This window comes from Falco peregrinus, chromosome 2 (genome assembly GCF_023634155.1).
Source record: "Falco peregrinus isolate bFalPer1 chromosome 2, bFalPer1.pri, whole genome shotgun sequence".
NCBI classification, from domain to species: Eukaryota; Metazoa; Chordata; class Aves; order Falconiformes; family Falconidae; genus Falco; species Falco peregrinus.
Genome location: NC_073722.1, coordinates 89,207,197 through 89,350,718, shown reverse-complemented (window position 1 = coordinate 89,350,718; position 143,522 = coordinate 89,207,197). Strand labels below are relative to the sequence as shown.

At 41.2% G+C, this 143,522-nt stretch overlaps 4 protein-coding genes across 6 annotated transcripts in view; 3 read left to right on the top strand and 1 right to left on the bottom strand.

Annotated features, from left to right (window-relative positions):
* GNAZ (G protein subunit alpha z) overlaps positions 1-7,972 on the top strand; it is a 71,935-nt gene extending 63,963 nt beyond the window's left edge. For both annotated transcript variants that reach the window (XM_055797463.1, XM_005233248.4), the window contains one exon: positions 5,870-7,972. In XM_055797463.1, coding sequence (XP_055653438.1) covers positions 5,870-6,214 — 345 coding nt within the window. In that variant the 3' untranslated portion in view covers positions 6,215-7,972. The remainder of the gene's footprint in view (positions 1-5,869) is intronic.
* RSPH14 (radial spoke head 14 homolog) overlaps positions 1-18,252 on the bottom strand; it is a 94,087-nt gene extending 75,835 nt beyond the window's left edge. The window contains exons 1-3 of the mRNA XM_005233249.2: positions 18,054-18,252; positions 16,264-16,366; positions 15,949-16,067 (exon numbers count right to left, since the gene is read on the bottom strand). Of these exons, the coding sequence (XP_005233306.1) occupies positions 15,949-16,067; positions 16,264-16,366; positions 18,054-18,252 (421 nt within the window). The remainder of the gene's footprint in view (positions 1-15,948; positions 16,068-16,263; positions 16,367-18,053) is intronic.
* Positions 18,253-22,715: 4,463 nt separating this feature from the next.
* Positions 22,716-35,638, top strand: RAB36 (RAB36, member RAS oncogene family). The gene is made up of 10 exons (XM_005233250.3): positions 22,716-22,805; positions 24,072-24,160; positions 26,735-26,800; positions 27,813-27,914; positions 29,625-29,689; positions 30,274-30,325; positions 31,728-31,809; positions 32,893-32,983; positions 33,536-33,655; positions 33,888-35,638. The coding sequence occupies exons 1-10, from the start codon at positions 22,737-22,739 to the stop codon at positions 33,950-33,952; spliced, it is 801 nt and encodes a 266-aa protein (XP_005233307.1). The 5' UTR covers positions 22,716-22,736; the 3' UTR covers positions 33,953-35,638.
* Positions 35,639-40,318: 4,680 nt separating this feature from the next.
* On the top strand, positions 40,319-142,624 carry BCR (BCR activator of RhoGEF and GTPase). Of its 2 annotated transcripts, XM_005233251.3 has the most exons (23): positions 40,319-42,593; positions 90,343-90,527; positions 100,595-100,699; positions 101,200-101,385; positions 105,069-105,176; positions 106,888-106,948; positions 107,891-107,943; positions 108,285-108,425; positions 117,779-117,900; positions 119,110-119,278; positions 120,654-120,773; positions 121,717-121,792; positions 122,353-122,457; positions 123,277-123,351; positions 124,235-124,332; positions 124,994-125,125; positions 132,803-132,862; positions 132,986-133,095; positions 133,897-134,036; positions 135,520-135,654; positions 136,269-136,374; positions 137,430-137,592; positions 138,332-142,624. In XM_005233251.3, exons 1-23 carry the CDS (start codon positions 41,078-41,080, stop codon positions 138,419-138,421), a joined length of 4,056 nt encoding a protein of 1,351 aa, XP_005233308.1. In that variant the 5' UTR covers positions 40,319-41,077; the 3' UTR covers positions 138,422-142,624. The 2 variants fall into 2 exon arrangements, with proteins under 2 accessions (XP_005233308.1, XP_055652155.1); XM_055796180.1 differs by lacking the exons at positions 40,319-42,593; positions 90,343-90,527; positions 100,595-100,699; positions 101,200-101,385 and adding an exon at positions 104,857-104,922.
* Positions 142,625-143,522: the final 898 nt, after the last annotated feature.

Here is a 143,522-nt window from a genome sequence, read left to right as displayed (position 1 = left end):
AGAGAAGAAGAATGCCTTTCCTTACCATTACTTTTCCTCCATGTTAACAGAAAATTTTTATAACTCCTTTGCATTTTAACTATAAGAAATTCTATTTCGTTTACTTAAGGTATTTATGACTTTCAGATATTCAACCAATAGTATTATAATGATATTATAATGAAGAAGAAATTTCTTAGGTAAAATAGTTCACTAATTCTTACTTTACATCATGTAAGAGAGAACCAAGTTTACAGTAATTTAAAACTGTCAGTCCTCTTCTACGCATTCATTACATTTCACAATTTATGGAAAGGTTTTATCTGTCTGCTTTTGTTCTTGGACTACAGACTCCAACTGAGGATTTGGTCATAGAGAGACAGTATTATGATTCACTACAAAATACAGTAATAAACACAAACTTTTAAAAATGCAATATCCTCTTGGCATGAATGTTCTGAGAGTTGGCCAAAAACCTGTATTAGCTCTAAAACATTTTTTTCCAGACAATTAGTACCAAAAGCATTTCAACTGACCTAAAAATTTCTTGCATGGTTTTATTACCAGCTAAAAATTCAGGGAAGGAAAGAAAAGCATGACTATTTGAAAACAGACCTATGATGTTTTTAGAAGATTATGTGTTGTTTCAGGATCTGCATTGTGAAAATAAACATAAACCCTCAAACAGATTTTTAAAGCCACATTTTTATACCTATAAATCTGTTTATAAAGTAGGCTCAAATGTCAGAATACCCCACCTTTACAAAGGAATAAGTAAAAAAAACCCCACCAACAAACAAAATAGGAACTACATTAAATTTGCTTGTATTTCAGTATGACTTAAGAGGCTTGTGAGATTTCAGCCTGGCTACATACTGCTGCTGTGGCAGTGCCAACCATCATGGTGCACCCCTGTGCTGCTGGGGCTTTTGAAATGACCAGAAACTGCCAGTAGTCTGTGGTTTTAATCTTTAAACATTGTAAACACAGAATTACTCACTAAAATAACTAAATCAATGCCTTCATATAACTCTGAGAACAGAGGGTGCAATTCTGACCGAGTCAGCCCATAGCAAATGACAAGGAATAGTGCTACAAATAAAATAAGAGTAATTTGAAAAGCTTAGGTAAAACAGTCTGCTCATATTTCCGCAACTATGCATTTTAAAGGGGTAATTTTCTCAGGATACTGTTTTAGTGTAACAATAATGATCAACACTGTTGCAGATTTCCTTTGTAGTAATAACAGTACAATACATTCTCTAATAAAACCAAATAAAAAGTAAATTTTAAATAAATTATATTTTCATATTACTTTTCATGTAATAAACAGTGAATAATTCTTCTCTTTTCATCTCACCAGTTGAAATATTGGAGTAACTCTAGTGCAGTCAAGGGAGATGCACTAGACACAACTGACAGAAATTTTAGGAGAATTAGGCACAAAATACTGTTGCTTCTATTAAAAGCCAAAATCATCCTCTCGCCAAACAGAAAAACAGGCCAGAATATTTCACAGTCAAACAAGAACGAAAATACCTGGGCTCTAGATTATTTTCAACCCCTCTGAACACAAGCCAGATAAATAGAACACATACATATTTGTAAATAATCTTGTAAAAAGAATACTCCCCTTTTTTTTTAATACCCCAAATCCCTCCTGTTCACTTACTCTGGACCACTGTGGTAACTCATGATGTACACATGAGGGTTTTGGAAAACTAAGATATTGCATATGCAAAAAAGCACAATACCTGCAGATTAATCTATACAGGAGATGCAGCAAATACTGTGAAACTATGTTCATTACAGGTTAATATTGGAAGAAAACAAAGGAGTCAGTTATTGCAGAAGAATAGGTGGGAATGTTAGAAATTAGCAAAGTGTCACAGTGGTTTTAGAATCACCATCCAAAGTAAGCAAAATCCAAAGTACAGTACCTGTTGGTACTGTGAGAACACTGCCACTGCGTGCTATGGCACACGTCTTTGGCAGAAGGAATATATTATTTGGCACACATTCTGATGTCACAAAGAATTCTGACTCACTTCTGATTCCTTATTTTCACTGCTTTCTGTTATTAAATTATTAAAAAGAAAACGTGGATTCTTGAAATGTACTTGACCAATGTATCTGCCATAGTATGTTTATACACAATGATAAAATACATAGCTATTTTCCTGTCTGCCCTATTCAGTTTCGTTATTGGCAAGAAAAAAACCAGATACAAAGATAGATGAATGCACTCTGAAAATAGCATTATGAACTTCTGCAAATTTTATGTTCTTTGTATACGTATGATAAGAGACTACTGATATTTTTTTCTTTCAGTTGGGAATAATGCTGGTATTTTATATCAGGTATAAATGCAAGAAGTCAAATGAACTTTTCTTTTGTTTTTTGTTACAAGAGGTATACCTGAAAACAAGTTGCAGCACTGTGGAATCAGGCAGGTCTAACAGCAGCTTCCAGAACTAACGCCAGGATCTGGGCATATATAACAGGACATATGCAGATGCATGAGAAAGACTTTGTAACTGGCTACGCCAAAACATCCTATGGGCTGAAATATGTCTGTCAGTCACCAATTGAACAGCCTTATGTGAAAAGAAGTGAAGACTGCTTCTCTGCTTTAAGGAATCAGCTTAAACATCTTCTTGAAGAAAATAATCTGATCGATGTCTACTAATTAGTAGCTATTGATTAATGTATTTTTATTTGTTGAAAGATTAGTCAAGAGGTGGGATTGGAGAGGTTCCGTGAAAAGGACTTAAAGAACAAGTTAAAAATATGTTCGGAATGACAAATGTTATATACAGTCCCTTGAAAAACCTTACAGTCTTATGTTTCTGCCAATCCAAAATACTTTTGACTGTACCAAAATTGTTAAGCTTGAGGTGATTCCAGGCTTTCTTCAAGAAATCACGCTGCTTTGAAAAAAATGTAAGTTCTCTATAAACTGATTCATTATACCTTTTGGAAGCACTAGGAAATCAGGTATCAGTAATCTCCAGGAGTTTTACCACACATTTTCAATATTATTTTTCTTTTATTTAAATTAAAATTACCAAATCAGCTGCTTTCTCCTCTGAAGTCACTAAATTAATGATCTGTACATATTACAAAACTACTCACTATGTGACTGTGGTATAAAGTGAGACCAAAGACAACAGACTGGGAGGATTTGCAGCTGTATCCTGACATATCATTAATGACACTCATCATTCACAATACCCCTCCCTTCCATCTTGCCCTACACTGATCAATAATGCCTCATTTAATTATATTTGCTATATGGACTACGCTGAAGAAATTATACTAAATCCTATGCAATCTCACGATCTGAGAATAGTGAAAGTAAGAGATACTCTAACAGAACAGCATTTATTTTCTTAATTTAGCAGGTCAGTATTGCAAGTTCACTGAAGGGGAAAAAAAATGGTGAAAGATACGTTGAGTTAAAAACCCCCAGACTTCACAAACACATGAAACACCAATCTGAACAAGTTTTGTACAGCATTTGTAGAGATCAGTTTAGAGAATAATCATCTGAATATATGCATCTCTTTATGGAAACTTAACATGGAAAGAAATTCCAGATATTTAGCTTGCTTATTGCTTTTAAGGTAGATTATTATCTATATTGCTGTATATGAAAAGCTTTCTATATATTTTATCCATTGTTTATCAGCAAGCAGACTTTACAGAGCTGACTGTACAAGGATTCTTTGCATCTTGTGACCAGAGTACAATAAATGTTGGTGTTATCTCAAAACGGAGGGAAGGACTGTTGAAGATAAACCAGGAATAAACCATGATTCCTCACAACAGTGTTTTCAGCAGTATAAAGCCTAAATAAAGCAAAAGAAAAAAGCGAGAAGGAACAATATCTAGTATTTTAGCTGTAGGCAAAATATTAACTGTAGGCTTGTCATTTGGGTTAAGAGCTAAAAGCTTTACAGAAATCTTTCCCATACAAAATCAATTCATCTGGACGTGTGAGTAGGAATACTGAATTTCATGCTGTGATTAACATCACATTGGTTTACCTATTTGAATTTATTTTGAGAGCTATGCATTGGATCATGTCTACATGAAGGAGATATGCCTTACAGCATTCTGAGATTTTAAAGGTGCTCAAAAATTGCAAAAATTATTTCAGGGTGTCTGAACAGGATTAGAGGAAAATGATGAAAAAGCCTAACTCATGCTTTGGGATCTGATATTAAACTGGCCCATGGAGGTCAAAATAGCAAACAGCATTATCGCCAAGTTGAAAAATTAGTTGATCTTAATTTTCAAGAAAAGAATAACTAGCACCCAGCTAAAAGACTCTTTTAGCTAAAAAAATATTCAAGAAATTAAACAGACATCACTGCAAGAATTCCAATTTTCAGCCTACATTACCTTTGTCTCAGAGTCTATGAAATCTTCAGAATTTCCTGTTTTTCAAAAATGTACCTTGTTTTGTGAATATTTGTTTCTACACTTTTTTCCTAATACATTTGCTGTACAGAAAAAACTGATTCCAAATTTTCCATCTTATAAGCTTTTTCCACTTTCAGTAGTACATGAATACAGCTGAAAAAGGACAGAATAAAAGTCTGTTTCTTCAAGAATTATCATTTTATTAATAAAAATTACTGCTGGATATTGGAAAAGACTGGAATGAAACCTTGATGCTGAATTTAAAATGCTATGCTTTTCAACATTCTTTAAATATGAATAGGACAACTTAGTTAAAAGAGGTGTTTTCCTTTCAATAGAAAATACGAGTGCATACATTAAAAAATTTTCATGACATACAAATATCTGACTAAATTTAGATAATGGCAATCTGATGTGCCAATGAAACCTAACAGAAATAAAGATCTAAGTAGTAAATGCTGGGAAACACTGACATTAGCAAAAATGCCTGATTAAGATATTTGCTGTATCATCTTTTGACAATACTTGAGTGATATTTATTTTAATAATCTAGAATATTTTCTATTCAAGACATTGCATCTCTTTACACCTATGATAGGTGTAAACCCAGCAATAAATTCAGCCTTCCGAGAGCACTTGGTACCATGGACAGCTCCAGCTGCACCATAAGTGTGTGTGCTGCAGCAGCAACACATAAGGAAAATTCAGGACAGCCACTGATTTCTACTTTCAGTCTATAGTAGCACTGGATTTTTATTTTCAAATATGTAATTGTGGCGGTCATCCTAAATTGTTCATAATTTATTCATACTCAGGCCAGCAGACAGAAAGATTTTAAACATGACTGGCTAAACTCAGCTTTCACTATATATATATATATATCTTTCACCTATAAATATGCAAGTTGTGCCATCATAGTAGCATGTGGGTCTTGTGTATCCAAGCTTGCCATTATACAATGGGGAGAAGTGAGGAAAGGAAAAAATTCTGAGCATGTGTGGTGTGCTAAAGTACACATCTGATGATGCAATGTTACAATTGTGCTGCAGCAGTTCCATCTTTTTAAAAAATCCTTTAAGAGTAGAATGTTTCTGTAGTGTGAAATCCTTAGAAATTACACATCTCTTTTATTTAAAGAATTTGTTTATAGTGCTAATGTAAGTTTGATTTCCCAAGTTACACCTACTCTTTCTAAATCTTCAGTTTTAGACTTCCCTCCATAGTTGTAAAATATTTAAAAAAATAAAGAAAGAGGTAGTCTATGGTGAAATGTATCAAAATAAGTGAATTAAGCCCTCTGAAATTTCATGGTCAGGTAAGATGGACAGTCACTGAATAGAAGTTTTTTCTCTAAAAGCAGATTTTACTCATTGATAGATGTAATAATATGTTTTGTGTGCTTTTCACGCAAAAAAATAGTGCTGAAACACTGTTGTTGACACTGTTGTTTCCTCTCCTACAGAGTCGAATGGCAGAAAGTTTGCGTCTCTTTGATTCCATCTGCAACAACAATTGGTTTATCAACACTTCCCTCATCCTTTTTTTGAATAAGAAAGATCTGCTGGCAGAAAAAATCCGACGCATCCCCTTAACAGTCTGCTTTCCTGAATACAAAGGCCAAAACACTTATGAGGAAGCAGCAGTCTACATCCAACGTCAGTTTGAGGACTTGAATCGCAACAAGGAGACCAAGGAGATCTACTCACACTTCACCTGCGCCACTGATACCAGTAACATACAGTTTGTCTTTGATGCAGTGACAGATGTCATCATTCAGAACAATCTCAAATACATTGGTCTCTGCTAAGAATCCTTGGGCTTAATCTGTTTTCCTTAAGTGATAAACAAGGGGCTAACCACTTCCACTTCTAGTGGAAAAAAATGGGGCAATGTGTAGTAGCCCAAGGAGAGAAAAGGGGAAATCTGATGTATGTACACAGTTCCTCTTATGCCCCCTTAACCTGCTACATCATTTTTCACAAATATATGTTCTGGAGAGTGAAAGCCTACCCTCCAAAAAAACCCACACAACCCCACCTCCCCCCACCCCAGTGGAAAAAAACAACCTTACAACTCAAAACTCCCAAACAAAAACAAAAAAGGAAATTGAGGCCTAACTCTGTGGAGATGTTTTCGCCACAGTCACTGCACTTTTATTCCATTTGTTTCATTCCATTTCCTACAGTGGGAGTGTTACCATGTTCTATGTAAGAAATAATTCTTCATCCAGTTGTCCTAAAATTTTACTGACGTGACGATATAAAGCTGGTGAGTGACAGATGAACTTGTTTGCAGGGTGTGGAGCAGAATGGTTGTGTTGGGGAGAAGAGCTAGTTCAAACTAGAAGCTACAGAACAGGAGAATTCAAAGCAAACTACTAATTAAATCTGTAGAGAATGGGCATGCACCCACAATATTGATACACAGAGCCAAACAGTATATACACATACATCACGTATGCACATGCACATGACTCACAGCGTATACTATGTACACACTTCTGCTTTACTTTACTGTTTATCATGTTTAACTGTTTAACATCTTGCCTGTTAAAGGAATTATTGGTGCGCAACTGTTCTGTGATATCCAAACTGACTAGCAGCTCTTTCTGCTCTTTAAGGCTTCAAATATGCAGCAAAACTACATGAAATCTATGAATAGGCCAAATTAAGGTCAGTGTTTCTTCTACTGGTAAGGAGTTTTATACATCAAAACAGTCTTCTTTTACATCTTTTTTTGCCAAATCTTGTGGTGTTTCACAAAAAACAAACTATATTTAAGAAGTAGGTTAGTGTTCCTTTTTTAACACAGAAAAAAAAAATCACAAGGCAATTTTTTAAATTATTGTTGTAGTGTCTGGATTGCTGAATGTGAAAGTTGCCAACGGACAGTTCTGTTCCACTGCTCCAATTACATTCTGGGAATTGTAATATTGTAACAGATTTCCCAAGAAGCAGGAGCCATGGAGATTGTGTAGTATATAGCCTCCAAAGTCTTTTTTTTGTTGGTTTTTAAATTATTTTAAAAATGTGATGTATTATTAGAAGGTTACAGATGAGCGATATGAACAATAACTACATGTCTTGATATTTCAATTTAATAATTTAAATTATTTAAAGTTTAGTGAAGTTAAGGAAACTGAAGAGATGCATTCCTCAGCTCCAGGTTTCATCTCATAAAGAAACACTACTGGATGGAGTAACATTCCGGCAAAAGTTTGAAAGCATAAGAAGCTCTGTGGGACTATACTGGAAAATCTCAAATGGATCATATAGACCTAAGTCTTTGGTCAGTTGATTCTTTCCCCTGCCATAGAAAAGACTTCTTAAAGACTTCAGTGTAAAGTTGGTGTGTAAATATATGTTTGATAATTGTAAAGCACATACGTACACAGACACACAGACACACATGCACACTGGAAAAGAACATTCTACTTTTGTTCCCCCTATGTACTATGATTAGTGCAAGAGATCTCAGCCAAGGGCTCTAAGAAATTTAAAACAAAATGGTTAATAACATCAACATTTAAATTGTCCACTTAAAAAAATAAATAATTCAAACGATACTGGATGTGCCTATAGTGTGTTCATTAATTAGTGTTATGACAGTTACTTAATTGGATATTTGTGAAGCTCTCTTTCCTTTATGACAGACTGCTGAGTTTTGTTTATTTGCTCCAGATCTTCTTCCTCAGTTTATTCACCAACATTCAGCAATTTCAGCAATTACATTTGAGCGACTTGGTAAGATTTAAGGGATGTGTTCCCATTTAATGTCCCTACAAATTCTGAATGCATGTTATTGATACTGTTTTGGGGGAGATGGTTAGTAACATTTTTAGGAAAGAAGCTATAGATCAAGGTCTATAGGAAACATCAGGAAAGAAACTCCCACGGTATCGGCAAGATATATAAGAAGCCCACCTACATATTATCTTACACAAGCAGGTACTTCACACAGATGTCTATGCTTAGAAATACATATCTAGGTATAAGCACATATATAATTTTTTTAATAGTGCCTGAAGCTGGTCTCCTAACCTGTTTAAAGTTTGAAAAAAACTTGAAAAATATCTTCACATTTTTGTACTACTGAGCTCTCGGCAAGTCTCCAAAATTAATACAGAATTCTGTCTGGCTCATGCTTGTGAAAAATTAGGCTTTAAGAAAAATCTATTTTTTTTTTAAGTCACCATATAAGGTAATCTGTCAGCATAAGTCTTGTTGATGGTCCTTCATTGAAGTTTTCTTGAAAATTCCCTCCATTCAGACTATAACAAGGTTCTTCCAGAACATTCTCTAACTGAAATCTTTCTAAGTCTGGATGTATGTTAAGAAAGTGTGTAACTCTTGTACAGACAGCATAAACTCAGAAAAATCACTTGTTAGGGGATGCTAGATAAATAATATCCCTGGACTTTAAACAGAATTTGACTTAGAACCCATCACTCCATTAATAATTATTGAGACCAGCTGAAAATATTTGGTAGTGCTTAGAAAGTTTCATTCCTTTGTTTGCTTCTCAGCCTTTCTACAAAATGCATCAAAAAGTCCTCACCTTTCTTACCTTATGTTTAAGAATTATTCTTCTGACCTGTTTGAGGATATCTAAATTCAGGCTAAGGTTTTTCTAGGTGGCTTGGAGACTTAAGCTAATGATGAGCTGGGACTGCCAAGAGAACTACAATACTTGAGGGCCGTGGTTCAAGCAATAATAGTTGTCAGCCTTGCCAGAGAATGCACCCATAACCAAAAATATTCTCTGAGGCTCAAGTCATGGATTAAGCCTTTGAAAACTCTTCAGTCCAAACATAATTGATACTGGGGAAAATTCTTTCTCATTTTGAATGAGGTATTTTATCCCTGTACTAAAGACACAGGGCCCCTTTAAACATTCCCTGTCAACTGTTACACCGGAAGAATAGAGGCAAAAGAGCCAATGAGGCTGTCCCTTGAAGGTACAAAAGGTTTGTCATGGCAGAGTATTTAGGTCTTACTTGTAGTGAGAAGATGATACTGCCTGCTTCTGATATTTGCAGTCAGTCTGCTTGATGTGGTGAGTTTACTAAAAGCTTTATGTGATAATTGTTAATACAGGATTCTCTATGCTTTGCTTACCATTAGAAGTGCTATCATTCACTTCAGAAATTGCACAGTATTTCTAGTCTAAATTGCTTTCTATAGTGTAATATCCTGTAATTAGGTAGTGAAACTGTGAAAAAGGTACAAAATGTGTCAGGGCTTTGTTTTCCTATTAATAGCCTATTGGATGTTATGCCTCCTTCACCTCTAGCTTTCATGGTACTGTGGCCATTTCAGACTGGTGAAAGTAGTGACAAGAAAAACTGGCATTCATTACAGCATAGCTTCAAGGTAAGAAAGCTGAATAGGAAAAATAAACCCAAAAGTGTAGTCAGTTATGAGGAGGGTAAGAGACGTTTTATATTAAAAAATAAAACTTGATTCAATTAAGAAGGTCCTTCCAACATAAGTATTACAGGCAACCCACAACACAAGTGGAGAACCTAGGATATTTTAACAAAGGCCTAAAGGTATTTCTAAAGAAAAGGAGTCGGTTAATTTTCTCATTGAATGAAAGCTGTCTTGGGAAGGAGAAAGGACACTGAAGCACCGTTGTATGTTCCTACTTGACTTAAGGAAAGCATAGGCATGGGGAGGAATGCAGCAGTAAATAATTAAGTTTAAATAATCAATTCACATAATCATGTTCTCTGAATAGCAATTCCTTGCTACCAACTGTCTAATAATTCCTATGATGTTTTTGATCTTAGTATTCTGAGTTACTCATGGTTGCTCTGTTTTCTCTCTGAAGAATTCAAGATGTTAAATTCTGGTTTACACAGAAGTAATTTTTTTTTGATTGTATAAGAACTGAGGCACTGGAAAGTTAAAACTAAAAATTCTAAGCCAAAGACAGGTGCTGAAATGAAATCTCTTGACTCTTAATTGTCCACCTGAATAAATCATGCAATTAAATTTGCATCTATTTTCTCAGTTTTATTGGTGATGCAATGTACTGCCACCTGAAAGAATTGCATTAATACAGCTGGGATTTCACTTCACCTGGGCAACAATGACATTCACAGAAGAGATATTCCATCTGCTGCAATAAGAATGCCATCTGTCCTTTTACCATTTGCACTCCATACAGCAAAACAAGTTTCAAAGGGAAAAAGGTATCCTTAAAGAGTCCTTAGACGCCGATCTGATTGGTTATGATTTCCCAAGCGTGGAATAGTGGAGGCACAGAGGGTCAGTAAAGTAGCAGAAGAAACATTATCTCTTGGAATCTTCCCAAATAGAGGTTCTGGCATGCTTAAAAATCCATTGCCCTATCCAATCCACCTCAGTCTTTGTCTAAAAGGATTAAGTACCCATAAAAGCCAGGACAGATAATGGGTAAGCATTATTAAACTTCTCCAGTATTAGCCATATCCTAGTGAAAGATTTTCTTCCTAGAACTATTTTTGCAGTTGTTATTGCCCAGGTCATTTATCATTGCTTATCATCCTTCCACTAACATTGTTAAGTATTGTGTCAACTAACTGTTTTCACAAAGAGTGAAAGTTTTGCTATTAATTTTTCCAATGTTCTTAATTTTCTTCTGCTGCTGGTTCTTCTCCCTCTTCTATCCTCTATTGAATACATAGATATATCTTATTTTTGTCTTTCTTCTACCCATTAATTCTTGCCACTGAAGTTGTTGTTTCTTCTGGAAATTATATTTGTCAGTGTTCTCCCAGTCTTTGTGGATTTTCCCCTCTTCTGGTTTTTAATGGTCCCACTGTTCCTGGAGGATACTGATATACATCCTTAAGTTTAGGAATCAAAAATACTCTGCAAGTGGATTTGCTTAAAATAACCACATTTTCCTAAATTACTCCTGTTTGGAGAAAGACCAGGTGGCCTGGCATAGAACTAATGCGAGTCACTGACCACTTCCCAGTTAACAAAAACAACCATGCTTCATGTCAAATGCATGGTTCCTTTCTGTGTAGTGTGGAACATTTGCTTTATTGGCCCTCGGCTAAATTACCTCAGCTCCAGAACACATTAGAAATCTAGCTGTGGAATGGTATATTAGTTGCTGACTTCCTCCAGCTGTACATACCATCTCATTATCTGAATGGGAGGCGTAGAAGTAAATGCAGAGAGGAAGACAGACAGTTTCTTGGTTAGCTGAAGAAGGCTTAATTACCAGGCAGAGACTATTTCTGTATCTGTAATATGTCAGATTAATTATGTCAGGCCTTGTGACTCTTACTACCTATTAGAAAATATTTGCTGTTCTCCCTAAATTCTCCGAATTCTCATAGCAATGAAAACAGTTTTAGCACCTTCCTGTTTTTCTTCGAAGTAGTTATCTGTATGTGAGTCCATTCTACAGTAACACAATTCTTTTCATGGAGATACCTTCCAGCCCTTAAACAGACATGTATAATTTTATATATATATGTTATATTTTAATTTAAATGAAAAGGATATATGGCTCAGAAAAACACCTTTTTCCAAGCGTAATTACTCAGAGATGCTTTCACACACAATATGCTAGCTCAGCTTCTACACCACTGATCTTATAGACTGTACATAGCTGACAGGCTGAGGATTGAAGGTTTTTTCTATCGTTTCCTCCTCCCAGCCCCCCAAACCTGTCAAAGGGCACTGTATGAAAATCTGGTCTGTATAAAGCTATGCAAGACTAGTCTACTCGAGGACTTCTATCCTGAGCAAGTCTTGGAGGCTTTTAATAGCACAAACATTGACAAAGGAAATGGTCAAACTTTGGCATCATTACTTAGCTGAAGAAACTAAGCTTTGGAAGAGAATTTCACCTAGAGAGGTATGACTCAAGCAAGCTATAAAGAGACTGCTAGACACATCATGCTCTCTGAGAGATTTGAATACAGGATCAGAAGATAAAGATTAAATTCTGCTTGCTTCACAGATGTAAACAGTTCTACATTCATTTTTAATTCCTTATAAATAGAAGAGGGGGGGGGGGGGGGGGGGAACAGTGAAAAAGTTGGCCTACATGCATACAGAGCATGATCACTGCAAATGTATTAGGATTACACTAAATGTTAAGAATAAATGAATGGAAAAAAAATTATTCAAAACAGACAAATACCAGGTTTCTAATAAAGTAACTCCTTATTTACATTAAAAGGAATTTGCAGTGGAGACACTGATGCACAGAATTTACCAAGTAACTAATTCTATAGTTATTTAAATATTGTTTTCATACCATTAATTACCCTTTTCTGCTTTTCTTGGAGACTAAACTCCAGAACCATTCCCCAAAACAAGTCTTGATAATAATTCGATTTGGAAAACCTGATTCTGATCTGCCACCAGTATCTGAAGTGGAAGAGGTAAAATGAAGATACTGGTATCAGTCTTAGTTAAAGAGAAGCCTCACTGAAAAGCAACTACCACTCAGAGAATTGTAGCCTTTCTTGCAAATATAGGCAACTTTCACTAAGTTGGGATTGTAACATGATTTGGAAGGTGGTGTCTGTCTGGCAGAGGCTCCTGCTTACTTCAGAGCTGCCGTGAATCCTTTGCCTTCAATCAAAGGCAAGGTTTTGAGGAGAGACACTGCTGCAGCTGGCTTTCAGCTTTTGCTGAGTTTCTAGCTTAGCAGGGGTTGGATAATCCTTCCACTCCAGGAGGCAACTTGATTTCTCTTTGTATAGTATCATCTCACATTTCCTGATTATCACCAAATTGGTTTTACAGTTGTGATAGTTCCCATCAGTAGCTCCTGACCTAAGATGATCTATTCGGATGCCTGCAGTGACAAGGATGGAACAATGGGAGCAGACCAGAGCAGCGATATGGTGTACTATTACATACCCTCTGGTTTGGGCAACGTATTTTGATTTATGTGGAATTCTTAATAAGCAGTATTTTATGTTTTGGCACCACCAAGAGCTAGCATTGCTTACTGCCACAGTAAGTCCCTAAATAGAACTGACTGTTCTAGTAAAACACTTTGTATGTAACCCTTGGTTTTAGTCCCTGCTTGTTAGAAAGTGTCTAACTGCAAACTCTGGGGTTAAAAAAAAAAAAAAGCTCTCGCTTCCTCTCAGGGCCATATGGGTAGGGGTTTTTTTTTAATTGTTTTTTCCCGCCTAGAACTTTTATTCATCCTCCAGTGAATGTTTTCTGCTTATGTAGATAAACTTCCAATCTACTCTGAGGTTTGGGAGATAAAACCTAAAAGCAGGCAGGTGTATAGTTTACATCCGTAAGTCACACATTCATATCTAAAAGGGTACGTACAACAGCCACCAAACCCTGAGGCAACTTCCCTGTTTAAATTGAAACCTTTCCAGTCAACTTAAGTTGTGCATCATGTACATACCTGGAAACTCAATCAGCAAAAGGAGACAAATGTTAAGTTCATGCATTAGCCTGCCAGAGATCTAGCCACATCTGAAGGTTACAGCTAATAATAAAGTTCAGTACAGCAGGGGCTGAACAGCAAGGCTTATTACTGAATTATGCCATTCCAAAAGGGGCTAAGAAGGTGACCTTAGCCAGTATGGATGAGTGGTTAATGACCAATAGTAATCTGCAAAAATTTGGCAACATTTATTTACTTCTGTTAAGTTTCCGTTCCTTCTCCCATAAGCTTCTGTTATGATCCACGTATTCACAGGATGGTATCTGTCTATACTGGTAAGAGACAGAATTGTTTACAGGCAGTCAAACAGGTCAAAATTTACTTAAGCCAAGTCCCTGTCTCATCTGATTTGAAAATCTGTAAAATAGCTAGTGAAATTAAATTTTCTGATTTTCTATAGTGATGGTCCTAAAGTTGTTAAGCCCACCATATTAATATCTCTCATATGGATTCAGTTATTCAGGACTTAAAAAATAGTTGCATGCATTTAAAAATACTTCTTTATGTTTTTTAGAATTCGTGTATACTAACTCAGCAAGACTTTAAGCACTCATTTAATTTTTTTAAGCACCAGTAATGTAACAGAATTCCTCAGACAAGGCACTTTGCCATGAATTTAAATACTATGGCTTTTTAATTGATCATTTTTATCTACTGAAATTTTAATTTTAAAATTAAAATTTTCATCAACTGGAAATGTTTAAGACTAATGTTCAGCTTGGAAAACTATTGAAATTATAACCATAGAGTCTAGAAATAAAAGTAACAAATCAATATAAATTCCTTCCATGTATAAAAGATTTAGACCACTATAAATATATGTAATATAAAGAAAGCACATAAAAGGTACAATGACCTATTCTTCTGGCAAGTCAAAGACAAATTCTCAGCTTGGATTCCTCTGTTTAGGCTGAAGCATTTAAAAGCTAGACACGTGACTGATGTAATCAACTCAGCTTCTGTTTATCCTACTGGAGATAAATCAACATCACTAGAGCAGAATGCATCTCAGCCTAAACGATGCATATATCCGACTTTTTGCCACTTTAGATACTGATTTCTCTCCTGATATACTGGGAGGGTAGGACTATTAGCTCAATTTGACATCAGAAGTTAGGTGTAATTTATTACATTTTTACCTTCATATCTTACCAAGTCCATTTAACAATATTACCTAAGGGCAAACAATATTTGAATAAAATACGAGAAAAAGCAAACTTCTTCATTGTTCCTTGCACCACCCCCATGCTGGCTGGTTGTTTTGTTTTAAATTCTCTCCCTCCTGAAAGCAATGTCAAAGTGTACATTTAAGAAACTGAACCTATGAGCATAAGGTCAAAGATACATTAATACATAATCTGTGCATAGTCCACAGCTCAATGGATGGTGACCTTACTTACTCATTTACCTCCTCCTACCCCAGTGCTTGCAAGGAGCAAGGAAGGCATAAAAAAAATTTTGCAAAATTTGTACCTCCTAATGCCAGAAGAACTTTCTACAAATCCTGTGTACTGTACAGTTAGTGGACCATGATGAACAGCTGATCATCATTTTGACAAAAGAAAAGGACAAAGTGAATTTTTGATGCAAGATTCTAAAATACAAATTCAAGTGTGCAGTCCACACAACCTGTATCTTAAGCAGGTAGCCTTTACTTGTATAAGACCTAAGAAAATTACAGATCTAGCAGGATCAGTTACCCCAGTACACAGACAGGACTATTCACAGATGTATTATGTTAACATAGGGCATTTCACTTGTTAACTATGTAAAGCATGTTCTATATTTTGGCTAAGTATTCTCACTATTATTATACAATTTGCAAATTTTTGGAAGTGCAGAAACAGCTCTAGAAAACAGTTGTCTCCACCAACAAAAAAGATGACGGTCATACATTTTAAATTGTTCAGATAGAATCCAAAGAATAAATTTTCATAGAAACACTAACTAACGAAAATTAAGATGAGCAAAAATAGAAAAGATAATGGTTTTAGATATGATTTTCAAGGACAATGGAGTAAAATAAATTTGGAAGACATTACATGTGGAATCAGATAAAGTCACCTACCTGCTTTGCCTATTTGAATACTTAACTACTGAAAAAATCCCTACCTTCAGGCAATTTTGCCATAATTTCAAAAATCTGGTGAATGTTCTTCCGACAGATATCTACTGGATCATCCAAGAGGTCAGTGATGGCAGAAATCACTCCATTTTGTATCAGCCCTTGCCTAAAAACAACATTGGAGGTCAGATTTAACTAAGCATAATAAAATATACATTATTTGCGAGATGCTTAATCTTAACTAAATAGTCTCATTTACATTGCACCTGTCTTGCCAAGACTTAGAAATTATGTTCTTGTTTCTCACTGAAACATCTTTTTCGCTTCCCATACCATTCAGTAAACTCTGGAATTATACCTACCTGCCAACATTATGCATAGCCATGATATAGAGGATTTGTGTTGTTTTTTGTCGGACAGTGCTGTCATGATGTAACAACAAAGTCTTCAGGTTATCCAAGAATCCTATGAGACACAACAGTTCATTTTAACATTTCATACCTTCAGCATATATAGCAACACTCTTATCTCACAATTTGAAGTGCAAATAATCAGATTTTTTATCTTGTACTGATTGTCCTATTGTCATATCTCAAGTAGAGAAGAAACTTTGAAGTTTCAAAGCCTACTGCCAAAAATGCCATGCTACAAACAAGCTGCTGCCTTGTATCAAGTTAAATCCTAATCTTGCAAATATTTATGAAGTGTTGTAACTCTAGAAGTAACTTAAGTCAGTAGAGCTATTGATGTTTTTAGAAAAGTGTGTTTTTGCAGGATTGACATATACAATTTTAAAGAATTTCTTTAGGTGTAGCATGGGCTATGTAAAAACATGCAGCGTTGCTTTTCACATGTAGAAATAAATTTGGTAAACCATTCATGATTATGTGTATACACATATATCACTGACGAAAAAAACCCAACAATCCCAAACAACCAACCATATTGCATTGCTTCAGCAGTTACTGTTAATCAAACAATAACTTCATAAATTTTGAACATGATTATTGGTATCTTTATGAGGAAAAAAACATGAAGGAAGAAAATGGAGAAGAAAGCAGTGGCAAACCAGAGGACTTCACTGTGACATAATGAGCTATGTAGATACACAACAGACTGCTAAAAATTGCAAAGGTAAGCTTGTGTGGGTTTTTTTCCAAAATCCAAATGTAGGACTCTTCCCAAATGCTGGGATAAAAGCTTTTGAAAATAGTGGTGGCCAGACATAATCCTGATGAGTATGATAAATTTGGTTATATTGTCTTGTATCTTAAATCCTTATGAAGTTCCAGGGGTTTTATAGACTCATTCTACAATCACTGACACTTCTGAGGAGTTCTGCATAAAAAGCTCTGGTTTTGTGTCTCCAGTAAAGTGGATGTGCCATGCTATTCACTGCTGAAGGAATGAATGGCAAAAGATGAGCTCACAGATTTTTGCAAATGAACTTGTAAGCCCTATTTAAATATTGTTTTATTAATTATCACTTAAAAAGTTGATCAGTTTTCTTCCTGTTATTATTATGGGATCTGAGATATGAGTATGTTGAGCACATCAAGCATGAAAAATACAGGAAGTTACTATCCTGTCATACCTGGTAGAAAATGCCTAACAAAGAAAAATATCAAGGGGGGCCTTTGCCATTTTTTCCTGCTTTAGGATAACTAAAAGCTTTTTCTTTTCTCCTTTCTAAATAAAATGTATTTAGTAGTTTTATGATATTAGAAATTCATAAATTCACTGCTTTTTTTTTCCTGAAAGTTCATGGATAACAGGATTAGAAAAGATTCCAAGCAAATTAAATTTAACTGAGTAGCAAGGGGGTGGAGGTGGTTTTTCTAACTTTTTTAAAATTTGCCTAAGTTAGGATTAGCTAAAATTCAGAATAAAATAAGTAAGATTCTACACTGCTTTTGTATTTACATGTTGATAAAGCTTATAGTGAGCCATTGATAAATCTTAAAGTAAGGATACTCTTAAAATAACTGTCATGTATATGGCATCATATTCTTTACCTTTTTAAGGTAAAATAAGTAGAGATTAAAATAGAAAAAAATTCATGGCCATATTGTGTCATCAAAGATATTGCAAGGAAAAAAAGTAGCAGAGAAATATTTCTACGCACACACACTGTGTCAAAACTTAGGCTTACCTACTTCTGTCACCTGGTAGACATTTTCTGGGTCATGGACCAGATCACAGAGCGTCATCAGTGCCTGCTGCTGAGTTAGCAGCTCAGGAGAACATAACTCTTCATTCAGCTTGGGAAGGGCCCTCCTTCCAAAAGCAAGAGGAGCTTTTGTGGGATCTATATCGGGGGGGAAGTTGCCTGAGATACGAGCATGTGCCATCCCAAATTTTCCTGGGAAGGATTTCCCCTCTCCCTAAAAATATTCCAAAATGTCTGCACCTGGTGATTGGACAGACAATGTACCAAAAAGGGAACTACTGACTTTAAACAGTCTTCCGTGTCCCAGAAGTGCTATTTTAGCACACAATCATTGTTGGGAAGCTATGAAAGCACAGACTGGAATGGTTTATGGTCATCAAGAATAACATCTGTTCTTCTGCTGAGTTGTCTTATCTGGTTTAATCCTGTACTGAATGCTGTAAAAGAGAGAGGGGGTGGGGGTATTATTGCAAGGTGAGGGAGGGAATGTTTTTCAAAGGGTTAAAGCAAAGTTGTCCCAAACCAGAGAATGGCCTCAAAATAGTATTCAAGCAAAAGCAAACAAACAAAAGAAAGCCATTCTTCAAAAACGCATTCTTTTAAAAGGGGTCTAGTTTAAACCCTCCCTCAGAATTCCTTAAAGTTTGAGAGTCTGTGGTGGCTGACCTCCTCCTTCCCTCTGTAAGGAAACCGGCTCAGCTGACATAGTATACAACTTCCAATATTGAAAACTGCGCAACATCAAAAAATCCCACCCAAAACAGCTGCAAAGTTTCAACAGCTGCCCTTCTTTCTTCACAACAAAAGAAACAGACTAAATAACCAAAGGCGCCCGGTCCCACCAACATGTCGCCGCCTCAGCCCGGCCGCGGCTCCCGCTCCTCAGCCCCTGTCAGCTGCGGCGCCGCCTTTCGCGCCCGCGTGCTCTCGTTGCCACAGCAACCGACTCTCTGCGTATGCCCCGATCCGTGAATAACAACTACGCAGCCAAGCGCAGAGCCCGGCCTTCCGTCAGCAGCGTAAATGCCGCGTTTGACGGTGGCTGCTGCCACAGAGCAACGTCAATGGCGTAGTTGGTGAATTAGCCGCCGGGGCCGCTAGTGGCGCGCTGAGGCGGGCGCGCAGAGGGCGGGAAGAGTGTGAGGAACTGGGGTGACGCCGCCGTCGGGTTGTAGCGTGGAGGTCTTTTTACCTCGCTTCTTTGCTGAAGCGTGGAAGGAGGCTCACTTTTCATACCGTTTTTAAAGTAATTTCAGTTGAACAAAATTGGAAAAAAATTTAAAAATCATACTGAACAAAATGGTGGTAAAGTTAATGGCAGAGCAGGCAAGTGCTGTGAGGTACCAGGGCTGAAGCGAGCTAGTAGCTTTGGACTAGGTTCTCTTTCCTAGTCTTCTCCAGAATATCATTATAAACAGCTAGAATGTGTAGCTGTTTCCATCATTATGTAGTTTGACAGAACTGTATTCAACACTGGGCCATCTTTTTTAGTATGACTGCTAAAAAGTAGTGTTGTTCAGAGGATGATATACAGGGAGAATGTATGATTGCAATGTTGTAGGACAACTTAAGGGTACTCTGGATTGTCAGATGTGATCAAGCATCAGGGAAAAAAAAAATCCTGAACAGCTTGTGCTATAAAAGGTTAGTTCTCAGTGCAAACAGAGAAGTCATTGAGATGTTTTTCATTATCTTTGAGTAACAATTATAATAATCAAAGTTCTTAAACTGGATTTTACAAAGCCAAAGTAATTCACATCAGCCAGATTAAAATACAGCACAGTCTGGTTTGTTGATCTTCAAAATCCATAAAAGAAAAATTACTACTTTTAAAAGTATTTTCTAGAAAGGATTGTCTTTTCTGCAACATTTTAGAGCCGATTATTTAAAGTAGAGGTCATTTTCCTGATTTAGATTAGACTTCCACTAACTATACATTTGTAAAGTTTCATCCTTTTTCAACAGGGAGAATGTGAATTTTTCTGAGTCTAGAAGGGGTAGAAGAAAATCGGAGACTTCTCTTGTCCTTCAGTGTTAACTGTTCTCATCCTTTTGGCGTGAATTATTCTATCTTCACCATAGCTTGGAATACTGATTTTGGTTAGTGGTCATGACATTAACTAATTTTTTGCAAAGCTTCTGAATGTCTTCCTCAAATCCTTTGTCTATCCACAGAATCTGCTGGTTCTGCTGTTCCTGTAATATTGATGTAAGGAAGGTTGTGATGCCATGGAGACACTATATTCCCAATCCTCCCTGGTGACTGAATCCCCTTCAGCTTTGTAAGAAAAGAAAAATCTGGATCTCAGTACCAATAATTCTCAGTATTTTTAGCAGCTTTGTATTTCTTAAATCATTGATCTTTTTCCTCTAATGGTGTGGCTAACTTGTTGATTTGGTAAATTAGGGTATGTCTGTGTGTGTGAGATTTAGATTAAATACACTAAATGTAAATGAAGATGGTGCCTAAATTTTAAAATGTTTCTGTATAGTTGTCTTGGTCCCTCCTGTACTTTGGACTCACTGAGATACTGAAATTGTTGAATTGATTTTGGATGGTGTTTTGTTGGTTTGGGTTGGTTTGGTTGGTTTGTTTTTTTTTTGTTGTTGCTTAGTTTGTTAAAGAGCTCTAGGAGACGAGCAGTGAGTCAGCCTATGTATATATGACAGATCTTCACATCCTTAGGATGTGTTTAACTTGCGTTTTCCATATTCTCCTAGTTCGTGTTTGAAACTCTTACCGACAGAGTTCTTTTTGTTTTCAGAACTATTAAGACATAAACATTGCCATAAAATAATTAAAACTTGCCAAGAGGGCAGGAACACACCATTAAAAGGGTCTAGGTGTCTCTAGTTTTATACGGTTGCAAGTAGCATAGCAAGTAGATCTATGCATATAGTAATAAATAAATACTGTAATGTAACCTTTTGTGGTGAATAACCCATCAGCTGAAAATCTGGATTCTTTGGGGAGGAGTAGGTGTTTCAGTATGTTTGAGATCACATGAGTGTCTGAAGTGATTTAAAAACATTTCCTCATGAAAGAGAATAAAACGTTAATTAAAATAGCAGACTAGCAATTTTGTTGAGCATTATTCTTAGCATGGGGTTGTAAAACACAGCTATAGTTTTTTTGTTATATACTTACTCATTATTTAAAATTACTTGTCCACATTCAGTTGCCAAGCCTGTCCCAGCATTATCAAAATATGACTATTAGAATGTGAGAGCTTTCTTTTGTCCTGAGATTTGGAAATTTAAATCCTAATTAAATAAACAGCAGAATCTTTTTGCATCCTAAATTATGGTCTAGCATACTAAATGCTGTCTAAACTAATGAGTTCATTAACAATACTTAGGCAATACGAAAGAGCTGTGTGATTTCTTACTCCTTGTCTTTAGTTTGTTATGTTAGAAAGCAAGTTTACTAATGACTGGAAAGACATTTATAGAATCCAGAATGTCTCATTAGTAGCATGCATATCCTGACTCTAAAGCTGACATGGAATCAAGTTGAAATTCTGAAAAAAATCCCTCAGGAGTTTCTTTATAATTGCTACTATACTTAATATTAGCACTGTAACAGTTCCCAACTCTATTAGTTCCTTGTCTGCTGGGTTAATCCTGCTCTTTGTATCCATACATACAACTACCTGTGAGAAAAATGGAACTGTTTTCTTATATAGGATTAGGGAACCATTGGGTTTATTAAGGAGCGCTTTCTGATCAAAGGAATCTGTATGACCACTAAATCCAGTTTGTTCTTTTAAACTAGGGCCCTATGTATAGGTAAATAACTCCAACTCCGCCTTCTCAATCTGTAAGGGAAGGGGAGGAAGGGAAGTGTTGTAAGCCTGTTGCTATGGCCACGCAGCAGCAGGCTGAGCTGTTTGTGTGGCTGGAATCCTGCTGCATCAGCTGCTGCACGGTGAGTTCTTCCTTACACCTTGCTACATGATGAATGTTCTTATTAGAAACACTCTTTTGACTGCCAGTAAGATATCAGTGCTCTATTAAGGGTCCCCTCCCCCAACAGCCCACGAGGTTTCATTGCATAACCAAATTGATATGTCTCAAGTGGGATATCTAAATGCATTTGCAGTTTTCATGTGAACATTATTCTTTTTCCAAGTCAGACTATATACTGATTTCATTTTTTCTGAACTGATCTTGGATGAAAGTGTGATGTTGTGCCAAGAAATGTAGCAGCTTCATCTTTCCTTCCTTTTTCTGACCAAATGAAATCTGGTATCCCTTAACATTTCTTAACGTGTACAGGGCAGAGGCATTTCAAACAGTGATGAGCAAGGTTTTTAAATTAAACACTGCAAAATCCTTTGAGGGCTAAACTGCAAACACTTATGTTGAATTAAGTGAACAATTCCCTGCCCTTCCACAGTATTAGAGTTGCTGTCTTGTAGTTTCAGAAAGACACTGTTTGCTACTACAGCTATGTGCACTGAAGTGGTCCCATTCATGTAAGAAACAGGTTTTCTTTAACACAAAGTCAAAAAACCTGCCAGTTGTACTGAAAGGGGGAAAAAAATGATTCTGTAAGAACTGTTAATTTTTTTTATGATGTTTTCCCTGTACTGAGGCAATTCCTACATACTATGTTTCTCTTTATATATTTCCTGTCTGGTAGAATTTAATTGAATTTAGAGGATGAAGTCCAACTTAATGCATTTGGTTCCGCCAGTGAGTAGGGACAGAATAATCTCTCAGTTTCCAAAGGTAAGCATTCTTTAATCCCTCTGGTCACAGTATGTAGCACCTGCCACATTGAACTATATTTCCCTTGTGCTAATGGTATTTTAATTTAATGTACAGTTGTTGTCCTCTGCTAAAACTACAGATTGTTTAAGGATTTCTTTCAAAGATGAATGTGACTTCATGTTCCCATTCATGCTGATATCTTTAATAATAATCCTAATTTCTTCCTTTTTAATTTCTTCCTTTCCAACCTTTATGGAAAGTGACTTTTGCCACAGAATTGTTACCTTATAATATCCATCTTGTTATTTCAGCCAAACATTAATAATTACATGCTTAAAGAGTTCCTGCACCAAGGGGAAATAAGAATCATAGCTGATATTAAATATGCAAAAAGTCTAATTAGATCTATTTGGAGGTTTTGGTTGAAGAATTTAAGGCAATTTTAATTTTCTGTTTGTATAGTAACATTAGTCATACAGTAGATCAAATGTAGTAGGCACTGTAGACACACAGACAGAAAATATCGTTGGTGTCCCTGAAGAGTTTTGTATTTGAAGTATAATAGAGGAGTTAAGGACAGGGGAAGAACAAGGAATTAGCATTCTGTTTTTTCAATTGTTCAAAGGATCCTTTTAAAAAGTTGGCATTTTTTTCATGCTTGATCTCAGGCACGTATTTTGCTTTTAATTTTATGAAAACTACTACAGTATTTTAAGCAAATACAGAGTAAAATGAGTTTTTCTCATTTTTAACTAATGCCTAATTAAAAACTACTAATAAAAACAGTGCTTCACGCATAAAATAAAAGACTTCATAGTAATAATGACTTGCTGGTGGTATGCTCCCGTCTGTGTTTGTCTTGTGTTTTTATTTATCATTTTATATATATAAAAAAATAAATAAATTACATTTTTATATAATATATTATTATATATAAAACAAAAAAAATGTGTTTTACGTTACTGGGATAATTTAAGGTACTTGCTGTTGTACAGAATGATGAGCAGATGTATTTGACTTTGGAAGTTTAGCTGGTGTTTGAGTGCTGACACTCGGAAAGGTAGTCAAGTGATGGCACTGTCCAAAGGAGTTTTTACAAACCTTACTGTGGGGAAGGCTTACTGCCTTCTAACCCAGGCTGTCCCTTTTCTTATGCCATGGTATCTCTGTGCTTGACAAACTCTTTGAATTAACCTTCTTATCTATTTTTTCCTTGCTGATTTGACTTCTTGCAAAGTAGACATTGCTTAGTATATCACAGTAGCTGTTCTCTCCTGTTTTCAGTGGTACACACCTGAGGCCTGTCTGCAGTTCAAAGAGCACTTTCATGCACAGGTCAGGACTGCTTGTCAGCAGAGCACTGGAACAGTTGGGTAAGGTTATAATTAACCAAGTATGCAACAAAGAAAGTATTTTGAGCTCTTTATAGCCTCCTTCCTTCATAGGCTTTTCCTCATCTTCCTCACTCCACCATGTTTCAAGGCAGCTAAGCCCGTGCACATGGCAGTTCTCTGACCTGTTTGACACTAAATGAATGAAGTGCCTCTTCTTCCTATAAGTTTCAAAGATACGTTTTCTGCTGGCATAAGTAGCATTGAAAAAATAGCAGAGCTGTTTAGCAACAAATAGTTGTTTAGCAACTTGGAACTAAACTCTTAGTTCAAAGATTAATTGACTGTTTAAAATTAGAGTTTAATTTTGCTCATGCAAGTCAGTATGGCAACCGAATTCTAGAGCAGCTATAAGGAATAGGGCAGATCTAGCCCTGCTCTATTCTCTTTTTGTGTTCCAAATGAGCAGTTAATAAAGGCTTTGTGGGGATATAAACATAGAGCAGTTCTAATTTGCTTGAAACACATAAGAATCTAGCTTTAGTCTTTTAGAGGTATACATGCTGAGAAGTTCTCTTAAATATTTCCATAAAACTGGAAGAAATTTCTGGTAAATATATGACACCGAAAAATCCAAATTAACTGGTTTATGCCCTAATAATAATATTTACGTTGGCTGGGTTTTTTTCTACATCATCTCTCTCTCAGAACTGTTACAAGTAATGATTTAATTCCTGAAGCATGGAAGAAGGCTAAACTGTGTTAGAAATCATCACTATTCAGTTAAAATAAATAGCTGTATGTTTTAGTAATAAATGCTTCTGTGTTCCACTGTGAAGGATCTTTCATAAAGTGAAGCTTCTATGAATACTGACGATTAGCTCACTATTCTTTCAAATCTAGAGTTGATGATTACCATGAGACTTGTCATGATATCCATCATGATATCCATCTTTAAACACAACTTTTTATTCATTTCACTAGGGAGTCTTGCTAAAAAAAAACCAAAACAAAACAACAACAAAAAAAGCCAAAATATGTCTCGATTAGAGACACAAGTGAGTTTATTGGTTTTTAGAAGCACAGTCACTGTCTTAGTTTCACATAAATTTATTACAAGTTTCTGGACAATTTTGCTAGCAACATGTGCTTTAATGAATTGAGGCATTTTATCCCTCCATAACCAATATTTATTTCCAGAGTAAAGCAACTTTCCAGTTCATTTATTCTGGTGACAGAGTATAGTTAAAAATCTGTACATTTTGGCTTTGTGAATAAAATTAAACCACTTTCACTGCTCTCTAGATATGGTTATTACTTGGTCATTTTTTGGAATGGGGGTGGGAGGCATAGACAACTGAGTCATTTGTGCAATAATTTTAAAGCTTGATGGGAATAACCATTACCTTCCTTTTCCATTATCCCAAGTAATGGAATCTTTCTTTGTCATTTGGAAAGATACTCTGGAAAATTCAGTAGCTAATGGCTGTATTTAAGACACTCTTGATATTCCATCAATGTGTTAAACTGTCTGATCTAGGGAGGTTTTTTTCCACAATGTGAATTAATGGAACACATACCTCTAAACCATCACTTTTTTGCTTTTTCCTTAAGGTCCTTGATTTTATTCAGTATTTTATCAGTAACAATTAACCAGGCAGACATATGTCAGCAGCTTAGGGGCCTGTGGCCACCCAGTTAGCATTGACTGGCACACAAAATGCCTTCTTTTTTTGGAAATATTAGTTATGCAGCTTACCAGTCAAGATTTGGACTATTTAGAATAGATAACTTGGAAGCCTGATACAAACAGAAATAGTATCCAATAGAAGATTAATTCCTTTGTTTAAAAAGCCAGTCCTTGATACAAAAGAACATTAAATCTCTTAAGCCATTTTTGTAGCATGTGCATGGGAGAAGTCAATCCAAGTTTAGCTCAACAAATACATTTACACTCACTTAGCCACCTGTATCTCCTAAAAGATACACCACATTTCAATTTTAAGAATGCAGGCTGAGTCACCTAAAGCCCATCTGCTGTATTCTGTGGGGGAACCCAGAGCAAAGTGGATTATTTGCATGAAGCCAGCTTCAGATTAATATTATTCTAGATAGCCAGAAAATTTATTGGCTCTAACCATGTGGGACTTTTTCCAGAGACAGATTCTGCAGTGGGTTCTTTTATTATCAGTGATTCCTTGTTTCTACACTTAGGACTTGATTTGTACTATTAATGAGAAACTTGTGATTAATTTAAATTAAAAGGATGCAGATAGTCTGTGGTCTTGTGTGCAAGCTGCCAAATGTATGTACTTGTAGTGAAAGCAATTTTAATAGAAAAGAATTTATGTCCCACTGGATTATATTTAAGAAAAAAGATGCAGAGTAAGAAATGGACTATTTCTGCTCCAGGGGGGTTTGGGATTTTTGGTGACCTTCTTTTTCTTTCTTACAATTTAAGACTCTGGTCCTGCAGCCCAGTGGCGTTTAGGTAAACCGGAGTCACAGGTACATGTGCTCATCACTTACAATTTAAGGATCTAAATCAGAATGTTTAGAGAGAGAATGTTGAAATTGCTACTAAAAACATGTAATGTTTTCAAATATTTATAACAGGCTGAAAATATCCAAAGTGGTTATGGTAGGAGACCTGTATGTTGGGAAAACCAGCCTTATCAACAGGTACAGTATAGCTCAGCAAACTGTTTGATTCTGCTGTTTCTCAAGTGAATGTTATAATGTTTCCATTCCTGTCCATTCAGTATGGTACTTCATGGTTCTGTTTTGAACCATGATTTTGTTATTAAATGAAAGACAAAAGAGAGTCTACAGTATGAGACAAGCTTAATATACCAACACAGAAAGTCATGCTCTGGCACTTCAATAAGTATTTGTTATATTCTGAACTGTTTTAATCCAATCAAATATGATACAGTGTTTCCTTAAGAAATCTAGTCTAAAGGCTGGTACAATCAGCAGATCAAAAAAAATATAAATCTTTCCAGTGTCTGAGTCTTGGTTTCATGTTTTCTCATTACTTGTAGTGTTGTTCATGGAAACATTTGTAAGTCATCCTTGTGTGGGTACCTGTACTCATTTCTACAGCTGCAAGTCTGTAGAGGAAGCTCAGGTTTTCCCATAGGTTATAAAGTATAGACAGATAAAATGCAGAATGCCTTAAAGAATAGCTATTTGATTCTTTACTGGATATGGAAAAACAGCTCTTGTGCTTTTTGTATCTGAGTCCAGTGGACAGATCATTGAATTTCTGTAGCTTATGATCACTGTGACAACTTCCTATGTTTGTGTTTTATTATTATTATTTCTTCCACATTCTAAAGTAGATACAGAAAGTTTTTGATTTCAATGATTAATCATTTGGATCATTATTTATGACCCCAAATATATTCCCTTGTAAATAAAACTGTAAGATACTGTATCTTCCTTGACAGTACAGAGATATTTTATTCTGATTCTCATCTGATCCTGAGAGCTTACTGGGTGTATATGCTTTCTAGTTTATCCAGTACCTCCTTCTTTAAATTAGTTTCTTGGTGGTTTTATATATACTTCTGCAATATATGGCCACTCCACAGTTAGTTAATTCTTTTCTTCCTAGATAGTGTTAGTTTTGCAGTTGTTTTTAACTGGGTGTCAGTAGCATTTCATCCTCTTTTTCTTTTTTTAATTACAGATTTTGTAAAGATAATTTTGACCGAGACTACAAAGCAACCATTGGAGTGGATTTTGAAATTGAACGTTTTGAAATAATCGGAATACCATATAATCTCCAGATGTAAGTTGAAACAGCATGGTTAAGCATTGCACATAGTACAGTCTCAGCAGAGCTTGAATTGCTGCAGGCTTTAGTGGAATAATATTTTTTTTTTAAATAATAAAATTGCACAAAGAATAATGTGATCTGAAAAACAGGTTCTCTATGTGGACTTGCAGTTTTAGTAAAATTTTTACTCTTGGATTTCTCATGCCTAAAAAATGTTCTAAGTTTGTCAATGAAAATTCATCTTGGATGTCTTGTGCCATTTCAGTGGAGTTCTGCCTTTTTTACGCAAGTTTCTTGAAAGAGAAGTGGAAGCTTTTGGCACAGACTTTGTCCAGTTCTCCTGTTACACCGTTGTGTCATTTGAGTTTAGCAGGCACAATGAGCACTGAACTTGACCTTACTGTGAGTTTTATCCCTGCAGCCGTTGAAATTAATGGTAAGGTGTCCAGTGATTTCAGCATCTCTTAATTAGGGACTAATTGATTTTCCCCAAATTGTAGAAAGACTGGGGTGTTTTTTATTAAAATGTGAACCTAAAAATCTTTGATTTTCAGCTCTGTTTATTAGACCAGTGGGAATACTGACCTTCTCTTGCAAGCTTTGGTTCTTTGTTACTTTGTAACAAATAACTTCGTTATTTTCAGTGGCTAGCTATATTGTTCTGTAGAGGGCGTTACTGATTCATCTGTGCTGTAGTGTGACCTACAGCAGAAATAAGATGCTTTGCTTGAAGTATTTCAGTGCCTGAATCTTAAAAGCCTTTTCACTTGGGAACACATTTTTTTCTGAGGGATCATTGATATAAATAGATGGCTAGTGGGATTTACTGAAGAATACTTGGAAATCCATTTCCCACTGATTTCAGTACCATTGTGTGTTTGAAAATTCTGCCAGGTGCTATCCTTTTGGGATTTGGATCCTTCTAAAAATCTAGACTGATGCATCAGTATTTTGCAAGCTGAAGAAATAAGGTTCATGAGCTACTAGATGTCAGGTTGCATTATCTGCAGGATCTTCAGTGGCAGAGTAGAACATTTCCATATGATAAGCAATAGTGCCCCCTCTTGCTGAGAGACTTCCATAGAAGATAAATTTGCAAGTATCCGTGACTGGCAGTACTAAGCTATAACAAAAGCCCAAACCTCTGTAGTTCTGTCAGTAGCTGAGAGGACTGCATATCATGTTCGTTAATAAGAAGCACATTCTTGATTTTTCTTTAATGGTGTCATTAGTACATGGTACACTGAGCTGTAGGTCTCTAGTTTGTAGTGTATAGACAGATATCATATCTAGCAGTTGCCAGACTCTAATATGGGCAAATATATGATTTAGCTAGTACTAGCACAGAATTTTTTCAAAATTAGATTGCCCTAGAAACACATCAAAATGACATAGATGAGGAAAACATGTTTTAAGAAAAGGGTATTACCACACAGAATACAAATATTTGAATTGAGTTTCCAAATGACCAGCATTTAAAAAAAAAAAAAATAAAAAGATAAAACCAGAGTTCAAATGTCTTCATTAAATATTAGAACTTTACTCTGTTTCTATCAGTAGTTAATGAATAACATGTTCCAGATGGTAACAACTTCTCTGGTATCACATTCTTCTCCAACCTGTACCAGTCTGCTGCTTCATTAGTGTGTTTACTCAGGTTACACTGGCTTTCATTAACCTGAAATTTCTTTTTTTTTTTTTTCTTCCCCCCCCATTGCACAGATGGGACACAGCAGGTCAGGAAAAGTTCAAGTGCATTGCATCTGCTTACTACCGAGGAGCAGAAGGTGAGAACAATATTAATTTGATCCTGGCTGTGACAGGAGCTTGTACTTTATATGGAAACATGTATGCATATGTGCTCCATGGAAAGGTACCTGTAGACACAGTGTGGTAGAATGGATTGTCATTTCTGGAGAGAATAAGGGACTAAAATGATCATGAATTGGTATGTTATCACACCTGCAAATTCTGAATGTTCTGATAATACGGTGGTAAAAATTGGCACTTCTGTCTAGGGGGAAAAGAGTTTGGGTAAGATTATTGCTGAAATTAGAAGTGTATACGTCTGGTGTTCCACATGGTAAGAGACAATTTCTGCAGTAATTGGTCACAAAATAAAAGGAGTAATAGAGCTATAGACTGCAGACTACAGGTAAAGACTAAATTAGGTTGAAGACTGAGAACTCCAGTCTTACTGGGTGCTGGAAGACTACGCATTTGCTTATTCTTTTCCCTTCTCCATCTCATCCGTCTTAAATCTGCTCTTGCTCTTTATATGTAAGCATTCTCTCTGTTCAACAAGGTAAATTGGAGAGACTTCTGATACACTTTTTAATTACTTTTTTTCTGTTCTTGTCTTTTGTTGCAGTTATAATAACAGTGTTTGATCTGGCTGATATCCAGACTTTGGATCACACCAAGTAAGTTTCTGTATTTTGGCTTAGCCTTTACAGCTTTTACAGCAGGTATAATTCCCATGGATAGCCTGTAGCTGCTGAGAACTTGATGGATCGTGAGTGTATCTTCTGTTGAGCTAAGAAATGAAGAATGACTGTCACTTCTTTGGATTACATAGGGTGGGATTTTTCTGAAGAAAATGCAGAGTGTAAATTTGAAATACTTACCCTTGACTTCCTTTATAATCAGTGGAGAGAAAAAGGTGCTTCAGTAAGAACTTGATCCTTCCACAACTAGACATGCAGGAAGAGATGAAGTGCACCCCAAAAGCATCCTTTTTTTTCCCCCTCTCCATTTCCTCTAAACAGAATAACAGGCTGGAACCTGATGTGGATGGTGAGATTGAGATGCATCTTGTGCATAATGTCTCAAAAGCCTCTCATTTTCTAGATGTGCTGCTAGCCTGGAATTGTTTTCTTTCTCTAATTTCTGTGATGATTCTGTTGGGAGATAAGCTGTCAAAGAGAGGAGAGAAAATTAAAACCTCAGAGTATGCATAGTATAGCTGAACTTACTGGTTCAGATACATGTGATGTTTTGGTTACAACAGCACGCTAATTGCTATGAGTAAACTTGATCTGCTTTTAGCACAGCCTGAAAAAACCCTACATGAATCTATGATCCACATTGTTGTTGCCAGCTCAGAGTATATGTATTCCTAACATACTGTTGTGACTGTAATGCAGGTACATGTTTTTTTACAATGTATACTGTCTTATTGCAATGTGTATTAGACTGCTGCTGTGGTACTTAGCTCATTTACATAGGACTTTGTAAAATAATATATATATTAGTGTCTTTGCTTGGCTGGAAATAATTGAAGCCTATGAACCTGATCTCCCACACACATACACACTCCCTTCCCTCCTTGACGTGTTGGATGACTCAAAAGGAACTTGATTGCCAGAGTAACAAAAATACAAAAGCTTATAAGACAAGAATCATGCAGCCTTCACAGGGAGCTGTTTTATAATGCTGACTATATTATTTCACTCTTCTTTGTTCCTGTTTGTGTCTAATCTTCTATGTTGTTCATGTCTTTTCCTCTGCTTCTTGTTTTCTTATTCCTTATCTCAATCAAAACTTTGCCCCCTCCCTTACAAGGAAAAATACCCTCTCTGGGTGGTAAAGTCATTGTTGAATTTGCACTCTACAGTGGGTATGTTTGAACTTTTCATTAGTGGAAGGCATGTATTCAGAGGAGTTGGAATAACTCCTGGGGTTTTTCTGCCTAGAAGAAAAGGCTTTTGATATCTTCACATAAGTTTATCCTCTCACTTTTCATGTGACCCTGTTATCTGTCACTTTCTCCTATATCCCTCACTCCCTCTGACTGATTGTATGATTTCTTTTTATTTATTTCAGACAGTGGCTAGAAGATGCACTGAAGGAGAATGAGCCAGATTCCAGCTTCATCTTTCTAGTTGGAACAAAAAAAGATTTGGTGGTAAGCAAACTGTATGCAGATAAGGAAATCAGATTTCCCCTAGTTCCTCCAGTGATCTCCCTTAAAAGTTGTACACAATGTTGAGATGAAGACCTTGAGGGAAAAACCTAAACAGAGAGATCATTAGAGGTCTATAGAACAGCACACTTGGAACCAATTTAAGAAGTTGCTTTCTGGAAAAAATGGGTAGTTAGTGAAATCTCTGTGTCTCCATTCCTTGCATGACATTTTTCAATCGCATACAAACAACTGAGAAGTGAGAGAGGGTGCACAAAAGAATAGAGTACTTAATGATCTTGAAGTTTTTCTTGGGTTTTGGTTTTTTTTTAGGGACAGTGTGTTCATTATTCAGGAACAGGGAACAATTCTTACTTAACTGAATATGACACAATTTTTGGAAGAACGGGATATAATGCACTCAACCTATACCACTCTGAGTCTTGTGTTTGTCTTCCTGTAGCTGTCAATACTTAATTCTTGAAAATTTCAAAACAAACTTGCTTCTTGTGATGCTTAGTTGATTCTCTTTTTTTATTTTCCACCCCTCCTGGCTGCCACAGTATCAGTTAAGCAGCTTGTTTCTTACCCTTCACTGAAAAAAAGTCCCAGAAAACTGCATGTCTGTCAGGTTTTTTCTAGTACTTTGTGTTGCATATGCTGCTTTTTCTGAGTTGCAGTAAAAGCTAAATGGGCCAGACATTTGAGGATGCAGATCTGAAGTGTTGCAGCTTTTCTGCTGAGAATGATGGAGTGACAAGAATTTAAAGACCAGTAACTGGACTGTTGTCTTTATAGCTCCCTACAACATTATATAGTTACATGCAACGGTCACACTTGTTAACACTTTTTTTTTTTTATTTGTTTCAATGCTGTGGGAGGTGAATGGAGACTTCCATTTTAAAAGCAGTACAAAGTACTTGAATATTCTTGCAATTGTATCTGATTGCAAAAGTTCTAAGGCAAGGTCAGAAAGGCCACTGTGATAACTGGAAGCATCACAGTATAGGTGCTAGCAGTACCTTTATGTTATTACCAGCCCAGATACATGTCTTATGTTAAAGTTATGCCACATTTTTTATTCAGTCAGATGCTGTGTGTGAAAGGACAGAGCTAGATGCCATCCGCTTTGCAAATGAGATGCAGGCAGAATACTGGTCGGTTTCAGCCAAAACAGGTAAGTTACTGCAAAGGATGTAAAAATAGCATAACTACAAAGGCTTATGTTAAGGTGGAAGGAAGTTAAGGTTCCTGGTCCCACCATTCCCATACAGATTTTTCTGTTGTTCTTGCATTTTGTTGCTATTGGAAACTTCAGGTTTATTAATGATTGATTTTATTTGAGCATTTGTATGTGTGCTTGCACTGTCATGTTTACTGAAAGGAGTACTTGAGCTGCTGTGCAATGTCTAAGCATGTTTAATTCATAGGTAGTTACATAACTACACGTGTGCACTGCTACTCAACATTAGCAATGAAGAAAAGATTATAGCACCAACTGAATTCTCTGTGTTGCTGACTAAAACTAGGAGTATGGTACAGGATACAGTATTCCAGACTAAGAAAATGAGAAATTCTCTCTGCAATGATCAGAATGGAGGACAGATTGCTGGAGAGGCCTGTTCTGTCCCAGTATTGAGGAGTGATCTATTCATAGATGTGCTTGTTATGCTTGATCATGTGTCGATGTGCAGTTGTAAAACCACATAATTTCTGTCCTGTTTCCTAGGGGAAAATGTCAAAGAGTTCTTCTCCCGAGTTGCTGCCTTGGCCTTTGAACAGTCCATGATAAAGGAGCTGGAGAAAACTGCTGGGCACATGACCCAGATTGGGGCAGGGGACCTCATCGGTATGTTAAGTTTTGCGGTTTTTGTGTATTTTCCTTGTTTACAGTCTGAAGAACTGGGGAGGCTTTTCAAGCATTAAAAGCCCATTTCGAACAGCTGCAAGCATATTCATGTCATCATCTACCCGAGTTCTAGCGTATAGGGCTGACTAGGGCTGCATTTTGCTTTTGTTACCCTTGTATTGGATGGTATAATTTCTTGTGAATTGATTTTAGAACTTCTTTGTTTCTACAGAACTGGAAAAGAAAACGATGGAAATCTCAGAAGGCAATGCTCAAGTCAGCCTGAACTGCTGCTAACTGTCGACTGTTTCTGCAAGCACCATGCTTCTCTGTAGTCCAGCACAGAGTGCCTGCAACAACAGTGGCTCTCAAACCAGAAATAGAAAGTTTTCTTTTTGGAAACGAGGGAGGAAAAACTTATCCAAACTTTCTTTCTGAGAGTTCTCTTGCTACTGCAGGCTCTCTCATGCAGGATGGTACAATTGTTACGTAAGTCTTTCACTGTGTGGTGGAAACATAACATCCTTGTCTTCATGCAAGAAGACATTGCCAGTGCCATGTGCTCAGCTGTCTGCCAGAAACACTTGTAGTCAAAAGTATAAAATTTGTAATTTTAGTAGGTTGTTCTTTGATAATTCTCTAGAAATCTTAAATAACAAAGTTGCGTTTTCATGGGGCCAGAAAAAAAATGGCAGTTCAGAATGAAGGGTGCTATCCATATGTTTTTGCTTTTTAAGATCATAGTAATAAAATAACTCTGACTTATGCATTCCAAATACTTTAAAACTGTTCCAAAATAAATCTTTTTAAATAACAGGTATGGAAGTACACAAATGCAGACTGCATAGTTTCCACTGTGGTTTCTCCATCCAGGAAAAAAATCTGTGTTATTTCTATTTTTCCACTTGAGAATCAGAGCCCAGTGTTTAAATATTTCCAAGCCTAGGAGAAGTCTAGGTAGGAACTTTGTTGGTTTATCCCAGCTGTCTAATATTTTGAAAATGTTACCAGATAAGAATGCTATTCTTTTCTACTCTATTGAGTAAGAAAGAGTGGCTACATAGGTGTGTGGCATGGAATACATTAAATATAGTATTTTTACCTTCCAGAGAGGATGGGGAATCCTTCTCTGGTTTGATCTTCATGAATATTGTCTACATTGCAGTTCTACTTTGTTGCTAAGAGTAATGACTTCTTAATTTTTTTCTAACTTCTTTTGTTTGTTTGTTTGTAGTAATGTAACGTGATTCTGGAACCATACACATTCTCAGTCATGAACTTGCTCATCCCTATCTGTGGTAGGAACTCTGAGCTGGTAAGATTAGATTTGATGCTGCTGCTAAATTCAGTCACTCTATCTGCTTTTACTGGATAAGTAAAAAATTTGATCACTAGGTGCTGGGAGCAATTTGCTCTGCTACTTAATAAAAGCTGTAATGGTAGAGAAATGGTTTTGCCATTTGGTGAAAAGACTTGCAAGTGTGTGTGGATTTAGAGGGATGGGAATAGATGGAGTTCTCCAAAGCAGACACATCCATGCTAAGCCCTAAGGTACTTGTATGAAGATGTCATTACTGAATGCTTACAGTAGAACCTGCTCTTTGGACATGCTGCTGTGACTTGGTGTGCTGGCTGGATCAAAAAACTATTGCCCTAGTTTTGCCTTTTCAAATACCCTTTGACATAACCTTGTGCATTTAGTTCTTTAGAAATTACAATCATTGTTTAGTGGGGAGAGATTAGCTCTGGGTACCACTGAATTTCATCAAAGTAAAGCAGCTTTACAGTGCTCCTCTGCCCTTTGGGCAACAATGGCTGATGCCAGAAGATATTCCTGTTATAAGTCATTCCTGCTGACAAATGACATTGCAAGAAATTGCTGTAAAAAGTATTTGGTCAGTATTAGTGAAATTGTATTACTGTGATTGAATATGATAATTAGTTTTAAACTGAAAAAGTACAAAAGAAGTGAAATACACTCATTTTATTTCCCTCTAATTTTTCCAGTATTTCACTGAATTTTAATGTTCAGTTCTGAGTATCTAGTTAGTGATATTTCTCTAAAGATAAATCAGTGCTGTACATCTTTTGCTTGCATGAAACCGTACAAATTTATGGTCCTTCAAAATTACTGTAAGCACTGAAATGAAAGAATTAACAAAGGAATCAGTGGGACAACAGAAAGACTGCTTCTCTAGAAATCTGTCAGCAGCTTATAACTCCATACTTCTAAGATTCAAATCCAGCATTAGATGCTATGGTGGCATAAAAAAAAAAAAAGTGGTACATCTTCCATAATGCTTTAAATTTCACACTGCAGCTATTTTAAATGGAGAAAGAAAACCTATGGACAGGTATAAGTTACAGTTTCTTAAGATGTTAATTCAGTCATTACAGAAACAACAGCATCTGGAAAACTGGTTATATCAGGACCTTTCAGATTTGAGCTGCTGAGAAAATAAAGATATTTAATAAATCTGTGCATCAAACTGAAAATACTCGACTCTCTGCCATTTTTCCCCCAGATTGGACAAAAGATGATTTAAACATCCTTCTTATTACTTGTATTTTCTTATGACGTAAATTAGAGCAGCTTCATGAAATATGATGAATAGAGTTCTAGGAACTCAGTGTCTTTTTTTTTTATTATTGGACAATCTTCACTTTGGCAATTGTGCTAATTCTGTTGGCAAAGACGCAAATGTAGCATTTGGTGGAGAGTATGAGTATGTGTGGGTATGCAAGGAGTTATTTGTCCAAATATGTAATATTTGGACCTTATGATGTTCTACATATTTGTTCATCTCCCAAATCTGTGTCACAAGAATGACGAATATATGCTCCACTTGTACCACGTGCTGCACTGAGTGGGCAGCATAGCCACGGTCTTTGTGTTTACTGGGTCTGAATGAGTGGAAAAGATGTTTCACTCTGCTGCAGCAAATTATGTTGTCTAGGCTAGGTGCTGGGGTTCAGTGCAGATGTGTTAGTGTTTACAGCTGCAAAATGACTCAGCAACATGTTCTGCAGGGAAAACCAAACCAAACTGGGAATCCTGATCTCTTCTTATATTTGTTATCTCCTAAGTGTTTCTTTCATTGCTGAGCTCAATTACCGTACAAAATCACAGAGATGCAATCTCTTCAACAATGCAATCATGTCTGGAAAATCAGCTGGGATGGTTTGTTTTTTCTAGTGGTTCAGTGCATTGCTTGATGTCATTACTGGTTTGTATCTTCTGGAGCTCCAAAATCTTCACTTAATGCAATACTGTGTCAGTCATTAACTATCCCTTGACAGTGATCTGACTCCATCTAGTCAATGATGGATGCTTTGAGACTGTTTTTTTGGGGGGGGTTGGGGTTTGGTTTTGCTTTTTTTTAATATTTATTATTTGGTTGGTTGGTTTTGGGGTGTGTTTTTTGGCCTCACTGAGGCTTTCCCTGCAAAGAACTCAGTATTAATAATTGGTCGTCTAAAATGAATCTTGGTTCATGTTGCGAATGATGAATTGCTTAGGAAAGCACAAAGGAAACTAGCTTTGGAAAAACAAATATAAATTTGCGAATTCTTAAATGTTTTTATCTGTTCTATGTTTTATCTATGCATGTTAATCCATTCTATCAGCGACTTGATTGGCTTTAAAGAAGTGTTAATGTTGTGGAAAACAGCGTTGGAACAACTGTAGTGATTCTAACCATAGGTAGGCTAAACCACAATTTTTATACCAGTTGAAGTCCTCACAGTGATCATGGCAACATTTGCAGTGCCAGCTTCCTTCTGGAATTTGCAGCTGAGAAACTGGAGAAGTAAAATTTGGAGACAGTCTGAAGCAAAGTTAAAAAGCAATTGTAAAAATTTCCCAGAAGTACTAATGTTATGCTGTTTCTTGTCTTAATAAGTAGAAGCTAATGTGCTAATGAGTTCCTGTTTAAATAAGTATGCATATCTGTTTGAGCAAAACAACAGGTAATGGATCAAAAGCAATTTTAAAAAAGTCACCTGACAGGCAGTTCATTTCTTACTACAAAAGCCTTTCCTTTTAACTTGTAATGATGTTGTTTCTGCCTTTAGAGTGATTATTTGAGACTTGGGTTATTATTATTTATTTTCTTACAGGTCACGTGATTCAGATCTTTCTGAATGCTGTTGGCTCCCAGCTCAGGCTTGTCTTGTTGTGGTACAACTGGAGTCCATTCTTCATGGTTCACTCTGTCCCCCTGTGTCTTTTCAGGTTTTCATCAATAGTTAGAGGTTATTGTAGGGTGTACAATGTAACGCACTGCAAGTGAATGCTATACACTCTAACACATCTGAGCATGCCAGTTAAAATGAAGTGTTTGGCAAGTTCTTTGGTAGTGGAGATGCTTGACCAGTTCCTTGTATCTTTGGCCAGAAGGTTGTTCTCACAGCGAGAAATTGCCATTCTCTGAATTCTAAGGAGAGTTCCCATTTTGGGGGGTTCATAGCATGGTTTAGACTGGATGGGACCACTTGAGATTTACCAGGCTTCTCAAACTCTACCAGAGTTTTGTGCTACAAAAATAGTGTCTTAGTTTCAGCCACAGATTAATCAGAAATCACGGTTTATTTTTCTTTAAAAAGGCTCAGCATATGTCCTACCGCTTTTTTTTTTTCTTTTTTGTTTTCCCCTCCCCCCCTTACAAAGCCTCCGAACCTACCCGCTCCCGCCGAAGCCGCGGTTCCCGAGTGGGCGCTGAGAGGCGCTTTTCAAGCTGAGCCGAGAGTGGGTGCTGGCCCCGCCAGGGGGCGCTGCGCGGTCACGCCACGGCGGCGCGCTGGGCGGGCTCGCAGGGTTTAGCCCTCCCATCACAGGATTCTCGTTCTCAAATCACAGATAGGTGTCTGCCACTATAGCCTTCATGAAATTTTGTATCCTATTAAAACCATACTCCGCTGAACGCATAAAGCATCAGCAGAAATTCAGAGATCCCTTAAGTTCCCACTGGAATTTCTGATGTAGTTCCTCACTAGATGAAGAGGGTGCAGTTGTTGAATAGTATTATTCACGGGAAGCGTGCATACAGAGATCCCTCATCTGACCTATCAGAATTCTTCCTCCCTCCAGAAAGGGCACAAATGTCAGAAAAGTGAACCCTTTGTCAAACTCTAGACACAAAAAATCAGAACTGTGAAACTTGAGTTAAAAGTAACAGATGAATTCAGAACATATCCCTGTGATGTAATATACCTGTCATTATTATAACCATGCCAGTACAGTCTTAAACTTCCTATTAACTAGAAATACGTCGCATGTCAGAATTTTATTGTTCAAACTGGTACTAAGGCAAACAAATAGCAACTGTATCAGTGGCAAAAAGCCAATTTATTTTATCTCTGTGAAAGACTGAGATTACTTGAAAGATTTATAGAGGTATTTATTAAACATATAGATTTTATTATGATTTCGATCATAATCTGTTTTCCATACAGGTCAGCCAATGCCTGTTACGTGTTAAAAGATGAGGAAACAAGTGCAGGAAAAGAGGTTAAACCCAGGAAACAAAACCCAAGAGGAATGAACTATGTAAAACTGAATACATGATTAGTCGTTTATTATATGTCTCGAAATACCCAAAAATATTTCATTTGGCATATAAAAAAGCAAGAAGTGAAAGAAATGTTTAATGGATTATGAAACACTACATATCTCAAAGGTAAGAGAGCTACTCCCCTGAACTTGTGCGTTTTGTTTTTATGGGATTTTATTAGTTCTTGTTGGGGCTATATCCCACCCTCTTTTCTAGTAACGTGCCAGAAAAGATATACTCACCGCAGACATGAAAGGAACAGGTTTATAGGGAATATGAGGTGTATGTATCTCACTTTTTTCCTATCATCCAAGCAGGCACGATGGAAGTTCAGATGTATTTGTTACCACTTTTTCAGAGGTTGAATTAGCACATGGAAAGGATACAGGGCTTAAACAAGGTCACATACTGTGATTTCAGAAAGAGCAATACTCAGCAGCCAGACTTTAACATTTAAATCGTTTGCCACCCTTCACTCAGAGCTGGGGCGTGGGACTGTCAGTTATTGTGGCTAGGATAATATACAGGACAAAAGTGAGACTTATGCCTGAACAAAGCAGCTTTTAGTGTTGGTATTACGGTGATTTCAGAGAAGCAGTTGCCCATCTCAGAAATCCAGCTTGTCACTTACGGCAAGGAAGGGAGGACTGAGTGAATGACAAGCCTGCTGCTAAACAGCACTTATTAGTGGGGGAGAAACATGACCTTTGAAGGTGAGCTGCATCGGTGCCTGGGGGGAGAGCGTTGCTGTGAGAGAGTACAGAGACGTGCTGGCGTTTATACATAACGTATGAGGGCGTGGATGCCCGGACGAGCATGGATACCTCCCTGTGCACACAGGGACGTGTGTACGACGCGTTCTTGCCCAGGCTTAGGTGTAGTCACGTCTGTCTGTGGTGCCGTCCAGGCCTGTGGCTGCAGGCGTGAGCAGACGCGAACGTACCGGGGTTGGCTTGCGGGGCTCGGCCCTTTGTCCGTCCGACAGCCGGCCCCCAGCGCGCCGCGGGGCAGAGGCCTCCGCGGGCTCCGGCGGGCACGGCCGCCCGCCGCCGGCCCGGGCTGCCCCTTTAAGAGGCCCCAGCGCCGTGTCAATCGCTGCGCCGGGCTCCTTCCCTCTCCTCCCCTTCCGCAGCGCTGCGATTCGGGGCGCCGCCGCCAGAGCCGGGCCGCGCGATGGGCAGCCGCGGGCAGCCGCTGCCGCGCCGTCAGCCGCCGCGCCGAGGGGGCTCCCGCGGGGCCGCGGGGGGCTCAGGCACCGAGGGGTAGCGGCGGAGCTCGCCACGGGACGCGCCGCCGCCTCGCTGCTCTGCGCGGAGGCTCCGGAGAGCGTGTGCGCCCGGAGGACAGCACAATAGCCGGGAGGAGGAGACAGGGAAAGGGGCAGGGGGAAAGGAGGAGAGAGAAAGAGAAAGCATAACACGGGGGCTGGCGGGGGGAGGACGGAGCGGAGGACTCCTGAGCGTGGCTGCGCTGAGGACCGTGCCCAGGACGGCGGCGGCTGGAGGTGGGTGGGTGGGGGGCGATATTTACCTTCCTTCCCCCGCCCCGAGCCTGCTCCTTTGTCCACCCACTTTGAAGTGCTCTGGGATCGCCGGGGTTGGGAGCATTGTTGTTCGCTAGCAAAGGATCAGTCATGCCGGGGAGAGAGTAGCGAGCGTACGGGGGGCTGGGGCCAGCAAAAGCTGGAGGAGAGGCAGCTGCCGAGGATTGCCGTTTGCCTCCCAGTTTCCCTGCATGGACCGTGAAAGAGACGCATTGAGTTGACCCTGCCGGAGCTGTTTCTGCTTCTACATGTGAGATCCGGTTGGTTTATTCTCTCCACCTATCTCCAGCCTCCTTCCCCTATTCTCCACTTACTTCTGTATGCAAAATGGTGGACCCTGTGGGGTTTGTGGAGGCTTGGAAAGCACAATTTGCAGACTCTGAGCCTCCTAAAATGGAGCTGAAATCTGTGGGAGACATTGAACAGGAGCTGGAGATGTGCAAAGCATCTATCCGGAGACTGGAGATGGAGGTCAACAAGGAGAGGTTCCGCATGATTTACCTGCAGACTCTTCTGGCAAAGGAGAAAAAAAGCTATGATAGACAGAGATGGGGTTTTAAACGTGTTTCTCAGTTGCCTGAAGGGGGTGCAGAGCAGCAGATCCAGGACCCGCATCATCAGCAGTCTGCTGACCAAGACGAATATGAAAAAAGCAAGTCACACCATGGGGAGGAAAAGTTCAAACCCAGAATACCCTCTCTGCGGAAACTGTCTACCCAGAGCGATGGGTCAGACCTGTCACCTTTGGACAGCCCCCATCATGGAGAGGGAGAGCAGGACAGGTGTAAGTACTATGGTGAAGAGAAACTGAAGAGAGTTGTAGAAGATATGGAGAATCGCTGTGATACAGATGGCTCTCCTTCAAAACACAGATCGGCTTCCACGCGCAGGCTAGTGGGATCTGCTGAGAAGGAGGGATCGTTTGAACCTGTTTCTAAGGAGAGAGGGAACAGCACCAGTGTGGCAGCCCTAAGGTCCAATTTTGAGAGGATTAAAAAGGTTAATTCACATTCTTCTGGAGATAACAAGGATGTTGTTGAAAAGCCCTTTTACGTAAACATGGAGTATCATCATGAGAAGGGTCTGGTAAAGGTCAACGATAAAGATGTTTCTGATAAAATAAGCTCCCTTGGTAGCCAAGCCATGCAAATGGAACGTAAAAAGTCTTTGCACTCCCTGCCTTCTAACATGGTACCCAGCTTCAGTGAGTTCCAGAGGCCTGCTTACAGGGGAAGGTCCTCAGAGAGCAGCTTTGGCTATGATGGAGAATATGAGGATGCTGAACTGAACCCTAGGTTTCTCAAAGATAATCTAATAAATGCAAATGGCAGCAACCGCTCACCTTGGCAGCCCATGGACTTTCAACCCTATCAGAGTATCTATGTTGGTGGAATGATGGGGGAAGGAGAAGGGAAAGGACCTATTCTGCGAAATCAGGGCACAACTGACCAGGAAAAACATCTCACGTGGCCCAGGAGATCTTACTCCCCCAGGAGTTTTGAAGATATTGGAGGAGGATATACTCCCGATTGTAGCTCTAATGAGAACCTTACCTCCAGTGAGGAAGACTTCTCCTCAGGGCAGTCCAGCCATGTCTCCCCCAGCCCCACCACTTACCGCATGTATCGGGATAAGAGCCGTTCTCCCTCCCAGAACTCTCAGCAGTCCTTTGACAGTAGCAGTCCACCAACCCCCCAGTCTCAAAAACGGCACAGGCAGCAGCAGGTCATTGTGTCTGAGGCTACTATTGTGGGTGTACGAAAAACAGGACAGATCTGGCCAAGTGATGGAGATTTGCCTTCTGGGAGATGTCATCAGGACAGCTGCTTCCATGGGGATACAGGTGTGTACCAGCTTTTTGTGTAGTCTTTTAAATGTACGGAGCAGGAAATGGCATTGTGGACATGAATGGGAGAGGTTTTCCAAGTGACCCTGGGTAAATCGCTCAAAAGGGGCAACTGTTTCGTGTGGGAAGTCTGCGTTTATTTTGTAGTTGTCCTATTTTAGGAAGGTCCTGCTGAAGTATACATAAGACTGCATGTTAGGAATACAGATTGGTTTCCCAGAAGGGTTGATTCAGGCTTCTCTCGAGAGGCTCAGTGGAGTCCCATATTAATCAGTTCTTAAAGTTTCAATGTGAACACCTAGGTAAAAAAGGGCCAGAACTGTTCAGTATTCACCACCAGTTCATTCCCTCGCTTGTATTCTTGCATTGAGTAGTTATACTCTACCTCAGAGGTAGTAGGTGCCAACATGCCACAACCTGAGGGTTTTGCTGGAGCTTTACCAATAATGATGCTGCTCCCACAATCTTGTTTTTTCCTATCTGTATTAATTGGAGTACTAGTTTCTCGTTCTGTCTCGTGTCATCCTTCAGTTAGAGCTGATTGGAGGTGATGATTGTGTAACCCTGTTCTTGAAGTTTTCTGCTATCACTGAGTGAAGGAAGAACTTGGAATATCAGGCAGCCCTGAGGGAAAGCTGTTAATTTAATTTCAGAGTCAGAATTTTTCTTTGGGGAAAATGGGCAATGTTTGAACCTGTTCTTATGTAAGCCATTCAGGCATGTAGGTGTGACTGTGGAATCACAGTGGATTTATAGTTGGTGGAAGGAGCAAACAGTGAACTATGTTGTTTTAGATAGATTTATTGAATGTATGTGGACATCTGAATCTTATTTATCAAGGCATAGCACATAATGTAAATACTATTTTGTGCTAACAACATCAGTAGTTTCCTATGCAGTGAAGGGGAAAAAAATCCAGGAATGAAAAAAACCCCAGTGTGATTGATAGACTTCTGTTGTTCTAAATGTGTGCATTACCTTGTGGGTTTTCTTTGTCTCTCTGAATCTGTCACTTCAGTAAGGAGTTAACATGTTATTTGTCAATGTGACTGAATTCCTCAAGTAGTAGATAAATTGAGAGGCCTATCGGAGATGATGTCATTTTCTCAGGTTGTGTGAGTTCTTTGCTCAGAGGAACTTTGCTGATGCCTGATTTTACTTTCCCTGCTGATTATTTTTTGCCAGCAATACTTCTGGGAGCAACAATGAAGGGAGAGCTCTCCACTGCGCCCCCCCCCCCCCCCCCCCCCCCCCCCCCAATCCTTACATCCCTATGTAGGAAGGCTGTACCGTTGTAATGGATGTGCTTTGTACATGAAACCTCAGTGCCCTGTCCTGACAGTGACTTCTTCCATACCAGATTGTATATACATACTTGTTTTCTATCTGAGACTACTGCATTCTTGTTTGGTTTTATGCATATGTTTGTATCTTATGGGTAGTACTTGCAACGCAGGGGAGAGGCTGGATCTTGTGCTGGTTTAAACTGAGCTGCAACCATCTGTCTCTGCTCTTGTTTACTGACACTCTTTAGATGACTGGGAAGCCTCCTGGCAGTTGCAATTTTTGCAGAAGGAAACAAAGGGGCAAAAATAACAAAGGCTGATAAAGCTTGAGGATAAATTCAGATTTCAGAAAGGCAATCAATTTTTTTAAAAAATAATGTAAAATTAAAAAAAAAATACTTTTTTTTTTAAAAAAAAAAGGCCTGCTGAAAATTCAGAACAGTTACAATTCGTGGTTGCACTGGAAAGCTTTGTGTCTTGTTCCTAAAGATGACCACACAATCGCAAGCAAGGACAGAATGTAACTGATCCACCTTCTGCTTTCCTCGGCATAGGGGGTAACATGGCAAGCTTAGCGGGAACCTTCACCAGATGGCTAATCATTACTGTCTTGCACATTAGCTGGTGGCAACTTTTTACTTAACCAAAAAGGCTTATGCCTTCAGGAGGACTGTGTTTCTGATTAATTCCTGCTGAGCATCATTTCATATGAATTTTCTTTCTTTCCTGATAAGGAAGAATTTTGATCTGAAACCAATTGGCAGAATCTCTGTTTCATAAAACAAACAAAAGGCATGAGAGATCACAGTGTGATTAGCCGGCTGGCTACTGTTCCCAACTAGCATACTCTGATGCGGACTGCTCTCCCTCACCACGTGATGCAAATGCAGTTCACAGATCCAGACAGCTTTTCCTGCACCTGTGGTTCAGTCACTAGTTCTGCCAGGCTTCCCTTAAGTTTTGTTTGAACAGAGTGCAAGTTTGAATCACAGCAGGCTCTGGCCAGCCATAATGTTAATTAGCATCGAGTGGGATTTGTTGAATAGTATTTGGTTTCTTTGTGCATTCAGATTTTTGTATGCTTGCTGGCTTTGCTTTTCATGCCTCTGGCCATAGTAATGCTGAATGTGGTGTGGGCAGGTGCGGTGTGAACTTTCTGTCTGTATCTGCTGTCCCAGTGCATCTTGAGTTTGGCCAGTGGACATCTGCTGTTTTGCCCAAGTTCTTTCCTGAGCTCACAGTTGAATGACACTTTCCTACTTTTGTATTACAAAAAAGGACAAGAAGGAGGTCATCTAATTCCCAAGTGAATGGAATCCAAGCCAAAATTTTAATCTGGGCTCTTGGAGATGGGTTATCAAAAACCTTTAATCAGGCCAAGGTAGTAGGCTTTCAGTTTTTTTCAAGGAGCAGAATGAGAGCTTCAGGGTTGAGATTTGGTAATAACTGTACTTTTTATTAAATGTACTTAATGGAGCCCAGGCAAAGATACTCATGTTAGAATTAATTATGTATCACTAATTTCCTGTAGTGGGAATAGAAAAAAATCACATCTTAACTCTGTTAAGCTTGAATGTTTTTACTATGATTGTGGAGGAAGAACAAGATTTTTTTAAAATTCTGTCTACTGTTAAACATTGGTTGCAGAGACAGACACAAGAGAAGCCACCCGTTGTGCATTTCTGCTTATAATCAAGGGGAGAGTTGCATAGTGCCATTATGCAGTGATGAGGCCTTGCAATGGCCTCAGTTGGGTCAGTTTTTAAACTAGTAACAGTTTGTTAATTGAGGAGCACACTGGAGTTGTTGCTTGGCTTTATAGCTTGCTTCATAAAAGCAGTGCATGCTGTGTGATAGCTCTGTATGTGAAATGATTTTATCTATCTGCATAACAACATGGAAACTTTATCTGGAATCTATGTATAAATATTTACCTGCAAAGCTGCTTCCTTTAAAGGTGCCCCAGTAGTGACTTCTGTTCAATTGAGAGGACTTGATAGCACTTTTCAGAGTTCTGCCAGGTTTGCGCTCTCAAAAGCTACCAACAACCATAGTGCTCAATATAAGGTCAGTTTGAGGGTATGTGTAATCTAATTCCATTGGAGTAAAGTTTCACTTATTTTATCCTGTACTAAGTGTGGGAGTGCTGAACATCCCTTCCTGAAATGCATGGAGCATTCTCTGTATTTCTAGTGAGTTTGATGTAGACAGAAGAAAGAGTGCTGGAATTTATCTATGCATGTGAACTGCAAGACTCAAAACTCCTGTTACCTCAGCTGGGCAGAATGCCATTTTAAAGTGCATACTTGCTTGGAGCTGTAGATTCTTCAGTTTTTGTGTTCCTTAAATGCCTGACCAGGTAGGCAAGTATCTGAATGTCAGGCTTATAAGGTAATCCTTGACACTACTTAATTCTAAAGCTCCAAGAAAGCATGCGGTACGTCAGCACGGAAGGACGTTGTTCTGTACCAGTTTCTGCAAGGGTCTGTTCCCGAGTTACTTGCATGTTCTGAGAACTTGGACAAGTTTCCTAATTCTGCAGTTCTTCCACCCACTATTGTATTGTGTGGATTTCACAAGATGTAGTTTGAAAAGTGCTTTGCAATGTTCTAGCAATACAAAGACAACTCATGAGGGAACACGCCAGTGCTGTTGCTGCTGTTCAGAAACACAACTTTCCTTTGAGCAATGGAGGCAGACCAGTTCACTGTGATTTTTCCTGCTGAGGATCTGAAATGTAGGAACTGAGTGCAGCTCACTTGTTAATTTTAAGGACTGCTGGCCACAGGTCCTTCTGTCAGTCTGTAACTTACGTTGGGTCAAGAATGAGTTTTAAATTCACTCTGACACTTGTTTGGTTCATTTTGTTATTACTTTTTACACATGTTTTAATCCTTTGCTGTGATGATCAGTGGATTTCCTGGGAGCGCTGATGAAAAGATGCTGTTCAAAAGCTGCCCTCTGCCATTTGCTTTCCAGTGATTTAGTGGCTTTTGAGATTATCAAGCTGCTTGTGCTACCACTCCCTTCTTAGTTTTGGGGAGTGAAGAGCTCCTTCTTTTCCCCTGACAGATTTCTCTTTCCCTTTTGCTGAATTTAGTGGAATCTATGGAACTTCTGCTTTATGTCCCCAGGTAACTACAGTGGACTCTGCAGTCCAGTTTGGTTTTGTTCCTCCTTCTACAAACACTTGCTAACCTTTACCTCAGGCTTCCCATTAGTAATGGCATGCAGATAGATTTTATTTTTTGCTTTTCTTAGGTTCACCTTAGATCATGGAGTTTCTCCCACCCCAATGTTCAGATGGTTCTGCAGTTGCAAAGCACCTGCCTTTGACATGAAAGAGTAAACCAACCTGGGCAGTAGTTGTCTGAAACCAGAGTTTTGCAGAGGTGTGAGCAAAGGTAGTAAAATGAGTTCAGTGGAATGGTGAGTAGACATCCTGACTTGGGAGCGGGGAAAAATAAGGTTTAATTAGAAAATTTGCTAAACCTTTAAGTACAGGTTAGGAAATGCTGATTTGAATACGGGGCAGTACACTATAGCTAATGATATTGACTTGAAGTGTTAGGGGAGGGTAGGGTGATTTGTAATCCAAGGTTGCCTTCGCAGGCTATCTGGAAGATGGGCCAGCAAAGCAGACAAAAGCCTGCGAAGGTTTGGGCCCCAGTAATATCCTGGAGGCAGGTCTCTATCTTCCAGTTCTAGCATGTTCAGCAGCTCAGTCTCTAATGCCCTCCCTGTCTCCCCAACCTCTTAGGGATAAACAGTTATCATGTAGAGGCAAGTGGGACCTCTATTTCAGCTTCAAGGAATTTTGGAGGTCAGTCCATAAAGGTTAATGAGGTGAGACTTGGCAAGCTGTTTGAGGGGAATTGCTCCATTTCAATTACCATAGGGAAGCACATTGCTGTTCATGGAAATCAGACTGTTGATTGGAGGCACAGCTTATCTGGAGCTTGCTTTCCCCCAGAGAAACCAAGACTAGCAATTTTTTTTTTCCCGGACTGTCTCCTCTTTGATTTGTTCTGCCCAGTCAGATAAGCATGGAAAGAATAATAAGGACCTGATTCTGTTCTTTCGCTGGTGAAATATCATTGACTTTAGTAATCTCTTGCTGGCACACATAGGAAAATAAATGCTGTTCTGGTACAGGTTGAATGGCAGCTTTGCTTTGCAGTCTACCCCTCTGTCTGCACGTGACAACAGAAAAGGTGGCATGGATTAGTCTGGGTGAACTGCATGTGACTGAAGTACTTCCAAAACAACAATTTGAGCAAAGCAGGCTTTGGCCAGCTCACTGATAACAAAGTGGATTGCTTTCCTGATCATATCTTTAAATTATGTGGGATGTGAAAGTGACCATAAACTGTAAGTAAATCCTTGAATGTTGGTGTGTCTTACTGCTGAGGCAGTTTTACAAATCCATAACTTCTCTAAACTTGTTCTGTCCTATGTAGGACCAGTGTGGCGTATTTGTGTCACAAAATCTGGTTGCGGTTTGCAAATCTTCCTATTACTAAAATAACAAAAGGATGTCTTGCTTTTGTCTTCTTCCAGCTGCCAAAACGCTGTCTCTCAGACCCTTTCTTAACCAGGTTATGGCTGATGTAGTAATCAGATTATTCCAAATGTAATTGGAATCTCTGTTTCAGAGAAAGCTCTGCCCAAATGCGGCAGCTGGAGCTGAGTTAGTTGCTCATGGCTACATGAATACATGAGAAGTATGTGTGTGAGAGTCCACAATGATTGCCCTGTAGGAAGAGTGAATTAAAGTTCAGTCTGTTGGTTTATACTACTGGATTGCACCTGTTAGTATTGCAGGCCCTTTGCCTAGTTATTTTGTTGTTTGCACTAATTTGTTATTTCACCAATCTTTGTTGCTTCTGGGTTGCTTTTTGTATTTTGTGGAGGGAGGAATTATTTTCTAGGGGAGAATAAATCCACCACAACCTTCCTTCTTTTAAAAATAACATATAAAAAAACCCCTATCCTCTTTTGGAGCTTCTGCCCAGGTTAAATCTCACTCTGAAGTATCCAGAAGCCCCAATTACTTGTAGATTGATTTGTCACAACAGCCTAGTAACAAATGTAGTGGGCTACTCTGAAACCTAAGAAGCCAGCTTTTGCAGTAGTTACTTAATAGTGAGAAATTTGTGTATTTGGACTGGGCACCTCTGTTTGTGACCTGTCCTTGATATGTGGAGAAGTGCACTGTACAGCCTTGGCTCACTATGTCTGTTTCCTACTTCTTAAGAACTTATGCTCAACACTGAAATGCAGCTACTTCTCTAATGGGATATGTGTCAGCTATTATGTTATCAGAAATTATATACTCCCATGGCTACAAAGCTAGGTAAGGAGTGCCCATTTTGAACCCATGGTACGGGTGAGGCTGGAGCAGGCTCTAGTTGGTAGGATAGTTGTAAAAGAAAAACACAAACCGACAAAAAAAAAAATCAAACCCCACACACACAAAAAGCCACAAAACCCCAACAAAACCCTCAGTTACCTATAGTCACATCTGTATGTTCTTTTAAAATGGGCCAGCAGCTTCCTGGCATGATCTGTTCTGAAGAAAAATACCTCATTCCCTGGAGCACTGGGCTTGAAATGTGTCTGAGCTGCTAAAAAGTAAATGTGATTGGTCTGTTGTCACCAGGGAGGTGTAACATACAAATACAGAGAGCTGTATCTGCTGCAGTCTACAATTACATAGCACGATATGATCTTGCCCAGGAAGACAGTAATGGCCTGTCAGCCTGGCTGGGCTCAGGGCTTCCCAAAAGAGATTAGATTATGGTGCTTAGTATGAGCCAAGGCAGAAAAGCCTGTTTCTGTGGCTGTTAGAATCCAACTGCTTCAGTTCGTAGCAATCTTCAGTTTTCCTTTCTGCTAGCCTGTTATCTGTTTTTTTGTTGTGGTTTTTTTTTTTTTCTTTTTATAATGGTCAGCACTGACATTACAACATGAAGTTTCAGAAAATAATATGCTGAGAAAGGGAGTTGATCACTGTTGGAAGACATCTGTATGTTCCCCCCGTCCTTGCCCTTCATGTCTTCCACAGACTGTCCCCTTTGTGTTCTAGGTTGAATGTTTGAGCGTGGGAGTTCCCTTACCTTCCCTGGGTATCTTGTATACTTTTGCTTTACATTCTCCTGTGGTGGTCATTGGACTCTGTTGGGTCTGATAGGGATGAAATCACTATCATTGTTCAAAGAAAACACATTAATGCCTCACTCTGGCAATATTCTATCGTCTTTGCGAAAATCATGGTATTTGGATGAATGTATCTGTCTTGCTAATTGTACTAATTACTTGAATTTGTGGATTAGCAAGGAGAGAACATCCTGTTGTAAACTTACATTGCAGTTCTCCTGTCTAAGCCTGATTGTGGTTGATAACAAGCCCCGTGCTTAGCTGTGATTAAAGTTGCCTTGTATAGCTGGTGTGCAGCCTGCACCCCTTCAGTGACTGCAGTGAAGAGCAGCACATCTTACTGTCCGTTCCTTGTTTTACTTTTCTTGTTTTTCTTTAAGAAAAACCTTATGAGTGAAATTTGAATTGCAAAGAGGAAAAAAAATCTGACAAGCTGTAGTCTTGATTACATTCTTCAGCCTTTGGATATAAACCACTTCTCTAGTCTTAATATTGATCATCCATAGCTCCTGATATGGGGTAGGTGGATATCAGGAAGAGAGTGCTTTAGCTGAGTCTAGAGTATTTCCTCAAAGGTGCTCTTGCCTTCCTAACTGGCTGGAACAAGTATCTCTCAGCTTGCATAAGCATGCTCCTCAAAGGCCTTGAAGAGCTGCTCCTAACTAGGACAGAGGACTAGTACACTAAACACAAGCAGTGCATTGGGGCTAGCAGTTACCTGAACAATAGTTTGAGTGAATCTTTTATTCAGCCTTTTCTCCACTAGCTTCTTCCCTAAGGAATTTACCCATCGGAATGAAGTATGCTGCGAATCATGTAACTAGTTTGTGTGCTCCATGGTCTGCTGTTGACCTCTTTCGTAGGAGACCTGTGATTGTAATGAGACCAAAAGGCAGATGATGCTAACAGAACTACATGATGAGCGGGTACTTGATCAGATGGAGGGGTCTGGTGTGTGAGAAAGGGGACAATGTGTTTAGTCCTTAAGTATTTCCAGAAGGACCAGTGTCTGCTCACCTCAACAGGGAGCCTGGGAGCAACTGGCTGTCTTACAGCACAAGGCAGACCTGACTGGTCCCCATGCTCTCTTCTGATGATAGGGATCTAGAGAATTCCCTGGTTTTCCTTTGGTATTTCAGGTGGAGTATTGAGCTACAGGCCTGGCTGTCTTCTTGAATTGATCTGTACTGAGTGACAGTAATGAGAGGCTGATTGCAATTTTGAGATTGTTTACATGGTCTGATGCTCTTGTCATTCAGATGTGGGCTAGATTCTGCTTCAGTGAGTGCAGGAGCTCTCATATCTTATGAATTTATATGAGGGCATATTGAAGAAAATTGTTTTCCACTTTCCTGTATTCATAAGTTATGTTTGAACACATAGCCCCTAGAATGCAGCAGACCTGTCATTGCAGGCATTTAGTCTTTGGAGAGGCACTTCCTCAATTTGATTTGCTAAATTTCTTGAAGGTCCTCCTAAGCACAGCTGAGTAGTTACACAAACCCGTAAGCCTTTTGCTTTGCAGTTGTTGAGAAACCACACTGCTTTGTATAGAAATATTTGCATAGGATTTATGCATCCTTCTGGCCCCTTCTAATCCAAATTGATTTTGCAATTTCTGTATGCCCTGAGTGAAATAAGTTTATATTGGTAAACTGATGGTCAAAGTAAGCTAAGGATTTGGAGCTACTGGAGTACTGGTTACCATGAAACCATACCAGAAACTTCAGGTTGATGCTAATCCCTCTCTACTTCAGTATCGGGGAAGAGAAGATAATCTAGCTTCTCCAGTGGTAGCACTTATCTGTCTTGCAGGAGGTCGGAGTGGGCAGCACCCTGGAATAGAGCTGTAGCATCTCTAAGTCTTGGGAGGAGACAATATAAAGGTGGGGGGACATGTATCCCAGAAAGATGTAGGAGACAGAAGGTCCTGTTGCAGCCTCCACCTCAGTGAGGGGTGCATCTCAGCTGATCTCATCTCATCAACAGTTTTAGTAGATGATAGTATCATGATATACTTTTTGGTACCCCCCACCATCAGCTTGAGAGCTCCATGACAATGTCTGCAATTTGACATTGAACACAAACAGGAGTATAAAGATATAATCAATGTTTCTTGCCACTGAAAAATTCTGCATTGTACTGAAAAGTTCCTCCAGGGAGGTAAATAGGTGAGATAATGCTGACCCCAGCAGAAGGGCAAATCTAGCACTGCCTAAGGTAAATAGAGGACTGGCTGTGCTTAGAAGCAGCGGGTGTCTATACCAGTGCTATGGATGGCAGGCAGGTATTGGTGCACCAGACTCAGCTTCAAAGGGAGCCTCTTGAGTACAGCGCACCCAGGGGTGTGGGGCACTGAAGGCCATCTCCAGTAAAATACACCAGGTAAGGTGGTAGGGCTTAGCATGCAGTTACAGAGCTGAAGTCAACTTGCCATTACCAACTCCTGTATTGCTAAAGGGATCAGGGTTCTCATCAGGAAAAAATATTAGCCAAATAGAAAACAGGTAGAGCTTGGAATAAGTAGCAAGGAAGGTATGAGAGAGCTTAATGATTTTTGATATTTTTTTTTCTTGGATTATTGGGGTTTTTTTATTTAACAGATGGATGCACCAATGGTTACTCTTGAAAACTGTAACAATATCTCAGGAAAGGCTTGACCCAGGGCTTGCTGATATTAGGGGATTTCTAGTGACTGTTTTGCTGTGACTGGAGCTCCACAGCACTAGCTCTTTGTTTCTATACAACTACCTGAACCAGAATTTCCCAAGGTATCTTGATTTTGAAGTGTGGGCTGATCTCTGACTTCGAAAGAGCTGATAGGGTTTTCACAGGCCTAGGTTATAAATGTTTGAAAACTAACATGCATGCAGCTTATGCTGTCCAGTTTCAGTAGCGATACTGCGGATGTGGTTGAGAGCTGTCTGTGAGCTGTACTGGACAGGCAGTTCAAAAACTTTATTCAGTTTTAAAGTTTCTCTTAGTTTATGGAGGACTCTTAGCTGTCCATATGCATCTGCCATGCCTCCTGGATGGGTGCTATGGAGACACTAATACAATCTGGGAAACATTTTTACTTTATTTAATAATTCTTTTAGCGCCACTCTGCCTCTGCCATCATAAGAGGGCAAAAAGGCAAGAGAAAGTGATAAAATAGTGTTTACATAAAAACGTCAGATATACTTTTTTCAGTTTGTTCAGTCCTCTGAAGGCTCTTAACAAAATGAATTTTGGTTAGGTAGGGTTTTTTAGCATGCATGGAGAGAAAAAAAATATGTTATTGTGTTTGTAGAATATCTGAGACAACAGAAGATGCCTTCCTTTCACCTGAGCAATTGTCCACAGCAAACTTGAGATCTGTTACACCATGGTGTGATCTTAGATGTTTGAATGTGACTGACCTGTCATGTTTGTGTTCAGCAAACATGCCCTAGCCCTGACCTTGACTACCCCAAATTTATTCAGGCTTGAGCACTGACCTATACATAATTTGTTGTGATCTTATCGTCTGGTCAAACTAAAATACATACTAATGTGATCTAAGCTCTGCTTTGTTTTGTGCTCAATATGTAAATACAATACAATTTATACAGCAGATAAAGGGTTATGCATCTTTTCACAGTTAGTGTCTGTCCTTCGCTTCAGTACTTCTATGAAATCTCAGTATCTCCACTTAAAGCAAGTTATGTAAATGCATTCCGAATATGTGTCTGTCCAAGAAAAATCTGAAGAGGAAGAATTCTTGAACTTAAAACTTGTATTCTGTAAGTAGGTGTTTCAGACTGGTTTCAATGTGTACAAATATGTACTGATGCCAAGATGCAAGCACCCTTACAAAAGTTCCACCTAAGCTTTGTAACAAGCTTTTTGTTGTAATTAAATCAACAGCGGGTTAAGGAAACATTCCTATACTAAAACTGTTTTTCCCATTAATGGGCACTTGCCATGTCGGGCTGATATTTTTGCAAATAGGCTTGATAATTGCTTGTTTTGTGGTTGTGGGTTTTTTCCTTTCTAGGGAAACCAGTCGTTTGCAAGGTGGTGATTTTTTTTTTTTTTTTTTTTTTTGGAAACACATTTAAAGAATGAGAAGTGTACTTTAAAAGAAAAACAGCCTTGGGTTTATAACAAGCTTTTATCTTACACAGTGATTTCCATAAATAAATTTCCAAGTGTTTTAACGAGGAAGTATGCAGCTCAGTCGTTTGACATGCTGAAGCTTAGGCTTCTAGCTGAATTTTGGTGAGCGCTAGTGTCCTGGAATCCAGTTTGGTGCGTTTCTCCTGGATGACACTTCTTTTCGCTGGAAAATGGATTAACTTCCTCTATATGTACATGTTTAGAAATGACTTTATATCCATATATAACTTTTGAAGGAAAATACTGTAGAAGAAAAAAACCCCAACACCTCACGATAAAAAAAAAACTCAATTCTGGCGTTGGAGGCTTGCCCTTTTACTGATTTCTACAATTCCTATACTTTCTTCCACTGCTATTTTCTTGCATCTTAATTTTATGTTCCTGTTAACTCATTCAGTTTCCCCTCTAAAGAATTAAGATCAAAATCAAAATTTGCCTCCCTGGGCTATGATTGGTTCTACTTATGTCTTGATTTCTGGTTTTTCTGCTTTTTCCTTTTTTCTTTTTTTTAAATTTTTATTTGCTTAAAATTTGAAGCAAGGGCTGTCTGGTCTTACAACATATATTTGTATATATGTCTTGCAGTATTTTCATATTATGCCCCTTGAAGCTAAATCTTGATTTAAGTTGTCTTTGGTGATTATGCTTCATGCTGTGGCATGCTGCCCTGTCAGTTGTGCCAACAACTGTTCGTTTGTAGGTTCATGCTGAGAACTGGATCGGGGAATTTATCTGTGGATTTTTTTTTGTGTGTGTTTTTTTGTTTTGTTTTGGTTTTTTTCCAAGCCAAACTCCAACAAAAATCACAAAGCTCCCCAAACCAAAACACAACCCCCCTCTAACCATGGATCTCATCCATCTTCCCCACAAATGTTTGTGTTGGAGCAGCAGCTGATTGGTTGGTGCTGGAGAGGAGAGAGTATAATGCCACGAAAGACAATGTATGCTTAAACCCCCAGTCTGTTGGGACTCTGAGGTTGTTAATTCAAATAACAATGGGAACGTTAATGCTGAGAAGTCATGTTTAACTTCAGCAATTTCAGTTCTGATTAGCCAGCTGCTTTGGGATTTCAGGAAGAGGTTTGGGGTATCTTTTGAGCAGAGCACCTCTTCCTTAGTCAGATGCTTTGTTTCTGCTGGGGCGGAGGGGGCAGAGAAAAGGCAGCCTAAGGCTTGCTGATGTTTGAAACACTGTTTTGTAGAATAAATCTAAGCAGAATGCTAGGACTGGAAATGGGGGAAAAGATACATTTACAGTCGCTATTGTTTGCAAGACAGACCAGATGATATCCTAGTCCATGTGACTGACGTCCTTTCCAGTTGACTATGTAAGTACTTCACATTTTTAATTATTACATCAGCAAGTACAGACTGTTTATGGCCAGGAGAAAATGGAAGAAGAAGATACAATTATTCCTTTTTACTAAGATTAATAAAATTCTCTAGCATCTGCTGAAACATTGTTTAGGTCATAAATTATCTGGAAGGAGGGCTATATGAATGTCGGGTCAATATAGCTTTTAGAGGAGACTGGATCACCTGAAGTAACTTGCATTTGGTTTCTAAAGAGTGTGTGTGTGAGTGTTCATGGGCTAAGATTTCATATTATTTTTTAATGATGTAATTACTGTAATGAGACATCCGGAATATTACATTTTACAACTACATAGTGTGTGAATGCTTTCCCTTGAAGAGTGCTTTTGCAGAAGAGGAGTCTTAGAGGTTATTGTTAGGCCTTCTCGTGCTTGTTTGCTTTGAACTATAACTATCATTGTCCTGGCCTAACAGTGCAATTAAGACTTGTGTCAAATAGCATGATTTGCTTAAAAAGCTTAGTCTAGAACAAGGAGGGGGCAAGGATCATCAGGAGAAAATATAGGTAGCTTACAGCATTGAAACATCTTTACAGTTTCTCTTTTGAATTTTGTTTAGGATGTTTACTTGACTCCCAGATAAGACTTCTATTTCTACTTATGAGTGCTGGCTCTGCACAGATTTGTAAACTTTTCTAACTTAACCCTGCTGAATTCCTGCCTGTATAGCAGCCAGGTGCTAGATTTCTGGCTTGCAGCTTCTTTTGCTCTTTCTGTTCCTGTTCAGTCTGCAAACATGGAAAAAAAAATGCCCCACCCTGCTGACTCACTGTGCCCAGAGCACTCCCTGTATTCCTGAAACAGGATTAATATCTGAGGCAGTTTGAACAGCTCAACAGAGCTGGGTCTGGTTCTCTCCTGCCGAACCTTTTAAAATAGCTGGTTTCTTCTCTTAGGCCCATGAATCTTGTCTGCGCGCTCTACCAGGCCTCAGCCCCAAGGTGGTTTCCTTATCTCGTATTCATTTAAAGGGCTTTTGCAACAAATACAACTGTTGTAGAAATCAACTAGTATGTAGAATAATCCTTTTAACAGGTTTATTCTGATACTCTGTTGGGTGTTTAAGTGGATTTAACTGCATCGTTTAATATGTCCTTGAAGATGGTTCCAAATGAAACCTGCTGCTGTCAGATTCTGTTGTATCTCTCTGTATGCATACCAAGTGTGTCTGGGAGATGTCAGGCAGTGCCGTAGGCAGTGGGGAGGGGTTGCTATTTGTAGGGGAAACTAGGAGTAGCAAACCACTTATGCTGTTCACCGTCGTGCTGTCTACAACTTGGTCTCTTAGATAATACTCAGGAAGTCTAGTTGGTCTGCAAGTATTCAGAAGTGATTTCCCTGTTACAAGGGCGAATTTCATGTTCTTTTGCTTGTTCTTCTCCACCTTGCGCAGTATGCAGTTGTCTAGTGGCTCGCGCTGGGGCAGCTGTACTACTGTATGTATCCCTTTAGCTTGTTTCACTTTGGGATCAAAGGAGTGTGTGAAGGCAAATGTCATTATGAATTCTTGGTTTTAAAAATAAACAAAGTGACACAATTTTTCTCTTTGATTGAAGTAAATAAACAGCAGTCTACTTCTTCCTGTCAGCATACTGTGCTGTCCTGTTGTAGTGTCTCCAGGTTTTGAGTTCTTGCAAATGAGTGCATCCTGCAAAGGGCCATATTTGGCAGTGAAATAGTCAGCAAAATGCCTGGAAAGAACGTTACAACCTTGAGCACAGCCCTTTGGAATGTAGCAGGTTCCTGATAAGGCGAAAATTGGGTGGGTGAATGTTTTTCAGAGAAGCAGGCCTGTAGAATGGAATAGCATGTAAGATGTTGGGAGTCCTGTCTTTAAAAAATCTTGAGGTTTGTTTTAAGTATGTTGAAATATAGTTAATTATATTAAAGTCTGTGTGAAACTTGAGTAGGGTCAGTTACTTACTTTTGAAAGGATAACTTGTCATTCTAACATTTCAAAGTCCTGTTTTAGAGGTTGGCTTTACAAATGCATATAAGGATCCTGTGTCTGTTTAGGGAGTGTGGAGGAGAAAACTCAGTCTAAGATTTTCTGCACAAAAGGGGACAGATATGCACTGTTAAAACTATTCTTCTCTTGCATTATTGTAATGATATGGGTTTATTCCCCCATGGGAGGGATCTGCAGGTGTTCCAGAAACATGAATGACTTCAACTATCAAGAGCCTGTTTATCCAGGGAAACTGAGGCTCTGATAATTCCAAATAAAGTGTCCCAGATCATCTACAGATAAGGTCTAGGGTCTCGACCCTGAACTTTTGTTCTTAGTTCTAGAATTTAACCTCCAAGTCTCTACTACATACATCTTATCTGTGAAGTGAGGCAGTAACATCGATGCTAAATAAGCTTTATCCTTGCTCACCTGTGTGGTGGTTAGATAAGTGTGGTTTAACCTTTTTTTGTTTTCACCAGTTCTGCTAGAGCCCTGCAGCAGTTAGGGCCTAAAGAGAAAAGCTAGTTAAATCCACGTAACTTTCTTGTCTTTCCATTACTACTGCCTTTCTGTTGGCTTATTCTGCAGTAGTTACTTGAATGATGAAGAACCATACTGGTGACCACAACTTCTTGTATGTTATCAACCAAACAGCTATTTTTTAATTACTATTGCATGTGAATGCACTGAAGCAATAAAGTAGTTGGTGTCTCATTACCAGATGCCTTACTAGGGAGCTCTTCTGTCTTTGCCTTTCGAAATGTTTCTACAGCACCTAGCACACTAGAATCCAGGGTTTGGGCTTTTCTTCACTTACTGCAGTGCAAGCAACACTACTTTTGTCCATAACTGTTGTTAATTGAATGATACTTTGCAATACAGAAATTATGTGGCAGGAGAATATTTCAGGGAAGTCCATTCTGTTCTCCCCTGAGTTTGCTTAAGAAATCAGCCTAGCCCCTAGCTGGCAACAATAAAGGAGACGGGAATTAAAAAAAATTTCCAGTTTTCTTGTGCTACAGGATTGCCTTCTAGACTAACCGGCTTTTCTCATTTACTTTTCTCCAAAGGCAGATCTGTATGTTGGTTTTTTTGAGGGGGTGGGTTGATGTTTGGCGAGTGTTAGGGTTTTTTTGTGTGTGGTGTTTGTTTTTTAAAGTGCTTGGGAAGGTTCGTTTACAGTAAAGGTCATTTGTGTTTCAGATTGATTTACTAACCAGTAAGTTCCTGCCAGAACAGTTCTCCCCCTAAATTTTAAAGCCCTCCAGGTAGGTGTCATTAACATTCTCTTGCAAGATCAGTGAGACTAGCTGGTGTACTTACTCTGCAAAGGAATGCAACTATATTGTGACTGTGGTACACTAGCAAAGCCTAGAAACTTTCAGTTCTTGCTTGCAGCAGCTTTGCTTAGATTTTCAGCATCTGGTGGTCTATTTATACTCTTTGTACCTGGTTGTGGGGTTTTTTTTTTTCTATTATTATTATTTCCAGAGCTCCTTTACTGGGCGCTCTGCTTGTTCTGTCTCTTAGAGAACTTTAAAATCTTAAATTGCTAATCCTTTGAATCAGCAGCTCCCTAAACCAGTCTTTTGTGGTGAATCCATTTACACTAGTATCAAGAAATAAGGTGATACTGTTCAAAAGAAAAAGAAATACCCAGCCCTCAGGGAATGTATCATCTGAGAGGAACAGTACCTACGCAGCTTTCTTGACTTTCTTGTGAATAACCCTGCAGTGTTACACCCTTCTCTGTATGCACCACTTGTTGCTCATTATAGGCTTTTAATCATCAGAATTAAAAATGATGCACAGGCGTCAGTGTGGTAGACTTTCACAGTGGCACAGTTTGTTAGGGAGGACTAGACTTCTATTGTGAGCTAGTGTTAGTAGGACTCCAGCTCTTCCTAATGCAGTGGAACGGAGAACTTGATTTCCACCTTGCAAAATTGCTTTTATCTTCAGGGTTATTCTCTTTTGCCCAGCTGTGCAATCTGAGCTGTTAGATACTGAGCCTAGGATCTCCTGATCCTTTGCTATGACTTTTTTCTCAACTGCTGAGAGATGTTTGTTTCTGCAGTCCCACAAAGTTAACATTACTTCTGCTCAGTGCCTGGGAGCAGAAGTGTATCCTCCTCTGAAGCGGCAGTGGTCATCTCAGATGCTGACCTTCCCTCTTTGTTGACAAGAGTTTTTGATTGTGGCACTTTTCTCCCTTCTCGGTGCCCTTTACCATTCCAGTCTCTCCTGGTCTCCTGATTGTACATGCCACCCATGGTTCAGTTTCACATCTGATTAGTTTCCTCTTTGGTGTTGATCCTAATCCAACACCCTATCCTGAGCCTAATTAAACCCTGATTGTTTTCTGATACCTGGGTAAGAATCCTTTCTGTGTATGACTTGCTGGTGTACAAACACACGCTTGTTCATTAGACTAGCTTAGCCATATAATTGAGCCATACTTGCAGCTGTCTTCAAAAACCAAATGCATTTTATTTCTGAGTCTTTGTGTCCCTATCTCAACATTCTGCTTTTTAGTCTCTCCTTTCCCTCCATCCCTTAGCCATCATCTGCTGCTAGTATAATGCATTGTCAATCTTTGGGGCAGCCCTGCAATGTGACTGGGAGGGAGGAGAGTGGGAAGGTTGCAGCTGTAGTAGCACTCTTGGGGAAGCTGTGCCATCATCTGAATAGGAGCCTGTGAACTGTTGAAGGGGTCTAACAGACTTGGTGGGGATGCTTCTAGCTCCTCTTCTGATAAAATGGTTGTTGTTTATCCTTCATAGATAGCACATGTGTTTGAGAATCTCAGGTGACTGACAGGAGTCGGGCTATAGTAAAGAAGAATGTATGAAAGGAGAGCAAATAGCCTGAGATACTTGAAAAGGTGTTAAAATAGTAAAACTGCCCTTTATAGACTCAAAGCCAGTTGTTCTGTTACTGTTAACCTTTGATACCCCATGTGTTTATTGTCCCTGGAGGTCACTGTACATATATAAATTGCAGAAGAGCTGCAGCAGTACCGAGTGGCAGTATAGTTGTAGCAACTATACTGCATCTGAATTTTAAGTACAACCTTCATCAGGAAGGCTTGTGAGACTGCTGCCAGGGAACGTATAAGCAAAAACTTCAGGAAAGTGCAGTAGTTCTGTTGATTTCAGCCTTTTAAACTGTTGCCGGGACTCCCCCTTCCATCTCCCTTTTTTTCTGACTATGTTTTCAGGAAAATTGGGTAGCCAGTATTGAGGTGGTGGGGAGACAATGTCTGCAAATCAACAGCACAATAAGAAAGAGTGTCTGGGCTATATTGCTCTGCTTTCATCTCTAGAAACTGCTGTGGCACCATTTGTAGGTACAAGATACAGGTGGGAGTTTTCCAGAATGAGTTGTTTGTTGGTGATCCAAAATGGATTAGGTGGAGGGAAGGTAAATTGCTGTCACAGACCAGGATGACTATGTTGCTTGTCTGATCCATCCTGAAATGTCTGACCTGTCAAAGCTCAGAACCTGGGCCTGTGCTGGAGGATAAGCCATATTTACATAACATCTTGGAGGATGCGTGAGACAGAGATGAGGCTGAAGGCGGCGGGGGGGGGGGGGGCGGGGGGGCGGGCTGGCGAGGTGACATTTAATCCCTTGCTTGCTGAACCATAAAGGTTTGCTTTGTGTTGGTCTGCTCCTCTGGCTTCCCTCCTACTTTAATGGCAGTAATGAGTGACAAATGGAGGCAGAGCAGTGAAAACAGGAAATATGATCCCTCAAAAATAACTGGTGGGAAAGGGAGGGAAGAAACTGTAAGTAAAGGAACCCTGCTTTCATGGAGCAGCTCCGCAGAGCAGTTAGTGGCTTGTCAAGAAGGAGCTCCTATTCCCTGAGCTTACCGGGGGTTTGTCTAGAACTCCTGTTTAGGGAGAGGAAGGCCTGAAAGTAGGGGAGCTGTGGTCTGCCCTGTGTTGTTTTTGTTGTTTGGGTTGGTTTTGTTTCTTTTTTGAAAAGAAGATTTAGAACCACTTGTCTTTCCTTGACTGCAGTGTGAGATTTGGATGGCATGTCAGTTATGTTCACATATTATGAGCCCTTCAGTTTTCTCTGGCTGTGAGAAGTGAGCATTGCTTATGTATTGTCATTCAGTCATTTGAGAGCAGAAGGGCTGGAGGAAAGATGACTGCATGAGCTATATCTGTGTAGGGAGAGAGCCATTTGGAGCAGTTAGGGGCTGCTCAGCAGGAGCTGTTTTGCCTCCGACTACTTCTCTCACTCTGCTGCCTCTGGACCCTGCTCATTGATTGATACTACATAAAAGGGGATGGGAGATTCACAGTTTTGTTGCACACCAGCAGAGTCACTGTTTGTGGGGGAGTGGATAGAAAGAGTTACGATGGACACAACAAAACCTCTACCTGTGGAGCATTTTTGGAGAGATCGCATTGCTGGTTAGCAAGGTTGAAGGCTCAAGGTTACCAAAACACTCAAAGGATGCCAGATAGAGGCACGCATCCTTCCAGTTCAGGTGGTTTATCTTGTAATTCCTTTCATGCCATAGCTTTCGGTGAATGTTGGATGGAGTGTCTTCAGTGGGAAATTGTTGAGGTTGAATGAAAATGAGGAGCCAGAAAAGGGAATCTCTAGACCCCTCATATGCCATCCGTGAATAGTAGGTGCTTAGATGAGTAGGTGTTGGAGCAGTGCAGCCTACTTACATAGAGCTGGTAGACAAGGTTCTTCTGAAGCATGCTCCAGCGCAGCCTTCCTGAGCTCCTGTCTGCTGATCATCTTACTGGGTCGGTGAAAGGCAGTTCATCTTCTGACTGTACAAAGTCCTGTTGCACTGCAATACAAGAAAGCCTGAAGTGAATGGGATCTCTTTAATATGGTGTGGTACAGTGGGAGAAGGTGAGACTGTTGAGGGGGATGTGTTTTGCCTCTTTGCACTTCTGTTGTCTTCTCATGGAAGATGATGACTTCCTTGTAAATTGGTTTGAACTTTACATAATGCAAAGCGAGACCAAATCCATGCCAGAACTGCCTGTGAGTCTGAACGCTGCTGTGTGGCAGCTTTCTTCGTTAGGAATGGCCAACAGCACTACAGAGCTCTGCCTGGGTTTGCCTGTTCTGGTTAACTTTGAATGCCTTTCCTGAAGCATGCTGGGCATGGGGGGTTTGTTAGTTTGTTTTTGGGGGGTGGGTGGGTGTGCTTCTTTTTTTTTTCTTCTTTTTTTTTTTTTTTTAATCTGTATGGATAAGGGAGCTTCAGCAGCTGTATAATACCCCCTCTAAAATAGCTAGAGGGGGAAAAGAAGATATATGGAGCCTTTTGTTCCAAAGTGGAGCCTGTGTTAATAAAAGAAGTGGTCTCTTAGCTGTGTGTATGAATTGCTAGGTGAGGTTTGGTGGCTGGTAGTTGCGTGCAATGTTGGATGACTTAGATGCTGCAGAATCTGGGCTTGATAAAGTGATACAAGAAGGGTAGGTGGAAAATTGGAAGACTTGCCTGTTTATTCCTGTTTTCTTATGACTTCTGTTGGTGGAGTATGGATCTATAGCAGGGTTTATCTGTAATTTAGAGAAGCTTACTTGTGTGTATTTTTAGGGAGTTTCAGCCTATTTCAGCCACTACTTGTACATTTGTAAACTTTGTAAGATTTTGAGGAATACCGTTTGAGTGGCTCTTGCATGCTGGCCTGTATACAGCTCTGCTTCCATTCTTGACTTCCTCAGAGTTGCTGCTTATGTATTTGCCCCATCTAACACCTGTTCATCCAAGAGTTTAGTGCTCAAACTTCTGCTGCTTGGCCTGCCTCTTAAGTTTGCAAGGGTACATGCGGAAAACAGCTGGTATACCAGCTGACAGCATTAAAAAACAGACGGCGCTATCAAAGCTGGGCTGGTGTTAATTACCTGAGTTGTGCTGTACAGTGTAAGTACGCAGCTTGAAAATTGCAGGATGGGCCTGAGAGGAGTGTGGTATGTCTACATTTGAGTTTCACTGCTTACTTGAGTTGTAGAGGGATAGTGATTGTTTAGTTAGAGGAACACAGAGAATCAGAGGAAGGTGCAGAAAAAGTTCACAAAGGGAACATATGTTTAGTATGTTACCACTAAACATGGTAAATGTTGTTATCTAAGCATGTTAAATTGATTCTCCTGGTGTCCCTGCCACAGTTACTCTGCTAGTTTTGCTTACCATTTTCTCCCATGTTCTGAGGACTTGGCTCCAGGGAAAACTGTAGCTTTTCCTGGTGCTTAGATTCACTTGCTGTGCCATCATACTCCTAACTTGTTGTATTTGGTTCCAGCTGGGGTCTGCTGAGAGCTTTCACCTGTTCAGTTGGTACTCCCCTTCTGTGACTTTTTGACTTACCACTTGTTCTGATCCACCTGTTGCCTGTGGAATAGGAGCCTGTTGCATACCCCATTATGGTATCTGCTTGTTGGCCGCCTGGCTGCGGGGCAGGACTGAGATCCTCCAGCAGCATGCCAGTGCTTGATGGCACTTTGCGTTTGTTGCAGGCGTTAGTCACCTGGATCTTGCCAAAGGCTGGCTGATGGAAGTGGTGCGTTATTGTGGCTAAGATGCTTTGTCAGACAGGCTTTTCTTCTCTCCTTATCCCAGAAAGGCTTCAGGCAGGCAAGTTTTTACCGTGCTTTGTTTTTTCTTTTTAAAATTCTCCAGCCTTAGGTGGACTTGGAGTTTCCCCAACATTAAAAATTAGCCCTCAGAATAAATAACTGCAAGCTGAAAGGAAGGAGAAAACATCAATATCTGGGCATCTGTGTGCTTGTTCTGTTGTCTCCCCCATTTTCTTGAGTCCTTTTTTCTGTGCTTGCTGATGCTTTCCCCTGGGTGTGTTAGGGGAGAACACCCTCCTCCTAGCATCCCCCCCCCCACCCCCCCTGCTCCCCACAGCTGCTGAATGAGAGAAGCACAAAAAATGTTTGTCTGCTTGCTTCGTGGGCACAGCTGATGGCTCAGCAGTGATTTAGAAACTTATGCTCTGCTACAGGTGCTGGGAAGGGGAGGGAATTGGGGAGTGGCAGGAGGAACACTCGTGCAATTTTTATTTTGGACTGGGAGGGACTCCTGAATAATTTTTTTTTTTTTTTTTTTTTTGCTGCAGTGAGGAGCAACAGGAAGGGTTCCTCCTGCCACATTTGGCTCTTCAGTCCTTTTTTGCCCAGTGTAGCAAGATGGGATTTCCTCTGCCAGCTATACAGACCTGTTTGTGAAAGAACTGTAGATTGATTTTTAAGTGCAAGTGCCTTTGTCAAGGTTGTCGTGCATGTCTAGAACAAGTGTTATCTCTTTAAGGGGAGGATTTGGGGGTCTGGTTTGTTTTCAAAAGTTCTGTCCTTTGTCTCGGTGGTACTCTGTCACTTATAAATATTCATCACCTTCAAAGGGATTAGTGAAGGTAGTTCTGAGCCTTTCATAAGAAACCTACCCTAGAAATACATGTATTTTTAATTACACGTTCTGAATAAGACTGTGAATTCTTCTACACAAGAAAGTCTACTGCTTCCTAGAAAGAAAATGTCTTGGAGGCTGCAAGTTCAGCTCTGATTAACAACCACTTGTATCACTTTGGAATCTGTTGTAAATTAAAGTGTACAGGCAGACTTTGTTCTTCCGTATCTGTTTAGTTAGGGAAGGCTATTGGGTGGTGAGAAGTAGAGAAGAGTATGGAAGACTGAATACTACTTTTGTTTCTGATAGGGATGCGGGATGCAAAGAAGTCCTTTGTGTAAAGGCTGGGATAAAGGAGCAATCATCTTTGATAATAGGAAGACTTGTCTGGTCCTTGTGTTTAGGTACTGCAGAGAGTGTGCTATCTTCAATTACAAAGGAGTGAGCTACGGATAGTGTAAAGTGTGAGAATTTTCTTCTTGTGTTTTAAGAAGAAAACTATCACCTTATTGCATTAATATAGTTTGGATTTGTAAAGCTTGAGAAAACTACTGCTTGGACAGACATTCATTGAAAGAACTTAAGATGAAATTTTATTTTATTGTGTTTGTTTTCAGTGATAAGTTTCATGTATCACCTGCCAAGACATTACTGATCAACAGGAACAGAATGTTGGCTGGCTGTCCTCAGGTGCACAGTCAATTCCTCAATTCCGTAGCTATTGCACATCTGAAGTCAGTGCCACTCAAGATGACACTTAGTATCCATTACCACAGTTTCTGGTTTTAATTTACTTTTGTTTCTATCTCCTTGGCAAAACATGAGGTGGTTCTTGCATTGGCTTGTTTCTTTCCTTAAGTTTACTGGTAACCACACCCAGAGTTCGCGTCCCAGCACACTTTACATTCCAAATTCTTTAATTGCTGAAATACTGGCCAGAAAGTGCCAATAAATTTGTTTTGGGGAGTATGGTTTTTCTGTGTGAGTTTGAAGTATCTGGGTGCGTAGTATAACCTCAAAAATCTGAATGTGTTGTATACACCTATGAAATCCCGAAAAAGAAGTTCTTCAAATCTCTGCCTGGCATTGAAGCATTGTCTGGGTGAAGCTGTGATTTAGAAAAAGCCTTGTAGTACCAGCTCTGAAATATTGTTTATACCTCATGTTGATCTGTGCATGCAAACATAACAGAAATGAGCTCCTCAAAAGAAATTGGTCTGCAGAGTATGACAGCATTTATTTAAATCTAATTCCAGAATGTTTTAAAGATAAATTGTTGCAGCTGTATCGGTATGTTCCCTTCTGATGATGAGGGATACCCCTTTCATGGGAGACTTGTGTCCTCTTTTAGCTTCAAAGCTGGATTTACAAATGAAAATTAATGGAATAGCTGATGGGAAATCTGCATCTTTTGTTTTACTTTTCTGCAGTATTTCTTTGCCAGTCTGATTTTACAGTTTAATCAAGGTCAGGCTTCATACTGAAGCTGAAAACTGGTATGAGACAAGGGTGATTTATTAAATGAATTGACTTTGGGAGAGCTGCAGTAACATGATTTGTCTCTGAGCAAGTGGCCAGACTCCTTGTGCTGGTACAGCAGAGTGATGTTCCCACAGTGCTGTCCAACTGGACTGGCAAGCGATGACCTCTTCTGCCAGGAGCTCCTCCTTGCAGCCTTTTGGTGTCCACTCCTCTCTGGGAACGCAGTTCTGCTGTGGTCAGACCTAAGGCTGTAGAAATACCTACGTAACTTCTTAATTCCACATGTCAGAGAAGCAGCATATAAAGCATGTAATGTTGCCACTGTTTTTCCTGTAGCGATTTGTAATCTGTGAATATGTGTGGACCTATCACCAGGCAGATTCTTCATTTGAACTGGCATCCATCCTTTTTGGTCTGTGTTGCCTCTAGGGTAATCATTTTCAGAACCATCTCTTTGCCACCCTTGTACTCCATAGATGTCTGCTTAAACAGACTCATGGCTTGTCCATTGTCCCTTCAGCTCGATGCCCTTGCTGTCACTGTAAGGTGATGTAGAGGGAAAGAGATTTTTTTTTTTTTTCACTGCATTTTATCACTGCAGTAATCCTCAGGCAGCTGGTTCTTCTGGTGGTGAAAAAGTACTTCATACTCTCCAGGAGGCTAATGTCTTCAGAATTTGTTGAATAACTGTTATGACTGCAGCCGTAATAAGCTATAATTACAGACAAATGCATGTACAAGTTGGCGGCTGACACCATTTTTGTGCATGCATAATGTCCTTATCTGTGTTCTTTTGGGTAGCTATTGCAGTCTGGTCTTACTTGCTCTACTTCAGCAATGTTGAAAGTCTCCTTCTCTAGGAAATCTGGGTTTACAATGTTCTAAAAGCAAGGCAAATACACTTCTTTACGTATGCTATAAAAGATGTAGTTCAGATGTTACAGTTTGCTGTGTACAGGTTATCAAACATTTTAAATATCTTAGTGTGGTGTGGGGTTTTTTTTGTTACCACAATGTGCAGAATATTTTGTGGTTTTGCAGTAAGGCCTTTTGTGCAGTGCATAAAGCGTAAGTTCCTTCGAAACTCTTGTTTCAGGAAGAGATAGACGATCTGATTCATTGACACAGATGTTTTGGCCTCCAGTGTTCTCCATATGCATGTAATGTAAATTTGTTTGTGTAGTCAGCTTAAGAGCTCCGAGCCTTAAGTCTTTGGGACTGTGTAAGTTTTTCCTTCTTGCTCACTGTGCAAGATTTGTGTGGAATGGTTTTGTCACCTGGGGCATCACATCTTCCTCTGCCACAGCTACCTAATGAAAATGTTGTCATGAAGGCAAAAGTTATCCTTACTCAGGGCAGAGTCTGTGCAAAGGCTAATGTATACCTTCTCTTTCAGAGTCAATGTAAGGAGGGAAGGGCTCCTGCAGAGCTTCATGCAGGCCCTAATTTCTCTAAATATTTAATTGCATGGTGTAGGTTACCCATTGATGTGCACATAGTGTGGTCTTCCTTATCTGTGTGTGCTGCACAGAGTGTACTGCTTGTATAGCCCCTGAGCATACTGTGTAACTTGTCAAATCTAAACCAGTTTTCAATTATTTGCTCCAGGGTTATTCCTTTTCCTCACTGAAGGGTACTTTCCTGCTTATTTTAATCAAGAGTCTTCATTCTATTTTAAATAAAATACTGTGTCTTTTATTTTTTTCTAAATTGACAGGCAGTCTTGTAGCACACTGTTGGGCATTGATTAAACAAAATATTTGGATTTGCTTATCTAAATGCTTTATTTTACAGAAACATTACAAAGAACCAAAACAGGCAAATGATCTGCAGATCCTAGCTGTGCCTGCCTGTGCATACTGAGAGCATCTTGCTTTGTGTTTGTGTCTCTGGAGGAGTGGTTTTGTTGGTTTTAAAATGAGATTATTTTGCAAATTACTTTCTTGTCTCTTAAGGAGCATGTGCTCCAAAGCACTGGAATATTTGACTTATTAGTGTTTCTTCTAGTGTTTTTGGTGTTTCTTTTAAACGTATGTTCTGACATATAGTCCCACTGGTTTCAGTAAAAAGAACTTTCAATGAATTACAAGAATCTTTTTTTTAGTAACAGTCTCTTTCATATGTCTTTTCCCAGGCCCACAAATATCTCAAACTTTTCACTGGGAGAAAACCCAGTTTCTGAGGGAGAGACCAGACCTGTAAATTTTTAAGCCTACAGTAACTATTTCAGTGCTTTATGTATAGGGATCACATTGGGAGTGCAGATTAGCAATGTCTCTGAAATGTAGACTATCTGCTGAAGATCAGTGCTGACAAGCATCCACATAGGATTTGATTTAGCAGGAGAAACCAGCTTGGAAATGGTAGCATAGAGAAAATCTGCGTGAAGTACTAGGCAGCATTTTGATGAACAGAGCACATTCTTCCAGTGCAGAAACATTGTCTCAGCTGTTCAAGTAAGAATTTCCAAATGTTTGATAGTACAGACTTGTTTTCTTGCATCTCATTTCTGAGACCTTTTCATCTGAAGTCTAAAGATGGAACTCCAGTTTTATAATGGCAATTGCCATGCTGATAGATGTCTTTAGGAATGTGGCAGCAACTTAAAAGCATTGGAGAATGCAGCGCACGAGCATAAATGAGAAGCAATATTGCTGAAATGGGTTTAGGAATTCAGTTAATCTGCTTGCGTATTTCCCAAAATGCTGTATTTTTTTATTTCAGAGGACAAGCTTTTCTCTAGCAAGATCTGCAAGGTGACATGGGTACAAGATATAAAACAAAACCAAATTTAAAAAATGCATCTCTTCCATTATAGCTTGGGGTGATAAGAAACCAAGACTTTACAGTGCTGTGCTGTTTGGAGTACGGTTTCTCTGCCTGTGGGCAGCAACATACACAGTTAAGGTGCACCAAATAACTTTTCGTATCCTTCTTAAATCATACTGTTGTATTTTGGGACAAAATAGGAGGCAGGACTTTGGAATTTCCTGGCATTTATTAAAGCACTAGAACTACAGCGTATTTTTAAATCCTCCCTCTCTTCTTTTTTGCTCAGTCCCTCTTTGACACTTTTAAGTGTTGCTGCCTGTGCCTCCCTGAAAAGGAGATGGCCAAGCTTCCTCATCTGTTAGACAGCAGTCTTCAAATTCCTTTGTGTTAAAGGGAATTAATGCACCTAAAGGCTGGCTTAAAAAGCTTTGCCAGTACGTGTTGCTCTCCAAAGAATGGTTATGCACATCAGCTCTTTGCCCTTAGTTTTGCTAGGGAGGAGAACTAATTTTCTTTCCTGCGGAATTGTAAGATTTGGTTACTTCCTGAGCCTAAAATAACGTGCCCTGTTGCTTAAACCTTGTTAGCAAGCTGAGACTTGCTGAAGAAGCATTTGCTTCTTCCACTCCTCAACCTGTCAGGTTTTCATATTATCCTTGCTTCTGTTCTGCTGGTAGAGACCAGGTGGAAAATAATAAAGCCCCTGCTCTTATCTGTGGTCAGCAGTGACTGAAAGGGAGGGCTTATCTCTTCTCCCCATGTGTCCTAGAGGAAACCAGGCTGAAGCAGTGAATCTCAGTTCTTAACAACAGGAAAACCCAGAATTTGACTTAAAGAGAATGATTGATTGTAGAAAACAAAAAAAGACACCAAATAATTGAGATTGGTGTAAAGTTTGCTGAAGCTGTATTTATGGTCTGCTGAGGTACTGCAGTGACCCAGCTGCCTTCCTACTGCACATACAGAGCTCCTGGAGCAGTGGAAACTACTGAGGCTGAACCAACATTCTGGTCATATGTGCTGGGGGTCAAAGAGCATTATTCTACAGATTGATTTATTTATTGAAATTTCATTTGTATAAGCATGCATTGCAGGTTTCAGCCTACTGCAGACAGTGAGACTCCAGATTGTCTTTATACAGCCTGTGTCCTTGAGTGGAGGGGTGGTGGTGGGATATATACAGGAGCTGGCTTAATCTTTGTTAAGCTTCCTCATGTGGCAATACCTTGACAGCAGATGTGATGATGTATTCCAGAGCATGATTTTAAGAGAAGTGGAGGATGTGTGGGAGAGGGATGCCCTCATACAATGACCTTCCGACTTGTAAGCTTTCGAAATAATAATGCATAAGTATTCAAGAAGATGCTGAGTCAATTACTGTATGAGCTTGTCTGAAGACTAGCTGCTGGGACTGGCATTCGCAAAATCACAGCTGAAGGGAATGCACAGGTAAAAACTATAAACATTATGAATTTGTGAGTGATGTAGGCATTTTCTATGCCCTTGCAGAAGCTTTCATTAAAGGATTGATAGTTGGAAAGGTAAAAGAGGAGTAAAGCATGGCATCCAGAAGAGCTTGATTGCAAAATAGTGGATTGCAACTTGGTGATGATGGGGATAGATGTAAGATATTTGAGGTCTTCGATTTATGTAATTCTGAAATTCTGCTGTTGCATGTGGCAGTGTGTTTTGCTTGTTTCTATAGTAACTTAAAGGTGTCTAATTTTCCTTGTCTCAGAAAGCTATTCCTGAATGATGCTTTGGAATTTCCCCTCTTTGCAATTGAATAATTTGGTCCTTAGAAATGCAGGCTATCCTAATTCACTTACCAAACCCTCCATGCTATGAAAATTGATTTCTTGTGTGTATGTACTTTTTGGCAAGTGGTTAGCCTAAGAAAAGTTGAATTAATGTTACCTGTAATAACTGACTTCTGCCCAAAGATCTTAAATATTTTTTTTTAACTTTTACTTTAAAGTTTCAAGTATAGGTAAATAATACCTCAGGTTAAAAATGGAGGAAGTCAAGGCATTGCTGGATACTAATCTGGTTCTTCCTAGAGTCTTAACTGTTCACTTGCAGAACAAAACAACTGTGATCTTCTTAGCTGTTGTCTTTGTCACATGTCCTGTTAGTAATGAATAAATAAATTTAGCACATCTGTACATTTTAGAAAGATAAGAAGTAATGGAAAAACCTTGGATGTTGGACAAACCATCACGTTTCTAAAATACTGGGGCTCATCCCTATTACATGAAAGAATTGCCGCCCCAGATGGTTACACACAAAGGGATTAGATAGCAGGATTTTGTGCCTTGCATTGTCTTAGTAACCATGGTGCCACACTGCTAAACGTTGCAAAGGTTTCCTAGATGCTTTTCCAGTGATCACTGTGAATGACTGACTGTCATATTTTACTTTTTACGTATGCAAGGTACAGAGAAGGAAGAGTTTATTGTGTCACTTCTCATGAATAACAAACTGCCCAAGTGATACTGAAGTAGTGATAGGTTTTGCCAGTTTCCAGAGTGGTCTGATTGCATTCAGAGAGCTGTAATGTTATAAGTAATTAAGTTTAAATTACTGGAATACTCCTAATTTCCAGCATCCTGGAGGCGTGGAAAGTGCTTTCTGCCTTGGATTTCCTGCATGCTGGGACTTCCTTTCTCCAGCTGTCATTCTCAGAAAAGCCACCTTCTCTTTGCTATCTTCTCCTTGGATTGAATTCTCTGTTTGTCACCAGGTCTTCTGCTCTTCTTTTCCTCCTCAGTTTAATTTTTTGTTCCTACCCTCGCAGACAGAAGCATACCTAAATTGAGCCTTAGTCTGAATTTGCAGCTCTAGCTCACTTTGTGCAAAGCTGTTTCCTTGTAAGTTAGTTTTATCCTTTGTGGTGGAATTCTGATATAATTCTTATGTTACCAGGATCATCCATTAACTACTGCCAGGAGAGACATTAACTCACATGCATACATAATCTGTTACACAGCTGACATTAAATGTGTTCCCCATGTCAGGAGGAAAAAGGTTTCAGTTCCTCTAATGGAGTAAAAAAATCTCTGTAGCTAGGAATGCCTGACTCTTTGGATGGAATATTGAAGAAGCCAGTCAGAAATTATTGGGATTGTTTGCTCATGCAGAAAAAAGTTGTTTGATGGGTTTCCGTTTAAAGCAACTGCTTTTTTGTAACTTCTATTTCAAGCCATTTCTACAGTCTTTTCTTCCATTTCTTCTTGATGGTACTGCAGGATGTCTGTGCTCCGTTTCTTGCAAGTAATGGCATCCCAAGTAATACCACTTCTTTTTCTATGTGCAAGCTATTTTCGTCACTGATTGAGAGCCTTGCTCTGCAAGATTAATGTCATGGGCTTTGCTAATTAAAGAATGGAAGAGGTTTTGGCATTGGATGCCATTTTGTGTAATACTTCTCCTACCCAGCATGAGAACAGAGGGAAAGACTAGTACTGGGGACAGGGAAATAAGTTTGACTGGACCTGTTGTTGTGTTTTAAGTAATTAAAATAAGTAGTTGTAATAGTGGATTATGCTAGTGTTCAGTTACACATTGTGAAACTAAATGGGAACCTGTTACCTTTTAAGGAAACGAAGCAGAAGAGGCTTGTCCAAGGTGGTTCCCTCCTCCTCTTATATTGAACTTAATAACCATGGGTGGTTGAGAAGGAAAGACTTAAAATACCCAACAACTAGATGGGGAGTAACTCCTGACACAAAGGCTTCTACTCATGGCCTCGCCCCCAATCTTGCTTTCCTTAAATATATATTTTACACACAGCATTTGGACCTATTAGTTGAGCTGGTTTTGGTAGGATCAAAATGGGAACATGGTATTTTGAGGCTAGCCTCTAAACCACAGAACTAGCTGAGCTGATTGCATGGTGCCTAAAGCTTCCTGGCATATGATGCATCCTTGGCCTCCCATTGTTTGCAGGCCTCCAGACATGCAGGCTGTGTCCACGACCCATGCTGTTGCATTCTTAGGAGCTCTGTAATGTACAGACAGCATTCAGTAGGAAAAGTGGATTATTAACAGAACTCAAAGGAGGTGAGAATCTTTACTGGATGTGCTGCATAGGGCAACCTGCTGTGTCCTGCCAGGTGTCCTGGCATCTGCAAGGCTATAGGGTGTGTAGCATTCTTCTTGTTTTACAGAAATGCTTGGGACAGTGAAATAGGAATATTCACATAACAAAACTTTTCCAGCCTCAACTTCTTGGCAGACCTTGTGGGTTAAGCAAGAGAAGCCTGAGGTTCTTGGAGTATACCAGGCAAGAAGAAGCTTTACATTCTGGCCAGAGAGAAGCACTGGGGAGAGGCAAGCCAATCCTATCCAGAGGGCAGATTAGAGAGAAAATACTGTCACTGGGAGAAAGGGACATTTTAATTCTGGCCTGAAAGGTGAGTTTGGATTTGAATAAGAAACATATCCAGAGGGAAGCTCATATTGCAATACCGTCTTTCCAAGTTTTTGCTGAGGGGTGGGTTTTAAACATTTGTCTTTGGAATGCACAAGCTTTCTTAATGCCTGCTAATGCACATCCCCACTATAAGTCACAGCATGATTGCCTGTGCTTCTATGTGTCAGTAGTATCTGCTGGTTGGTTACATCCATCTGGTGAAAAATCACATTGATCAGTAACATCCTTATGAGACTAGTTCATGGGTTGCCAAGACATGTGATGGTCTTTGGTAAACACTGGTTTCACTTGTGCCATTTGCCTGTCCTGGAGTGAAGGAGGGGGGCCTAATCTCCTTTGTTTAAGGGGTATTCTGGGGTTAAGCACAGTTTGGTGCACTACTAGTAGCTGTCAGAGTTTATACTGTCATCTGACAAGACTCGCTGTTGCAGTAACTGCTTTTCCTTGATTCCTGAAGGGGGTTTGTCCATAGTGAGTGCATACTGCCTTGTTATGCCTCTGTTACCTAGTGTCTGTGTCATCCCCTAACACCTTCTACTGGGAAAAGTGCCAGCCTCATGTAAAAGAGCCCCCTCTGAGAATGTCTGATAGCCAGTAATCCCTTTAGAAAAGTCTGGGCACTGAGACTACTGTGCTGCAGATCCTGCTGTTGCTAAATTTTGCATTTCACCCTTGGCTTTTTGCCAGGTCCCATGGGGAACTTTGTTTCCAATAAGCTTTATAGAAAAGGAATAGTGGCTCCTCTTTGCTAGGCACCTATCAGTCAGTGCTTATCCTTTCCTGTGGGAGGGAGGCAGCCATGGAAGGAGGCTCAAATCCTCATAACCAAGACACAACAGCACCAGGAATAGTTGGTGGTACTCTACTAAAATAGTCACTTGCGTGAGAACTTCAGGTTCTGAGACTCTTGTTGCCTTTGCTCCTGTAACCCTTTGTGCCTCTTTGAAGCAGAACAGCTGGTATGCGTGACTTCAAGTTAACTTCAGGTTCAGTTTAAGATTAAAACTCCAGGCTTTGGAAGAGGGACCTGGCAGTTCTATGGTCCTGTAGTGACTAGTAGAGAATAAGGGTGGTGAACAACCAAGTCCTTTGGTTAACATCCAGTTTATGTGAAGTCCAGGCCACTATACTGCTGCCCTTTGACAAGGGTCAGCTGTGCTTTTTTTTGCCCCTTTCTTACTTCACTCCCATTTGTCAACATCAGGTGCTAATCATAGCCAGAGGAAAACCTGCACCTAATCTTGTAATAGAGCTGGACAGCATGGATCCTCATGCTTCTGTTGAAGAGGGGCACACTAATCGATGGCCAGAGACCCCAGCCCCATCTGCTTGACATTTAAACTGAGGATTGAGTACTTTAGTCTTTGAGAGGTAGTGGGCACAAGGATACACTGGCGTCACCTAGGAAATTCTCACCTTGCTCACTGAATTCAGCCTTAGGAAAGCTTTGTGTTAAGATCCATTAATACGTATGGATCATCAGTGCAGGTGCCTATGAAACTGTTTTTTCTTGGCTGTTATGTTCAGGAGTAATATGCAAAAGGAATGAGTAATGCTTGTTTTGTTTCTCATCTCTCATTCCCATCTGTTAAAAACAAACCCATAAACAAAAATGAGGCTATCCCATCATTTTTCATCTCTACCAAGCTGCTGTTAAAAGACAGCTTGCCCTCTATAAAATGTTCAGTTGGTACTGAGGTCCAGCCCATTTTTATTTTAGGATGGAAGAGGCATGTTTCACTTCCTGTAGCTCCTTCTGTGTCTAGCTACTTGTGGTCCACAAGCCCTGTGTTGCTGATATGAAACTAGCAACTGAAATGGTTGTGATTATTAAGAGGAAGAAAGTGCCTGAGGATATTTGTCATCTCTTTTGTGTGAACTGTTTCTTCCATTACTACTTGATGTCATTCTCTGTGGCATTAACACCTGCTGTTTTTATAGTCTAGAGTTTTTTTGATTGAAAGTTTCTTGGCCAAGGATCTAGGGTAGAATTTGGTCAAGTAGCTTGGGTCTAAGTCTTATTTTACTTAGTTGCTTGGGCTTAGGAGGTACCAGTGTGGTCCCAAAAATTCAGCCCCGTGTCCTGTACCAGTACTCCCCCTTTAATTCACCTTCCCAAGATACCTTCCTTCTTTTCTATTCTTAACATTTTTGGTTTTAGGAGGAGAAAGGAGTATTTGGGACAGAAAAGGAGCCTCTTGAAGATGGTTGTTTTGTGGTAGTGATGTTCTGAACGGGGTTTCTATTGCCACATGCAGCTTTTGTAATAAACTATGTGCCCACAGTGTTGGCACATTTACATAGTTCATAAAATGTGCCCAACACATGTGGGCACATTTTATGAACTATGTAAAATCTATACTGTGACATGCACCACTGTGAAGAAGTAAAACAAATCCCAGGTTAAGGGTTTTTTTGATGTTGTTGGGAGGTGGGGATGGGGGTTGGGTGTGTGTTTTGTTTGTCTGTTGGTTTTATCTTTTTTGGTTGGGTTTTTTTTTTTGTCTCTTCCATTCTGGCCAAACCTTACTCTGCAACTTATTTCTGCAAGTGCCCAGCCAGTCGCCCATGAGCCAGCAGTGTGCCCCTAGCACCAAGAAGGCCAGTGAGATCCTGGGGTGCCTTAGGGGGAGCATGGCTGGCAGGTCGAGGGAGGGGATCCTGCCCCTCTGCTCTGCCCTGATGAGGCCACATCTGCCATGCTGCATCCAGTGCTGGGCTCCCCAGTTCAAGGGAGGCAGGGAGCTACTGGAGAGGGGCCAGCAGAGGGCTACGAAGGCGATGAGGGGGCTGGAGCATCTCCTTGATGAGGAAAGGCTGAGAGAGCTGGGTCTGTTCGGCCTGGAGAAGACAAGGCTGAGAGCGGATCTTATCATTGTGTACAAATACCTTAAGGGTGAGTGTCCAGAGGATGGGACCAGGCTTTTTTCAATGGTGCCCAGGGACAGGACAAGGGGCAATGGGCGCAAACTGTAACACAAGAAGTTCTGTCTGAACACGAAGAAGAACTTCTTTACCTTGAGGGTGACAGAGCCCTGGAACAGGCTTCCCAGAGAGCTTGTGGAGTTTCCTTCTCTGGAGGCATTCAAAACCTGCCTGGATGCGACTTTGTACTCTTGGGGCGGGAACCACCTTTCTGCTTGATGTGAGTGGATGCCCTGCTTGGCACATTGGATAGCTAGTCCCATATAGCAACTTCCAGGTAGTATTTCTGTCTGTCTGCTGTAGTAATACTGACAGGAATCTTGTCTTGTCCTATAATTCTTCAGTTATCTCAAACCTTTCAAAGTGTGTGTCTGTCAGACCGTGTAGTTGTTTGAAAATGCTGCAGAAAATGAAAGTGAAGCATTACTCCAGGAAAAGTAGTGGTGTGCAGAGGTTTTATAGAAAACAGCTACTGTGCTGTTGAACAGTATCTGTTCTGTGCAGCTTGCAGTCAAAAACGTCAGAACTTCTATTTCAGGGTTGTTTCAAACTGCTTGAAGCTTTTTAGGGCTGGACTAAGCATCAACACAACAAGTCTTCCAAGTTTCTCTAGAAGTCCTAGTAAAGCAGTATCTAAATATAGTGCTGATGTACAAGTGTTCCTTTATTTTTTTGCCTGTTGTGTTTTACTTGCTTCGGGTTGTATGTTTATTCTGTTTAAAGAGGGTTAGGTTTTTCTCTGAAGTTTTCACTCAAAATATTTGACTGCCTACAAACATGATATGAAAGACAAGAGATTAAAATAAATAAATACGTTTCCTGTAAAAGGAATGAAGATATGAGGCAGCTAAGCTTTAGAGCAGCCAGCAGGCCACAGCTGTGCTGCATGGAGGAGCACAGCCATCCTTTTGGGTGTGTGCTCTGTAACTGGCACAAAGATTAGTGGTACATACAATTCAGTCAGTTCAGAGTAAGTATTTGTGCCTGGCTAATCTTTTTCCCTTCCAAAATGGTCAGGTCAGATCAGAAACCATGGCCTGGATCCTCTCCCTCTGTCGGGGTGGGGGGGGTGGGGTGGGGCATAACTGTGAGGATTTCTTCTCTTGTCAAGCGCTTTATCCCCTTCCAGTAAACTGTTTATCCCACCTAAGATTTTCATCTGCTTCCGGACATGCCTCTGGACTATATAAGGAGTTTAGGTTGACACCATTCCTAAATCAGTTGTTTGGGGCTAAGTGGGGTGAAACCAGCTTCCAGTGCAATAGAAATGCATGTGAATTTGTGTTTCCCCACCTCTGTTAACTTTAACTGAATGGGGCCAACGAATCATTTAGGTCTGTCTCTGTTCCTTCTAAGATATCTGGTCAAGACACTGAGACCATTATGTGTACTTGTAATGCATTTGGGCACAAAGTTCTGTTATCTCTTGCTGCACACAAAGGGCTTTTAGAAGCCCTGTGTCTTGAAGATTTTGGATTTTGTCTTACGAATTTGAGACTTTTCACAGCTGTAGGTGGTCCCCCTTAGAGCTTCTCTTAGAGGTTCTTTAATTTGTAGATTCTTTTTCCTGTCAAAATACAGATTTCAACATCAGTTCATGCAGAGCATCTATTAGCTGGGGTTTCCATGGTCACTATTCAGGTGTCAGTCACAGGCATTCAGGCCTGCTCATTGCTTTGGCTGAGCACAAGATGCTTTTAAGCCCCTTGTTTGAGTGCTGCAGTGAGCAAAGGGATGAGTGGGCAGTGGTCCCTGACACGATGGGAGCTGGTTCTGATCACCACCTGCCTGCTGGGAACTGCCCGGGGCTGTTCACCAGCAGTTGATGTGATGCTACTTTTGATGGTTGATAGCTCATGCAAGACAGCCCCTGTTCCAGCTACTCCCACTTACTTTCCTTTTTAGTGCTTTGTTCTCTAGCAAAATATTACTTGTAAAGGGGGGAGGGAGGAGATCCCAGGCTATTATCTGCGAAGTAGGTCGTAATTCTGGTAAATAATTGATATTCTTTTTTTCGGGCTTGAAATCAGAAGCAGGCCTTAAGTACCAGTGTCTGAACACTGTGATTATCACTCCTTCTGGAATTTCAGTGCTTCAGCTTGGAGAATGGTCATCTGGCTCCCAGGAGGGGGATGCCACTGAAAATAAAAGGAGAAAGTGTTTCTTTTGCTCCTATACTGTGTTTAAAGATTTCTTGCTTTGAACTAGCTCCTCTGGGGTAAACCAGTTCTCTAGGTTTGCTTCTGGCTTGTGTTATGCTCTGGACTAGGTGCTCACACTCTATCTGTTTTTATTAAGCAATGGAATTTGGAAATGAAAGTGTTAACAGCAGTAAACATCATCACTGGCTGTGTCTGCTCTGTATGTGAGTGTCCATGCTATACTGGTTAATCTTTTAAAATCTTACCCTGCTGTGCAGACTATTCAGTAGGTGTCTGGTGTGGATTCCTTGGTTTCAGCTTGTATTTTGGCACAGACAAGTCCAGTTCCCAAATAGCTGGGATAACTGATCAATCTTGTGCTCTGTGTGTGTGTATATATACACACACTTAGTGCATATATTTTGTGTTTCTTAACACTTTGTGTCCAGAGTATTTCCCTAAGAATCTTCCTTCACCAGTAGGGAAAGAGATCTTGTGCGGGGAAGTGGGGTGTGGGGTCACACTCCTGAAAATCTCTTTATTTTGTGACTTGCCTGGGAGCAAGTCCTCACTGTCAGCAGTCCTTGGCTACATCATCTGTAGTACAGCAGTAGTGCAAAGCCTGCAGCAGGGTCTGCAACAGAGAGCTGTTTCCACAGGTAAGTCCTTGTCCTGCTTTGCCCTCTTCACCTGCACCTGCTGATCTGAATTACAGCTTCCCAGTACACTTGAAGAAGTGGGTGTGTGGCAGTCACAGCTGTCTGCACAGGCAGCTGGGTTTTGATCCTGCTTGGGTCTGTGCGCCTCTGCAAATCCACAGCTCTCCTTGAAGTATTAGGGAGCCACAAGAGCTCAGTTCTTGGCCTTGGTGTAAAGTTACTGTATGAAACTTCTTTGTGACTCACTGGGCATGAGGACTCCAACAGTTCGCTTTGAGAGCTACTGTCTGAGCAGAAGCTCTGCTTTGTATATACAAGTTTGGGTACAGAAGAAAACTGTTGGGGAGCATAGTCGTCTCTGTAAGTTGTTTCATATTAGTTGGGACTGGTGTGGTCCTGTTTTCCTTTGGATGATATTAATTGGCATTTTAGTGCTTCCCCTTGGCATGGCTTCAGAATCACTTTTTGGCTCATTCATGCCGTGGGATGGCAGGGCTTAATGAAATGGTGGTGTAACACATCTGTGTTACCAAAATAAGCTCTCTTTTATCCCATATTTAATAAAATCTGAACAGCAATGAATTGGTCAATGATGCTGAAGTGTAAAACAGCGTTGTTGGTGTCTGATGGAGTACGCCATGAGCTCAGACTGAGAGGTTTTTTCCTCTCATCTGCTCTTCAGCTTCTCTGAGAACTTTTAACTGGCACCACTGTGCTGCTTGTTCTTGATTCATGTTTTTCTGAATTTATTCCTCACAATTGTAACTAGAGGAGGACTACCACTTCTAAAAGGAAATTCTGCAAAAGAAGCACACAGTCTGGGAAGAAAGGTGGTATGGTGTGTCAGGTGAAAACTTACTCGCCCAGAACAAACCTTGACATGTGACCCCCTACTACCTTCATCTTATCTTGTAGTTTCAAGGGAAAAGAGATGGAGAGTAGATGGTGTTTATTAATGCTGGTAGGGAGCTGTGTTCTACCTTCAGCATCTTTAATTAAAAAAAAAAAAAAAATGTTTTAATAACTACCTTGCTGTGCTTGTGAATGATACAAAACTCTTGTTTTTTCTTCTCCAGCCAGATGACAGGAAGACACTGAGCTTGGGCAGCAGCTGTGTTCAGAAAAGGTTGTTAGTGGTGTAGGCAGAGCCATCTGCCTAGCAAGGCTTTTAGCTTGGGTTGCTTGTTCTAGGCCAAGATGGTAAATCAATAGCTTTTTTTTTTTTTTTTTTTTTTTTTACAGTATAATAAGTAAGATGTCAATGGCTAGATTGACAGTGTAAACAGGAAAATGGTGGCTAGCTTTATCGGCTTCTTAGTGTCCTAGCTACACTAGTGAGAAAACAATATGAAAAAAAAAGCCAAAGCAACTCATACTGAAAGAAGTTGGAGATCTAGAAATAGAACAGTATTCTTATCACACATGTTTACCAGGGAGTTTTTTAATAGACTTTAGTACCTCCTGCTGCCAAGGGCTGATCCTCCCTTCCCTTCTCACAAAATTGCCAGTTCATTTAAACTTTTGTTTTAACAGGCACTTTCCTTTCTGCATGGAAGGACTCTTGATCTGCTCTAGTTAAATACACAAAATGGTATATATACATCGTGGAGTTTTTTGTTAACTAATCATGCTGTGGCAATTGGTCCATTTTGTTTCTATTAACTTTCTACTCTCTTCTACTTCTCTGGAGATTCCTGTTGCAAACATTGTTTGAAGTGGCTGCAAAACTCTTGAGGCAACTGTGAAAAACAAAATAGTAATGCTGATCATGGTTGGAATTTTCTTCATTCACTTGACAAATGACAGAGTCACATTAGGTATGAGGGAAGCCGCCTTCCCAATGTAGTTAGTACGTGCAGTTTCCTTGTAGACTTTGTTACTAGGTTGGTTTTTGGTGGTTTTGGTTTTGGTTGTTTTTTCCAACCCCCCCCCCCCCCCCCCCCCCCCAAGAAATGCAACAAAGGCTGTAGTTTGAGCACAGCAGTAGTGCTGACATGAACAGTCACATTTGCTTCATCCCACCTCTGTGCTGTTATACTGATGCATTGTCTGGAGCCGATCAGTGAAATGGAATAGGAAACTGCTCTGCGTTACAAAATAACTTCTTTCCAGTTATTTTTAGTTTAGCCGGCTCCTGCTGTGGTTTGCTGTGCTCCCTGCAAACATGCCTGTTATGGGACAGTGAGGGAGACGTGGACAGGAACCCACAAAGAGAGTGGAGACTGCTTGAATCCTACAACTGTAGCTCTTACAATGCAGCCCCTGCTTTTGTTGAGAAAAAAGTCTGACCTCTAGGTTCTTCTCCTTGCAGCTGTGTGTGGTTCATTGTTGGTTACTTGTTTGGGTTTGTTTTTTACCTTATTTTTCATGGAAACCTTTCTCTATTTCAGCTTGCACCTCTGATCTAGTCAGTGCAAAAGCTCCTGGTGCCTTTGGTACAAAGCCACGTGAACTTATGAATGTATCTGCCTGTCTGTGTATTTTTATACTGAAAGAAGTCTTTAATTCTGAACAATCGGGCCTAAAATTTACTTTCTGCCTGTTAGACTTGCAGTGAATGAGAACAGCTAAACTTGGTGCACAATCCTGAGTAAGGAATGGAAAACAAAACTGGAAAGGTGTTGCAGTTTGCTCTGGGATTTACTTCGCCAAGAACATCCAGTGGCCTGACTGCCAAAATGAATGGAAGCCTTTCCAGCCTGCCTGAGAAAACATAGAATGGGAGAGAAATCTAAAGACGTAGACCCTGGATGGAAACAGATTCACTTTCTGCTCTCTCCAAGGCAGGAGTCTGAGAGGTATTCGTCCATGTTATGGGGTGTTATATTGTGCCATATAATTTAACAGTAAACATTCAGGAGAAACAGCAAAAAAAGAAAAAGGCAACAGGAGTTTCACTGTTTTGGGCCCTGGCCTGCATTGTGAATTAAGTATTCTGACATTCTTCCTGGAATGGATGGTACCTATGTAATTCAGGCCTGACAAGAATTTCTCCATCTTTACCTGTTGGCAGCATATTTGCAGCCAGTCGTGCTGGAAACATACCTCATTCATATATGCATGTGTTTACTCACTGATGTTTAGGGCTCTAAGTGATGGTGATTAAACCCTTTAAGCACCCTGAAGGCCATGTAGCAACCAGTAGGACACAGGTGTTGTCAGCTGTCATAGCAAAATGTTCAGGTCTTGCCTTCTGCAGTAACTATGGGTAACTTTATTTCCTGATGTTAGTTACATACTGCATGCTTATAGTATATGCTAAAATTTAACAATTGCTGTGGAGACACCCTGTATTTGAAAGGTCACATCTTCTAAATGTGTAACCTGTTTTCTTCCTGATCACAACTGTTATAATCAGTTGCACTCTGTCTACTTTGTGGTGTGCAATGGTTGTGCTTCCCTCCCAGCATTTCAGTTTGATTGAAACTGATCCAAGTGTCAGATGTCTTAGAGAGATGGGAATTTACACCTCTGCTACTCTTCCCTTGCCGACCTCTGTGGCATGTACTGTGTCAAAGCCTGGCTGAATGCAATGTGTGGATGACAGCTTGGTCTACACTCCTTGGCATGTAGCACCCCATGACTGCTAAGCTGGAATTGTCTGAAGCAAAGATTGGCAGCGGGGAAGTTGTGCTGGCTGGCAGAAGGGAAATCTTTGGAATTTGCATGCTACAGTGCAGTCTTGTCTAGTAATAAATGGACTCTCCTGGATGATCAGGTTAGCTTCCTGATTATTTTTCTTATGGTAACAACTCTCTTGGTAGCCTCAGTGAGTAGTTCTTTCTGTCCTGTGTGAGCATGCCTTAGGCTTCCCTGAGCTGGAGAATGGTCTCAGTAGTCCCAGCTTTCACATTGTGGCTGGATCATGGAACCTCACTCTGTATGGCTATTAGATCTGTGTAAATGTTAAATCTGTCCCCAGGAAAATGCCAGTTGGAGCAAAATGCAGCAGCTTGTCTCTGTAACAAACAGATCAGACCTGTCCTCTAGTCTCTGTGTGAACTCTTTATGGAATATATGGGCAGATTAAAGAACTCTGATCTTTTTTAGATGTTTAATGATCTGGGTTTGACACACCTAAAAGATTAAAAATGGACTGCAGTTAATTCATCTCCCAAAGACTTAAGGGTGCTGTCTGCTGCAACAAGGATAAAGCTCGTCTGTGGTAGAGATATAAGTTTCTTGGAAGCTGGTTAACATCTATGGTCTGAGATCCCCTGCGGGAGGGAGGGTGGAGAGAACCACCAGCTGTCTTGCTGTTTCTATATGTAAGGTACATTGCTTTCTCCTTCTTCCATCTCAAAAATAAGATGCAGTTCTCAATCTTTACATGCATGTATACACATGCACTCACATGTGCACACACAAACACGCCCTTGCCCTTAAAAGAAAATGAAACATTGGGTAAAATGTACATGACATACTTGTTTCTGCAGCCACTTAACATGCTGCAGAAAGGTGAACTATTACAAGGTGAGAGGGAAGGATGCAAGCCTGAAGTGGATATGCTGATTTCAGGAAAATTTGCTGAAGTTTTGGATTCACAGAACCCCTTTTTTAGTTTCTGTGTAAGCTGTAGTTGGCCTTCCAATGTTCAGCTGCATATTTAGAAACCTACCTTTCTGGGGTACTCCCCTTTCATCCTTTTCCCGAAAGAGTGTTTCCTTGCAGGTTGTCAATGTACAGAACGCTTTCAGAGCCCATTTCATGTCTGCAGAAGGGAAACTGCAGCTTGGCTGCATTGTATGAAACCGCTTGTTTAACGCTGCATTGGTTTTGTGTGCTGATGGGTGTTTCCTGTGGGTGGGCTATGTTATGTATTTCACTGCAATTCTTCTTCTTGCAACTCATGCTCCCAAACAGCTTGTTCAGCAACGGCAAGCAAGATCATCCTCTGTGGACACTTTCCTTCTATGGCAAATAAAGTGGTGCCTTGTAAGAGTCTGTCAGCACTGATAGTTGGATTCTCTTCATGCACTTAATGGAGAAATACAGTATGAGGCCATAGGCAGGCTGGGAACTAGCTTTTGTTACTTTTTGCCTTTCTGTTTTCCTGCTCGTCTAATATTAAAGAATGAACTTGCAAACTAATGGGATTTTTTGTTGCTAAGTGAATTGATTTTGTATTTCAGTGGGGGCTTCAGGTTTCACTAAACATCTTTACAGGTAGATGTACTGTCTACACAGAGAAGAAATACAGAACATGAAGGAGATAATTTGTTTTGAATCTGTTTAGTATCCTAGGGGAGCCTTTTGTTCATCAATCTAAGAACAAAGCTGTAGGGATTTGACATGGTGAATGTATCTTCCCCCCCCCCCCCTTTGATTCATTGTGGGGCAGAAGAAAATCATTGTTTGTGGATCTCAGTTTTGTGTGAAAGTGTACAAAGTATTGAGCACGCTGTTTCCTTGTTTTGGAAATGATGATTCAGAAGGTGCCAAGGAAATAAGCAAAATGCTTAGTTTTCCATAGTTTAACTCTTCTATTTTTTTTTAGAAAGTGCTGCTGTATTCCCTAGGCAACAGCATTCACAGTCCATCCACACTGATGTACTTCTATGTGTGCTCAGCACTGGGACTGAATCCCTGATCCTTCTCCAAGTAGCCTGGCCAGCACTAAGAAATAAAATGACATGACTCTCTATTATTTATCACTAAGCAAATGGTAGTATGTAAAAGCTGGAGCTAAGGTCAGTAAGGCATGTTAGTAACGTAAAGGTTACCAAAAAAAAAAAAAAAAAAAAAAAAGCGTGTTGCATTCTGGTAAATTGCCTCCAAACCAGCCATGTGTAAATCCCAGGAAGTGACTGAACTTCAGTCTAAAGAAACTCAAGCAGCGTTTTGCAAATATGATGTCTTAGGTTGCAGTACAAACTTTTAAGTATACTCACCCCTGAACTACCATGCATGTATCCTTTCCGTTTGGATTTCTGTGCCATGAACTAGATCAGAGAGCTGATCCAGCTTAGAAGGGAAGTGTCAAAGATATTTTTCTTTGAGCTGGCTGAGTTCTTTATCTGGGCCATAGACATCTGTGGGGTTGCAGAACTAAGGGGATAAGAGGGGAAAGGCCATGCAGAGGTTTATGACTTGGTGGGGGAAACCTTAAACCCTATTGCTGCCAAGACAATGTGTTGTCAAACTATGGCCTCACACATTCCTTGGCATAGAAACACAGAGGCAGAGGTTGCAAACTGCCTTAGCCCTCTTCTGCTCTGCAGCTGTAGGAATGTTTTTGGAATGAGTATAGACATTACAAACTTGTGCTAGCCTTGGTACCATTTACAATGAAGCCACAGTGATGTGGGCCTTTGGTATGAGGTGCAACTCCCCCTCCCCCTCCAGGATTCTGGGTATTTACTTAGGCAGGCAGGTCTGAGCTGCAGTGGCTTCGCTGCTCTTTTAGCAGGATTAGCTGGAGCACAGCTAGCTTGGAAGCTTTGCTGCATGCTGCTGTTAAGCCTCTCAAGCAGCTATGGATGTTGTGATGCTGTGAAAGTATGACACATGCATTTGAACCATTGTGTGGCCCTGGATTAGACTCAGCTAATCTTCCTTTTTACTTAGAAGTTAATTTCTTTTTCCCTTCCTGCTTTCAAGTTAGATCTATGACTTGATTTCATATTCCCAAAGAATGAATGCGGCACCCAGCAGGAAGGGTGTAGGCAATAGGACAAGGGAACAGTGTTGCCATGCTGTCTGAGGGCCAGTGAATTTTTTGTGACTAACTGTAAATTTGTTAGATTTTTCCTTACCCCCCAGCCAGGTGGAATTCAAGGCAGTGATGGAGAGGAGCAGTTCAGAAGAGTGGAAGAACAGCAAAATAAAGAAAAGTCATATTAAGTCTGAGAAAACCAAAATAAAATGAAAAGGGGACAGAGATGAGAAAGGTGGTGAAAGGATGAAAGCAGTAACTAAGGAGGGGGATAGTAGAAAAGACTCATGAAAGCTGGAGCAAAGCAAGGCCAGGGAGGCTGTTGCTGTCGGAACCAAAGGTGGAAGTAAATGCTTGAGGTTTTTAGCAGAATATGTGAAGTGGTGATGAGCCTTTTATCCGCAGGTAGTGCCCTGCACTTGAGGATTGTGCTGGTGCAGGAGAGGGGTACTGTGAGAGAATGTCAGAGGGCCAGTGGTAGGAATGGCAACTTCTAGGTGCTGAGAGGGCTCGTTTCTGTTAAGTCACAACTGCTGCTCTTCTCTGTGGGATGGGATATCTTACAGGTTGTCCGAAGAGAAGGAGAAAGGGGGCCTGCTGCTGAGGTGGGAGGAGCATGACACCTGAGTAATGTCCTCAGTATCTATTTCTGGTGCTCTCTCCATACAACATGTTTGAGTCCATCATCCTCGTATGTGAGCCCATTTCCTTAGTTGTCCCTTGTCAGCAATTGCCTGTTGTTCCTGTGTTTCATCTTTTGCTTGTTTTGATGGTTGTGTTACTGATGACTTACTGGCTGACCCTAAAAGGAGAGTAAGAACTCTCTCTCTTAATGTTCACCCTACCTGAGACACCGGCTAAGAAACCAAGTGCTTTTGCTTAGGCCCAGCTGCTCTCTCCATTTGCAATCTACAACAGCAGCACCCAGAGCAGCTGGAAGTGCCTGAGCAGGTGAGCTCCTGGGTCTAATCATTTTGCTCTGGTCTTTTTGCTCCCAGGTAGAGCCTGAACAGCCTGTGCAGCATTGCACTGGGTTTAGGAGATCTGAATAACCTCGTTTCCCTAGCAACAGTGGTCTCTTTAATCACAGAGACACGAGTCTACCTCTGTTATTAGTGTTAAGACTTGCGTAGTGTATCTGGCTGTGGTAATACTTTGCTTCTGTTGGAAAAAAATGGTAGAATAAAAGCAAGAAGGTTCCTCTGCCTTGGAGATAATTAAAATCTCCATAGGTGGATTTCAGTGCTGTATGCAGCAATAATAGAAAGAAGAGGGATTATAACTACTTTTAATCTTTTTAATGTGTGAAGGATCCCTGGAGGATACAGAAAAAAAGTTTTAAATTCTGTGTGGAGCTTTCTGTGCACAGATCTCATGACAGTCTGTGACACTGATTCATTCCTTGTTGAGATGTGTTATTTTCATTTTTATGGACAGGCAGACCAAGTGATTCAAAGGTAGACTGAATTTTGTTGCAAAGCTAGCAATAAATCTCTTCTGAACCCAAGTCTTCCACTGCCCTTTCCTTCAGTTTCAGATAAAGGTTTCCCTTTGCAGTAGGAGACAGAACATGTTATGGAAGTGTGAAGCCTGCTTTTTAGCAGGAGAAAGTGAGGAAAGTGAAAATGCTGTGATTCATTGCAAGCCTTTCTGCTAATATATTTTAGTCTGCATTCACTCCCCCATTAACAGAAGTGGAGCAAACTATAAAATTTGAATGTGAGCGTCGGGAGTGAAAGAAATATGCATGCTTTGCTTTCTGCACAGTAACTTGGTTTTGTTACTGCATTGTGTGCAGGAGAAACTGGTTTGGATAGGAGTAGTTTGAAGAAACTACTGAAAGAAAAAGAACTGTTGCTTGATCAAAGGCATGAAGCTTACGTAGGTGCCCAGTACTGATGTTCTTCCTTGGATAATGCCAGGTTAAATTGTCAGGAATGCCTTGCGGGCTTCTTGGGTTAGAAAGTTGCACAAGGAACAGCTGAATGGAAAACAGGTATCTGCACTCTTCCACTGAAGTTAAATGGTGTTAAGGTTTTGGTTTCTATTTACGTATTATTATTTTTTTAATTATATGGCATATATAGTGCAGAGATACAAGGAGACAGTCATCCTCCTTCCTATTTACAGTTCTGGTTTCTGGAATCAAAACAGTCCCTTAACTTTCTGGCCAAACAGAAGACCATCCATCTTGTGTGTGAGGAGTCTATTTTTATTTTTTCTTTCAGTGTTTCCTTGCCTGTTCGGGTAGTGCAAGGTAGGGGCCATGCTGTCTTCTCTTACACTTTCTTGTGGCCAAAGAGCTTTTGAAAAGTCCAGCATGACATTTGTTTGACTTGCAGGTGTTGTAGATGATATCCAACTTTGGGATATCTAAAAATATCTTTTGTTTGTGACTGAGCATCCTTATTTCAACAACTCCCTTTCAAGCCTCCGTTTACCAAATCAACTTAATAGGTGACTTCTAAATGGTTGGGGAGCTCTGGAAACCTGTAACAACTAGACAAACATGCCTTCCAGAGAATGTGTAGCACCTTTCTTTTTTTTCCCTCCCCCCCGCCCCCCGTGGTCTTGCACAATCTAATGAGTCTTTTGAGGAACTCTGAGAGCTTGACCACAAGGTAGTACCATGAGCGGGTGGGTGACATAAAGCTCATTGAGCTTGTTAAAATAATATTGACATGCTCCTTCAGCAGCCTAAAGGCCTCGTATACAGCTGTTATTTAGCTGGGTGGTATTTGGTACGAACCGAGACAGAGGCTCACTTCTACAGTGCATTTATTGTTGGATTTTCAGTATATTGTTTGCATAAATTCCCTAGACCAGCTCTCCCTCCTGAATAAGCCACACGGATCAAGTTTTATTCTGTTCCAGACAAAGTTCACATCCTTCACTGGAATGAGTCATGCTTTAACTAAGTTTACTGTGGGGGAGGAAAGTGGGCTTTAAAATGTTACTCCTCCACCCCGCCTTACTGATGTATAACAGGATTATTAGTATGCTTGGCAGCTGCTGCTTATTATTTTCGCAGAACCTGGATATTTGTGAAAACAAGTAAAAAATGGTTCTACTTGTGTTCAAGTGTGAATTTAATGCAGAATTTTAAACATATAAGAAAAAAGCTTTGTGTGTGTGTGTGGCTTTGTCTTCCATCAGGCTCACCTGCTACTGTAAAAGTGGATCTAGCTTATCTCCCTGTGGTTATTTTTCAGTTTTGGGAGAAGAGTGGCATTTTGTGACTCGTAACTGAAAGAGGAGGAGGAACTCTAACATTTTGCATTCAGTGGCCCCTGCATGGCTATTACTGTTACACACAGCACCGTTCTGGGCATTGACAAGTGAATGTGCTTCACAGGCCAGTGTAACTTACATGAAGGGTGCCTCCAGCTTCTCTCAGGCAAGATGTATGCGATGCGGTGCCACTGTGCAGAATGCAAGTATGTTTCTCTGTGCAGAGAGGTAAAAGACCTTTTAGCCTGTGGTAGAGGGAGCTGATCAGTGTGTGTCCTTCAATACAATCTTTGCAGAAACAGTCTCTGTGCTAAAGGTACCAGAACCACTTTTAGTACTCATCTTTCCAGCAGAAGTTAATTGATATCTCATGCAATAATGGTTAATTTAACTCTTCATGCCAACCATTCTTTTTTGTTTATTTGGGTGTTTTTGATTGGGTGGTTGGGGTTTGTTTGTTTGTTTTATGTGGGTGGGTGAGGTGGGGTGTAGGAGGTAGCAGGGTGGTGATTTGTTCATTTGTTTATGGAGTTAGTCTCAAAATTGAGGAGGAGGAGGAGTGGCAGCCAGTAGAGGAGCACCTCTTAGGATTTTGTTTTGGCAGTAGGCCTGTTCACTTGACATGTAAGACCTTTCTTTCCTAGTCCTCTTGTTCCTGAGAGGTCTGGAAAGAGTTATGTTTCTCCCCTGAGCTATGTATTATCTATGATTGCTAAACTGGCAGGGGCATCATCTGTTCTTTTTCTACATAAAAAAACAGGTTCTCTTACCCTAACCCCACTATGTTCTGAAACCCAGGCTGCATAACTTGCATGGAGCCTGCAAAAGGATTTATTTTGATGCTAATGCTTTTGAAGGAAAACTTGAGGGAAGGAGCTGTAATTAAATGAATACCAATGTTAGATATTGTAAAGGACTTTACCTTTTAGGACTTGGAATGAGTGAAGTGAATGTTTGGTGACAACTTGAGTTTAATTACCTTTATGCCTCCACTTGATCTATATTTAACGATTACTGAATCAGGGTTTACTGATAAGTAATCATAATAGGTGGGAGGCAGGCAGTGCCTTGGTTGACCAGGCTGTCTTATGTCCAGGTTGACTCTGACCAGACAGATTTTTCTCCTGTTTTACAGATGCTTCATTCAGTGGCACGCCACCTAGCTATGCGTATGATGCAGACCGTGCTGAAGAGCAGAGACGACATCATGATATGATGCCCTATATTGATGACTCACCATCCTCCTCACCCCATCTCAGTTCCAAGAGTCGAGGCAGCCGAGACACCTTATCTTCAGGGTCTCTGGAATCTACAAAATCAGTGAGTCCTTTCTGTGTTTTGGAGTCAGCAAAGCCTTGTAGGTTTGCAAGGGATAGACTGCTTTAATGGGGAGCAAAGACAGGGACTGCCAACACTGTAGGACAGATAACCTGACAGAATAGAGTCAGTCAGTGCCTGACTGATACTGTATATTTAAAACTAAACTGGGGTTTCTAGCTGATGCTAAGCCTAAACTTACTTCAGGGATGAGTGTTGTGTGTATGATTTTTAAGCCTCAGTTTTCCACCCTTTGTGAATTTTAGTGCAGAGAATAGGTGACTAATTGCTGTTGAGAGGGTCTCTAAATACCAGATATTTTGGAAAGGGGACTCTGGAACAAAACATCCCACATTATGATGTTCATAAATCTGTGCATGTGGGTGGTCATTGCTGGGAAAATAGAGAGTTGCTTTCAGGTAGGTTAAAGGCTTTGATAAAGCATTTAGAATATAAGATGTGTTTCCTTTACCCTGTGCAAACAGAATAACAGGAATTAAAACTGCCACCTCCAAAGTATGGTGACTTTGGGTGTTAGATGGCCGCTTATAAAAAATCCAAGTTTTCACTAAATAGCTATCAATTACGGCAGATAAAAATTTCGGAAGGGACCACTTGGCCTGACCTGTGGTTTGATGTGGACCTTCAGGCTATCTTGCTTTATATTTGCTTCAGGTTCAGTAGCATGGCTATACCTTGGAACTTCAGGAAAATTTCTGACTTTGTTTTTACGGTAGTCTTGGTAGAGAGTCTGCTGTTTGCCTTTGTAAATAACTATTAACTCTGCTGTTTTCGCAGTCAAAAAATCTGTTTCAGCTTGAATTAATCTGTTTGACTTTCAACCTTTGCTTCTCTTTATCCCTTTGCTTCCTAGATTGTAGAGCATTTCAATCCCAAATTGCCGTTTCCCTGAATATCTTTGTCATCTGCAAACTTTTGGTTCCCCAGGTCATTCATAAAAATGCTTAATAGCACGAAGACAACTGTCACTTCCTTCCTACTGTGTTTCTAAGAAAGTGTAGCCAAACAACCTTGAATTCCCACATTGTAAATGACACTTTGAAACCTGTCGTTTAAGTGGTTCAACTTATGTGTTGGCTTTATATCGTTCTGTCTTGTTAATTAAGATGTCATGGGAGAAGATGATGAATATTTTACAAATATCAGTGTACATGTAAATCAACACAATCACCTTTATCAGACAGTTTTATTTGTCTTGCATCAAAATGATTTTGAGAGTCTGACAAGTTCCACAAACCATTGCTACAAAGCATTCATTGTATACATCTTTCTATTACTCCTTATTGGTTAGTACCATATCATATACTTACTTGCTTTTTCTAGGATGAATGTTAGATTAAGAAGCCTCCTTGAGACAGTGTTCTTGTTCTTTCTCATTTATAAAAATGCATTGGCAAGATCTTTTAAAGCTTTATCAAGTACATATATTGTGGATGTTTGCTTAATTTTGTTGGACTGTTAAGTATGGAATCTAGTTAGCTGCTTATGCTATTAATTCTGAGATGCTTTTTTATCTCTCAAGATGAGAATTCTTGTGATGTGCAAGAGGCTTTTGAATGAAAAAATGATCATTAGTAAATTCAAAAGCTCTAGGAATGTTTTAATATTGGCTTGAGGTTTCCAGGTTTTGTTTCTCAGGATGAAGGAAGAATGCCATGTGGCTACATATGGCTGAGAATTATCTTCAAAGAAACAGTTGTCATAGTGCCTGTAACTGGAGGCCTGGAAGGGACACTGCCTAATACTTAATTTTGTTTTTTATTTGTTTGAGTATTGCCTCATAAGCACTTAACAGTAGTTGATTTCAAAGTTACCTTAATAATGCTGGAAGGCTGCCTTTTTAAAAATAATTTTTAACATAAATGGCTGCTTTCTTCTTTCTAACTATAAAAAGATGGTTTATGGCTTCCAAAAGAAAGAGGTGTCCTGATACAGATTAGACTTCTAATCATGAACCTCAGCAGCTTCAGTTGATCCTGTCTGTAATTAGTCCATAAATGACAATGCGACTCATGAAGGACTGTCCCTGGCAAGGAGGAAGAGACTAATTTATGTATGGTTGCAGTATTTCCCAAACAAGTTAAACTTTCTGTCATCACAAGTTGTTAGATGGCTTTTACTGTAGTTCCGTTCTCAGATGTAGTGGAAGAGAGTCAGTAGCAAAATTGTGTCAAATACACTGTGCTGAGCTAAGCACATAAGATGTGTTGGACGAGAAATACCAGGACATGTATTTTCTATTTTCTTTTTCACTACACTTGATTAGCAGGAAAATATTTTTTGTTTACCTGTGTTTGCTTTTATAGTAGTCTCCTTGCCCTTTTACATCTTTCTTAGGTGCCCGCAATTGCTTCTGAAAATTTTAGTTTATGACCAGAGTCTAGAAATCAACAGTTAACAGTGTGTGACAATACAACACATGTACTATATACACACCAGTCTGACAAAATACTAAGATTGTAAAGTTATTCAGAAGTTAGGAAGTGGTGATGGTTAATAAGCCTTGCCTTGTGGCTGTAGCCTTGTCTTGAATCACGATGATAACTATAAAAGAAACTATCATTTCATCTTTTTTTCTGTGGTATTCATGCATTGTTCAGCATATATAGTGAATGATACCGGATTCGGTATTTTCTCTCTAGAGCTCTGTGTATACCTTATTTACAGGATGCTGGGCAAACTCTGCTCTCAGCACAACAGTACTCATTTCCTTTTGACATGACCATTAACTCCAAATACAGTTGGAATGCAACGCAGGTCTTAATTATCCTTGCAATGTTCCTGTGAGATAAGAGGATGGTATGTTCACTAACCACAGGTAATCAAGGCAGACAGATTATAGGAAAAGCATCTGCTAATTTTGGGTGCTTAATGTGAGATGCGTAATGTTGTGCAAAACCAAGTTCTGACTTTTAATGCAGTTTTCTTCACATTTAAAGTAAAATCCCTTTAATTTCACTTGCAACCAAGAGTTAACAACACTCCAGTCAGGCACTCAGAAAATGGAAAACATTCCAACCAATGATTTTTATTTTTTTAAAATGTCCTAAGTAATTCACTTAGCATCACACAGGCATAGCAGCATTCTTGTGTGGTGCTCATCTGCCTTATCCATGAGACCAGCCTTCCACTTGGAGACTGGGTTGTTGCTGTCTGGATATTTGAGGGCATTTTGCTTTGACTTATTTTGTAAGCTTGTTTTCCGCTTTGTATTTTTTCTGCCAAGTGTTTGACTGAGTCCTTCTGCCTCCTTGTAGCAGCTGTCGCCTTTGGTTGGATAGTGCATCAGGGTTCCACCTGGTCTACCCAGCCAGCATAAAAAATGTGCAGAGTGGCTGAGAGCAGTGTCTCTTTCTAAAAAAGAATGAAGGGATACCTCCTGGAGTACTCGTGGGGGGGCTTCATGTTGTTCTCTCAGTGTGGGGAGTAACCAGCTCCCTGTTCCATGTTCCAGGAAGTGAGGGCCATAATTGACTGCCAGAAGGTTTGTGGTGTTCTGCACCTTGTCATTTGGGATCTCTTTTCCAATCCCCCCTACCACCTGTGTCATATAAGCAGACTAAAAGAAGCTGGCTGGTCTGCCTCCAAACTGTACCACGTAAGCCACCTCTTATGTATTCATATTCCACCTGCTGTGTATCCATTGCATAAACTTCTGTTGCTATCCAAGGAGGGTGACAAGGTGCACCAGCATTAGTTTTGTCTGTGACCCAGAGAGGACATAATTAATCAACATGGGTGTTTGTAACGTGGATCTTGGCATCCCTTGACTCGTCATTTTTGCGGTAAGGAGGCCTTAACAAATGTTTGCATTGAGCAAGCTAGGTCGTACCCCCTCTTCTGGCTCTTCCAGAATCTCGTGCTGAGCTGCTGACGCATGTCCTGGTATAAAGCCAATGCTTCTGCCAAACTTTGTTGCTCTGAAGCAAGCTTACAGGGGAAAGAGGAAAAAGGAGAAACAGGTTCCACTAACGCTTAAGTTGTTTGTTTATTTAACTTGAGAAGTGATTTAATTTTCCTGAACCTCGCTTTCTGTAACAGTTGAGCTGTTGTGACTGAACTTTCCAAAAATTCTGGAAACCTGTCTTGGAAAATGTCAGCCCAAATGTTTGCCAAATAAGACAGTGCTGGTAGCTTCAGAAGGTGTCAGACAGTCTTTGTAATAGGTGGTGATGTTTCACTCCCAGAAAGAGACAACGTGTCTGTCTTCGCCATGCAGCTGGGGTGAAAAGTGGAGAAGATATCTGGATAGAGTTAGAGGAGGACAGAGCAAGAGCTTGCTACGGTATTCTTGGGGCACAGGGAAGTGCTGGGACAGCTGGAAGGTTAGTGACTGACACTCTTCACTAGAGAAGAGTTATTGCCAAGAGTTTTGGAGTGGATGGGTTGCAGCCCAGAGGCTAAAGGACCGAGAGAGGATGGGAAGCTTCAGTCATCATGATTCTATTGACACTACTTATGTGGGGAGAGATTACAGTGATCGAAAGAGTAGAAGCAAGAAAGGCCTTTCAAGATCTGGTCGCTGTCAAAGCCAGGCTCAAAGATGTGTGTGGGGCTCTATGGAGGTGGGCACAGGGCAGCCAGTGGAAAGGCAAAACTGGTTCTACCCCCTCAGGAAAGGAGGGGAGTCACTTTTCTAGAGTTTAGAAGATGAGGTTTTTGCCAAAATAGATCTCTCCAATTCTTGTATGTATCATACCCAGGGAGGCAGGACTGCTAAAGCCGAGCGACTAACTCCTACTTCCCATTCTGTTTGGAGGGGAAATTGGCTGGTACTTGGAGATTTCCAGGTAGAATTTCGCTTCCATTTTCAGCCATGCAGTTTGCAGTTGGTGCAGCATTGGCAGTTACTGCTGGTCCTCAGACCAGATTCTTCTGTTCTCACTATTTGCCAGCTACATGGAAAGCAGGGCTATGGCAGAGCAGGTTGTGGATTTTTCTCTGAGCTTCATCCCAAGGGGGTCCAGAAAAGTTGACCTCTGAAGCTACATCAGTAAATGGGATATATTGCTCTGCTTGCTACTTCTGTTGCTAGCTTGTCTTTCCCTCTCCAGCATTTCTAAATCCTTCTACTTTCTTCCTCTGAGTATTTGGTTTTGTTTGTTTGTTTTGTTTTACTGTCACTTTCCTCTCACCACCCCCAACAGATGCAACTTTTCCTTTTTATTGTCCAACTCTTTGCTCCTTAAGGGCTCTGCCTGGATGTACAGCCCTTCCTGAGGAGAGCTGGCACACCAGTACTAATGTTATAAATAATGTTGGCTCCTCTCCCTGCTCCTTCCCTTCCCTGCATGGAGCATGATTGGCTAGATTACAGAATTTGCCCTGTTTAGTATCACCAAGACAATGAGACACCTCCAGCCTGTTTAGCTGAAGCGTTCAAAGATATTTACATTTTAAAAATTGAAATTAATAGTTTTTCTTCCATAGGCTGTCAACTTCTGTATGAGATTCTGAGCTGTCCTTAGGGGAAACCTCTCCTTTGAACACATTCATTACACAGCATATGAACACACTGTACCAAAGGAAGGTCTGAGAGTTAAAGTGCCTTTTATACGCCCACTTTGAATCACTGATTCTCTTTACAGAGCTGCCTTGGCAGCAACCACTTTGCAAAATCTTGTGTGTTGTGGTTTCTAGATTCTTAATCTGTGTTCTTCTAACATTTGCAAGAAAACAATTATTGCTGTAAATTCAAACAACAACCAGAAAGCCCCAAGTTCTTTAAACGGTCAGGAAGAGCTGAATCTGTCTAATCCTTGGAGCTGGTGAATCTCAGGCTGGCAGTAATTGAATACAACATACAATGCCAACCTGGTTAGTAAACTAAAGTACTTAGGCTGACAAGCTGTAAACACATTCAAAACAGCCGTGGCTCAGGGCCAGTGCATGCGTGCTCTGTAATATCTTCAGTGCTTCTAGCCACTCTGACTGGCCTTGGTTTAGGTCACAAGATTGTGCTTCTGACTGTGCCTCAATCTTTCTGTTTTTAAATCTTTGGAATAGCAAGAACCACCACCCAGTTGAGAAGAAAACACCATAACCTTACAGGCATGAGATACCTGTGAAACTTCCTTTATACTGCTTTCCACTTTCCTTTGTGTTTTCTGTTTTTTTTAAGGTAGTTCATGAGGAGTGGGAGGGAAGGATTGATTTCTTGCGTGCTTGTTCAGACCTGGCTGGGTGTTGGGTCCTCACAGCTCCCATGGCAGATAGACAGGAATGCTCTGGCTGCTGCCCCATGATAGTCTTGTGAGATAGATTTATTCTGAAACATGGAGGTAGAGAGGCAGCCAAAAGATGGAAGGGCAGTGGAGAAAGGCTAGAAATGGATGCTGGCATCAAAGAGGTAGGGACAGAGTCAGAACGTGAAATACTAGTCAGACTTGTACAAGTTAAAAAAGGGCTAACCAAGCTGGGTAGGAAGCATGGGATAGACTGCTGACCACCTGGCACTCCCTGCTGAGTAGTTAGTTTGCCAATACAGGCTGCTCCCATGTCCTGCTGGGAACATCCCATCTGCACTTTGGTTAATAGGTGTATTTTTCCCCTAGCTAATGTGGTCTGGTAGATGTGGTACCAGCTCCTCCCCTTGCCACAAGCAGCTCAAAGATTTCTGACTACTTCCTTGCCAGGGTAGGGGAAAGGAGTCCTCAGCCTTGGCAGGTCTCCCTGAACTGGTGGGAAGCTTGATACCTACACCCACGATGTTCCCTCTTTTAACTGCCCTTCTGCCTGGAGTGCAAAAACAGATCAGTCAGTGAGGCTGTTGTGGTCACTGTTGCTCTTTGTTTCCCTTTTTTGTCAGTTACGGGCAAAGCAGAAAATGCCCTTGGCACTGGGTGCATCAGATTTGGTGTACTCTAAGGGGAAAGTGGTTGGACAGCCTCGCAGTATCTCTGCCTGCTAATTTGCTTTGGGTGAGCAGGTGGGCCTGTTCCCAATTCTGTAAGTGAGGGATGTTGTAATACCAAATAATAAACTTACTCCTCCTCTTCCTGATGTTGGCACCAGCTCCCAGTGAGTTTCTCAGTCCTGGAATACATTTCATAACAAGTGTGACTTAAAAAGCACCCTGAGGCTGAAGAAGCATGGGGACTGTTTTCCAGATGTTCATGCAGCAGCAAGAGCTGCTGCTCAGTGCAACCCCAGGTGACATTGTCAGAAAAGGCCTCCCTCAGCAGGGGACACGTGTCCAGGCACTGGCTCTCAGGAGGAAGTACAGAGTGGCAGTACAATGCAGGCAGCAGCATCATAGTGTCATATTGATCCCTGACACAGCAGGAGCAGTAGGAGATCATCTTTTCACATATGAGGGATCTGCATGTAAATTTGAGGTACTGCACTGGAAACCTTTTAATGTGCTTGTGTGATTGTTGGATAAACTCCCCAGAGGGTTTCTGCAGCAACTGCTGTACTGTATCTTAAAGCAGCCAGGCCCTGCCCTGTTTGGCTGCATCTGAAGCTGTTTTGCAAGCATCACGCTTGGAAAAGGCTTCTATTAAAAAGGGTTAGGACAATACTATGGACTTTGCAAAGTAACCTTGTGGTAGTGGCCAGGAAGGAAGGCCTCTAGTGTGTCCTGGGAGATGTTTGCCTCACTGAAAGCACATCTTTTTTAAAGAGAGGAAATTAACATTCAGACAGAAAATGCTGTCTGTCAGCTGACAGTGCCCAGCAAGAACTGGCTTGTAAATTAAAGCTTTTATTTGTGAAGAGGAAAACTGTTGTGCCACTGTCATGACGGGGAAGTTTGAACCATTTAAATAACTTGTCATTGTGTGCTGCTCTTTATGTTACAAATACCCAGCTGGTTTTTAAATCCTTACCTCCTCCAAGAGAACCTGCTAAAGATAATTATAGTGCTGTGTCAATATTGACCAGTCACCTCATCCTCGGGAGTGTGGACTTTGGAGCACTGTTAGTTTTTATCAATGCTTCTTTGTGAAGCTGCATTTTTCTTTTGTAAGTGTTGTAAGAAGTCTCTGGAAACCCAGAGGTGTTGTTTTGGGTTGGGTTTTTTTGCACCAGGGCTGCTATATCCCTGCCTTTTTGGATGAAGGCAATCTTTGTTAAACATCTTGAGGCTGTCTGTCTTGATTATGGTCTACATACCATACCTCACAAAATGGTCCATGAGGTGGACATCCAGGCACTACTGGTACAGAAATCATAAGGAATGGTCACAATATTGTTGCACACTTCTGTTGGAGCTATTACAGGTAGTCATATGGGTACTCTGTAGGTACACAGAATCTGTTGCAGCATTCATTTTTACCGTGCAGTTTGTTACTGGTGTTCTTCTGAAATCATCTGAACACAACTGCTGAATTACAGATTTCTAGCCTCTTAGATGCTCTCTCAAGATGTTAAAAAGCCCTGTGGTTTTTACTGAACCTTACTGAGGAGTGAGGTGCAAAGACAAGTTCTTCTTTCCATCTAGCACTCGATGTGTATGTAAATTTTACTCATTTCCTTAGAACAGCTTCTGTCTGCCACTTCTATTTAAGAAGTGGTGGTGGTATTTGACACCTCACAAAATTTTTATGAGGTAGTCATTGCAAGGTCTTTTAGCCTAGAAAATAGTTTGTGACATTTAATGAAAGCATTCAAAAATCAGGATAGTTATTGATGAGACTGAATCCAGAAATATCTGGGAGCGTGAGGATCTGTTTCTTTCTTCGCGTGGTGCGTAGGCTCAAAGTCACACTCAGAATGTGACAGTTACTGTCAGCTTACCTATAGTCGAGATACCTTCTGTCCATAATGAACCTCATGTATACATCTATAGGGTTCAAAGTATTCGACCCTAAACTAAATGGAGGGCTTTTTTGTCAGCTATAGGGCTTTATAGTCCGTCAATAGAGTGGTGCATACAGCTATGTTTTGTGATCCTCCTGCTGCTGAAATCAATAGCTGAAGATTCCTGTGGATGTTAAAAGGAGTAGGATAGAGCCCCGAACAACCTACCCAAAGCCTTTGAAAAATATCCACCCTTTCAGATTCAACTACCGACTCTGTTGTTAGAGACATTTAGCAATATTAAAAAGTTGCAACAATTGTAAAAAGCCATTTCTGTGAATGACAGAAATGAACTAGAAATAAGTTCTATTTATAAGATTATTTATAACCTTCATTGTTCAGCCACATTTTTTTACGGAGTTTATGGAAATACTCAATTTCACTTTATCAGGTTAAACATTTTTCAGGTAACAGTTTTGAGATGAAAGATAATTGAAACTCAACAGAGGGGATTACTGCTTCTCTTAACACTTGATGTTAGTCTTCCCTTGATGTGTACATTTGCCCGTGAATGTATTTATTTTTTTCTCTCTCTTCCTTCAGTTGTTTTGTTGAAGAACTCCTTCATGGAATCCCAATAAGAAAATCAGCATGTGTGTTCCAAGTAGTGCTGATTATTCCATCCTCTCACTAAAAATAGACATTGTACAAGCTGGCACTGAAAAATAATTTAGTGAATAGTAGAGAGTGGGAGAAAGAAACAGCCATCTTAACACCGATGTCAGGCTGTAACTGCTGTATATTCATGTGCATCTGTGTCAATGCAGGGGAAATAATCCTGTCTGCATGGAGAAACATGGCTTTGGAGTAAGATCATAGAGAACTCTTGCGGGAGGAGTGAGTAAATTGCACGTAACCAAGAGTCCCCTGAGATTTGTTTAGGAGGATAAATTCTGAATATTTAAGTTCTGAGTTTTGAATTTTGTGAAGAAGTCTGGGCTCCTAATTGAGGCACTGAACTTGGATGACTAAAGCCAACACCTATATTTCATCTAAGTGACATCAGTTGCTGGTAAATAAAAATATCTTTAATGTTTTATATTTGCTTATTTCTAGAAACAAGATGCTGAGCACAGGTGGGTTTTTTTAGTCTAAAAGTAAATAAAAACCCCAAGTATGCTATGGTCAGCTGAATGATCTCTTTAACTCTCCGTTCTCATTCTTGGGTTTTTTTCTTTCTCTCCAACCCCCCCCTTTTTTCCCCCTTCCTTTTTTATTTTTTTTTCTCCTTGACAACTGCTTTGTAGAGTGAACCAGACCTGGAAAAAGGCCTGGAGATGAGAAAATGGGTCCTGTCCGGAATCCTAGCCAGTGAGGAAACCTACCTGAGCCACCTGGAGGCTCTGCTGCTGGTAAGCGTTTGTGACAGATGCCATTTCAAACACTGGTACTTGAATTTGATGCTGCTTCCATCCGAGGTTTCCCAGAACTTCACATACCATGGGTTACAAGTTGCTGGGTGCAAAGAGCACCTGTTACTTCCAGTAGAGAAAGAGAGGCTTAAAGAAAGGACTGGATATGGCACACCTAGGGTTAGCGTAGTAGTATCCAGGAGCCCTGTCTTTCAGTATTCTGTGCTAATTATTAGACATGTTGCTGTACAGTTGGGCAGAGATTAAGGAAATCGAGTGCAGAGGGATTTTAATCACACCATTAATATCCTGGGAAAATCCACCTACCAGGGGTGGCTGATCCCCATGACAGAACTTGTTAATGTCTAGCTTTCAGGAGTTGTGTGAATGCAAGTATCACTTATTAATAAGATGAAAAACAGCTCTCTGGAGGGATGTGTTGTAATGTGGTGAAGGTACTTGGTTTGCATGATAACAATTTCCTTTTTTCCTAATTTCAGCCCATGAAGCCTTTGAAAGCAGCTGCCACCACCTCTCAGCCTGTGCTGACTAGTCAGCAGATTGAGACAATATTTTTCAAAGTGCCTGAGCTCTATGAGATCCACAAAGAATTCTATGATGGGCTCTTTCCCCGAGTGCAGCAGTGGAGTCACCAGCAACGTGTAGGGGATCTCTTCCAAAAGTTGGTGAGTCAGCTACCATCACCAAAGTTTCTGTTACCTCCCATTCATCTCGCAAGGGCTGGTACTACTCCCTTTGGTGACTGTGCATAGTCTGAAGGGATGAAAACCCATAGCTGGGTTAGGCGAGAGGCTTCTAGCTTTACCACTGCAGTGAAGGGCCTGCAGCAAAAGTGGCTGTTTCATTGCCTTTAATTCAAGACTCGAGCAAGCTATGCTCCTAATACAAATACAGTTTCACAGAGATGTTGAATCTCCAGGGTGTCTGCAGTGTCATCAGACCATTTGCTTTAGAGGAAGATGGGAGAATGGCAGTGTTAAAAAGCATACTTTGAAACACCAACAGCTAAAAATGTTTCATACTATTGCTGAACTACTTGACATGTATTTCCTTCTTTCTGTGGTGCTTTGCTGTATCTTGTACTGATTGTCTCGGTTTTATGGTCATCGCTTTTGGCTTTGCTTTTCTACCACCATCCTGGCCTTTAATATTACCTTTGCTGCTATGCTGATGCAGTCCACCTGCTCCTGAGAATCCTCCAAGGAACCTCAACAAAATTCTCTGAGTGCGGAACAGGACAAAGACATATACAGCATATTCCTGAGGCTAAATTAAAATTGCTGAGTTTCTGTGCCAGATGACAAATTGTTTGCATTCTAGGAGATTCCTTTGGCCCCTTTAGCCTCTCCCCTAGCATGTGGAGAAAGCAAAGGATTAAAGGAGCTGTTTTTTCCTTTTCAGAAAAGAAAAGAATCTCTGCATTCCAGAGGTGCCTCTGATTCTCAGGGTAGGAGTGACATTCCAGTGAGGGGGTTATTGGATGAGGAGTGTGCTTTACCAGGGTCACTCAATTGTTAGCAGCTGTGTAGCCCAGCACCATCCCCATCCCCTATGGAGCAGGGGGAGATGGGTCTGGAAGATGATGTTTTCCATGCATGCCAGCAGCTCAAGATCAAAATAGGGGAATCTGTTTTTCACTGCCAGCATGTTTTAGCCAGGAGGGGTCAAGTTGGTGCCTTGGTGAGTAGTTCATGGTATGCAATTTGAGCAACTGGTTTAAGAAGACAAAGCCACCTGCTGCTGGTTGCTGAAGCAAAGATACAGAAGGCTGCTGAAAAGTGGAAGCCTCTCAAACTCCATTGAAAGTGTAGTGCAGCAATGAAGATAGCGCTAATTGTAGAAGACCTGAATATAATCTTCACCACTGCTGCCTGTGGAGCAAGCTTTGATTCACTATACAGCTACTTAGGCCTTTGTTTAAGACCATTTCTTGCTGATGGTGGTTGCAAGTGCAGGAGTTAAGCCCATCCAGAACTCTATTTTTATGTTCCCCTGACTCTTCTGCATTTGTTACAGAATTGTTTATTTTGTTGGATTACTGTTGGAAGCAAAGGAGCAAATTGCCCTAGCACAGGAAGCTTTGAGCTAGCTTAGCAGTTTCAGTTTCTGGTGGTTTGGTACAGTATCAGTGGGAATTGTGAACTCTTTGCTGGATGAGATAAAGCTAATAATTCTTGGCAGGCAGTGGGAAGCAGCTAGATGAGAGAGACGGCAAGAGCATGAGGCATTACAAGACATCCATACTGGATGTACATCAAATATTTTGAAGCAGACTGTTTACTTGTGGGCATGCCATGCAATCTGATGATAAACACTGGAATTGTTATTATCCTGAGGTTCCTGGGGACATGAATTTTCTTTAATATCACACAAAACAAAGCACCATGGATTGGAGTTATATAGATAGTGCATGCAAGGCGTTTTAGAATTTCATGTGGTCTGGCACGGTATGATCCATTTGCAATGGCAGTGACTGTTATTCCACCTTTTTCCTGTTGAAACTAAGGAAAAGGGAAAAAAAAAAAAAAAGACACTAGGCATGTGGGAGTGAAAAATGCTTCTCATTTTTGGGGAATATTTTGTACGTATCTCTTATAACTAGAAAGGAAGCACTTTAGAACTGTTTTTAGAAATGATGAAATATTTAGCAAATATTATCACTGATTAGTTTTCAGGACTGGAAAAAAATGTAACCAAAAGCCAGTTATTTCTACCAAAGCTTATTTTTTGCCATGTGTTGTTTTTAATTGGAAAAGAGAAAACTTAAACCAGCATGAAAACTTGTGTGAGCATTATTGCTTTGATTAGAAACTCAGTTTTTAATTAATATGATGTTTTCATGGCGGCATGTTTAGAGGAGGAAAACAAAAGCTTAGAAAGACTGTTCAAGAGTAGCAGGAAATGGAAAGAGCCACACAGGAATGGAGAAACTGTAAAGCTCTGCCATGTTAGCTGGCATAATCCAAAACTGAATGTCATAAATCCTGCAAATGATTAGTAATTCTGACAGCAGCTTCTTCACAGAATTGTGTTCCAGTGGCAAATACAGATTTTATTCTCTCCACACTGTATGGGCCAGGTCATCCCTGGTGTAAGTGAGCACAGTTCCCTCCAGCTTCGGTCATAACCATATCATTCTGTATGGGGGTTGAGACTGGTTCCTAATCTTTCAGTAGAATGTGCCCTAGGAAATAGCTTACGATTTCTTAGCCTCTGTTAGCTAAAGAAATTTGTGTAGGCATATATTTCCTGAGAGTCGCTTTTTCTCTTCCATCGTCTCTTGCATGAAGCTTCATAGAGAATGGGGAACACAATGACTGTGAGACAGCAGGAGAGGAAAAGTGCACTGCGTGGGAAAGTGAACTGCTCTGCCTGTTGCATGTCTTGGGCAGAAGTGTCAGGGAATTTGCAGAAATAATAAGGTTAAGTGCAAGCTCATCTGGTAAGAACTCCTTAATGGAGCCTTATACAGCACTCCACCTGTTGGCTCACCATGCATTTGCAAGCATGTTCAAGCTGCTGAGGTGTTTACAGCACACCCTGTGCAGCCCTGCAGCACAAAACCAGCTCTGCAATCCAGACAACCTTGGAAGCTACCCAGGGATTTCCGGAGCTGGATCTTACGTTCTCTGGCTGCAATTCCTAAGTCAGCAAATGGGACCAGTACTAAGACTCTGTGATAATAATGGCTTATTACTGTACTCTGAGGCCTGTTCCATCTTCTTCTGGACCAATGCTTATTCCTTCTGCTGGAAAAATTGCCATTTTCCATCACCTAGTGCTGCAGTCACTGCCTTCCAAACAGATTTTGCTCTGGATCTTTCTTCTGTATTTTCAGTGCTCCACTGCCCTTATTACAATGTTCACTAGTGCAAATATTGGTTAATATCTGCATTAGGTTTGATTTAGTGTGTCCATCATGCAAAAGCTAACAAGTAGCTTGCTGGGGTCACATTTGTGCTGTTGGGCTGAATCATTCCTGTCTGATTCATATTATGTGGCAAATAGCCAGCAGCTCCACTTACATCAATGAGCTAAAATATTAATAGATACTAATCTGGCAGTTCAGAAGGGAAAAATAGATGGCAGTGATAAGGATGCATCATTCTTGCAGGCTTCCACATCCTTTGCAAGTGAACTTGTTCAGCATACATGGAACTGGGTACATGGGAGCACCTGTGCTGGTTAAGCAAAGCTGACAGGTCAGTGATGTCTTCCTGGGCCTGCTTAGCATTCCCTGTGATTCTTTGATGTGAAGGAACATGACCCAATCATTAGATACTGAGGCTGGCCATCCCAAACTGTCTTCTTCCCCAGAGTTTATTTAATTTTGTTTTGCTTCCTGCAGGCCAGCCAGCTGGGAGTGTACCGGGCCTTTGTGGATAACTATGAAGTTGCTATGGAGACAGCAGAGAAATGCTGCCAAGCCAACGCTCAGTTTGCTGAAATCTCTGAGGTAATGTCATGGTATTCAGACACACGAGCTGTCTGGATCTGACTAATATCCTTCGATGTCACTCCTGTCTATCCTCCAAGTATCTTTGCAGCCCTGACTTCTGGAGGAGTTGTGACCTCACGTAGACTCACGTCTTCAGCTCATGTTCTTACAGCGATTTATGCTTTGGGCTAATAGAGGTTATCACATAGACAGCCTTTATGTGCTGTTCCCACCCAGGGAATCTTGTAAAAACTGGCATTGCTTTGAACTTCTCAGCTTTGCGCCACCTTCATGCATTTCCAGAAGGGAAAGCTGTATTTAAGTTTCTCACATATTTCTTTTGCTAGTAATGATGCTGACTATGGTGTAAAAAGCCATCCTTAATGGCTTCCATTATGACTGTCAGTGGAGTTGCAGGCTTCGCTGGCATGGAGAGGAGGAGAGGGTAGCTGCCTGTTTAAAAAAGCAAGTGTGTCCACCATAGTTTATAATATTATTCATTGGGCTTCTCTGATTTCCTCTTTTTAAGAGGAATGCCTGTGTCAGAGCATTGACATCGAATACTTTTTTAGACTTCCCGGGCCACCAGCTTTACCTGCAGTGCATGTTCTCATTGACTGGCTGTATTGTGGTGATTATGTCTTGGAAGAACTCCGTTGCCAAAAAGACATGAACTTCATATGTGTGTCCTTAAAAAGAAACGGATAATCAGAGCCAAATAAAACTAGGGGCATTCACTGCTCTGAAAAAAATCCTGAGTATATTCAGTATTGTGTGTCCCTTTAGATTTTTATGATAAAGAAGTAAAATAAAACATGTTCCTTGCATGAAACGAGGGAGGTAAGACTTGCCTGCTGTACTACTCATTGGAGTGCAGATGTCTTCTGTTCTTTCCTTTCCTGAGGATTTCCATCAGGTTCTGGTCCTTTCCCTGACCAGTTCAGTGCTCTAGTGGTGTCCTCTCATCAGTAAGTAGCCTCCCCTGTGCTTTTCTTTCAGTGCTAAAATGCATTTCATGGACTTTCCTGTTTATTAATAGTAATATGTATAGATGATACTATGGTCGTCCCTAGAAGACAGAATAGAGATTAAGGCCCCAGGGTCCTGGGCTCTGTGCAAATGTGATCCCTCGGTTTTGCTGTTTTCTGAAGGGTGATTCTGAAATCATGCTAGTATCTGCTGTATTTGGAATAATGGTGGTGATGCTTTTGCATTTGTGTCCTGGTGAGGATTTCAGAGCTCAGCACACTCACTAATGCATGTAGCTTCACAGTCCATGTGCAGAGAGGGAGGAGTTGCAGGCATAGCTCTGAGTACAAGTATGAGGAAGTATAACCTGGGGGTACTGAATCCCAATCCTGTACTTTATTTATTGGTGGTGTGCACGTGCTGTGACAACAGCTGCATCATTATGGATGTGTCTTTCTCCTCAGGTAATTTTAAAACTCCACCATCCCTGTTGCTGTAGGTGGTTACCTGCTTTGCTGCATCTCTACTGATATGCACTCCTAAGAAAATTGCTTATTTTGAGTTGTGTGGATGCCTGCGACATGGCAATGGTGGATTTACCAAGGAAAGCACGCTTTTCCTTCACTGACTTGAGCTGTGATAAGACTGTCCTCCATTCACACTTAGGCCCTCCCCTGGAGGAGCAGATAGCCTCTTACATTCCCATGTGATATTTCAAGGTGATTGACCATCTGCTATGTGGGTTTTCTTTTTCTTTTAGAATCTAAAGGCTAGAAGCACAAAGGAATCTAAAGATCAGACGACGAAAAATTCCTTGGAAAGTGAGTGATCCATGGAAAGGAGACTGGTTTGTCAGGACTGGATGAAGGCTGTTGCCAAACCTCCACTCTCCCTTTTTCTTTTTAAATGCTGGAAAATTATGGAGTCTCTGCTGGCTCTACCTGGGAAATCAGTTCCCTTTTGCTAAGTAGCAGAGTTGATGCATAGTAAGCTATGTGCATTCATGGGGAAGTCCCTGCCCAGCTTAAAACTTCATCAGTCCCTTTGGGCAGAACCAGGCCAGCCAAAGGACTGCTGTGATTTTGAGAGAACATCTGCTACCCAGTGATAGCACAAATGCAATCCTAGCAGTTATTGTTATGTGGGTTTTGCCCTATGGTAGCATCTAGAGAGCCTGATCAAGATCAGGTTCCATGGTGCTTGTTTCTATGCACAATAGTAGAAGTAAGTAGAAGCAGAAGACAATCTGTGTTGGAAGAAGCTTCCATACTCACCAATATAAAAGATAGTCCCCTTCCTGTTTTGGCCTGTTATTGGGATTTGGAAGCACTCGGCGTGTTATGCTGAACTCCAGAAGGAGGGATGAACAGTCAACTTTTCAGGTACCTCCTTGGAAACTTAGAGTGCAAAGCCTGATTCTGACCTGTGGGACCAGGCATGTTGCCAGGGAATGATAGGAACTGTGCCATGCTGCGTGCAGGTATTCTGTACTACCTTGTGTGCTCCTCATCCAGTGTCTGGCAAGGCGTGCTCACAAGTGGCCATCTGTTTGCTGTGGAGCATGTTTATTTCCTCTGTGTGTTCATGTGTGTTTTATTGGCTGTGCAGCACATTAACCTTAGAGAAGGGGATTTTCCAGCAGCTCATTGGTTAATAAACCTGTACCTGTACATTTAGTTGTATTGGACAAGTTGTTCTGTAGGGGCTGTATTTAGGTACTTTTTCCTTATGTTCCTGCTGCCTTTTTTTTTTTTTCTCCACAGCTCTGTTATACAAGCCAGTGGATCGAGTGACTCGCAGCACACTTGTCCTGCATGTAAGTATCTGAAGGGTAGTTTTCAAACTTTAGGCCCCTTTCCTGTTTTCTTCACACTTCAGATTTTCCATGGAGCTTCAGGACTGCAAAAATAAACCTGTCATGCTGCATAAGTCCCTTTACACTAAGCGGGGGGAGTCCATATGTAGGACCCCGCTACCTCTTCATCAGTGTTACCAAGAAGGGCAGAGTATTATCCTCTTCCTCTAGAGATAGAGCCATGCTTTAATCCATAAGAAGCTGGAGCATCTTTTCCTACAGCTCTAGTTAGGGGCCCTCAGACCCTCCTGCTTTCCAGTGCTGCTCATGGTTCTGTTCTTTGTTTGTGTTCCTGGTGTCAGGATTTGCTCAAGCACACTCCAGTGAGCCACCCTGATCATCCACTCCTGCAGGATGCTCTGCGGATCTCACAGAACTTCCTCTCCAGTATCAATGAGGAGATCACTCCTCGTCGGCAGTCCATGACTGTAAAGAAGGGGGAGGTGAGTCTTCCAGCTTTCGTTATTTTCTCAGTTTCTGAATACTGGTTGTGCCTTTTCTGTACAGCAGACTAGGAAGTTATGCTATTAATTCATTTGTTGCTAAGATACAGTTTGTGCAGTGTCCTCATTCTCTAAAGGATGTGGTACAGCTCCTCTCTGTTTGCTGTTTGGAAACCTAGAGGAAAAATATGATTAGAGTTTTATCCTTAGCACTGTTACAGTCATTTATCATATATAATTTCTACGATGGATATTGCTATGCACTAAATGGATTTGTATCTTACCTGCAAACTGAAACCAAACAGGAAGCCTGGGAGGGGAAAAAGGTGAGGGAAATAAAAAATCATAAAAGATTAGGAAAAGCTGTTTTCCAGAATCTTCATTCTTGCCCTAAAACTCTTTTTTTTTTTTTTTTTTTTTTTTTACATCCTCATTCCTAAGGAAGAATGTTGTAAATGGGACTAGGAAGCAAAACAAATGGAATGCAGAAGCTGAGGGAGATGATTGACTCCTAAGGGTGTAATATAACTCTTTTCAGCTCTGCTAGGAGCTGGACTACACCCAGAATGTTCCAATATGTGCAGTTCCTTTACATGCATGCAATGTTGTGCAAGGATGATGTAGAACTACACAGTGGTCAAGTCCTGTATGCCTCAGTGGGCTCAATTCATCTGCCTTATAATTTCATTAGAAAGCAATACAGACCTTCCTGATGAGGGAAGGCTAGGACTGACAGAAGTATTAAAGAAAGAGAAGGGTGTAGGAGATTGGAGAAGAGAGGTGCAGCTCAGATAGCGTATGTGTTAAGAGGAACTGGGCAACATGCCAGAGATACTGGCTGATCAAAAGTGACCCAAATTATTGTGTACAAAAACATCTCACATTAAGCCCAGGAGGTTGTTAAGATACGATGAACCTTCATGGTGTATTCCCAAATCTTGTCAGCTAAACATACTTGCTTTTGGCTGCTAAACTGATTTTCAACTGACAAAAGATTTGCTGGAAGCTGCAGTACTGGGAATTTGGTGCACTTTGTCCTGCAAGTCTTATTCATTGTCTCATTTTGTCAACTGCAGAAGTCTGCAGCTGAGGAAAGAGGAGGGGCTGAGCAATTGGAGGCTGAGGTAGAAGCTTAGACATCAGTCACTAGGGCTTCAGTGATAGTAGATGGCCTCATTAAAGTGGATGCTGATTGAGTCATAGCAGAAATTGCAGCCTAGAATGCCCCCTCACAGGGGAGGGAGCATTTTGTTTTCTCTGGTTGTCTGTCAGCATTTCAATGAGGAGTACAGGCTTTGAAAAGTGTCATGCAGAATCCTAATGAGGTGTCAGAGCCCAGGCAGAGGGGCAGGCTCAGGAGGATGATCCTGATGTTCTCTTTTTGGAGTGTTGTGTTTGTCAGATCTTAGAAAGCAGGAGGGGGAACCTTGTCAGGATTGGGCTCAGCAGACCTGTTCATACTCTCACTGGTCCTGAAGTGACTCCATTATGATGTGGGGAGGGAAGGAAGGGGATGTACCCAAGGAGAGGGCTGTGGGTGTGCTGGAGGGGACTGGGAACCCTTTGTACTCTCCCTCAGTGCACACAGCTTGCACTGAGGCCAGGGAAGAAAAGGACTTGCTTCTGATGCTTCCCAGAGTTTGTCTTCCACTCTGGAAATCTGATGGTGGATTCTTTAGTCATTTGGCACCAATATCCCATGTTTTTTCAAAGCGGTAATGCCCCAGTTGACACCAGTCTGTGTCTGGACAGTAGGTATGTTCATTCTCTGCATAGTAATCCAGAGACGCAAGTCTGTTCCCAGCTACTACGTGTGGGTTAGTGATGGCTGCTCCTTCCGACAAGCTACTGAGCTTGGGGTCATAGCTGGGTTTTGTTTATGCCTGTAAATCTTTCCTTTTCTACTTATCCTTTCCTCCCACTTGCCTTGCTTGTGCTTCCCCTAGGGTGACAGGACAGTGTGCAGTTTGCATCTCCTAATTGACTGCTCTCAATGCATAATGCATTTTTTATTTTAATGAATCACCAGCTTGCTTTGATGGCTTTTTTCATTATTTGTCTTCCTCCCATTGAAATTTCCTTGGTGGAGAGGAAGGAGGGAAAACAGCCCTTTCCCCTTATGTATTGCTTAGGTGCTGATCTCAGTTATCTTTTTTTTGCCAGTCCTTGCCTTTTATGTGGAATATCTTTCCCCTTTGAGTGCATTGTGGGGAGGAGTCAATCTCCTTTGCCAGCCTCTTGCTCTGGCTCTTTTTTTCAGGATTGCTTTGAACTGGGGAAAGCAGCCAGTTGTTAATCTCCCTAGTGACAGGCTGCTAAGGAGAGGAGCGCAGGTCAGGCAAGAGTACAGGCTCATCAGCACAGTATTCCTCCCATTTCCAAGAAGAGATTCCCTGCTCCAGGAGCATTGATTCAGTCTGAACTGCCTGCTGTCTTCCTGCATGATGCCAGGTGGCCTTCCTGCACACCAGCCCCATGGTTCTGCTTGTCTCAGTAGGCTTTTTTTCTAAATTCTCGACTTATGCAACCGAAAAGTTTTCTGTGATGCGTCGACCTGGAATAATTTGCTGAGCTAAATGAATATTTCAGGTAGTACAAGGAGATGGGAACAGGGAGTAAAACCATTCACCAGAGGGACAGAAAAAGCTACAACAGGGAAGGTAGTATTGGTGGATTAAGCCTACAATTACATAGTTTGGTCCATGCTGCCTGCCAGGCTGACTGTAGCTAGTCTTCTCTATTTTGTGGTTTGCTTAGGGCTGCAGTATAGAGGAGCCAGGAGAGCCCCAACCTGGCAGCAGAGAGGAGCCGGGAGGACTTACCTGGGCTTTTGAATCTGCTTCCATTCAGCCTGATCTGCCACATTATTTTGCTCCCTCCTGTTCTTCCCATCTTTCTACCTCTCTGTTTTTACTTTTTTACTTTTTTACTTTTTTTTTTGATGGAGCATCTGCAGGTATCCACTTTGCCAACCCTCTAAGTAACCGAACAAATGCATGGAGGGAAAGGGGGTCTTAACAGCACTGTACCTTCTGACTCGTAATGCAAATGGTGGAGAATCTTGCACCCCTTAGGACCATGGAGCAGGCATCTTATTTGCTCACTGCTGATCCTTCTTCACCACTATCCTCTTGGCTTACATAGGGAACCTGTTTAAGGTTCTACTGGGGATGGTCCTGTGGGGAAGCAGGAAAATTAATGCTTTGAGGTGAATTATGTGCCACTATTATGTGCTAGAAGGAAGGGAGTTAATAACCTTTCTAGTCTTATTAACAGAGCAGCTATATGGACTGCATGTTGGGTTGTTTTTTTGTTTTTTTTTTCAAATAAGCTGGGATGCAAATGACTGTAGAGCTTGTGTTGTCTTTCCCTGCCAGAAGTAAAGGCTTGTGTTTCCAGCTAATTCAGCCCATTCTTGTAAAGCAGGAATTAATGAAACTGCAGAAAATTGCAGAGTTCATTTGGGAGATGGTGGCTCCTTTCTTGACTGCTCTTTGTTGAATGCTCTTTCAGGATGTTGTTTCAGGGCAGTTCAGACTGACTTGAGTGGTAGTGGCTGCCATTCTGCCTTGACCCTGGCCATGCAGTCCCACCCTCTCTGAAGAGTTCACAGTGGTATTTGTGTGATCCCACAGTGGCACGGAGGAATGGAGCTGCCTAAAAATGAAGCTTTTTTTGAGTTTCAGGTCACTGCTGGCTGGATGGCTTAGTGTCTTGTCTCATGAGAACCACTCTAGACACAAGAGGGCTGACAGGCAGTTCCTTCTGGGGTCAAGTTCACTAGATCACATTGGATCAGCTTATGCTACTGTGCACCTTTTCCCTTGCCCTGGAGAGAAGAAGCTGTTCTGTCATGTTTCTAAATGTGGTTTTAAACTGTGGTCAAAGGGACTGGCTATCATTGCCTTAAGCTTCCACTTAATTTGGTAGAGGCCAAGTGTGCTAGGGAAGGAAAAGGACAAACAACATTTGCAACAGAGCAGAAGTGCAAACTAAAGCCTCTGAAAAGCTGGGAGCTAAGCTTGGACACAGGCAGCCATGCGCAGCTTGAGGCCCGGTGCCTACTCTTTCTGGAGGCCTTGGGCAGATGTTGGCCATAAAGCACTTTAAAATGATCTTGGATGCTGCACACTCTGTCTTACAGCTGGAGTCAGAGAGCTGGTGACAGGAGCTTTGGAAAGAAAAAAGAAAGGCTATTAAAATGCTCAAAGACCAGCCAGTTTAGCTCCCTAGGCAGAGCATCCCTTTATTCTGCAGTGCTGGTCTTGCAACACACACACGCGCATACACACACACAGAATAATTTTCTTCCTACACTCTGCAGAAAGCCAAACCACCTCTTCCTCACTGGCATATGCCAATACCCATCTCCTGCTTTTACCCTCCTCCTCCTGCATCACACATGTTCCAGTCCTTCCCCGGGCTGTCACCCACGCACGCTGCAGGCCTCTGCTGTCACCACATCAGATGAGCTCTTTCCTCAGCACACAAGTAAGGAGATGGCCTTTTATACAGCTGTGATGCTGGCTGAGTAGATTTTTAAATTCCACTTTTTGTAATGTGTCTCACACAAGCTGGCCACACTTCCTGGAGTTAAACAGTATGTGACAGCAGCAGGATTTATCATATGCAAACAGCACAGAAACACTGTAGGACGAATAGATGAGTATACAGGTAGTCGTGAGGTTGTTAGCAGAGGAGAGAGATGCTCACTGACAGGGGGAGGAGGAGGAGGAGGACAGCGATAGGCAATCTAAAGAAAATATCCAAGCACTGAATGAAGCACAGGGAGAGCTCTTTTGTCCAGAGCACTGAGGTGCGTGGGAGAAGCAGCAGGTGAAAATATGCAGAGGAAAGCAGGGCCTAGAAAGGAGACTTGGGACTTACACTGCACCAGTACAGGAGCTTTGCAAGAGCCACTGAAGGTAACAGTCAGCCCAGGCTCTGTTTGAGTGATCAGTTCACTCCATGATGTTACAAAAGAGGAAGGTTTCCCCCAGGCCTCCTGGAACATCTTTCTATAGCTGAACTGAGCTCCTGTGTTGGACACCTGACAGTCTTGGGGCTGTCTGTGTGTGTGTGGCGTCACTACCACTGTACTGCCACTCTGATCCTAAGCTTCTGTTTTCTCAGATGTTTTATTTGGTGTTTCTGTAATCTAGGTGTCATTTCAGGGTATTTTAGGAAACCTTTAGCACCTTTGGTAGTCCTAGCAAAAAGAGTTACTTTGGAGACAAGGTAGAGAGCTGGTTTCACACATGTAGGATATTGTATATCATGCACAGCAAGATCACCCAGGCAAAAGACCTCATGTTTCAGGAGACACTGTTTAACTGGGTACTACCAAAGGAATAGCTATTGCTAACCCTGGCTGGGAGGAGTTGACCAAAGCTGGCTTTGGTTCCTAAAGTGCTAGAGAGGACCTATGGAATTGAGGTGACAAGGGCATCTGACCAGCACGAGTCCTGTCTGAGGGGGCTGCTGGCTCCCCCAGGGTGACATAGGATGGGCTGACTCATGTTGGGAGGTCTGGGAAGGTGCCCTGTGCTCCCTCACTGTGGGATTTGGCAGGGATCTGGTAAGCCAGTTGGGAAATCCTTTTATTGTTTCCCTCTGACCTGCTGAACTCGCCTGGCAAGATGAATCATTTGCAGCAAAGGATGTGACCCTTTGCTGGAAGTGCTCCTCCTCTGCACCGCTGATGCTGAGCAGCCTGGGGCATGCCTGTTGTGCCCAGCCCTAATGAAAGTCCTATTTTCTAGGAGAAGCTGGTAGACCTAACATCAAGCTTCACAGCCCTCTGAGGAGAGATTTCCTGACTTGATCCACAAATGTTTTTTCCTGTCCTCTCCTCCCCAGGTACTTGGTTGCTTTTGTGGCAGTTTACCCCTGCTGCTTGCTGAAGGGAGACCTTCCCAACTAGCTTATGAGCAAGAAGATAGGAAGAGTGAAACATCTGGGAAGCTCAGTGTTTTCTTCTGAGTGGATGACTGGATTACATCCCTTTTACCTCTTCTGTTCCAGTCAAGCTTAGGAAATACAGCCTTGTCTTCTTCCCACCCAGCTCTCCTTCTGGGAGATCATGTTGCCAAAGACTTTTTGCCTCATGGTAGCAGTGTGCCATGTCAGTCAGGGTAATTTGTACTCAGGAGCGCTAACCAAAATAAACTCAGTGCAAATGAGTGGCACCTCAGTCCCAGATGGGCTGTATGAAGATCATACCCCTGTTTTGGCATTGTATGTCTGAACTTTCTGCTTGGGTTTTGGGGAGATGTGGGACAGAGAGCATGGCTGCTTGGAGGAAGTCTGCTTGGATGGTGGCAGCCAAGGACTGTGCAGCAGCAGGTCAGGTGCAACTTGGGAAAGCAGGAGAAGAGGTGACCTGGTTGGACCAGGCAGGCCATGTGAGGAGGACTGTAGCCTTGCTGCAGGGAGTACTGATGGGCTCTTCTTTTCTTCGTGGAGGCCTAACCTAAACAAAGATTTCCAGTCAGTGGTGCCTCTGTATGGGCTTCCCTTTCACTTGAGGACACATGTGTCTTCAAAATGCTCTGGTCTTGATGATGGTACTGGAATACTGCCAAAACAAGGGTAGATGATCTAGGGCTGAGCCATAGTCCTTCACAGTCTTCCAACAGCTCTCGTGAGGCTATGCCCTCCATTGCCTGTGAAGAAACACATTGCTGGCCGTGTTGTTGGCCTGTCTCTGCCACTAGTAACATCTTCCCAGGATGGGGGCTGAGTCTGTGCTCTGGACTAGCCTGGGGTATTTTTCAGCTGGGAACCCTCAGCAGGGTGCTGGGCTGGGGTCTTGGCTGACCCCACACACTGCCAGTGCCTGGCAGAGTGGGGCAGAAGGTCAGGTCAGGACTGTGCTGTATCCCTGCTGGGTAGGGAAGGGACAGTGCTGCATCCTGCTGGGTAGCAGAGGTGAGTGAGCTGTGAGAACATCTTTACACCTACGAACAATGAGCAGAGGTTGAGCTGGCAACAAACAGCTATTCTCATTGCCCCAGAGGAGCTGAGCTGATTTGCAGCGTAATTAATATGCATCAGATCTAGAAACCTGAGATCAGGGTTTTGGCTTGTTCAGAAAATATCTCTCCCTGCTTCATTATTAGTCCCAAATGAAATTCCTTGCAACTGTGGAGAGTGTTTTTGCTGCTGACAACATTCCTCCCCCTTTATTTATTTAGTTTTAAAGCTCAGTGTTTCTAGTTTCCTACCTGGGGTTTGTTTGCCAGGCAGGAGGGGGAGGCATGCACAAGTGCACATCAGCAACAGAGACATTAATGCAGGCAGGCGTTCTCTCCAAAACCACTGAGAAGAAGCCAGGAGGATCACGCCCACCTAAAAATAAACATTAACATATGTACAGGCCTTTCTGAGCCTGAATCACTGCTGGATACCAGATCTCCGCAGACTCCTGCTCAGAGATGGTGCAACAGTCTGCTAAGAAGCAACCTTGCTTCCTGTCAGTATGGGAAAGGTGCAGCTTTTTCTGCTGCTCACAGATTTCCAGGATCTTTGTGTAATGGAAGGCAGCACCAAGGTGAGATGCTGACACTGCTCTGTGTGCTTTAAAAGCTAGCTGTGGTGCTAGCACAGCTGCAGACGGGAAAATGCAGACTCATAGTCCATGTCAGGAAGTTTAGGGTGCTGTAGGACAGTGTGGAAACAAGAATTACGTCTGCAAGGGAATTTCTCTACCTTGTGTTCCTTGCCATGATGCCTGCTGGGCTCAGGACTGATGTGGTTTGTTTTCATTTTGGAGAGCCAAGATGGGAAGAATGGTAGGCGGAAGGAGAGGCAGCGTGGGGGTTTGCACTCCCACACCCTCTGCAGTAAATGTGTTCAGGGCTTGTTAAGTCACGCAGCAAACAAAACCCACGGGGCATAACCTCAGAAACTGAGGCATCAGTTCTGGTTTGGATGTCCTGACCTTGCTCAGGTTAACTACTTTCCTGTTGCATGCAGCTGCATAGCTGAGCACAGCTGCTTCTTGGAAATGGACAGTTTCCATGTATGCATTTCCCAGTGTGGGGATCACAGAGATACTGCAGGCTGGGAGCGAGTGGTGCTGACAAGTGTAAGGGTGGGCCTGCAGAAAGCTAACAGTGAGACAGCAGGGAGTGCTGGTTAGCACTGGGCAATGTTAGCAGATTTCTCCTATCCCCAGCCATGGTCCTGTCTAGGTATATACAGTATATGTAACATACCTTAGCATACCACAGCATGTGTGCAGAAGCTGATAGTTCCTGTTTGTACTGGCTGTGCAGCAAGGCAGCACTGACAATTATACATAGGGGTGGGAATAAAATTTGTCCCAGGTCGAATACCCCGGCTTCTGTTTGAAAATTAGTGGGAGATACCTATTCCAGATGTGCACTCAGAGTCCTGTTGATCATGACATCAGAGCAGAAGGCCTGGGCATAGAGCAGGGCTTGAAACTCCTGGCTTGGACACTGGTAACAGCATACAGCCATTTGTCTCAGTGCCAGTGTTCCAACCTTTTTTTCAACTCTGGAGCCCTCATAAGGGAATTAGAAAGCAATGCTTCTGCCTGCCAATGTGTGGCTCTTATTTAGGAAGTTGTAAAGCTCCCTGGAACCAGAAACAGGAATAAAGACATTAGGGTTGTGCAGCTTCTTTGCGTCTTCTAGGTTTGGGGAATGTTTGTATAATATATATATATATATATATATATATATAAGAGATTTAAGTAGATGTGGAGTGGGGGCATATCCGGATGGTCCTTTTTAAACACAGGCTGATAAGGGACTACTGAGAATTTAGCTAGATACACATTTTGTTCAGGAATTACCACTTAGCACTTGTAATAAAGAAGGAGCAATGGCATTCAGCTGTTAAGGTTGACAAACTACTGTTGTGAATGGGGAGTGGAGGCGTTCACTCTTTCTCCCTGGTGGAGTAGTTTAAGCTGAATTCAGTGGCTGGGTAAGTGACTCCTGAGAAAAGTGGTGTTTGCTGCTCTCTGCTGGTTTTTGAGAGGATGATGTGCTGTCAGTGATTCTGGCCCTTGGGTATGCAGAAGCTGGGCAATGACTCACAATAAATTACATTCGTCAGGAACAGGTGATAGACAGAAGCCTGAAGCCTGACCCAGAACCAGATAATAAAGGAGACACATGGCCATTTCTGCCCCTGGAAGAGAGGGCAGCAGCAGGGAGCAGAGCTTACAGCAAGGAACATTTAATAGTCTTTTTTCTGAATTAGACCAATTTACTCAATTAGCTCTGGTAGGAGTCATGTCTAAGGAATGCATTGCCCCAGTGCCAAATCTGGGGCTCATATTGCACTAACTAAAACGTTTTTTTCTGTTTTTTCACCAGCACCGGCAGCTGCTGAAGGACAGTTTCATGGTGGAGCTGGTTGAGGGGGCTCGTAAGCTACGTCATGTCTTTCTTTTTACTGATCTGTTCCTGTGTGCCAAACTCAAGAAGCAGATTGGAGGGTGAGGTTTTCTTACTGGACTATGTGCTTTGCACCTCAGCTGCAGCAGAGTCATGGGTTTAGCCAGCAATTTTAATTGAATATGAATACTCCAGACCTTGTAACCATAATCCACAAGATGTAAAGACAAAGAATGATCAGCAAGATAGTACTGGCTATTATATGAGATTTTGGCCAAGCCCTGATCTTTCAGGAAAGGTTAATTCCTCCTCTTCCTGCCCCGAGCCTTCCTAGGAAAACAGGATGTGCTGTAGCTGCTGGTATTCTGGGCAAATGCCATTCATTTTTCTAATGCCCATTGTTTTAATAGGTGACATTCTTCACTTTCTTTTGTTGCTAAGGTGAATTTTGGCCTTTCAGCTACAGTCAGTTAACAGTTTTGCAGAAAAATGGAAAAGGTACAATAAGCAGACTATGTGTCAACCCTGAAGTGCAACTATACGAGCAGTTTTGTTGGCATTTTTCACAAATGAGAGGGGAGAAACCTTTACCAACACACCTGCCTCAAACAGGGCTTCTTTTCATCTGGTGAATGTTCTGCTCTGGGCGACCCCTCTCATCTTCTTGCCTTCCTCAAGCAAAAAGTTATTGCTGCCCCTGGGGAAGCACATGCTTGTGAGGAATGAACCTTCAAAAGAGCGGGACGTTCCCCAAAGTGGATATTTCTGACAGGAGGGGTGGAGAGGAAAAAAAAAAATCACATGAAATATTAAAAAAAAATGAACTGGTTATCCTGGGGAAATCACTGGAGAGCAGCAGTTATGAGCTGTAGTTTTTCTCTTCTGGTTGGATTACACAGGGATTTATGTATTGGCTCACTTGCCCCTCCTAGCTCAGGCAGGAGAGACCTGGCTTTAGATCATAGGTAGCAGCCAGGTCAGAGGCATAACATGGCTTTTGAACTTCACCTCCACAGAGGCTTCAAAGGGAGAGCACACAGCATGGGAAGGGTTTGCAAAAAAATGTTGTTTTTTCTTTGGGTGAAAAGAACTAACAAAAACCAAGTTGTCTTGTTATGTGCTGTACTGGCCTTCTAGGCGTTTTTGTTGGAAAGCAGCCCTTTACTAGGCTTTTTCCGCATGGGAGTCACAGTCAAGTTGTGCCCATTTGTGTATCTTATGCACTATATTGGTGAAGAACTTGTGGGAAGGGGGAGTGGGTGCTGCCAAACACCAGTAATAGTAAAAGGTTTGGACCTTCTGTCTTTCAGAAAAAGCCAGCAATATGACTGCAAATGGTACATCCCACTCACTGACCTTAGTTTCCAAATGGTGGATGAGTCTGAAGCAGTGCCCAATATCCCACTGGTGCCGGATGAGGAACTGGATGCCATGAAAATCAAGATATCCCAGATCAAGAATGACATCCAGCGTGAAAAGGTAAAAGGAGTTGAGCACTCCATGCCAAGTATGGACTCGGTGTCTCTGCTGAGGTGAGGTGCTGACAGAAGCGGTATTCCCAGAGCTGCACAGCAGGGGGACTATGCTGAAACAGACTGCACAGCAGAGACTTGTGGTGCTGCTCTCTTCTCAGTGATATCTAGATGCTCTGTAGCCTGTCATTGCTCGTCCTAGTGTGTGGCTTGAATGGTGGTGTCCTGTGAGCAGGTAGAAACAAAAAGACGCTGTAGTTGTACCCAGTAGCTTCTCTTGTTGCATGGAGCCACCTGTGACTGCTGTCCCTGAGCATCCATGTGGAGCATAGGGCTCTTACGCTGTGGACACAAGGAGGACTGGGAGTGTGGCATCCCGATTTCAGGCCATTAAAGCATGATCCTGCAAGTGATTTTGGTCAGAAGCCACGTACTTCTGAATTTTGGCAGGCTCAGTTATTCTATTGAAGCTCTTTCTGACTTCACTGGTGTCAAAGCACCAGCAAATGCATGGAGAACACTAATTGTGCTGACTGGGCGGTCTGACATAGATATGGTGTCTCTGGCCCAGGCTTCTCTTTGCTTGCAAGACGTTTTCTCAGAGGTTAGACTCCAAACCTTCCTAGAACCCAAAAGAGAAATAAGTTTGAAAACTGAAAGCCTACTGGCATGTAGAACAGGATATGAGTAACATTGCTTGTACCGTGAGAAGACCATCCCCTGTGCCTAAAAGAACATGCTTCTGCCTCTCTGTCCTGTCAGGCTTTCAAAGAGGGCTTCCTGGGAAAAGTAAGATATTAGGAGGAACACCATGTGGAAGCTTCTTATTCACAAGACGCAGGTGTCAAGATACACGCTTTGGCGCATCAGTGCCAAGTAATATACATGGCTGGGTTTGGGATTGGGTTTTATCTAAGAAGAACCTTGGGTTTAGTTGACCTCTGTTGAAAATGGATCAGCGGGTGGTGAGTGGGAGAGTTCTGGGCAGCTTCTAGAGAAGTTCCTTGCAGCCTCCTTGGTCAAGAATGCTTGTGGGGGACCTGGCAGTGCTATGGCTGCGCAGTGACATGATACTACTGCAGCCTCTGGAACAGGAGTACAGGGTGTAGCTGGGGCAGTGGTCACACACCTCTGCACCTTCATCTAGGGCAGCTGGAATTGGGGAACGGAGCCAGGTCTGACTGTAGAGATAACTGCAGGTAGCATCTTCCTGAGCAGCTGGGAGCCCTGTGGATCCTGTGGACAGCATTTCTCCTGCCTGGGGCCATTTGACTACTCACAGAGGGAAGAGACTGTGGATCTTAAAATGTCTGTCAGTGTAAATGGGCGCAGATGTTGGAGAATGACCTGTGCCCTCTGTCTCCCTCTCTCCTACCCTTCAGAGGGCCAATAAAGGCAGCAAGGTCATTGAGAGGTTGAAAAAGAAGCTCTCAGAGCAGGAATCCCTCCTACTGTTGATGTCTCCCAACATGGCCTTCCGGGTACACAATCGCAATGGCAAGGTGAGTGGCTCTTCTGGTCCCTCAGTGTAAAAGGCAGAGGTCAAGGGGGGGTGTGTGTCTGTATATGCTGTTGTACAAGGTCTTCATGCCCTCTGCTATCTGGCCTGAAAGCACTTTCCAAGCAGCACACACCTAATCCTTGCTATACAAAAGGTTTTGACAACATCTTGTAAGGCTATGACTAATTTGTGTGCAACACTGACATTTAAAAAACAACATTAGAAATTAATCCCCTAGCTCAGCACTTGCCCTGGCAGAGCAATAGGAATGGGTCTTTTCACCTAAGATAAAGCTCTGCAGCAGCTGCCTTCCAGGTTCCCCTTCAAGTTCAAGGCTTAGCGCGCTCAGGGCTGTCTCCCTAGGACTGCAGGCTGCGCTTGGCACCAGGGATGCTGAATGGTTGTGAACAATCTCCTTTAGCGCAGCGGGATGCTCAGCAAGCTAGAAGTATCCTCTGCTCTGGCAGTGCTGTAACCTGTCGCTGTGGCCTTTCCATGCACATGGCAAAGGAATCCCACAAGGTCCTGTTACTACTCAGTGAAAATCCACAAGCTAGTCCCTGCTTCCTCAGCTTGCATCAGTGTCTGGTCCTGTGTTGGAGGCTTTTGGGTTTCCTGGTGCAACTGTTGTGAGCAATAGCCCAGAGCTGCTGCCATGGGACCTCATGCTGCCAGTTGATGCAGCTGCTGTTTGCAGGGTGGAACTCTGTGAAAGCTCTGACTGCAGGAGTCCGTGTCGGTACCACTGGCACATTGCTGGGAAGGCACGTTACCCGAGTCCTGCCTGTCACTGACAAAGCTGTGATGTAGGGCAGCTGGCAGGAATGCTAGAAGGGCAGTATATCCAACAATTTCCACTGGAGGAGGGTGGAAGGCAGGCAGGCCTGCTCTCAGTGGTCGGTCAGACTAATGCATACCCCATTTTCTTCTGTTTTCCTGGCTAGAGTTACACGTTCCTCATTTCTTCGGACTATGAAAGGGCAGAATGGAGGGAGAACATCCGGGAACAGCAGAAGAAATGTGAGTGTCCCTCAGCTGGGCGCTGGTAGAAACACCGTGGTCTTATTAGAGAGCAGGAGTCCAGAGGATCAGGATGCCAAAAAAAGATGTGCATTAAAATCCACAGCACAACATGGATGTCTTCCATCTCTGCATATCTGAGCCTGTCTGGGGGACTTTTGCTTACAGCAACGTGTAGGAAATGTGTGGAGAGATTCTCCCATTTATCCTAGAGGTCAGAGCTCTGCACAGTTCCAGGTAGAGGGAACACTTACACTCTTTTACCTAGCTCCAGTCCAAAGAAACTTACTTTTTTAGGCATGGGTGCTTTTTGGCTTTGTGAGAAAATAAGAGCTCCCCTTCTTTCCTGTGAACCATCCTGAGTCTTTTTACTCTGAAGAGTAACTAAGTATGCCCTCAATAGAGCTGGGCTGCAGCAGCAGTACAGACCTGAGCACCATGGTGCTGTTGCTGAGCATTGCCTAGGGAGCAGCTACCCCACATATGCCCTGAATGAGGGAGCATGCATCCAGCCTCTGCTTTGAATTTTAATTCCTCCCTCTTTGAAATCTCCTTGGCAGGCTTTAAAAGTTTCTCACTCACATCGGTGGAGCTCCAGATGCTGACAAACTCCTGTGTGAAGCTTCAGACAGTCCACAACATTCCCCTCACTATAAATAAGGAAGGTGAGACTTTTGGTTTATGCTTTCACATGGTACAGCTGCAGTGAAAAACTACCTCTGCCTGCCTTTGTGTATTTCTTCTGGAACTGCTTTTATTGTTTCTTTTTGCTACAGGCTTCAGCCTGGTAATGAGTTACAAATTGAGAGTTCCTATAAAACAAAAGCTGAGACTATATGTACCCAACCTGTGTAGTTTACTTGAAGTAGATGATAGCGTACAAAAAGAGAGCAGCAGGAAAAAGAACAATCTGTAATCCCAATATTACTTGCTTCCACAATAAAAATACAAGCTCCAAATTATATGGTTGCATCTAAAGTAGTAAGCTATTCCTGGGCATCTTCCAACATATATTCAGTAACTATTAAATGGTCTTTACATGCAGCCATCATGCCAAGGAATTGAAGTGCCTGTTGGGGTCCTAGCCTGGAACGCCTTTGAACTATGCCTGGGGATCCTTTGGAAGAACACTAGTTGACCAAAATTGTGTCAGAGGCCATTCTAAATTACTATTTAATCTACTAGTATAGACTTAGCCTCTGTATTTTACTTTTTCTCCTTTGAATTTCTTCCGTGCTGTCTTGCTGACCCTAGAAATCATTGTAAAAGCCACATGTTGCCAGAAGGCATTACAGGTGAAACCGACACTAAACCTGGAACAGTCTTCTCTTTTGCTGAAATAGCTAGATTGCATGCTCCTGCCATCCTTTTTAGGGACCGTTTACCCTCTGCTCATTAACACGTGTAATATCAATCTCATCACTCTATCTTTCGCTCTTGGCTTCTCTGTGAACGTAACAAAATTCCTTGGGTCTTTTGTACAGATGATGAATCCCCAGGTCTCTATGGATTCCTGAATGTCATTGTCCACTCTGCCACAGGATTCAAGCAAAGTTCAAGTGAGTTGCAGTTCTGTAATATACAGAGGTATTGATAGGGGTAGATAATTTGGATGCTGTGACAGTTGGGCATGTACTGGTTTAAGATTGGAGGGGATGATGGTGAGGAGAGGTGATTTAGGGAACTAGAAGTGAAATCAGGGCATTGGTGTGAATTTCAGGGAATGTAATTTTTTAATGCTATTTTAACTATTAACTTGCAGAAAGATCAGGAGCAAGGATCAAGCACGAAGCATTATTTTTTAGGCCTAGTCTTTCGGGGTTTTTTTAAGCACTGTTTGCTAATTACCCAACGGTTTTGGATAAAAGTCAGCCCTTATCCCGAATTCTTTCAACTGTATTTGGTTTTGCAATGGAAGAATGGGAAGCGTGCTCTGACATCCAGAATTTTTGGTGTGAAGAAACAGGTGTTAAAATTCAGGGGAGTGATTTGACAGAAAGATCAAGAAAGGTCAAAAAATAGAGTGAAGAGGACATCTGTAGAAAGAAACAAGCTTCTCAGCCATTGATGAGAATAATCTAGGAAAAGCTGCAAAGTTTACATAGCCATGTGGCTGGGGATCCCGTTCTTATCTAAGCTGCATGTGCAGTCTCAGGAGGAAAGGAGTGAACTAGATGCACATGATTTCTGTTAGCCTTCCTCCTGCTGAACCACTGGCTTCCCAGGTGCTGGCTAACATCAATTAAAACATAACTTACAAATAGGGGCAATGTCTACAGCTCATTAGTAGCTCTTCAGAAACACCAGATATTTGTGCTGGGTAGTGTTGCTGGTACTAACACAAAGAAGATGCAAATGAAGACACACCCTGAAGGCGATTAATGCAGGTTAGGAGATTCTAGAAAATTTTTTAAAGTTTCTGTCCCTGTCTCCCCTCCTCAGATTTGTACTGCACATTAGAAGTGGATTCTTTTGGGTATTTCGTGAACAAGGCTAAAACTAGAGTTTACAGAGACACCACGGAGCCCAATTGGAATGAGGTGGGTTGTATTTTTCTTAATGTGATTTGTTCTGTGTGCCAAACGTCAACGCGTGATGGGCAGAAAACCCTCAAATGGAAGAACTTCTGCATGCTCAGCATTTGTGCTGCATATGCTGCCTCTCAGAAAACACTTTTATGCCAGGTTCTTATGGCTGTCAGGGCTTGCAAAAGCTTTTTTTTCTTGGATTAGCTGTAGTTAAACAAACATTGTAGTACAAATTAGTGTTGTCCAGTATTTTATCATGTAAACAGGTGCATGTTTGATTATTTTTTTAAAGGCACAAGTGAAAATGTTGAAGAAGGAGGTGGTTTTGTTTATTTGTTGTGAGGGGAAAGAATTAACTATAGGCATTTTGCCTCTTTATAGTCAGCTCAAACCTGCTAGGGAGCAAAATTAAATACAAGGAGTGTGGGCGAGTTTGTTCCTTTGAATGCTCAGTGAAATCTGACTAAAGGGTCAACCATCTCAGTCTCCAATTTGATCACTTATACATACAAAATACAATTTCAGTTTAGTTCTGGACCAGCTCCATTAGAGAGGAGGTTTTGGTCAGTCCTTTAGTGCTCCCTCCTGATGAGCTTTAAGGAGACTACACTGATTATTAAGAGACTAGCGTCCTGCCGCAATATATTCATTGCTTTTTCCTGGTGCCCTGCAGGAGTTTGAGATTGAGCTGGAGGGCTCACAAACTCTGCGGATTCTGTGCTATGAGAAGTGCTACAACAAAACTAAGCTCACCAAAGAGGATGGAGAGAGTACAGATCGCATAATGGGGAAAGGACAGATCCAGGTAAGACCGTGCTTAACTCATTGCTGCTACCCTCACTGCAGAATGTAACAGGACTTTTGAATCCTGGAGTGTACCAGGGAGGGTTTTTTCTGCTCTCTGATTGTCTCAGCATTGGAGAGTTTTCTCCAGATAGTGAGGTATACAGCGTAATCACAGGTGGGAAGTCAGCAGATATTTTCCCTCTTGCCTTGTCCCCTATTCCTACTTCAGTACCCTTATGGAATAGATGCTTTTTCATGGAAATTTATGTTTTGATCTCTGATTTGCCTCTTAACTTCAAAACTTCCAGCACAGTATATAGGAATTCCACTGTCACTGGGCACTGTTGAGGATGCTCCGTTTGTGACAAAAGAGGAAGCAATGAATACGCTATCCCCTCTGTACATCATGTGGAAGAAATGCTACCTTCTGTATGTGTTGGAAGTTGATTAATGTGTAGCAAGGCCTTGGAGGACAGGCTTATTGTCCTGATAACTGCCATGTCCAGAGTATAGTGTCCGTGACAGCAAGCTGCATCTAAGAGAGATTTCTACCACTGAGAATCAGCATGGGACACTTTGTTTATGTGGCAAATTTGTAATATAATAGGGGAGGTGAAGAGGTGATTGTAAATGGCTGCTGCTCTCAGGGAGCTGCTGTGCGATAAAGTGTTAAAGCTCCATGCAGGAGAAATCAGGCCATCAGGGGAGGACGATGTGAAGAAACGTATGTTCCTCTTCTTCTTCCAGTTTGTTGCACTGTCTGTCCACACCTTTGGGAGGGTGTTAAAATGTTTGCTCTGAGGATACATTCTTTGTCTTGGACTGGCTGTTGTACAGAGCAGAGACCCTACCCATTTATATTATTTTTTTCCCTTTTCTTTCTGGCACACTGAAAAATACCACCAGTTCTCCTCCATTTATGCTTGACTCTTCATCACTGCTATGGGTGACAACTTTCTGCAACATTTGAGTGATGTTCACACCAGCCAAGGCCATTTGTGGCCATTTTTCAGAAGCAGCTCTGATCGAGGGCAGCCTGCAGGATCATATCTCACCTTTACTCTAGAAGGGTTTGCTGCCTGAATGAGTTTCCTTAGGCCTGTTCCTTTCCCTCCCTCCTCGCAGCCCTGAGGCTGCTGTGGCGTTTTCAAAGAAAGCTTTTGTCACCAAATGCATGGTGGGTGTTTGAAAGAAAATTTGTTTAGAAATCAATAAATGCTAGTAAAAGATGCCTCCTATATATGTTTTAGGCTAACCAGGAATCTGTATGTCCCTTCTGGTAACAAAAGCTTATTTTCTGTGGAGCTGAGCAACTACAAAAGAGCAAGTTTTCAGCCCTGAAATGCCCTGGAGATTTTTATGCTTATAATGGAGAGCCTTGAAATCACTGACCCTCTAAATTCTTCAAGTATTTTACATAGAATGATTTAAAAAAATGATAAAAAATGATAAAATATTGTAAAATTTTTAACAGGCTTTTTTTTTTTTCACAGTAGTAGGCATTTTCATGCACAGCAGTTGTACATTCTGTTAAAACATTTTATACTGAAGTTAATAAGTAAAAATACTCTTTAGTCATACCTGAATATTAATTACATCTTGATTCTTTTAGAGAAACCTAAAGAGTGAAAAGTTGGGGGAAAAAATATAATTTTTGATTAATGTGCAGAAGTTGCATTCTGTTGTATTGTAAAAGGCAAATGTGAAAGTTCTCCTGCTTTCAGTAAATCCCCCTTGCAATTCATATAGAAAGTTGTTGAACTCTCAGAACATCCTCGTAATTCTCAGGGATTTTTGTCCTATCACACATACCTTTTAATTTAACACTATTGAATAACTGCAAAGAGAATAACATAAGAGAGTCTGGTAAGATTTGTGGGTTGATAAGAATTACTAAAGGTTTCTGTTTTGGTTTAGTTTTATACCATTTCTCTATTAAGAAATCATAATAATGCAACAACAAAATCAAGTTACAACCTGTGGCTGAAGGTTAGCTGTATTAATGCTTTCAGCATCTTTTCCAGTCACTGGTTTTATAGTAATTTTCTTTCAGGATTTTCCAGGTGCTTTTACATTAAATTTTGTTTACTTTAGAGTTGCTAGCGTATGTGGGGCTTTCTGTTTTGTTGTTGTATTGTCATCATTCAGCCAAAGTCTGCCTCGTGGAAAAGCGAAGTCTGTGAAGTTGGATGAGGTTTTTTTAGTTAAAAACTCTGGGAACATCAAGAGTCGTGCCTACATCCTCCTGTGATAAAAACAGGGAAATTTCTGTGTTGGCTAAATTGCAGTGTATTGTTAAGTCATGTATTATTATAAATCTGCAACTTCCCACTACTGGGATTTCTGACTCACCAAACCCTCTGAGCTGCAGTGATGAAGACAATGCATCAAGGAGACGAGGACCGTTTTGGCTGTGACATGTTTATTAAATCTCTGTTAGATAATGGCACTGCAGGAAGGAAGGCTGGAAATTGGTCCATGTGGTCAGAAGCTTCCAGGAATGGGCAGTAATTTTAATAGCTCCCATTGCTCATATTTTCTTTTCCTATGAAATATTTTATTTACCTGTTTTTGTAGCCACATGCAAGAGATTCGTTGCTTGCCAGCCTGCAAGTTTTATCCCTGAAAAATAAAACCGTGGGGCTTTAATATGGGAGAACCTCCTGTAAATGTGCAAGGGAAGCTCTCATCAGACCTTCTGGGAATGGCAGCACTGAATGTGCAGTGTTTAACTACCCAGCATGCATGGTTGGGGCTTCTGTTACATCTCAGGCATGAGAAGTACTGGGAGAAGGTGCCATTCCTGGGTGTACACTGTGAAACTGAAATTACTGGAAGGCTTAGGGGAGGAAGAAATGGACATCATCTTATAGGAGGAAACGTAAGGCTTAGTTCAATTGTGAGTGTCAGCTCCTCTCATTTTAAACTCTCTCTTCCTACCCACCCCACTCCCCTTCTTTTCTTTTTCTTTCTGTTGTTACCTTGCAATCCATCTTTGGCACTTGGGAGGCAGGCCCTTTTGCTCTTTGAATTTTGCAGTTCATGTGGCAGGCATATCCACATGTTTTGAGTGTAGCCGCCTTTTGCTTGGTCCTGAGACTCTGCATTTAAGTGGGCATATGTGTCAGCAAAACAGGACTTGGGGACAAATTAGATGAGTAAACTGATACTTCATCCTGTGATCCATCTCCTCCAGTTGGTGCCTCCTACAAATGCTGTTTCCTTTGCTGTTTTGGTATTTTGTTTTGGGTTTTTTTGGGGGGGTTGTTGTTGTGTTGTGTTTTTTTTCTTGCACGACCAGCTCAGGCAAACCATTTCCTTCTCCCTCACAGCAGTGCTGGAAAGTCGGAGAGGATATGACCTTAGATCAGTCATTCTGTGGTAGCAGCGCAACACCATTCCTCTGTTGCCATGCAAAACAATCACTCTTATCAGCTTAATTGTCTGGGATGTCTCATAGCAGTGCTCATGGCTATTTCAGACATCCAGGTTGTTTTCCGTGTAAAACAGATTGTCGCATGCTGTACCTCCCAAGCATCAATTCAGAAAACCTTTTACACACCCGAGTTCATTTAAACAGTTTGCTCATGCAGAACAGTATCCCAGCAATGAAAATAGGGTGGAAGTGAAGAAGGCAATGGGTCATGTCTAAAGGGTGATGGCGGGAAAGATTAACATGTCAGTGGGGAGCTTTGAGAAGAATGGGGTTATGGCTGGAGTGGGAGTTTCCAGCAGCAGTGAGACTTGACAACATGTATGTCACATCAGTTACAATTAAAAATTGATGGAGTGTAAAGGTGCCAGGGAGATTTAATGAAGGGAGGAAGTAATATGAATAAATAGCATAAAATACACTAACCTTAAGATTGCCTCAGTTCTTGTTCCCAGGCATTTCATTTCCACTGCTGCTTCTTTGTTTTTACATCTTTCTGTATGTTTTCTTTTCTTTTCTTGGGGGTGGGGGAAATCATCAAATGCTCTGTGGTGGTTTCCTAAGGTGGAGCACAGACACCCTTCTTAGTGCCTAGCTTGCATTTGCTGTTGACCAGCATCCTCAGTTCACCTTTTTCCTAGGTCCTCACCACTCTGTTCTGCATGCTGAGCCCCTGCTGACTGCTAGACGCTCATTGTCTGCCATAATTCAGTGCTAAGCTGCTATGAGGGCCAGAGACCTGCACTCAGAAATCCCTGTGGTGCTGAGCAGCTTTGTTCTGTTGTGGTTTTTGCAGGGTACAGAGGGGCATTTGCTTGATTCATTAGTAAATTTGGGGTTGTAGCTTGTCACTGCAAATGCCAAAGAACAAGGTACAAGAGGACTGGAGGTGCTGGGGAAGTAAAGGCCAACTGGTTTGTTTCTATTTTTCCCGTGCAGCATGTGCTTTTGGTGGGGACTGTGCAAACAAGCCTGTGAGATACAGTCTCTGAGGGTTTTAGCAGGTCTGTCCTCTTTGCATAGGTCATGGAAACAGCACAGTTTTTCACAGTGTCAGTGGAGATGGGACAGGTCCTTTTGTCACTCAAACCAAGCAAGTGTTCGAAGGAAATGTTCAGAGATGCAGTACATTTCACTGTCAAATTAATGCAGAGGCAGCCATTTCACAGTGCCTCCCCCTGCTTGAGCTGGCAACGCGAGCGCTATGTGCTTGCTCACTCAGAGCAGCCTCCTTTTGGCACGCTGTCTGTAGATTTCATTCTTCTACTCAGTGTTCCTCCTTCCAGGTCATTGATCTTCAAATCAGGCCAGAAGACAGCATGACCCCATTTGTGTCACAGGCCCTCTCTGTGCTGAAGCATCACATTCACTAACTCACTCTGCCTTCAGTCTGCTTTGTAACCTGTCTGCAACGGCTTCCCTTTCCCTGGATTGCTCTTGCTGGCCTTAGAAGGTCAGTCATTTGTAGGGTCCAAGACTGAAAGCTTGCTCAAAGTCTAACTGACATTCTTAGTTTCCTGTTGATGCTGTTATTTTGTACTGTGACTTTATCAGACTGTTAGACCTGATCTTCCTGTCTCGGTGTTGCTGAGAGCTTAGTCAAACTTGCTTTTTTATTAGCTTCCATCATTTTGCTTTGTTCTTTAAAAAGCACCTGGGGTTGGACTTTATTTTTTTTTAATTGCTGTTGTTATTGACAGCGACTTATGCAGGGTTGCCTTGGGTCAGTCAAACCTGCTTCCTGGTGCTTGTTCTCCTTAGCTGTCTCCATTCCGTACAAGCTGTTGTCCAACAGCAGGTGGCGAGTGCGGGGGTCCTGCCAGTCCTGCAATGGAGCTCAGAGGTCAGGGGAGCAAGAGGTAGCAGCAGGTACACTCGAAGTCCTTGATCAGCTTCAGTAGTTACTCAGCAAGGAGGAGTCTCAGTGAGCTCTCAGCTCTAGCGCACTGCTTTTGCTAGTCCTTTGTAACCTTATGATACTCACTCTTGAGACAGAACAGGACTTTGTCTGGCTGGTACTTTTTAACAGCTATTTACTTGCTAATTACAGCTACTTGTGGTAGTAGTTCCCTGGTCATCACTGAGACATGACCAGTAATACCTGTTAGATTAAATAAACTGTAACTGGACCTTGCTGATCTCTTTAACATTTTTGGCAAATACTGAAAACCCTCTTTCCCCTTCAATCTTAAGCAGTCTCTCCCTGCTATAAATAATACACTCTCGGTGACTCCATTCTAAAAGCATATGGAAAACTGCTTCTGAGCTGAAGGATTGGCTGTGAGTGTGTCTATCAGCAGGGCCATTTTGGCAGCTTAATGAGATGACTATTTAGGCAGCTGGAGATCAAGCTTTCAGAAATACTGAGCATGGTTGTTCTTCATAGGAAACCAGACACTTCAGAAATGGTTTCCTATTGATTCTGGGAAGGAATGCAGTTGTTGAAAGAAACCAAACTTCCAGCACGGAAATTCAGGGAGTAACAGCCTAGGTTCTGGCCAACATGTAGGGACCTTGGCCAGCTGCACAGGCGGGGGCGGATCTGTTCCACCAGAGTTATAAGCAAACTCTCTTGGCAAGCAGACTGTTATCTGGGTTTGCTGAAGCGCTGAAGTACTGCTGCCCATTGGCCTCCTGGACCTCTGTGCACTCCCAAAATGTGGGAGCTACTGGTTACTGACTACTCTTTGCAAGGGGTCTTCAGGAATTTCTGCCAGAATTGCACCTACAGGAACCGGTCCAATTCAACAGGAAAGCATGTGTGTGCTGGCAGCATCCCACTGTGGGCTCACGTTCGTAACAAAGTGCGCAGAGATAAGGTTGGCCTGACTTGCTTGTCTGTTATTTCTTGGGGTCTCTGTGGTGTGAGCAAGCAGGGAGAAACCTTCCTCCCTGCTGGCTGTCTTTTTGGGGGATTGGGGAAGGGTGTGAGGGGACTTGTCTCTGTAGCTGTCAGCGGCATTGGGCTGGTTTGATGATCTGAAAGAGTGTGAGCATGATTGCATCTAAGATCTCTCAGAATATATTGTAGCTGCCATTGTTTCAACACTTACCTCTGCCTGTCAGAGAACTCTGCTTTTGCACGAGTTCTGTGAGAGAGAGGACCTGTGCTGCAGAAGTAGCTGTAGTTACTGTCTTTTTGTTTGCTGATGCCAGTAAACTCAAAATGCAGAGTCTACTGCAGTTGCCGCCTCCTGGTCTTACTGTGTCTCGCTGTTCTAGAGCCAAGTGTTACAAAACCATCTCAGGAGGCGCTGAAGCCTGCTTGCTTTGGCTGGTTCTGATTGCTGGTGGACGTCCCCATGGAGACAGCTCTTTTCTCTCTTTTGCCAGTCTAGCTCGAGCAGAGTGCCACTCTTCAGGCATTCAGATATGTTTGCACTCTCCCTGCAGTATTGGAATTGCTGGGTGATAGTTTGAGTACTTGAGTCAGCTACTGCCCAGCCTCACAGCTGTCCACTCAAAAGAGATCAAGCAAAGCTGAAAATGTGAGATCGGGGCTTTGCATCAGAACTTGTTTCTGTTTAATGAGTTCTTGCAATAGCAGGGCCAGGTGTTCTTCCCGCCTGCACGCTCAAATAGAAATGAAAAGGAATAGGCAGGTTGAAGGAGGACAGCTTTCCATTTCTGGGCCAGTTTTCTCCATTTCTCCTGTCAGATCCTGACAGAGGTTTGGTTTATTTAAAGTTACTTGTCTCTGTATAGATCACTTCATGGTACTCTTCTTTGACCTTCCTGGCTTTTTATTTCAGTGCAGTGTTTTCACACTCATCCAACCTCACCTGTCTTTAGAAAACTGCAGAGGGAGACAGTTCCTCTATTTCAAATCAGAGTTTTTCCAGAAATCTCTCCTCCTGTCTTCTGACTCCTAGCCCTGTGGGATAGGACAAATTTGGCTGGCTGTTAATGTGCCTGTTGTGCTACAGCAATGAATGTAGTCTCTTTTTCTATGAAAGCTGAGGTTATTGGCTTTCAAACATTGATTTTGCTTGCTGAGGTTGCCTTTGTTGTTGAGCAGACATTGTACACATGTTGCTGGATTTTCCATGTGTGTGAGTCCTCATCAGCTCTGCTTAGAGAACTGCACAATATCTGAATGGCCTATCACCTGAAACTGGGAAAACCTTGGAATGTGTGTTTTCCTATGGAAAAGAAATAACATGTTGAAAACAGTAGTGCTCTGCTTACTTACAGAAGCCTTTCAGATTTGCTGATTTCTCTGCAGTCTGTTCCTAACTCAGGGGTAATTTGCATGTTTTTCAGCTGGACCCACAGGCATTGCAGGACAAAGACTGGCAACGCACAGTCATCTCAATGAATGGAGTAAGTATGGAGAACAGAAGTTAGCACTGCTTCTGTACCTCTTATGTGCTTTATTTCTTTGCTCTTCATTGCAGTGTTGAAAAACCAACGTTTGAAAATTAACAGCTGTTTTCTTTCACTCAGGTTGAAGTGAAGCTGTCAGTAAAGTTTACCAGCCGGGAGTTTAGCCTGAAAAGGATGCCATCCCGGAAGCAGACTGGGGTTTTTGGGGTCAAGATCGCTATTGTCACCAAGTAAGCTGCTGGGTCATATTTCTCCCGACTGTATTTTGGAAAGCCAGCTAGGCAGTGGGTTGTGCTTGTCTTCACCCCACCGCGGGATTTGTCAGTCCAGCCTGCTCCATTCATGTAGAGTGTAGATGGCTGTGGCTGCAGAAAGGAGGTGATGTACATTCTCTGAGCTTCATGTTTTGCGGGGGGAAAAAACAGTGTGCACACAGGCTTTGAAACCCAGGGTGTTTACTTAGAGCGTATCACTTTCCTGAGTGCCGGAAATACCCCTTGCCCCTGTACTCTGTAGTTAGCTGACTTGGTCACAAGTTTCCAGAGCCACCGAACAGTGATGTTTCCTTTCCATAATCAGAAATGTCCAGGTTCTTTGGATCCTGTTGTATTATTTTAACCCCCGATCTTTTGTCATGAATCATTTGCCAGAAGAAAGCCATTTGTTCTGTTACATAGTTTGGGAAGTGTGGGATTTCCTCCCTATGGAATTGCATTCATTTAAAAGCAACAGCGTTGCTATGTATTCAAGGACTGTTTGGGAATCCTCTCGTTACCTGCGCAGAGTCACAGGCTCTAGGGGCACTGGGACTTGGCCAAAGCCAGGCTGAGACAGCCAGAAAACCCTTTCCAGTTTTAAAAGGAATTTTTTGGCTCAGACTTGATTGCCTGCTCATACTTTCTCCCACCCCGTTTTCCAGAAGAGGTTTGCGCAGTAAAATGATGGGGTGATTTTTAACCAGCCAGGCGGCTGGGGTAACAAGCATTGAGGGCACAGGCTGTACTGAACTCTTCTATCTGGCTTGCTTAAAGGAGGGAGAGATCAAAGGTGCCTTACATAGTGCGCCAGTGTGTGGAAGAGATTGAGCGGCGTGGAATGGAAGAGGTGGGCATCTACCGTGTCTCTGGGGTTGCAACCGATATCCAAGCTTTGAAAGCTGCCTTTGATGTCAGTAAGTATTTGTGTCTGATGTTTCCTTTGCACTGTGAGAACTTGCATGAGCTCCCTGTCAGGTGGCTGTGCTAATTTTAATCTTATGTTCCCCAAGAAGCATTAAGAGGTAGAGATTCTCACACAAGGAGAATCATTTTAACCCTGGCTGTGTGTTTTAATTAATATTCTTCAGCTACAGATAAACCCAAGGCATACAATTGGATGGATCCTTATACCAAATAATGCGTGTGTTATTCTTCCCAGCAGACATGACATAGTGGGTTTGCCTGCCTTGCCAAATCTTTGTAAATGGCAGACACTTTCCTCAGGGGAAGCAGCAGCAATCAGAAGTCATAATTTCCTCACTGTTGTGAGGTCTCCAAAATAATAAAGTCCTTGGAATGAACAAAGTTTTGTGCAAGGAAGCCAGCAAAAAAACCCCAACATTCTAAGGCTGAGTAGGAAGGGTGTTTACAAAAGTGGAGTTAGGTGGTCAGGGCTGACGAGTTCTTTTCTTAACTCAGTCTAGATTGATGTGTGCAGATCATAAAATTAGATAATTTTGACCAACCTTTGTAAAGCTTTCTTTGATCTTGAGCAGAAAAGGGCTCCTTACTGCATTTAAAAGAATGGTGTGTATCTCCTAGAAGGCATCCTCCAAATTGCTGAGGTACAAAAAGTGAAATTCTGCCCTACCTCCAGCCTCCACATGATGGTCCAAAGACTGCTCTGGCCATACTCGAGCTCCCTTTTGATGCGAGCAGTCATGAGGCCTGTGCCAGGTGCCCAAATTCACCCTCCCCGCACGTTTTTCCCCCACTTATTTTATGCAGTATCTTCCTTCTTCTATTTTCTTTTCATTCCCCCTAAGCTACCAAAAACATTGGTTTATGAATCTTTCCTAGTGCAAGTAAGGGTGTTTTGTATCTTGAAAACCAACTTTTTTCATTTATATTAAATCCTGTTTTACACTAAACTCTTGAAACCGGTGCTGGCTCTGCTGGTTGGCCTGCTTGTTTTAGGGAAAGGGGGTTGTTTTGTTTTTCTTAGTAGTAGCAAAATGGAAATGTGAAGCCCTGAATTGCCTGTGTGCTTCAGCTGTGCTCAGTGGGGAGCTAGACAGCCTCAGAGTCTCTTATTCTAAGCTGTTAGAGGCAGGGAATTGGAATAACAACTGTTGTCACTAACAAAAGTTGAAATGCGTATAAATACACTCAAGCCGGGTTTGTTGCAGATCAGGCTGAGGTTGTTGGCACAGCCCAGCTAACCCTGGGTAGTGCGAGGTTCCCTCAACTCCGTCTAAAGCTCTAAACTGTTTGCAGTCGTTTGTGCAGCACTTCTCAGAACTACTTGTCAGAAGGTATCTCATTTAATCTGGAGAAATGTAAACAGGAAAACTCTCAGCTATTTGGGCAAAGACAAAGAATAACTAAGAGAGCCAAAGCAAGAAAAAAAATGAATGCAACGCCAGCAGCTTCTTTACTGTGCTTCCCCTCTTCCAGATAACAAAGACGTGTCAGTGATGATGAGCGAGATGGATGTTAACGCCATTGCAGGCACCTTGAAACTGTACTTCCGGGAACTGCCTGAACCCCTCTTTACGGACGAACTGTACCCCAACTTCGCTGAGGGCATTGGTAGGTAGTAGCAGAAATAACCCTTGATAACTGAAACTCTTCTGCAGGAGGCTGCTCCTAAAGCAACACAAAACCGTATTGGCGGTGTTGGAGAGAAGCCCAGAACAAGTTGTTAGGGAAGTGAAATGGAGCTCAGCAGTGAACACTGGAGTGACATCTTCTTCCTGTGAGCTTGAATGTGGGCAATTCCCGTGCATTTTTGTAAGTTGAAAATGTCCAGGTTTCTGAAGAATAGGTTAAGGATAGAATGACAGCCTAGCTGTTGAGGCTGTGCATGCTGTTTGCCCTGTTCAATCTTCCAGGGAAGTTCTTGGGGGTGGGGGGGCAGGGTGGGTATACCTTGTCGTATCTGGATGCACAGGAAGAACGTCGTAACAGTTGAAAGTCTGAAAGCACTTGAATCGCTTGAGAGAAAAGGATTCTCTACACATGTATGAAATAAAGGAAAGAGAACCTGTGGGGTACTGATGTGCAGCTCTGACCTCCCAACCTACAATGCAATTACAGCCCATTCAGGACCATCTGTATTTGTTGGTTTGGGAAATTATGCAGAAATTCTGCAGAAATTCTTGTTCGCTTCTTGTGCTGATGTTCTGTAATTTTCTGTCTTGTAGCACTTTCAGATCCTGTCGCAAAGGAAAGCTGTATGTTGAATCTATTGTTATCGCTTCCAGAACCCAACCTTGTGACATTCCTTTTCCTTTTGGACCATTTAAAAAGGTAATATGTGGATCCTTTAGACACATATTTAATGTGTAAAGTGTCATTATTTTGAAAAGAGCCTTTTCCTTTAATGCTGAATCTCACAAATGAAGAAGCATTTGCTGATTTACTGTGAATGCTGGTCAGGTAACTACTATCTGGTACTCAGTGAGGTGCTAAACCCTGGGTTCCATTCCCACTCATCCTGAAAGGATTAGAACTGGAGGAAAGGGGTAACAAAACTCTCGGGGCTTATCTACTGCAAATGCAAATTTGTGCTGCAATATCACTGCAAAACTCCATCTGGATACATCTTTTACTGTAAGGTTTTAGAGCAGGAAAAGTTTTAGTGTAAATCGTGAGGCTTTGGCTGTGTCTAAGGACTTGTGAGCCCTGTTTCAGAAGGTGTCTGCAATCTAACATGATTTCTTCTCAAAAATTACAGCACTCTTGCTAACTGGAGTTGTCAGTTCCTTGCTTAAACTAGTCTTTCTGATCTTGTCTATGTCTCTGTAATAGGGTTGTAACTGTGAAGAAGTATTTCCATGCATTTGATATTAATGCAGTAAGCTTGCATTACTATATGCGCAATGTGTTAATTTACATATGTGTTTTGTACATACCAGAGACTGTCAGTGGTGAGATGAAAGATGATCTTGTGACTGAGGTTCTGGATTAAAATCCAGGAAATCTGGGTTTTACTTGTGTTTCTGCTGCAGACTTTTCTGCCCTTGGGTAAATGTTCTAACCTTTGTGCCTCAGTTTCTCATTTATAAAACCAGGATGAAAAACATTCCTTTATTCCCGTCCCACCTCTCCCTGTCCAGGCAGTAAGCAGCAGTCCCTTTCCTGGTTTAAGCCATGTCTGTAGAGTGCCTGGAGGCTGTGGTTGTGTCACATCAGGCTGTTTGCTTTAGATATATAAAATTAATTTAGGCACATATGGAGAGAGTGGTTGGTTGAATGTATCTAAAACTTTTTACAACAGGAGTAAATATGGTTTCTTACTTAAGGACACATCCAAATTCAGGTATTTTAAAAAGATCTGCCTTGTTCATTGTTTCTTCTCCCAGGGTTGCTGAGAGGGAAAGCGTTAACAAGATGTCCCTGCATAACCTTGCAACTGTCTTTGGACCAACACTGCTCAGACCTTCAGAGAAGGACAGTAAAATCCCCGCGAACCCGACCCAGCCTATCACAATGACCGATAGTTGGTCACTGGAAGTCATGTCCCAGGTAAAATCCAAAATGTGCTACTGAATCTAGTGAAGACGGGGAAACTTCTGGCAGTCCCGTTGCAAGGCCTGGTGCAGCCACCCTTCTGTGTTTTCCTGATGGTGTTTTTGAAAAACTTGAACACCTTTCACCCTTACAGAGAAACTTTAGACTGTTTGTAGAACTGCCTCTTCAGGCAGTTCAGCTTGCATCTGTACTAATGTCAGTATGCACATATCGTGTATGTTTTGTGTTTGTGCATAGCAAGTTGTTGTTTTTTGGTTTGGGTTTTTTTTTTTGAGAGCTGTCTCACAGACCCATATTGCTAGCCTGGGATAAAAGGACTGTCAGTGTTCTTCTGCAGTGCTCCTCAATAACCACCTTCAGTTATGCACAACAAGATTCTTTGCTACATTCAGCTTTCTTTGGCCACTGCTGCCATTTGAAGGCGATACAGAGAATTAACACGCAGAGGCTATGTTAGCTACTCAGGCTGTTTTGTACATTCTTGATTGAGTAATGGCGAATTGGAGATCACATTTTTCAGTGCAGTGGAACACCAACACATTGTTACACCCTGCAAGCTGAAAAGTGTTTCTGAAGCACTGCAAGTTTTAATATTCCTGCTTTATTAGAACAAATATGTAACTGCAAGATGTTCCTGTGGAGAGAGCTGCAGGCACGTCTGCCAACGCTGAAAGAGCCAGGATGAGGATGAGTTAACAAGGCTTTATTATTCCCCCTTTCTTTCTCTTTCCAGGTTCAAGTTCTTCTGTACTTCCTGCAGCTAGAGACTATCCCTACCCCAGACAGCAAGAGGCAAAGCATTCTCTTTTCCACAGAGGTGTAGGTTTCTGCGATACCAACAGGACAGAAAAAAACTGCTCTTGGCATAAACCCGCCTCACCCGAGGAAAAGACGACTGGTGTTTCTTCAGACATTACTGGCCTGTTCCTGTCCTGGGGAATTACGGCCCTCAGTGCTTCTGCTGTGTGTTAACCAGAGACAAGCTGAAGAGAAAGGAGAAGAATCTCTACTCCTGTTTGGTAGGACCAGAACTGAACTGGAGATGGAGCTGTGCAGAATCTCCACTAGAAGGAGCAATAGACACTTGAACAAATGCACCACAGAGTGTGGCTATTATTCTTGTTGGGAATGTGACAGAAGGTATTCCTCATTTTATGGATTTAATTTATCATAAAGAAACTTCCAAGATTTCTACTGGACCACTTGATAGGATATGCCTTTTTGGGTGAGGGGGAGTTAAAGGATATATCACAACTGTGTCTTTAATAACTGCTGTTTTTAAAGTACTGTTCTGGGCCACAAAAATAGCATTGCTTTGCAAGAGGAGAGAAGGGAAGGGTCTGGGATCTAAGATTCCCTCCTCAGAAATTGAAGTCTTGATTTGAACAGAGTTCTAAAGAAATGAAACAGTTTTGTGTACAACTAGAACTGTTGGTTTGTTTGGGTTTTTTTCTCTCTCTTCTTTTTCCTTTTTTTTTTTCTTTTTTTTTTTTTTTTGTCTCACTCACCCCTTCCCTTGCAAAAGTTTATACAGCTCTAGGGAAGGAGATGCTCTGCTCTTGCCTGTGTTGCACTTCTGATGGGTTTTTTGGGGTTAAGGGAGCCAGACCCAATGATGTTACACTATAAATAAATATAGCAAATTAAAGAGAGGCAGGGAGGATTAGAATCAGTGATTCTGTTTGTGATTCTGTTGTTTGTTTGCATATAAATGCAGAGGCAGGATTGCTAAATTCCTGTGCCCCCACCAAACTTACTGAAAATTAATTGGAAAGACTATTAATTCCCAACACTCCAACGAAAAGGTGTTACTACTGCAAAAATAATTGACGCATTTGTGGACACAAAAAAATAACAAACAGTGGCTATCAGTTGGGCTGGCTGCTTACTCCAGACTTGTATCAGAACATCCCTTTTTTTTTTTTTTTTTTTTTTTTTTTCTTTCTCCGATACTTGAATTTTTGGAGGCTTTGTACATTGCTTCTACAGGAGTCTTTTTCTGATAGATACAAATACTTCGATAGAATGTGTCAGAATGTACTTTACAGACAATCTAGCGAGTATTCTCCAGAAATTCCAACCCTGTTGTAAGAGCAGTGAAGAAATTTCTATGGAACTACATAGAGCAGTACGCAAGGTCTAGCCAAATACCAGATTTGTGTTTCCCTGCCTAAATCGGGTGAAGCCACAGGGTTACACTGGCGTACAGGACAGCAGTATTTGTCTAGGGATCTGGAGGGAAACTGTGACTGCTGCTATCCAGAGCAAAGTGTCCTGGCTGTGAAGCAGTTGTGCCAAACATCTTGGCAGGGTGGGAGCGAGTCCATTTTCACAAACTACTCCGGCCTCCTTTACGTTCTACCCAGTTATGCAGCATCCATGTAGTGGCATCTGTCCATCATCATCCTGGCAAGAAGAAAAGTACAGCCTGAAGACAAGGGAAGGAATCGGCATGAGAAGGGGAGGGAGGGACAGATTTTGAAAGATTGGTAGTTATGTTGTCAATGTCATTTGAGGGGAAGTACGATAAAGAAAGCAACCCCTGTTATGCTGAATTTCACATTTTCTGATGGGTGATCTGCAGCCTCTCAAAAAAAAAAAATAAAATTACAAAGGAGTCTTTCAAACAAATGGAAAGAAAAAAATTAAAGGGAAACAATTTTGTAGTCACTGTAATTCTGACTGCTGCATAATATTAGAAATTATTGTACTGTGAAGTTGCAAACTCAGAAAGGAAGAAATATAAATTTCAGTTTTGTGAGTATATCAATATTTTGCATGCTTTGTAAGGATTCTTATAGGAATTTAATATTGCTTAGTAACCCTCCCTCCTTAGGTCTGGGAGCAAACCTCTTTGTAATGTAATGTACATCTAGAAATTCCTTCTCTTTGTATGTATTCCCACTACATTCCAACTTCTGAACCCATGAAACAGAAAAAGTGTCTGTAGTAGAAGGTGCTTTTTGGAGGAGGGAGGGAATGAAGGCAAGGAAACTTGAAGGCTTAAGATTTTGTATTTTTTTTTTATTATTTTGCCTTTTTTGAAGGTAAAATTTAGTCACAATCCTGAAAAACTCTGACTTAAGAAAAGTCACGCAGACCAGTGAACCACACTCTATGGGTTGTTTGTTAATGTATCTGTTCTCATTTTTACATAGTGGTTCTATAGCAGTCCTTTTACTGCAAGCTGCACACCCGTCTGTTCCAAGCTGTGTGTGACACATCTGAGGCAGCAGCACTGTTGATAACTTCACGTAAAAGGAAAAAATAACATCAACCAAACTACACCAGGTGGTTGGGGGATAGCCTTTTCCTTTCGGTGTTTGGAATCTGTGGCTGCTCTTTGCAGTGTTGAAACTGGAAAGCAATACCATAATGACTGTGCCAATTTACTTTTGCCCGATTTTTTAATTTTTATTTATATAGGAAGTAATTTTAATATTAAATTACTGATCTATAGTATGTAACCACGAGAAAATTGCTTTTGCTTTGGTTACTGTTACTAGTTGTTGCTTTTAGTCTCTCATTACAATGCTCAGTTCTAATGTAACATTATCTAACATGCAGGCATGTGGATCAGGGAAAAAAGTTAATTTAACGTAACCCATTAATTATTTCTGTTAAGTATGAATATGTTTTCCCCAAAGCTGGTAATTTTGGGCTGGAAAAGATAGCACATCTTATTGCTGATGATGAAATCGTGGACTGATTTGAAATACGAGAATTGATTTCTTGAATTTCCTTTGATTTTGCAATTAAGATTTTTTTCAAATAGTCTTATGTTTTGAGAAATTAAGTATTTCCAGAAGGCTTTTATGTTTTTTTCCCAGGGATGTTGGCTGGGTTTTGTTGGTGGGTTTTGTTTTGTTGGGTTTTTTTTACTTTGCTATTTTTTTAATAAGCCTTACCATACTTAAACAAAAAGGGAATTGCAAAACTTGGTTTTAGAGAAGGCCTTCTGATTTCTACTCATATATTCCCTTGCGAGTTGCGTCAGAAAACCTAACTCTTCCATTTTCTGTATCAAAAAGGTACAATATAAACGATGTAAGAGCAAACTAGGAAGAAATTGCCCTTTACATATGTACTGGGAGTTTATGCTCTTGCGGTTTCTAGTGTATTGGAGAGACCTTTCTAAAAATGTAGCTTTCAGTAACAGGAATTTGAAATGTTGAAATTTTCAACTGAAGAAATTCAAGTTATTAGAATAGTCTGTGTGTCTCCAGTTTGAGGAGAGGAATAAGGATCAGTTTCCTGGCATTTAGAAACTATTTAAAATGCTCATGTTTGTGGTTTGGTTGGTTTTTTTCAAAACTGGATAGGTTTTTAAGTGAAATTAAAAAAAGTTAAGTAAAGCAAACTATGGGAAAAGTTTTCAAAGATGGACAAGAAATAACAGTTACTAGATCAGCTTCAGCTTTGTGTTTGTGTGTGCTTTGTATGGGAGGGGAGTGTCTGAAACCAAATCAAAACACATCCATTAAAAATGCTGCTGGTGTTCTTTATTCTTGCACAATTTTTAACAAGTTGAGGTAGTAGCTAAGCTATTTCAGGCTGTATTGTAATGCTGCTATTTTTCAGTGTATCAGCTAAGGGCAAAATACAGCAGTGTGGTGATTATATTTTGCTGATGCCCACTGCCTGCCTCGGTTCTGACCTGCAGTTGCTAACCCAAGGCCATCGGCGTGCACCGTCTGAAGCAAAACTGCAACTTCTTGTGTTGGCCACAAGGTGGTAGAACCACAGAGTATGTTTATGGGAGATGCAGTATTTTTACAGTTTATTCATTCTACCTGTTTAAAAAACCTGTTTTACGGTTGTTTATGTTAGTTTTCTATGAGTTTATTTAAACAAATGTACTGTTCTTTAAAGCATACATGGATCTCCAGATTTGTTTGTCATCCTTGTAACACTGGAAGGCATCACAATGTGTCATTTATCTTAACGTGCCATTCTTTCAAGTATGTATAGAATGTAAATTGACCAACATGGCTTTTAAAAATGTTTAAAATCTGATGGCAAAAACCCCACCGTCTCTGATTCCTCCCTGGTTAATCCTTTTGTTTCAGTGCTTGGTCATCTACTGGGATAATATTATCAGATGTGGCATTCTTACAGAAATTTTAGTGAGCAATGGAAAATGCTTTAAGAAAAACCCTTACCCTTTCTCTTTTCACTTCAAGACGACAGGGACTTCTAAGAGCTGAAGACCAATAGGTTCATGCTAGATTTAAGGGACTTGCTTTTGTTCCTTCAAGAAGAAAAATCTGAAAGGGCAATTCCTAAGTAGATACAATCAAATTAATCAAAGTCCTGGTGTAGTTAGTAACTCATTTGTTTATGCCCTCTTAAATTTGTAGTTCAGACATGGTTTTCTTTGTAAACTTTGCTATCATTGTCATAGTACTGTTAGGAAAAAAAAATCTGATGCTATTCACTGCCTTTCACATAAGGTATGTGCAACTGCGATACTGGAGACTTGGATAATAATAATTCTCCATTCTGAAGTAGATTGAAATTAACGTTTATATGTATTCCATGAATTTTCTCATTGAATAGAACTAAATACATGGATTGCCTTTAAAATCAACAGAAGCTCTAAAGGAAGCGCTTACAGTTAATTATTCCTTTAAAAGGTTTTGGGGAATAAAAGTAACACAAATTCAAAATAGAAGCATAATTAGAAGTCACTCAGGTCATAGCATCTGGGACGAGATAGAAATTCTCATTTCAGGTGACAGAAGGCGTCTCGTGCCCTAGGTAACTGTGAGCAAAGACTGTCTTGCCAGTAAATCAATATTAATAGAGGAACACCAGGAATGTAGCTGCTGTAGCCTCCTGGTTCGGACGTGCTGCAACCCCTCTTCCTTGCTACAAAAAGTTCACAGTTCAGTGCTAAGAAAGCAAAGCTTATCACTTGGTAG

Excerpts from the sequence above, each read along its gene's own strand:
- BCR (XM_005233251.3), top strand. The coding sequence starts at position 41,078 with ATGGTGGACCCTGTGGGGTTTGTGGAGGCTTGGAAAGCACAATTTGCA. Across the intron at positions 123,352-124,234 it reads AGGATTCAAGCAAAGTTCAA|ATTTGTACTGCACATTAGAA; the intron begins GTGAGTTGCAGT and ends TCCCCTCCTCAG. Across the intron at positions 133,096-133,896 it reads AAGATCGCTATTGTCACCAA|GAGGGAGAGATCAAAGGTGC; the intron begins GTAAGCTGCTGG and ends GCTTGCTTAAAG.
- RAB36 (XM_005233250.3), top strand. The coding sequence starts at position 22,737 with ATGAAGTCCAACTTAATGCATTTGGTTCCGCCAGTGAGTAGGGACAGA. Across the intron at positions 24,161-26,734 it reads CAGAGCACTGGAACAGTTGG|GCTGAAAATATCCAAAGTGG; the intron begins GTAAGGTTATAA and ends TATTTATAACAG. Across the intron at positions 30,326-31,727 it reads CAGACTTTGGATCACACCAA|ACAGTGGCTAGAAGATGCAC; the intron begins GTAAGTTTCTGT and ends TATTTATTTCAG.